The 144,179-nt window shown below is 38.2% G+C and overlaps 3 protein-coding genes across 9 annotated transcripts; 1 reads left to right on the forward strand and 2 right to left on the reverse strand.

Annotated features, from left to right (window-relative positions):
- Nucleotides 1–10,399: 10,399 nt before the first annotated feature.
- Nucleotides 10,400–38,615, reverse strand: ATG3 (autophagy related 3). 2 transcript variants are annotated; one of them, XM_010361044.1, is made up of 12 exons: nucleotides 38,113–38,615; nucleotides 34,998–35,039; nucleotides 30,801–30,850; nucleotides 27,837–27,907; nucleotides 26,203–26,310; nucleotides 21,707–21,756; nucleotides 19,467–19,548; nucleotides 15,810–15,844; nucleotides 15,399–15,554; nucleotides 14,180–14,307; nucleotides 12,145–12,213; nucleotides 10,400–10,671 (listed from the first exon to the last, which is right to left on the reverse strand). In XM_010361044.1, the coding sequence occupies exons 1-12, from the start codon at nucleotides 38,182–38,184 to the stop codon at nucleotides 10,590–10,592; spliced, it is 945 nt and encodes a 314-aa protein (XP_010359346.1). In that variant the 5' UTR covers nucleotides 38,185–38,615; the 3' UTR covers nucleotides 10,400–10,589. The 2 variants fall into 2 exon arrangements, with proteins under 2 accessions (XP_010359346.1, XP_030796900.1); XM_030941040.1 differs by lacking the exon at nucleotides 34,998–35,039 and having other exon boundaries at nucleotides 38,113–38,289.
- On the forward strand, nucleotides 38,603–60,071 carry SLC35A5 (solute carrier family 35 member A5). Of its 5 annotated transcripts, none has more exons than XM_010361043.2 (7): nucleotides 38,661–38,924; nucleotides 40,048–40,196; nucleotides 44,816–44,914; nucleotides 46,573–46,703; nucleotides 49,943–50,010; nucleotides 56,496–57,276; nucleotides 58,601–60,071. In XM_010361043.2, the coding sequence occupies exons 2-7, from the start codon at nucleotides 40,067–40,069 to the stop codon at nucleotides 58,664–58,666; spliced, it is 1,275 nt and encodes a 424-aa protein (XP_010359345.1). In that variant the 5' UTR covers nucleotides 38,661–38,924; nucleotides 40,048–40,066; the 3' UTR covers nucleotides 58,667–60,071. The 5 variants fall into 5 exon arrangements, with proteins under 5 accessions (XP_030796878.1, XP_010359345.1, XP_030796889.1 ...); XM_030941029.1 differs by having other exon boundaries at nucleotides 56,496–56,656; XM_030941023.1 differs by lacking the exon at nucleotides 46,573–46,703 and having other exon boundaries at nucleotides 38,696–38,924.
- A 20,981-nt stretch (nucleotides 60,072–81,052) lies between these two features.
- CCDC80 (coiled-coil domain containing 80) lies at nucleotides 81,053–117,668 on the reverse strand. 2 transcript variants are annotated; one of them, XM_030941052.1, is made up of 8 exons: nucleotides 116,617–117,668; nucleotides 114,315–116,215; nucleotides 106,405–106,561; nucleotides 94,318–94,454; nucleotides 92,388–92,536; nucleotides 85,477–85,580; nucleotides 82,946–83,026; nucleotides 81,053–81,551 (listed from the first exon to the last, which is right to left on the reverse strand). In XM_030941052.1, exons 2-8 carry the CDS (start codon nucleotides 116,190–116,192, stop codon nucleotides 81,205–81,207), a joined length of 2,853 nt encoding a protein of 950 aa, XP_030796912.1. In that variant the 5' UTR covers nucleotides 116,193–116,215; nucleotides 116,617–117,668; the 3' UTR covers nucleotides 81,053–81,204. The 2 variants fall into 2 exon arrangements, with proteins under 2 accessions (XP_030796912.1, XP_030796905.1); XM_030941045.1 differs by lacking the exon at nucleotides 116,617–117,668 and having other exon boundaries at nucleotides 114,315–116,225.
- Between the last annotated feature and the right edge of the window lie 26,511 nt (nucleotides 117,669–144,179).

Genomic DNA, 144,179 nt, shown 5'->3' on the forward strand with positions numbered 1-144,179 from the left:
TGTTGGTGATAAAACTGGAATGATATTACTAGTTGGCATCTTTTGATTCACTGATTATTAACAATGGAATCACAAGAATCTTTAAAGCCAAAAATTATTATCTTCCCAAAATTTACCAAAGAGGAAAAGCTTACTCCTCAACAGAGTAGGAAGGCATGTTTTCAGAGTTTCTCAAAGTGTGATTCAGGAAACTTCTGCATTGGAATCACATGAGGTTCTACTTCAGGACAGAAAATCCTATGCACCAGAATGTATTTTGGATGTAGAGAGGACAGAGCTTGTTCCTGAGAGCTGGGACATGTGTTAGTCAAGTGAGGTGTAGAGAAACAGGAACAAAAGATGGCTCTTAAAATTTTTGGCTCAGGACAAATTTTGAGGAGAGTAGTGGCATTCACTGAGATGAGAAAGATTATTAGAGGAGCAAGGATTTTTACTGTTAGTTCAGTTGTGGTAGTTACTTTTTTGGCAGCAGATATAAAATCAGGAATTTTGGTTTAGATAATATATTTATGTTGCCATATAGGTAACCAAATAAAAATGGTAGAGTTAACTACAAATAACTTTTAAAAATTCAGATCTATATTTATCAGATCTATTCATGTTGTTTCACGTGTATCTCTCTCTAATTGCTGCATAATCCCTTGTAACTCTATCAGTAGTAAGAGGCCAGATTACTTCCAACTCCTGCCACCACAAGCAACACAGCAATGAGCATCCTCCTATACCATTCCTTAAGGTCCTCTGCATGTATTCTTTTGTGGTATATACTCAGGAGTGAGGTATACTCAATTGGATTAGATACTGCCAGGTTACCCCCTAAAATGGTTGTGCCGGTCTATACCCTAACAGCCATGCACAAGAGTTCCTCTATGTTCACATTTCTTTGAATGCTAACAACTATCCAACCTAATTTTTCACCAGATAAAGAGGCATCTTACTGTAATAATACATATCTCTCTGATAAGTTTGAGGATCTTTACACACTTGTTGGACTTTTGGGTTTCTGTAAATTGCCTATTAATATTTCATTGTTTTTCTTTCTTTGCCATGTGATAACTACATATTTATGGGATATACAGTAGTTTTTCAATACATGTATACAATGTGTAATGACCAAGTCAGGGTAATTAAGCATATCCATTGTCTCAAATATTTATGATGTGAATATTCAAAATAAAAATCCTCTCTTCTAGCTTTTAAAAAATACACAACATTTATCTAACAGTGCTACAGAACTCTAGAACTTATTCCTCCTCTTTAGCTATAATTTCATCTGTTAATGAACTTCTCCCTATCCTTCCCCTTCCACTACTCTTCCCTCCCCACTACCCTTCCCAGACTCTAAAAACCACAATTATACTCTCCTATGAGCTCTTTTTTTTGTGGTATTTATCTTTCTGTGCCATCTTATTTCAGTTAACGTGTCCTCCAGGTTCATCCATTTTGCCACAAATTAGAAGATTTCATTCTTTTTTATGGCCAAATAGAATTCCATTGTGTGTATATATACCACCTTATCCATTCATCTTTTGATGGACATTCCATATCTTGACTATTGTTAATAGTGGTTCAATAAACAAGAAGGTGCAGGAATCTCTCTGATATACAGATTTCCTTTCCTCCAGATAACCTTAGTGAGATTGCTGGATGTTAGGGTAATTCTATTGTTAGTTTTTTTGGGAAACCTCCATAATGTTTTCCACAAAGGCTAATTTGCCTTCCCACCAACAGCGTATCTCTGCATCCTTGAGCATTTATTTTTTGTCTTTTGATAATAACCAATTCTAACTCGGATGAGATATCTCATTGTAGTTCTGATTTGCATTTCCCAGATGATTAGTGATGTGGAGCATTTTTCATATCCTTGGTCATTTGTGTGTCTCCTAAGAAATGACTGTTCAGATTCTTTGTCCATTTAAAAATCAGATTTTTTTCTTTGCTGTTGAATTGAGTTCTTTGTATATTGGGAATATTTGTCCCTTGTCACATGAATAGTTTGTAAATATTTTCTTGAATTCTACAGGTTGTCTCTTTACTCAGTTGTTTCACTTCCTGTGCACAAGCTTCTTAGTTTGGTATTATCCCATTTGTTTATTTTTGTTTTTGTTTTATTCTACTTTGATTGGTTTTGGTATACAGTGAGAAATAAGGGGTTAGTATCATTCTTCTGCATATGGATATCTAGTTTCCCCAGCATCATTTATTGAAGAGGGTGCTCTTTCCCCAGCATTCTTGGCACCTTTGTCAAAAATCAGTTGGTTTTGAATATGCAGATTTTTAGGTTCTCTGTTCTATTTCTCTATGTGTTTGTTTTCATGCCAGTACCATGCTGTTTTGGTTACTGTAGCTTTGTTGTATATTTTGAAGTCAGGTAGTGTGAGACCTCTAACTTTGTTATTTTTGCTCAGGATTCTATTGGCTATTTGTGGTCCCACGTGAATTTTAGAATTGTTTTCTCTATTTCTATGAAGAATGACATTAGTATTTTGATAAGGATTGCATTAAATCTGTAGATTGCTTTGGGTAGTATAGTCATTTTAACATTAATTCTTCCAATCCATGAGCATGGGATGTCTCAATTTTTTGGGGGCCTCTTCAGTTTCTTTCATCAGTGTTTTATAGTTTTCATTGCGGTAGTCACTCACCTCCTTGGTTAAATTCATCCTTAGTTGTTGTTGTTGTTTTTGTAGCTATTGTAAATAGGATTGCTTTCTTGATTTCTTTTTCAGCTAGTTCATTATTGGTGTATAGAAGTGCCACTGACTTACTGACTTTTGCATTTGATTTTGTATCCCGTAACTTTACTAAACTCATTTGTCAGTTCTAAGAACTTTTGCATGGTGTCTTTACATTTTTCTATATATTATAGAGTATCATGTTATCTACAAAGAGGAACAATGTGACTTCCTCTTTTCCACCATGGAGGCCTTTTATCTCTTTCTCTTGCTTAAATGCTCTGGCTAGGACTTCCAGTACTATGTTGAAAAATAGTGGTGAACGTGGGCATCTTGGTCTTGTACCAGTTCTTAGAAGTAAGGCTTTCAGCTTTTCCCCAGTCAGTATGTTAGTTGTAGACTTATCATATATAGCCTTCATTATGTTGAGGTGTGCTCCTTCTATACTCAGTTGTTGAGAGTTTTGTCTATTTCTCTGTCAAGACTTGGGAAGTTCTCAGCTATTATTTCAATAAATAGGTTGTCTATGCTTTTCCCCATCTCTTTTCACTTCCAAATCCCTAAAATGCTAATATTTGTTCACCTGATAGTATCATGTAGACGTTTTTCATTCTTTTAAATATATTTTTCTGCATGTACAAATGTGTTATTCAAACCACTTGTCTTCAAGTTCAAAATTCTTTCTTCTGCTTGAGCTAGTCTATTGTTGAAGCTCTCAATTGCATTTTTTATTTCATTCATTGAATTCCTCAATTCCAGGACTTCTTTTTTTTTCTTTTTTATTCTATGTTGAATTTCTCACTTAGATCATACACTGTTTTCCTGGTTCCTTTGTATTGTCCATTTGTGCTCTATTGCTCCTCACTGAATTTCCTTAAGATTATTTTGTATTTCTTTTTAGGCATTAGCTTTCCTTTTCTTTGGAATCTATTACTGGGGAAAATTATTGTGCCCCTTTATTGTGTCCTGTTTCCTTGCTTTTTCATGTTTGTGTCCCTATGTTGACATTTGTGCATCTATTGTAACCACTGCTTCTTCCAATTTTATGGAGCAGCTTCCATAAGCAGAGTTTTTCCTTACATTTATCTATAGTGTCAATTGGGTAGGTTGTTTTGGCTTTCATTCTGGGTAGGCACAATAGTGTAGTCTCCATATTTTCTTAAACTGTAATAATCAGTGGTGTCTGCAAGTTACTCACTTTAGGCTGCAATTGTTTGTGGAGGCTATGGCAAGACTTTGCTGGAGACAGGAATGCTGGGCAAGCCAGCTCTTAGGTCTCAGAGGGGGCATGCTTGGGTACTGGTGATGGTGACTGCAGATACCAGGTGAACCAGTCCTTGGGGCTCCTGGGCAATGGGTGCAGGCATGCAGCAGCCTTGCCACTGTAGCAGGCGAGGTTGCTGGTGATGGTGGGTTGCAGGCAGATTAGTCCATGGTTCCTGGATACCATGCATAGGTGCCAGTGGCAGCAAGCCCTGGGGCAGGACAGTCCTTGGACTATGGGTGGCACACATGGGCAAGTGGCTCTCAGGCTCCGGGGAGTGCACATATTGGCTATGTTCTGGGAGCAGCCTCCCGGATGTTTTGGACTTCCTTTTCCCCAGGGTATAGGATGCTGACGGGGCTCAAGTGCCGAGAACAAGACTTTGCTGGGGTCCAGCTTGTGTTGTGATGCTACAACCCTCTGAGTGGATGTCAACAGGGTCCCAGGGATGTGGAGATGCAGGGTCTACTGGGCACCTGAGCACAATGTAGTACAGTGGTAGTGCCACTCTCAAAATGGCACTGTGCTATAGCAGCTTGGATACCAGGGGGTCAGTGGGACCCAGTGTGAATTCTCTCTCTGAAACAGTATAGTTGGCAAGAACTCCAGGCAGCTCCCTATTCTAGGGTCAGGACCTGTGAGGGCTAAGGGGCTCTCATGTAGGTAAGATTGCAAGCATCTGTTGTGGGAATGTGGTCTGCTGGGGATCTCCCATTTATCTTTTCCCTAGAATGGGGAATCCTTCTCAGCTAAAAGCCAATCCAAGTTGGGTGCTTTGCTTCCCCCTCTCTGTTGCCATCTTGAGTTTCTGTGCCTTAGGGTCCCCGTCACTTCCCTGTTGAATCCCCAGTGTTCTCCCTTGGACACTCTATTCAACATGTAGCTAACTACTTGTTGTTTGGCTTTTCTTTTTGGAGGTGAGTGCTGGGCACCTTCAGTCAGCTATCTTGATGCCTCCAAATTTTGTTTTTTTAATTGAGATTCCTGCTGTGCTAGTGAGCCTCCAAGATGGTTCACAATCATCATTTCATGACATTCACACATTTGTGTAGTTCCCTCTCACACTGAATAGGCTGACCTCTATTACCAATAGAACACCGAGGAAATTACATCATGTGAATTTTGAGACTAGATCATAAGAATATCGCAACTTCTGCCTTACTCTCTTAGATGACTTGCTCTGGGAGGAACCTGCTGTCATGTCCTAAAGACACTAAGCGGCCTTCTGGAAAGGTCTGTAAGATGAGAAGCAGTCAATATAGCTCGACCAATTTGCCAGTGATTTGAGTTGTCACTGCAAGAATATGTTCCCTTAAATCTTTGGAAATAGGAAGAATATAAATTGTAAACACAAAGTATCCTCCATTCTGTGGCCTAACAAGTAGTAAGATTTACCTATGAAACAACTTACTGGAGCTTATGCACTTAGGCCTGCTATTCTACAGGCCTGCTATTCTTTCTACTTAATATTTTTCTACAGGCCTGCTATTCTTTCCACTTAATATTTTTTAGGAGACATCGGGCTTAAGTTGCTTGGTTGTCTCTCCTTTTTTGCAATAGAAGCTCAAATCCTACAAAATGAACTATGCATTCTTTAGACGAGTAAGTTTTGCAGAGTGCTTTGGGGGTTCTTATATCACTAATTTATTTGAATTATGAAGGGGGCCAGCCCCTACATACCTGTGAGTGTTTCTCATCAGGTGGGATGAGAGACTGCGAAAAGAAGTAAGACACAGACACAAAGTATACAGAAAGAACAGTGGGCCCAGGGGACTGGCGCTCAGCATACAGAGGACCCGCGCCGGCACTGGTCTCTGAGTTCCCTCAGTATTTATTGATCACTATCTCTACCATCTCGGTGAGGGGGATGTGGCAGGACTATAGGGTAATGGTGAGGAGAGGGTCAGCAGGAAAATATGTGAGCAAAGATCTCTGTGTCATAAATAAGTTTAAGGAAAGGTGCTGTGCCTCGATGTGCACGTAGGCCAGATTTATGTCTGACTTTACACAAACATTTTAGAGCAGTAAAGAGCAGTATTGCTGCCAGCATGTCTCACCTCCAGCCATAAGGCAGTTTTCTCCTATCTCAGTAAATAGAACTTTTGATTGGGTTTTACACTGAGACATTCCATTCCCAGGGACAAGCAGGAGGCAGATGACTTCCTCTTATCTCAACTGCAAAGAGGTTTTCCTCTTTCACTACTACTCCTCAGCACAGACCCTTTACGGGTGTGGGGCTGGGGGACGGTCATGTCTTTCCTTTCCCACAAGGCCATATCTCAGGCTATTACATGGGGGGAACCTTGGACAATACTTGGCTTTCCTGGGCAGAGGTCCCTGCAGCCTTCCACAGTGCATTGTGTCCCTGGGTACTCCACGTTAGAAAATGACGATGACTTTTACTAAGCATATTGCCTTCAAACACATTTTTAACAAAGCACATCCTGCATAGCCCTAAATCCATTAAACCTTGAATCAACATAGCACATGTCTCTGCGGGCCCAGGGTTGGGGCTAGGGTTATAGATTAACAGCATCTCAAGGCAGAATTTCTTAGTACAGAACAAAATGGAGTTTCTTATGTCTACTTCTTTCTACATAGACACATTAACAGTCTGATCTCTTTCTTTTCGCCACAGAATTACATTTTAAACATATACCAACTATTTTTCAAACTGCTAAAAAAAGTAAACAACATGTTATATACTAAATGCTTAGTATACCATGAACAATCACATTACACTTCCAAGTAAAATCATTTATAGGCAGAGGTTGGAACCATTCTTCCACAATTTAGCTTAAGGAGTATATCCTGAATTGGTGTTTTAAACAACATAAAGAGACTTCTGCCTCAGGATGTAAAAAGCTGGAAGTGTTGATTTCACCCTGTAGTAAAAAAGGAGCAGAACTAACTTCAAATTCAAGACTTTCTGAAAACTCTCAGGAGACCTGAGGTTTCAGAGAAAACAACTGGTCCAAAATCTCCTCTACAGAAAGAGATGACACAAGCCCACTTGGGGTAGTTCATCTAAAATAGCTGACAAACTAGTGAAAGTTGAGTGCAGAATAAGGTGAAAGCCCTGAGGCTGAAACCCCTGGAGAGGAGACCACATCCTCTTACAGGCTCTTCTTCCAGGAACTCCACCTGGCACTCACAGAAATAAAAAGAACCTATTCATTGTGGTGGAGACCTAGGGGAGGGGAATGTTAGCTATGCATGAGGGACAGAAACTCTACCAGGATCTTTCCCTTCTATATCTACTATAGGACAAAATTCCTTAAATAAACACAAACTATCAAACTCACACAAGAAATTTTCCTATATATAATGCTACATTTTAAAATTTAAAATAAAATATCCAGGCCCCAATGTTTTACTGGCAAATTTTACTTCTATGCAACCTCTTCAAGAAAATAAGAGAACACATACTACTCAACTCATATTATGAGGCATTATTCCTAAACTGAAACCAGACAAAGACATTAGAAGAAAACAGTCCAACATCCCTAAATGCAAATGCAAAAGTCACCCCCCATCGCAAATTTTAAAAAACCAAATCCAGCAACATATAAAAATGAAACTACAGAGTTCATTCAGGGAATGCAAGGCTGTCCTCAATAGTTAATGTAATTCACCAAATTAACAGACTAAATTTTAAAAACTATATTGATCATCCCAAGAGATAAAGAAAAATAATTTGGAAAACTTCAACATTCACGACAAAAACTCTCAGCAAACTAGAATTTGAGGGGAGCTTCCTTAACAGAAGGCATCCATAAAAAGCTACAGCTAACATTCTACTTAATAGTGAAAAACTCAATTGCTCCACGATCAAAAACTAGGCAAAGATGTCACCTGTTATCACTCCTACTCAACATTATACTGGACTTCCTAGAAAGTTTATAGCCACATAATAGCACCAAAAAAACTCAAAGTACTTAGGTATAAATCTAACGAAATATGTACATGATGAAAGGAATTTTAAAAACCTAGAGAGATATATTCTATTTATAAATTTGAAGACTCAATGTCGTTAAGATGTAAATTCTCCCTTACTTGATCTACAGATTGAAGGCACTTAAAATCCCAGCAAGCTGATTCTAAAATTTATATGGAATGGCAAAGAAACTAGAATAGCCACAACAATTGTTGGAGGGTTCACACTATGCTATTTCAAGGTTTACCACAGTAACCAAGGTGGGGTGAAAGTCAGGCGTGTTGGCTTATGCCTATGATCCCAACATTTTGGGAGGCTGAGGCAGACAGATCACTTGAGGCCAGGAGTTCGAAACCAACCTAGCCAAAATGGTGCAACTCTGTCTCTACTAAAAATACAAAAATTAGCCAGACATGGTTGTACATGCTGTATAATCCCAGTTACTTGTGAGGCTGAGGCATGAGAATCACTTGAACCAGGGAGGTGGAGGTTGCAGTGAGCCGAGATCACATCACTGCAATCCAGCCTGGGTGACAGAGCAAGATTCTGTCTCCAAAAAAAAGACAATAAATAAATAAATAAATAAATAAATAAATGGGGGGGGGTGATATAAGCAAAAGAATAGGCATACCAGTAGAACACTACAGTAATAATTGTTTCAGGCAAGATTCACTGATTAATGCTAAAATTACTAGATGAAACTTAAAAACTAAAATATTTTTATTACCTCAAAATATCTCCCCCAAAATTTACTGATTACTACCGTGGTGGTTTCTCCAGAAGGCAAAGATTAATTATTTTCCCTTGTGGCTATAAACTTCTATAGACTTAGTGATTCACTTCTAACAATGGAAAGGAATAAATATTAAACTATATAGAGTAGAGAAACCTAGCAAACATCACCTTAAGTACTATAGACTTAGTAGTACTAAATGCAATGAGAAAGACAATGTAAAGGGAAAGACACATAACTTCTGTGGTATGCTTCCCCAAAATTCATAACCTCAGGCTAACAACGAGGAAACAATGAACAAACAACTGAGGAAATGTGAATAAAATCTGTAGTTGATAGTATCAGTGTTAATTTCTTAGTAAAATATTAATATACAGGAAGCTGAGTGGAGTATAAAGGACTCTTGTGTTACCTTTGGAACGGTTCTATAAATCTTTATAAAATTATTTTAAAATTAAAAGTTAAAAAAGTTAATACCATTTGCTATGTATGTAAAGCTAATGTTTTAAAATACTATGAAACTAAAATTAGAAATAAACTCGAAGTGAAAATTTGTAAGATTACCCATAATCTGAATTTTAAGCTTTTCAGAACAAATCTACTGTTCATCAAAACTCAGTTTTCAATGAGTGCTATAAATCTGAACTCATAAAAACACATTTATACCATCAACACACGCGCTTTTATTTACACACTGGATAACCATACAAATATTTCAATTGTAAAAAATATCCTGAAATTTAAAAGGTTTGACCAAAAAATTATTTGTGCCACCTAGTGGTGACTGAGATAAATATGACTACTTAACAACAAAAGAATTGAAGGATTGAAGATGCCTATACTTTTGACAAATAAAACTTAACTGGGAGAAAAATGCTGACAATGTGATAACATTTAATATTTGAGATCATGTAAATGAAAGATACCAAAAAAAAAAAATTCCAGTAAAATCGGTTTAAAAGATCAATTTAAGAAAGGAGAGCAGTTTTCTGTCTACATGAGCAAGCAGAATATTTTGAAGTATGAGGATGACGTCCAAGTTTATCATCTCCATATTATACCATCAAACACCACAATACCTCCAAGTCATTAACTTCATTATGGAGATTTTCCTGTAATACAACAATTGATTGGAAAAGGGAGGAAAATAAAGAAAGCAAGGAGGATATTCTTAAATGATGAGGAGAAAATAAAACTATGGACAAGATTAGCCATTCCACTTTGTGCAGACTACTGAAAGAACAAAGATGAGGAATGTAGTGGTATAAAGAGAATAAAGGGCTTAAGTTTTCGTCCTTGGCTTTCAGTATGTATCCTAGAGCAGAATACTTGCCTTTCTAAACTCCAATACCCAGATCTGTAAGCTGATATGACAGAATAAACTTATTATCCCTTTAAATTCTAGTATTCTACCAGGCAATTACAATAGAAGAAATATTCCCGAATCCTTAATAAAAAATAATTTTGGTGCTATGAACTTAATACAACAATTGGGAAACCAGTAAGTAATAGTACTGAAGAGTTCATGGCAAACAGTAAGCGCATCATAAATATTAACTATCAGCAGACAGGAAAAGAGAAAACAAAAGGAACAAAGAAAAGAAAGAAGAGAAGACAGTCTAGCACACAGTATTTTCTAATCCTAGTTTTGAGACTATTATACATTTAATACCTTCCTCATAAATGTGAACCAAAAATAATCTATCATTCTATATGAGACAGATGTCTTCACTTATTGTTATTTAGGGGAAATCAAATCATAACCTTTTAATAAGAAGCAAGAAAAACTGTCTCTTTACACTGATTTTTATTAAACAAATAAGGCTGGTAGTGGAACATATTTTTATTTAATGCATAAACATGTAAGTCCTTTTAGTAGAGAAACTGTATATATTGATGAATATGGTCAATGGTCACATCTATGGGTTAATTCTTTAAAAATCAGAACCAATAATTAGGATAGATTTTATGCTCTCTTCACTACATTGTGAAATGTCTTGTGTAGTCATATTCTATTGTTGGAATGACAGCTTGTACAAATTTCAAGAAAATAAGAAGATACCTAAAGGTTTAGTTAAGGAAAATAAGATTTGTAAACAGTTCTATGTTTTAAGCCCATGTTGTAATTATCCATTTTATTAAGCCATTAATTTCTCAAAAAAATAAAAAACTCTTAAGTCTATTAAAGAATTCAACTATGCAAATTTGTGTCTATTTAACATGAAGCTCTTTAAGATTACTTGACCACTCATTCTAATATTGAATTTGAAGCTTCTTAATGAGTAGGCGTTCATATAAGCACAATTACTTTGACATAAAAATAAAGGGACAAAGCTATACATGTTTAATCGAGTACAAAATGTACTCATTTACTAGGCCCCTTTAAGTTTGCTAGAGTTATGTCAGAAAATAAGGCAGAATAGACTATAAAAGTACTGTAGCAAATGAGAAAAAAATTAAATGAAAACCCTATATAGTAGACTGATTCTAGGTTACTGTATGTATTTGTCAGACTGCTCTACTGGACTGTCTTTAATTAAATTCTGAAATATTTTTTATGTTCATTGCACTTGAAAACGTTAAGAGCTTACTTTTCATTGGGGGAAACCAATTACTATTATGAATTATATATAGACAGTCTTCCCAGTTGCTTCCTAGTATCCAGCATAGAGATGTGCCAGTTAGGCATAATAGGACTTTAGGAGTAAATATGGTTTGGACTGGAAGTTTTAGGTTTGTTTCAATATCAAATCAGCTCATAGTTCTTCTTAGGGACATACTTTATTAGCAACACCCCTCAGTCTGAGTCTCCATATCTAATCTAACACATAGTAACAGAAACCACCACCATGTCAACTATTAACCTAGCATGAAACTAATTCAAGCTATCTGGCATCTTAATCATTGATTTTGACTGTTTTTGATGAATCTATGCTATGAGTACAGGTACTTCAGGATCCAACAGTTTGCATGGGCATTAACTTGATTTACTTTTGTCAATCCAAGAAAACTGAGTAGGAAAACTATAGTAAGATACAAGAAAGGTGCTACTGTCTTGAGAAAAATGAACATACTATATTTTAAGAATATCTAAAGTACTTCATGTAGTATATTAATTACTTTTTAATTTACCTATTTGTTTAAGCTGAATTATTTGCTTCAGAGACACCTCCGATTGACACAACCTGTAATTTTACTTTTACCTGATGGGAAAGTACATTTTTGGTAACAAGTTAAATTGGAAATGTACATAAGAAAAAGATACTCATGTTATTACTCTAAATTAGTAGTTACCTCTGTAACAAGGCTGAGCTACTGCTACATATGGGGACATGTTCTAATCAACTAAGCAAGGCATAACTGCCACAAAAAACATTTTCTAAATAAATTAAAGACTTCCACTAGGATTTTCAGATATGAGAAGCTAAAACAAGTTATAGGTACTATGTCATTAAGGTTACACTAAATTTCTCAAAAAAAAAAAAAAAAATCCTAAAGCCATTTTGCCACTAATCCTACACACAGGGAAGGATACATATGAACTCCAAGTTCTCCCCCTCCTTCTGCAACAGTCTCAATGATTTTCTTCATCACCTCAGCATGCCTAGAAGCCAAAAAAAAAAAAAAAAAATTATTAATGTAGACCGATTAGACCAAAAGAGGAAAAACACATTTTCATTTGTAAAGAAATCGACCGTATTACTGTCAGTGAACTAATTTTTAATATCATAGTTACATTATAAACTTATCTCTCCCACCATTCTCCAATAACTATAAAGTATTTATTAAAATAGTTAAATTATAAAATATCTCCCCTCCACTTCCGAAACACAAGATTATAGATTGTTATGCCATGCAAATAGTTTTACCAGTGGAGGGCATAATCTTAAAAAGCTATGGTAGTCACAGCAGGCACAATGGCATTAGTTAGTGTTCTGAGAATTGGGACAGATAAGGAAGGCAGAAAACCAGGGAAGAGGAAATCATGCCAGGAGAAAATGTGGAATGACAGCTATTTGCTCTAAGAAACAAAAGAGTCATATCACGCAAATTAAAAAAAAAAGGCACATGGTATCAGTTGGACAAAAAAGCAAAGAGGTATCTATAATCGTGTGATCTGGGCTGTTGATTTAGTTGAGAATAAGCCAAAACTGAGAGGGTTTAAGAAAAGCTAATTGGTCAGAGTTAAGAGGTTTGTGTTTGTTTCTTTGTCCTAATGGGTATTCTAAAATTTATCCAATTCTATGTAAAAACAATTTTTTTTGCTTATAAAAAGAAAGGTATTTATTTATATGAAGTTTCTATCCTATCTATACATCATGGCCAATTGGTATCTCTCCTGTGCTACAGAAAATAGTGATATCAAAGTAGGCACAGAAACTAAGAAAAAGATACTTTTTAAAGAAAGTCTTTTTAACATACCTTGGCTTAAATAATGCTGCTTCAGTTTTTACGACTATAACCTTCATGATAGAGGCAGTCAACTTAGAATATGAGAGTGAATGTATTATTCCAGAGGATTTGAAGGCACAATCTGAGGCAGCCCGTGGAACGCTCTAAAATATTCTTGAAGTTTTATTTTACAGGCACTCAGATTTTTTGAAATATTTGTATCCCATTCCACAATATAGTCATCTATTTTATCAAAATGTTTAACATAATTACCAGTTAAATTACTTTTCCCCCAACTGAGTAAAGTTTACACCTCAGAAAGAAATATGCTTCAGTTTGATAAGCACCATCCTAAGACCTTAAACCATAAGAGGAATCAAGAGAATAACTCTAAAAACTGAAAACTTGGCCGGGCGCGGTGGCTCAAGCCTGTAATCCCAGCACTTTGGGAGGCCGAGACGGGTGGATCACGAGGTCAAGAGATTGAGACCATCCTGGCCAACACGGTGAAACCCTGTCTCTACTAAAAAGTACAAAAAAAAAAAAAAAAAAAAACTAGCCAGGCGAGGTGGCGGGCGCCTGTAGTCCCAGCTACTCGGGAGGCAGAGGCAGGAGAATGGCGTAAACCTGGGCGGCGGAGCTTGCAGTGAGCTGAGATCTGGCCACTGCACTCCAGCCTGGGTGACAGAGCGAGACTCCATCTCAAAAAAAAAAAAAAAAAAAAAAAAAAAAAAAAAACTGAAAACTTTTTAGTTACATAATTCAAAACTAAAGTGAATGGCTCCTAAATTATTTTTCATAGCTAGCAATTAAAGTTTCAGACATGAAAAGCAGTCACAACACAGCAAACCATATCCAAACTATTTCTGAGTCAAAAACAGAATCTTCCAAACTGTTCTGGGAGCTAAAAAGTATAGTAAAATCACAAAGATCCATCTATTCTACAAACACCCACAGAGAACAAAAAAATTGTTAACGTATTAAACTTAAATTGGTGAGTTGTTTTTTTCCTATATATTTAAACACAAGAAAATTTCTAAGGAGGACAAGAGAGAATTTTACTTGTTTATTAAGCAAATTTTTTTCTGTTAGGGTTCTATGTTTAAAGATTCTCAAGTAACAAATCCATGAAATATACAATCACACCAAAAAATATATTTATCTCTACATATACATACCTGCATGGGTGAACTGAACACATAGGAGGTGGTGGCAGATGAGGGTGATTTTCAATGGTCACTGTTTTCTTCACATGATCTTGACTGATGTCTTCATACATGTGCTCAACTGTTAAAGGCTGCCGTTGCTGAAAGCATAAAAAATGCTTTGAAATTACTATTTAGGGCCAGGTGCAGTGGCTCACTCCTGTAATCCCAGCACTTGGGAGGCCAAGGTGGGTGGAACACGAGGTCAGGAGATCAAGACCATCCTGGCCAACACGGTGAAACCCCATCTCTACTAAAAATACAAAAAATTAGCCAGGCGTGGTGGCGGGCGCCTGTGGTCCCAGCTACTTGTGAGGCTGAGGCAGGAGAATGGTGTGAACCTGGGAGGTGGAGCTTGCAGTAAGCTGAGATTACGCCACTGCATTCCACTCTGGGCGACAGAGTGAGACTCCGTCTCAAAAAAAAAAAAGAAAAAAATTTACTATTTAGAAACTTTCAGCCTAAATCTCAAGGTTTCTAATATATTTAGTTCTCCATTTCACGTCACTTGCAATTTAGAATTCTAGACTCTTGAATGATTTCCGGGAAATTTTACTATTTATTAATATCAAGGGAGGGACAGGAAGGAGTCATAGCCAAGCTCTGTGACAGCTACCCTGTAATACAGAAAAAAAATCTCACAAAAAGACAAGTTTGTGGCTGTCAAAACATTTTATAGCTTTGTAACTCATCTTTTAGACTGATTTTATTTTCTTGTTTCCCATGTATAGCCATAAGATTGACAGGTTAAACAAGTTGATCTTATGTCAATTATCCTTTAATTCAATTAAGCAGATGAGTTTTCTGTCTCAAGGGGAAAAATACATACATACAACAATCCACTCTCTTCACATGTGACAATGGTCATTCTCTAAATGCCTACATAACCAACTGATGTAATCCCAAACAAAATTTAAATTTCCCTCACATTTTGAAGGCATAAGCTTAGAGGTCAAGGAATATGTAACAGACTATTTCTGTTTATGTCTTAGCATTATTGTTGTTACACTGAATAATTCATAGTTCATTCAAAATAAGAAAGAATCAAGTTCAACATTAATCATAGAACTGTAAAACAAATGATTTCCAACATTTAAAACACTGCAATAAATACCCATGGACCTAATGAAGAAGAAACTAAACCCAACAATTTAAAATATTGATATTAAAATATAATGCTTCTAATTTTTACCTCATCATAGCCAAACAACCATAATCGTGGAGTCTGGTAATATTTATCATAAGTGATATAAAGGTCGTAAGTTCTGGTTTGCAAAATAGCATCTTCACCGCCAGCATCAGTTTTGGCTTTACAAGCTTCTACTATTTTGCTTGTATCTAGGGTAGCCTGGCACATAATAAAAGAGAAAAATTTACAACCATTAAATCAGTATGAATGTGACATTCTAGAAAACCTATTTTTTCCATTCTATATTTTGTTTTCTTAAGAGTAAATGAACTTGAACTTAAAGCTAAATTGTATATGCTATAAGCAATATTAACAAATTAGAATTTCTTTGAAAGATCAATATATTATTAATAAGAACACAAATCCCCAAGTTCAGTCATTAAAAATTAACTAAAGAAAACTCAATTTACAAACCTCATCTGTCTCCAACAATCCACTCTCTTCATATTCTGTTATAAAAAGCAACAAAAGATTAATCAAGTTTAAGAAAATTGCCTAAACCAATTTAAGTATTACTTCATAGTATCATTCAAAAACTGAGATTTTGCCGTTGTTTTTAACAAAGATATTGAATAGATATAAGTGAGCTAATTCGATACTTCCAAAGGCAAAAGCCCAGAGAAAGTCAGCATGTTTAAGGCTTGACATAGTAATACTGTAGAGTCCTCAGTGGCTCCACAGTGTATACAAGGCTACTTCTATAACTGCATAAACATGTTCATTAAAGTCATCGGTGACCTCTTTGCTGAATCCAGTGGTAAATTCCCAGTTTTCATCTTAATTGACCTATCAGGAACATGTGGCATTATTTAGCCCCTTCTCCTTGGAACATTTTCTTTCCTTGGCTTTTAAAATATGGCTTTCCTCCCACATCACTGACTGCTGCTTCACTATCTTCTATGCTGGTTCCTCTTCATCATCTCTACTTTAAAAGAACCTCTACTTTAAAATCAAACACTGCAGTAACCAAGGGCTGAGTTTCCGGACCTTGTCTCTCCTCTATCCACACTTATTTCTGTAACGATTTCATCCAGACTCAATGACTTTAAATATCGATGACTTTCAAATTTATTCCCTGCCTGCAGACTTGGATATTTATTTCACTTCTCCACTAGATAACTAATGAATACTGCAAATATCACATGTCTAAAACTGAGTTCCTGACTCCCTCTCCAAAGCTAATCACTCTTGATTTTTCTGCATCTCGGTTAATGGTATCTTTCTAGAAGCTCAGGTCAAAAACCATGGAGTCACCCTTGACTACTCCGCTTGTCACATATGACATCCAATCCAGCAGCAAATCTCTTTGGCTCAACTCTCAAAATATTCCAGAATACTACTGTTTCGCACCACTACCAATGTTACAACCCTAGCCCAAGCCACCATCTTTTCTTGCCTAGATTATCAAAACAGTCCCCTGTTGTCCCCTTCTCCCTTCAGTCTATTCTTACCACTGCACCGTGATTCTGTTGAAATGTTAAATCATGTCGCTCCTCTACTTGAAAAGAAAAAAACCCTCCAATGGCTTCTCTCACTCTTATGTCAAGACCTTATAGAATCTGGTCCCTGGTTACCTGACTCCACCCTTTACTACTCTCCCTTCTCTCCTATCTGGACATAAGCATACCTTACAGTATTTTACATAAGCCACACACATTCCCACCTCAGGACATTTGCACTCTTCCCTCAGATACCTAGTTTCATTCACTTCCTTCCAGGCTTTATTTTAATGGTGTGTACTTTCAATTAGGTTTTCCTTGACCAACTTATTTAAAACTTGCAACACTCATTCCCACCCCAAGATTCTCTATCCCCTTTCCTCCTTTATTTTTTCCTTAACACTTATAACTAATACAGTATATCTTTTGCTTATCTATTTTTTGTCTCCATTGATTAGAATATAAACTCCATGAGATCATGTCTACTGCTTTAGCTCCAACACCAAGGACAATACCTGATAAATACTGTACTGCCCAATAAATAATTTGTTCAATAAATGAAAATTACGTTTATATTAGATAGCATCAACACTATTGTTGAGCAAAATTACATATATAGCAATTCTTTAACTCTATCTAGGGGAAATATAATAAACATACTAAATGACTACCAGATATTTAAGGCAATCCCACAGCTTGTACTTTGAAAACAGTGCTTTCATCGAAGGGTTCTATGCCACCCCACCAACCCAACTTGGTCAACTATGCCATTCAGAGACAGATGAAATTCAGAAACAGTATTTGTGCAAGAAGGTGATGAGTTCAGTTTCTGACAACTATGAGACATCCAGGTGGAAATGAAACTGAAATAAATCTGAAGTTGAGAATATCTAGGCTAGAGGATTTGATATGGAAGTCCCTAGCATACAGATGGTATGGGAAGCTGCTGTGATCAATTCTGGTTACAAGGAATTCATTCAGATTTCCTTAAGGAATAGCAGTTTACCATGAAAATAAGGACAAGAATCTCACTAAAATTTAGGAACAGATATAGCTAGGTTTCATGGGGAACCGAAAGTAATTTTGAAAAAAAACTGAAAGGTACTTTTTTGGTCCAGCAAGCATCACTTGCCATTATGGTGTTTCAACTCTACCTGGCACCATCTTCTACTTTTGCATGCTACAAAACATAATCTATCTCACTCTAAAGTCTATGTATTTTTGGGATTCAGCTGCCTTACAGCCTTCAACGCCTGCCCTTTTTTCATATCCTTTTCCTTTTTCTGACTTCTTACACATGCACCCTATTTACATATATAAATATACTCATAAACTCTCACAAAGTATTGGATGTAATTTACATGCTATCTTTCTTGTTGCAGAAATTCTCATGCCAGACTACAGAATGCCATTACAGAAGAAAAAATCTTGCAGTACAGAGAGTAAGCAAGGAAAAAAAAAAAAGAAACCCATGAAACAGTAACATTTAATAGCTGAGGGAAAGAAAAGAATCATGGAAGAGTACTAGAAGAAAGAGTCCAGGAAAGAGGAGGAAAACCCAGTGTTATAGAAACCAAAGGAGGAAAAAAAAAAGAGGAAGATACGGTTAACAGAATCAATGCAGAAAAGGTAAGTGTAATAAAGATAAACTGGATTTAACAAAGAGGTCACCCTGGTGACAGCAATTTTTTCATCTACTTTTAAATATCTGAGGTTTCAAATGTATTAAAAAAGATTATCATGCTCATGAAATACAAAGCTTTAAATAACCATGTGCTAACAGACCCATACTTCTCTGATTTTAGTGGGTTTCTCTCTCTTGTAACAATGATTCACCAATGCAGTGATTCTCAACTGGCAACTCTAGGAGGAGGACTTCTCAGAATCTTGGGAAACTGAGGGGATTCTGTGTAGTTCAAAAGGCCCCATTAGCCGGGCACAGTGGCTCACACCTGTAATCCCAGCACTTTGGGAGGCCGAGGTGGGCGGATCATAAGGTCAAGAGATCAAGACCATCCTGGCCAATATGGTGAAACCCCGTCTCTACTAAAAATACAAAAATTAGCTGAGTGTGGTGGCGTGCACCTGTAGTCTCAGTTACTCGGGAGGCTGAGGCAAGAGAATCACTTGAACCCAGGAGACGGAGGTTGCAGTGAGCCGAGATTGCGCCACTGCACTCCAGCCTGGTGACAGAGTGAGACTCCGTCTCAAAAAAAGAAAAAAAAAAAAGGCCCCATTGAAACTCACTATCTTCAGGTTTTAGTTGAAAGATGCTATCAAAGAGGGAAAAGAAAATACAAAATGCATAATAAGCAAACTTTGTTCTGCTCTGAAATAATTTGGTTAGGAATTAGTATCTTGCAGCTGTACCCAGTATTAAATATTTATAACTAATAGTTATTCCAATAAAAATGATGTTGTCCAAGACTATGTTCAGAGTAAAACAGAAGAGTCCAAGATCAAGGTAAGTTTTACACCAATGAAATTTTTATAAACTAAACATATATAAAATATACCCTAGGCTGCTATATGCTAAACTTACAACTCAATGAAGAATTCTCAATCTGCATAAATTACAAATATTCTAAATCAATATTCTAGTGAAATTGAAGCAAATCTAGAACAGGAATACCTTCCATATCTGCAGCTTCTCCTTCATCTTCCTCTTCTTCCTCTTCACATAGTGCTGAGCAATCTTGAAGTCTTATATTGTCCTTTGAAATTAATTACATTAAGACCACTTAAATATATTCAATAATTTAAACACTGGACACCCATGTGCTAGCACAGTGGTAACCACTGTGAAAATAAGAATGATAAGGCAGCTCTTCTCCACAAAAAACTCCAATGGAGATAATGAATTCATACATCAATCATTAAAAGTAATGTGCTAAGTGCTGTGACTGAAAAATAACAAAGGTTATTATGGGAGCAGTAAGAGTCATCTAAGCTAACTATTTAAAAATAATCGCCAGTTGCACTTCCAATAAAACAGTATTTTTGGTCAATCAATTCATTAGTATTAGAAAATCAGGTCAATATTATATTAACTTGTGCACTTATAATTTAAGGGGAAAAAGTGCATATATTTATAAATCAAATATATTATAAGCTAAAATATAAATCAAACACTATTACATTCTAATTTGTTAACAATATCCTAGCTGAATTAGGCAAGTTATCAGACTTTACAATTATTAAAATGCACAAAATATCAGTTTAATTTCTTAACTATATCAGCTCTACAGTGAAAGAACAATACTGACCAACAGGTTTAACATCTGGCTATTGTTTTCACAAAATTAATATTCTGAAAATCTGAAGTCAACATAATAAGTGGATAAATTGAACATTTAGTTTTACCTAGGTTTCATTTTACTTAGGGGTGGTTTTATCTAACGCTAGAAAACTTAAGTCATATGTTTAAAACTTAAATCATTCTTACACCCAAAACTGAAACCACAAAACCACTGTCAGTGTCTCAGTAATTATTATATGAGCTATTATCTAACAAATTAATCATTAAGACAAATTTTCATCATATTGGTGATATTTATACTTGATAAAGTAGAATACAATAGAAATTGACAACCAAGATTAATACTTGCATTTGGATGGCAAGTATTCTAAGTTATAAAAAAATTAAAGGTATTACCATAAGCCCATCCACGAAAACCACTATCTACACTACTCTGTCATTTATCATTCCCAAAGTCTGAAGCATACATAGTAATGGTCAGAGTAAACAAGATCTTCTGAAACAGCAAAGCAATTTGTGTGATTTCTCCTTAAGTCATTCAAACACTCCAAAAAGTAGAATTTCAAAATGAAGAATTCTCAGGCCAAATAACTAAATCTTAAAGCATAAAACTGTACCAAAAAACCCCACAAAACTTGTCTTAATTTCTATCACTTTCTGTTAAGCCCCAGTTACAAATCTGGAAAGATCCAAATGACAAAAACACATAAAGAATATCTTTAGTAACTGTTGTAGCAAATGTGTCTTAAGACTAGGAACACAATTATTCCACCTAAATAGTCTATCCTCTAAGTGATCTGATGGTTAAAAACATAACTAAGACAAGGGTGAGAGCATTTTATATTATATTTTCATATCATTTCAAACAACTACAGGTATATAAAAACACGAAGACAATTGCAATTGATCTCTCTGAGAAATGAAAAGCTAATCTAATACCTACGACAGCCTAAAATAACTCAAAATTTCCAAGCAGAAAAACTCTATCCAATTATGTTTTATCCCATAAGTCATGCAATAAAACTTAACTGATTAAGCTTCTATTCATTCAAAATGTTACAAATTTGAATGATGCAAGCTATAGTTTGCTTTCAAATATTCAAACAAATAAACCCCAAATTACCAGTAGTTGAGGAAAATACAGAGAATGATTAAATTGCTTATGGCACTATTTAAGCTATAAAATTTAAATGTTAATATATTAGCATCTACTAGTAAGCAAGTAGCTAATTCCACTCCAAAATTCTCTACTTATATGACATTTGGTACTAAATACATTTTAAAACAAAAGTCATCTCTTTTAAACTAGCCTAGAAGTCACTCCAGTCAGTGAAAATTAGTAGTTTGCACAAGCTACAATCTAAAAGCTGTTTTACTTAACCATACTGCAAATTAAGGAAAATAAGAGATGCATTAGGCAGCAGTAGTGTTTTGGTGTGTTGAGACAGAAAAATGAATGGGGAAGAAAGCTGGAATTTAAAAGAGCCTGATAATAAATAACCAGGGTTTTTATAAGAAAGATATGGTGATTATATATGTGTGTGTAGAGATAGATAGACCGATAGGCAAATAACTAGTCATTAAATTTAAAAATATAACTAATTAAGCAGTACCTTGTTTTCCAGTGTGATCTCTTTAACTGCCTCGGTTGTTCCTGTAATACCTATGTAAAATTCGGCAGAAAAGAATAATTAAAATTAAACTGCAAACACCCTATTTACTTATTAAAGTAATATAAAAATGCTGAAAATTCTCACAATTTCTCTGAAAAAAGGAGGCAAATAATAGTAGTATCTTTACAAATGAACTCTAATAAGAATGGTCACAATGACGCCTCCTCAAATTTTGAAAAACTCATTAATATTTTACCATGAATTATCCTGCCATTCTTCACTTATTATTCCTTACTTTCCTTGTTAGAATCTCTATCACACTTTCTCAGAAACAGAACAGTTTGGCCAGGTGTGATGGATCACGCCTGTAATCCCAATGCTTTCGGAAGCCGAAGCGGGTAGATCATCTGAGGTCGAGACCAGCCTGGCCAACATGGCGAAACCCTGTTTCTACTAAAAATACAAAAGTTAGCTCGGCATGGTGGTGTGTGCCTGTAGTCCCTGCTACTTGGGAGGCTGAGGCAGGAGAAGTGCTTGGATCCGGGAGGCGGAGGTTGCAGTGAGCCGAAATTGCACCACTGCAACCCAGCCTGGGTGACAAGAGCGAAACTCCATCTTACGGGAGAAAAAAAAAAAAAAAAAAAAAAAAAAAAAAGGAAAGAGAAGAGTTTAAGAAACTACAGGACTCGTATGTACATTTTAATTAAACTTGCATCAAAATTTTCTCAAAGCTATTAGTTATCTTCATATAGGCTGATTATCCCTTATCTGAAATTCTTGGGACCAGAAGTATTTCCAGTTTTTTCAGATTTTGGGATATTTGCATAAATACTTACTGGTCAAGTATCCCTAATACAAAAATTCAGAATGCTCTAATGAGCATTTTATTTGAGCATGACATCAGTGCTCAAAAAGTTCTGGATTTTGGAACATTTCATTTGGATTTTTGGATTAGGGATACTCAATCTGTTTGTTATTTGCTTCAGAAATGTAGGATACCCAAAGGTAGTAATATCATATCACATTTATATGGGGCTTTCTACTGTTTCCACATCTTATTTAATCCTTACAATGACTATCCTATAAGGAAGTTACAGTAATAATGCATTCATATGAAGAAATGAAGTCACTGGAGAGATGACCTGCTTGAGTGTTATACCCAGTTAAATGATGAAATTGGGATTAAAATCCATACAAGCTAAATTTTGGTTCAATTATCTTGTACTCTGCTGGGCAAATACCTCAAAATCTACTTGTCTCAAAGAAAGCATTAAGCAGGTGGCAGCACCACCAGTCAGCTAGATAACATTTCTACTTCAAAGTACCTGTCAATGTTAACAAAATAGTTTAACAAGAAGTACAGTAAGACAATAGCATCTAAAGTTACTAAAGAAAAACCCTGAGTACAGAATATGCTTAGCTCCTTTGTTAATCTTCTAAAATTTGAGATGTCTGTTCAACATGCCTAAACAAAATAATAAATAGCTCACTTTCACAAATAAAATAGGTCAAAATCCATAGGTCTAGCACAAAGCTTTTACTTCAGTTTTTCTAGAAATTACTAGAAATTAATAGGTATGATTATTTCGTAAGAGTAAAACCAAATTCTAACATACTGAATTGACTGCTGAACATAAAAACAAAGAAAATCAATCTCTTTAATTTGCCAAAATATAATAATGTAGTAGTATGCCATTAAAACACTTCTAAAAGTAGGATATAGTTGACAAAGAAAAAGAAAGCTCGAATGACTCTAATGAGAGTAATACTCTCAAGGGTTATGATAAGTTTATGTCAACTTGGCTAGGTTATGGCACCCAGATGTTTGGTCAAACACCATTCTAGATGTAGCTGTTAAGGTATTTTTGAGATGTGATCAACATTTAAATAAATAGACTGGATAAAGCAGATTACCCTCTACAAGATAGGGGGATATCATCCAATCAGTTGAAGGCCTTATAAGAAAAAAAGACTGAGGTCCTCCAGAAGAAGATATTCAGCCTCCAGAATGCCTTAGGACTAAAGCTGCAATATCAACACTCCCTGAATCTCCAGTCTGCCAGTGCGCCCTGCAGAATCCAGACTTGCCAGCCCACATAATCACACAAGCCAATTCCTCTAAAACAAACAAACAAACAAACAAAAAAACCTATCTACCTATATCTATACCTATACCTATGCAATAGTCCTCACTTATCTGTGGGGGACATTCCAAGACCCCCAGAGGGTGTCTGAAACCACAGATAGTACCAAACCCTACCTATGCTATACATGACAGTTGACCTGATAACAGAGTTGGCTATTAAGTGACTAATGGCTGGGTAGCATACACAGCAGGGATACACTAGACAATGGGATGATTCACCTCTTGGGCAGAACGGATTTTATCACGCTACTCCAACAGTGAGGGCAAAAATTAAAACCCATGAATTGTTTATTTCTGTAATTTTGCACTTAATGTTTTTGGACCATGGTTGACTACAAGTAACTGAAACCACAGAAAGCAAAACCTACTCTGTACACATCCTATAGGTTCTGTTTCTCTAGAGAACCATGAATAATACACAAGCTTATAGAAGAAAAAGCCCAGGAAAAGCAAGGATAAAGCAAGGGACTCTGAGTTGAATAAGGAACCAGTATCTGGCCTCGTAAGTCACTAACTTGACATTTACAACAACGCACAATCAATGGTTCCAGTCAGTCAACACAGAATTTCCTACTGATGTGTTGCCAACATCTTCCAGGCATGGAAAAACCAAAGCAGAAGAGTTAATAGACTTTCACTAGTCAGTGGGGGGAAAAGAAGTATGATTTCTGAAGTTACTTTCAAAAGTTTTTCAATCTGTTATTTCCTTTAGGCTTTGATACAGCACTCAACTCACTAATAAGCCAATAAATTTCAGATCAAGGAACCTAAGTCCTAAATCTTTGCCTATATTTCCATAAGGAAAGAGGCAGCATCCTTTATTCAGAGTAGAGGAGAAACTGACCTAAGAAGGAACTTTTACCTGGGCAGATACTTAGCCCTCTGTCTACTGCAGTGAGTCTCAACTGAAGGCAGCAATTTTTTTCCCCCATGAAACATTCAGCAATGTCTGGAGGCATTTTTGGTTGTTAAAACTGGGGGATGCTACTGGTATCTAGTGGGTACAGGCCAGAGCTACTGCTAAGAATTCAATGCACAGGAAATAATTATCCATTCCAAAAAACAGTGCCAAGGTTGAGAAACCCTGTTCTATTACTACTAAGGATATAGCTCCTAATCTCTAGGACTCAAAGGGAGAAAAACTTGTATTTAGTATCAAAGACCTAAACTTAGAGCACATTTTCCATTCCAAAGAGCAGCGCCAATTTGAGAAACCCTGTTCTATTACTACTACTAAGGATATACCTCCTAATCTCTAGGACTCAAAGGGAGAAAAATTTGTTTTTAGTATCACGGATTTAAACTTAGAGCACATTTTTCTTCATCAAAACTAAGTAATAAATGGTAGTTAGCTTCAGCAGCACATAATATGCATTTACACAGTTATATAAATATAGTGGCAAAACAGTGTTTTAGGATTTAGAATAAAAAAGTATATTCAAGGTTTCAAATAAATCATGGAAACACTTATAAAAACCTTGCATTCAACTCATTTAACAAATATTTACTGAACAACTTCTATAGCATACACCGTGTTAGATACTGAGAATTCAACAATGAATCTTTACTTTCATGGAGCTTACAGCACTAAAAATTTCTTTTAGTTGTTATTTAACAAGTAATTATTAAATACTTAATAGATGTCAGTTCTCTGGGTAAATGTGAATACAGTATAGTTCCTGTCATAGAGGACCACATAATCCAGCAGTGGAATGACAATGACGTGTAAGCAAGAGACGGTAAACCAAAGTAGTATGCATATTCAGCATCTCTGATGAACTTTTTTCCCCCTCTCTTTATTTAGGAACTAAGAAAATAATATTGAGTATTTTCAAGTTGCAATGGAAGTAGCAGGTATTATAGAAATTTGGCATACTCTGGCCGGGTGCAGTGGCTCATGCCTGTAATCCCAGCACTCTGGGAGGCCGAGGCAGCCAGATTACGAGGTCAAGAGATGGAGACCATCATGGCCAACAAGGTGAAACCCTATCTCTACTAAAAATGCAAAAATTAGCTGGGCATGGGGGTGCGCACCGGTAGTCCCAGCTACTGGGGAGGGTGAGGCAGGAGAATCGCTTGAACTTGGGAGGTGGAGGCTGCAGTGAGCAAAGATCGCACTGCTTGCACTCCAGCCTGGCGACAGAGCGAGACTCTGTCTCAACAACAACAAAAAGAAGTAAATTTGGCATACTCTAAAGGCTTCTTTTTAAATATTTGTCCTCCTGCTTTTTTCATGTAAGTCTACTGGGACAAAACTATGCCTTATGTATCCTCTTTTTTAAATCTAGGCTATTATAAAAGATTGTGAAAGAGTTTAAACTAAATGTATGTCATTCTATTCTCCTCTTACCTGTGTTGTGATACGTATCTACCCATCCGCCATCACCATCATCTTCTTCAATGATCGCTTCCAACTCATCTGAATATTCCATCTGTTTGCACCGCTTATAGCACGGCACTATAAAAAAAATGGTAAATACAGTTACTGGCACATAATCTGCTAACCATAAACCCATTAGAAAGAAGAGCTTAGTCCATAAAATAGGGTGTTTATACCACCAAAATACTAAGTGAATATTATGTTTCACTTTTAAAGGTGATTAAGAGTTACATTCAGCCCATAGACACAAAATTATTTGGCTACATTTACCTTTTCCTAAATAGCTTTGTCAGAAGACAAGCAGAAAGTTTCTATTGGGAATGTTCTATGCATTCCTTTACCATGATGGTCCGTGAAGAACAGCAGGCTGAAGTTCAATGTCAGTCTAATGAATAATAATACCTTATTTTAATGGCTTTACTCTCAGAACATGGAGCTACCAGCTGTCATATTCAGTGGTGGTAAAGGTGACCTCTTGTTTTCAAAGCTAAAGCAACTTTCAATATAAATTTTATAATTCATATTTAAGTTCCAATTATTCACAATGGATAAAACAGTTTAAAATTCACCAACCTTCTGATTTTTACTTCTTTATATCACACTAGTAAGTTGTTCATACAGCAAATGTGTCAATTAACAGGCATTATTATTCACAAGCCTAAGATTGGGTAATTATATGGTAAAAGCATTATGGTATAAAGTCAACAAATTGCTTTTTAATCTCCTGATTTTTTTAAACAATCAGGATATAAATTATCAGCCTTTGTAAAAAGAAATATACTGTAGAAAAGAAAAAACTCTTTTGTACACATTATTTTCCCTTTCCTATAATGAGTAAATTGGAACAGAAATCAATGTATTGTTCTGTGATTAGTTAGGAACTGTAACAACCTTCTGATGTTGTTTCTAAATTTCACTTCATAAATAAAACATTACCTGTATCCACCAGGCGCGGTGGCTCACGCCTGTAGTGCCAGCACTTTGGGAGGCCAAGGCGGGCAGGTCACCCGAGGCCAGGAGTTCGAGGCCAGCCTGACCAACATGGCGAAACCCTGTCTCTACTAAAAATACAAAAATTAGCAGGGCCTGGTGGCAGGCCTGTAATCCCAACTACTTGGGAGGCTGAGGCAGGAGAATCACTTGAAGCCGTGAGCCGAAATTGCGCCACTGCACTCTAGCCTGGGCAACACAGCGAGACTGTCTCAAAAAAACAAACAAACAAAAAAAACACCACTACCTGTTTCCAAATATTTTTGTGCCCTTCTATGACACAATGGGTAATAACATCTTCAGCTCTGCACTTTTAGCTATCATAGGTAGTATGAATTACATTTTCCATACAAAATTGCAGTCTAAAGAAGATTAAAATCAAATACCTAGAAAGATTATTATGAAGCCAACTTCAAAAAAATCCACTTGGAAGTCTAACTTTCCTTAGGGCCCTCTTCCTTCATATCTTGACAACTATATGTTTTTGGCAGAAAGAAATAACAGAAAGAGGAGATAAAACCAAGGAAAAAATTTTCAAGCAACAGAAAAACCCAGAGCTTCATTTTAATATACCTCTGTGCAAAATTTATTAATATATGCAACATAATTCTTACCATTTTTGGTTACCAGAAATTGTTTGCCTGTTGGTAGGTATGCCTTCACTTTCAATTCTTCCCCTGTAGCCCTTTAAAAACAGTGAAAAGCACCAAAATACAAAATATATTTTAATAGGCAAATATTGAGCAGAAAGTACCACATATAAATCTCAAAATGACATCCATACTTCTCAGAAAATTGGTTTAAAATTGATTTGGGAAGGATTCCATTAAGTAAATATGTCAGGGCATGGAAAAAAGCACAACAATAATCTAAGTGAAATATGCTGCTCCTCAGTAAGTTGTAGCCCATTGTATAATCTCTCACATTTTTAATCCTAAAGTACTGCTGCTCATCTTGAGAACAAGGCAGAAAAAAAAGCTGCAAGACATTATGTAACAATGTAGGTGGCTGGCAAAATCCCTGTTCCTATCACTGTATTAAAATCAGAACTAAGAGACAAAAGATGCTTTGAATCATAAAATGACAATATTAACAATTCTTGAAAACAAAAACCCTTTCATTGAGTGCTTATTAAGTATAGAATTTAAGTTTCCAACATGTTATTTTCAATTAGTCTTCATAACTCTAAACAGTAAAAAATATAAATATCCCATTTTATAGTTAAGTAAACTAAAGATTAAACAGATCAAGTTGCCTATGATCACAAAACTAGGTGGGAGAGCAAGGATCAAAGCCAAGTGACTTCAGGGCTCCTACTTTTAAACACTGCTCCCTCTGTGGGTCAGAGCCAACTATCTACATTTCTGAGCTGCTCTGGCACCTCTTCTTAAGAATTTGTGGGTCATCTGAAAATGGTGAGAGGTGGAATGGTATGTGGTGTCTGTCACAAACATATGAGCATAAATTTGGAGTTCTGCTGTCTTTTCAAGCTTCAGTCTAAAGTTCAAACCATTGATCTGGGCACAAGGTAAAGTCAGGAAAAGCCCTAAAATTATTTGACAGTCTTCTAGGCTTCTTTTGACTAGTCCCAAGTGTCAAATTCAACAATGTCATGGCAACACCTGAAGTTCTAAGGGAAGAGTTAAAATAAGGTCATAATAGTACTTGTGCACATGAAGGTATAAGCATGAAGTTATAACCTGTCACTAGCACTGATTTAAAATGAATTTTTCCTTTGGCCTAGCAATTTAGCCAAAAGTGTGGACACTAAAGTGGGGTATAATTGAGTTCCAAGTTACAGTAAAATTATTTAAATCATTGTAATTCATAAAATGGAATAAAACTATTAGTACCTGCTAAAAAAGAGATCCTGGCCATATATACAAGCCCCTACAACAATGTTATAAATCAAATACCTAAACTACTTAAACAATTAAGCTGGTAGAACAAAGAAATCTCAAATGCTTATCATATTGAAAAAAATCCTAAATCACTTATTTTCACAAAGTGAATATTATTGTAAACATCATGTCCCTATTTGACTTGAAATACACATAAATTATAGACTAGAACCTAGCTAAATATAGTTTTAACAGAATACCTGGAATATAGAGAAAAGAAAAAACTTTATTAAATCAGAGAGCTTCTATGACATGAATTTAATTTTAAATATGGAACAGAAAACACATGAAGGAGAGAAAAATACATAAAAACAAACTTGAAACTTTAGTCTTTTGGTACATAAATAATGCCCTACAAAATAAAGACTAATTGAAAAAAGCAGTGACAACTGTTTCAGCTACATGGTAAGTACTAAAATGCAGGACAATAACAGGCCACAGATGAAAGAGCATTTCAAGGTCTTTAGATATTAAGAAAAACATTATCAATTGGAAACTTGTTAATTATAGAACTCCTATCTCCAGTCAAAACTATACTTTTCAACTACAATTGAAAAAAAATTTTAAGAAAAAAAAAAACATATAACAAGTTGAAGCACCTACATCCAAACAAGGTGATAATTCCAAACAATTCTAGTTTACATAAAAGTTCTGCCAATATTTCAGCTACCAACAGGGAACCTTTATCACGAGTACTTGAAAGTAATAAAACACTGTGATTATTCAGAATATTTTAAAATATAGATTGTGAAAACTGCTGAATTGCTTAAAGTACTTTAGTAATTAAAATAAAAGCTATTAAAAAAACAAAAACTTACAGCCTCTTAAAAGCAGACTTATAGTGAAGGCCTTAATTGGTATCATAAACCTTTCTTTTAGCTTTAGCTAGTTTCCTAAAGATGGAGCATACTTTTGAACCTAACGGAAAATGTTTATGTCTTGTATTTTAAAGAAAATAAAACTGCAAAATCTCTGCATTTATTAATGCCACAAAAATGTTCAATAAATTTTGTTAATTTGAAAAAAAGCCTGTTCAAAAATTTTTTTTTTTGAGACTGAGTCTCACTCTGTCGCCCAGGCTGCAGTGCAGTGGCACCATCTCGGCTCACTGCAAGCTCTGCCTCCTGGGTTCATGCCATTCTCCTGCCTCAGCCTCCCAAGTAGCTGGGACCACAGGCGCCCGCCACCACGCCCGGCTAATTTTTTGTATTTTTAGTAGAGATAGGGTTTCACTACGCTAGCCAGGATGGTCTCCATCTCCTGACCTCGTCATCTGCTCGCCTTAGCCTCCCAAAGTGCTGGGATTTCAGGCATGAGCCACTGCGCCCCGCCAAAAACCCGATCAAATTTTATTAAACTATTTATTATTCAACAAACCAGAAGGTCAGACCTAGACTCTATAAAGAAAAGAAATAATAGTAAAGAAGCAAATGCATTTTTCTCAAATTAAGTCCACCTATTGTGCTAACATAGTAAAATAACGTAGGTACAACACCCACTTGTTCTTCCTCTACTTTACTTTGAGTATCACTGAGGGCACTGTTTAACAGAAAAATCTGCTGGGAGTAAGTTAAACTGGTCATTTTAATTTTCATCCATCAACCTGTTTTGCAAATTGCTATAATTCTGAAGCCATGCCTTTTACTAATTTTCTATTCTTTACTTAATATTACTTACCATTGCCATGTTGGACAGTGGTGGACTAAGTGATCTCCAGCTGCCACAAACTATTCAGGATTTAGAAGTAATATGAAAAAAAGAAAAAAGAAAAATCAAACATCACTTAATGTGCAAGGTGGCAAAATACCAAACTGAGGGCCCTAGGTAACATTGAAATCTAGTAAGCAATTAAAATATAAACAGCACCAAAGCTGCTCTACTAGCCTCAAGATTTATTTTTGATTATGACTAAACCGCAACATTTTCTAACGTCCATAAAAAAATTCAAATTAATGTTGGAAGAAAAAACGTCAAGTGCTGTTTTTTAAAAATTCAGTTTTTATCATTGGATTAAGTAATGCCAAAAGCAGTATCATGAAATTGATAAAGGTAAGGCTATCAGATTTAAATTGTCAAAATCCATTTTAAGGATACAAAAATGTAGACACATTCTTGTCAAAGATTGAAAATACAATAAAAATCCAAAAAAATTACCAAATAGATATAAGTCTATGATGTAAATCTACTTTATTATATCACCGGGCACACTTCTTCCTCTTTTATTATTTTTAAAAATTTAAGTAATTTTGAAAGCTGTTTTGCACTCCTAAAAGAGAAATGCAGTGCCAAAACAATGGGAAAAAATTAGAAGCTTTTTGATCTCACTCTGAAAACACCTACAAAATTAACAAATTGAATCCTCTAACAAACCTTAGGCTTTCTAAGCGGGCTGAAATATTGTACAAGTTTTTGTTTTTCTTCAGAAATAAAAACCAGATTCAGGGAGATAAACTTTAACTTTAACCATTTGAGAATTATCGAACATGAGCTGATCTTACTGGGTAACCGAATTCCTGCTTATTTCTGCGGGCAGAAATTTAAGTCTGTTAAGCATAACTGCAGTGTTCCAACTCAAGCAGAATGCGCATTGTCAGGCCTCCGACCCCAAGCTAAGCCATCATATCCCGTGACCAGAATGTACACATCCAGATGGCCTGAAGCAACCGAAGATCCACAAAAGAAGTGAAAATAGCCTTAACTGATGACATTCCACCATTGTGATTTGTTTCTGCCCCACCCTAACTGATCAATGTACTTTGTAATCTCCCCCACCCTTAACAAGGTTCTTTGTAATCTTCCCCACCCTTAAGAAGGTTCTTTGTAATTCTCCCCACCCTTGAGAAAGAACTTTGTGAGATCCACCCCCAACCGGCAAAACATTGCTCCTAACTCCACGGCCTATCCCAAAAATCTATAAGAACTCCTGATAATCCCAGGACCCTTTGCTCTCTTTTCGGACTCAGCCCGCCTGCACCCAAGTGAAACAAACAGCCTTGTTGCTCACACAAAGCCTGTTTGGTGGTCTCTTCACACGGACGCGCGTGACACGCGTATACTTGCCAAATTACTTCTATTTCGCAAAAGCTCTAGCTTAAAATCTTGTATCGTTCATGGGTTTATTACACAGCAAAAAATTACAAAATATTTAATCTCTAATACCTTTCTGAGAAAGGAGGTCTACATAAAATACTCTATTTTGAGCATACAATTCTATCAAATAATTCTAAGAGCAACCTCTTTTAAGATGAAACATTAACAAGATACAGCAACTGGATTCCTGACTTTATGTTTCTGTTCTTTTACTTCAAATAACCTTATTATTTAAACAGCTTAAGTAAACAGCTTAAAGACAAAAACCAAAACAAAAACAATAGTCTCTTCCCCAAGTTTTGAGCACTTTGAGGTCATTGCAACCAGATGCTACATTTAGCTCTGTGGTTATCAGGAACTAATTTATTACCATTAAAAGTAGTAATTTAACAAAATGAAAGCAAAATAAATAATTAAAAATTCTTTCATTGTATTGCCTTGAGGTAACAAGACAAACATTTTGTCTCATAGTCCCTATAGCAGCTTCTATTTAAAAACAAGAACACTAGAAGGCAAGAAAAATGAAAAAAAAAAAAAAAGACAAAAAAAACCCCAGACTTGCACTGATAATAAACACATGTGTACATCTGCCCTCATTAGCAATGGCCATTATTACTTGCTTCATGTGTTCAAATAATATAAGATTCAAATTTCTAAATGATCAATATTGTTTGCAGTAGCTTTCTCTTAGAGACTAAAAATGTTCTCTTGTGATCTTTATTATCAGTATATAATACTGACTAACTCCAACAAGAATCAATGTTTACATCTTGGTGAGCAATTCCATTCCTCAAGCTAACCTCAATTAATAGTATTCTACTTAATCAAATCATACATACATCCAACATGAGGTTTTCCTTTTTTTTTTTTTTTGACAATACAGTATCAGATATTAGCTGCTCCTCTTTTTAAGAACGATACTGTCACACCTCTGAATGAAAACGAAAAGACAGCTGATGTCTGGCAGAAACCCAGAAACAGTAAAAGGAAACAAATGAACAAATCAACTCAGTATATAATATTTACACAAAGCAAATGATGCCTTCCCATTTCCTTCTCCAGGCTCATTCTACTCTAGCTCAATCCTGTAATTGTGCTCTATCCCAACGCTGCATTATATGCTAGGCACCCAGCTGGGCTAATTTGGCCTGGGATTTTTTTAGAGGGAGGAAAATTCATAAATTGATTGATGTTGTAATTAAGTGTAACAGTTATTTATTCTAGGATGAATTCCTGTTTTGAAACTGCTTAATTCTATTCAGTGACCACGGACTTGCATCTCTAACTGCAACTATCTATTCAACAATTAGTCATCTTCACAGAGGAAATAAAACCAAAGAGTGCAAGAACAGCATACTTTCACCTCCGATCTTGATTTCAGATGAAGAGCCATGGTCAAATTACACCTGCTTGGCAAGAATGTTAATGATATCCTTAAAATCAAAACTTAGCTTTATTTGGCATTTGAGGTAACAAAACCTAAGACAGAATAGGATCTTTACAGAAGGTCTAGCCCACAACCGTTATTTTATAGATGAGGAAACATGAAGCCTCGGCAGGTACAGCATAACTGATTTCCTCATTAGGAGAAATTACAGAAATAGGTCTAGAAGGCAGGTCTCCTAGATTCTTTCCATATTACCATGTGTCTTCACCAAAAATAAAAGACAATTTGAGATAAAAGATCAGTTAGGCAAACCATTCTTTCTTTCCTTTTTTTTTTTTTTCTGAGACGGAGGCTTGCTCTGTCGCCCAGGCTGGAGTGCAGTGGCGCGATCTCCGCTCACTGCAAGCTCCGCATCCCGGGTTCACGCCACTCTCCTGCCTCAGCCTCCTGAGTAGCTGGGACTACGGGTGCCCGCCACCACGCCCGGTTCATTTTTTTGTATTTTTAGTAGACAGGGTTTCACCGCGTTAGTCAGGATTGTCTCGATCTCCTGACCTCGTGACCCGCCTGCCTCGGCCTCCCAAGGTGCTAGGATTACAGAAATGAGCCACTGTGCCTGGCCAAACTATTTTTAAAACTCACAGTGATTTGGAACTAGACAGATCCCATTACAACTGAAAATTTAAAGAATTCTCTAGCTCAACACCCTGGACCTTAACAGCAGCAGCCTCATCATACAATGAGGCTTAAAAAGTTTGTTTCAAAACAGTGAATAAAGTTCTATTGCCCTTAAGAGGTGTTTTCATTGACAGTAAAAAAAAAAAAAAAAAAAAAAAAACCAAGCTTAAACAGTCTTTTATTAAGAGCAACATAAATCTGATAAAACCATAACTATTCATAAAATTGGAGCCTGAAAAGATTTTTAGCCCAGTATTTATTTCTCCAGGGACAACAAAATAAACTAAACAAAAAAGAACTCTTAGGATAAACAGTATCTAAGTAGTGAGCAAAGTTTTCCAATGAAAAGCATGAAAACTCACATTTGATGTAGACAGAATCAAGACACCACAAACACTACAGAACTTACTGCACAGCTCAATATAACACCAATACAAATGAAGGATAAGTGACATAGGACTCGTTTCAATCCCTTCTTTCACCCTCATTTCTAAATAAAAAGGAACTACAGAGAAATATGAGAAAAGGCAAACTGACGAGGAAGTTACATCTTTTCCTGTATGGGAAGTAGAAATTCCCGTAAATCACAAACAGTCATAAAACCTAATTTTACTCAAATCAAAATTAAAGTTCAAGATGTTTTCTTATGAAGCAGAAAAGCCACCTAGTTTAATATAATTGTAAAATAAAAGGGCTTCAGCATTATCTTCAGCACTCACCTCTTCTGGGGTAATTACACCTGTTTCCTTAAACTTTGATTCCTAAAAAAAAAAAAAAAAAGTAAAGAAAAACATTATGTTTCACTATCAATTAAATATATTTTTGGGGCAATTATTTGCCTGGTGCCCTTCCAAGCAATGGAGCACATGCAAAAAACAAAACAAAACAAAAAAATCAGTCTATCTATCTAATCTATAATCTATCTATCTATCTAATCTATCTACCTCCCTCCCTCCCTCACTGGTACCTATCTATATCTATCTATTTGTTTCACTCACTGGTAATGACTACAGGAATATACAAGTCTAATGTAGGAAACAGACATGAAAATAATTATAATACTATCGGATCAGAGCTATAATAAAGCTCTATGTAGAAATATTCCTCTTTTTTTTTTTTTTTTTTTTAAGACGGAGTTTCGTTCCTGTTGCCCAGGCTGGAGTGCAATGGCACTATCTTGGCTCATGGCAACCTCCACCTCCCAGGTTCAAGCGATTCTCCTGCCTCAGCATCCCGAGTAGCTGGGATCACAGGCATGCGCCACCACGCCTGGCTAATTTTTGTGTTTTAGTAGAGACGGGGTTTCTCCATGTTGGTCAGGCTGGTCTCGAACTCCCGACCTAAGGTGATCCGCCTGCCTCGGCCTCCCAAAGTGCTGGGATTACAGGTGTGAGCCACCGCGCCCAGCCAAGCTCTTTTTAGAAACATTCTAAGATTTAAATAAAAATAAAGCCTTACAGCGATTCTGTGAAATGAATAAATATCTTTATTTTAAAGCACAGCAAAAATGTCTTAAAGATGTTTAGACATCTTACAATTTAGCCAGTCTTATTTACACTGAATAATGTTAGAAACCAAATCTAGAAATCATTTAGCATTTTCCCCTAATTCTCATCTCCACCAAGATATTGACACACTATTCTCTCCTCTAAAGCAAGGATGCTATAGACTAAATTTTTCTAAACTTTAAGTTATACGTAAGATTTTCTGGTAGAGTCTACAAAAATGAAAACACTCATTTATAAACATTATTCATTCAACAAATGTTTACTATGTACCAGACACTATTTGAGGCAGTGGGGATATTTAGATGTGAATAACAAATACAAATGTATTATTGCCCTCATAAGGAGTTTCAACTCCAGTTGAGGAAGAAAAGCCAAATGGTAATGAATAACATGCCATAAAGAAAAATGAAGCTGAGAGGAATCTGTGGGTGGCTGGGGAGAGATGGCCATTTAAAATAAAATGATAAGAGAACAAAGACTTCACTGAATAATGATTTGAAAACCTCAAGGAAAGGAACATGCCATAAGGCTGTAAGTGCAAAGCGCGTTTCAGATAGAGGGAAGAGCACATGCAAAACTCCGAACCAAGAGTGTGCTTAATGGAATAATAAAGAGGAGATCAGGTTAGCTTAAGCAAGAGCAGTCAGGAGATGGAGTAGATGAGACTGGGGCCTCTACCAATTAAGCAGAACCTTATCGATGATTGTTTAAGAACTTCAGTGTTTACTGCACGCACATACTCCAAACAAAACATTATTTTTCTTAATTTTTACTTGCTAGGAGAAGGCTATTACTTATTTCCTGAGGACTTTGTTTTTTCTACTTGCCCTCCCTTATCTAGCAGGAAACTAAGGATTCTCTCTGTAAACCAACAGTTTGCACAGGAGTATCAAGGAGACGGTCATTAATTCTCTCCTTTTTACTAAAAACATAGATCATACATACTGACATGCTAACAGCTCCTTTTCAGTTTGGTGAGCAAGTAAGATGGCTCCTGAAAACTAATTCTACATCATAAATTTTACATTTAATTTGGGCAGTCTCTTGCTCCTCTCTCCCTGAAACTAAAAAGTTGTAACAATGGTGTATTATTAAAATACTGTATACCTAGGTAGATATGATATTCTGAAAAGTTACCATAATATGTAAAGGCATTTGATTCAAATGTGAAAATTATTTTCCAATCTTAGTTTGACTGAATAATCTTAAAATGACTTTCACGGTAAACAAATGTAAGCAAAGCAATAGTTGAAATTCTCATTTATAATCGCTGGTTTATTTCTTACTTGCAATAAGTTATTCTTTTAAAAGGAGTTTTACAAAAACGTATTTAAAAAAGTACAGACCAAATATTTCCCTTTGTCATGGAAAGGGAGCAAAGCAAAACTCTCCACTATTCTTAGCATATTAGGGTATTTCACCCCCACACTGAGATTGGTACATTCTAACTGAAAGCTTAAAAACAACTAGAAAAAAACAAACAAACAAACAAAAAACTAAGCAAGAACTTCCCATTTACTATTATTGCTCACTTTTCAGAAAGCAAAAATGAAGTTACAACAAAACACAACTCCAAAAGGGTTATAAAAGCGAAGCTTGAAGGCAGTTGTAGAAATTTACTTTTGAAAATAAAAAAAAATCAGTCACTACTGTAACAGCTAATGTGTCACAATATTTTACTTTAAAAATGCTGTACTGCTGCCAACATATTTTAATAAATTATACAGCCACGAGGATCAAACCGTGCCTTGTTATCACTAATAATCAGTTACGGCTATCTGAAAAGCTCGGGAAAAAGGTTTTGCTCGTTAGATGGGTTGGTTCAAGGTTACCGAATGAGATAATGTTGCCAATTTCACCTCGTTCCTCTGAAATCTAAACGAGTTGGGATCCCAGTCACAACTTACCCACTACAGCGAACTTTCTATGAAACTTAAAGGAAAAGTGACATATGTCAAACACTGAATTCATTTTTTAAAAAGAGAAGCAAAATCCTTGTTTAAAAAGGCTAAAAGACATCCAGTCTTTGGATTTAACGATCTTCAATCTACTCGGCCGCCAAACACCCTTCCAACCCGACGTACCCGATCGCGCAGAGTTATGACTGGCGAAGGCAGGAACACGCACAGGGCGTCCCTCCAAGTTTACCCCTGAGGGGTCAGAAAGACCTAACGAACAGCCGGTTAAGACTACGGATGAGGGCTGCACGTTTCCCTGGATCCCGAGCCCTACCGCCTTCCTACACCGGCGGGGACTCCTGCGGCGACCGGTCCCTGAAGAGTCGAGCATGTGCCTGACAGCCCCTGGCAAGTCCGGCCTGGCTTACCTTGAGGACCGGGGTCAGGTACTCAGCCACTTCCAGTGCCTTTCCCTTCACCGTATTAATCACATTCTGCATCCTGGGGCCGGAGTAGCCGCCGGCCCCCCGACAGGATGGAAAGTGCAGCCGGGTCAGGGGCCGGGGAGTTAGAAAATGTCCTCGCTGCCACCGACTCGCATCAGCACCCGGCTGGCAGCACCCGAGGGGACGGGACGCGACGGGACGGGCGGGACGAGGGGGCGGGGCGGTAGGCACCACGAGCGAAGACAGGGTGCGCGATCCTTGAGCCCCAGGCAGCCCGCGACGGACCGGGCCCAGCTGTCACCCAGCCGCGAGGGAGGGCAGCCAGGCCGAGAGGAGACCTGAGGCGATAAGCGGCCGCAGGCGCACCCCTCGCCCTCTCGGGAGCTGCCTTTCCTCGCTTTGCTTCACTCGCGCCCCTTCCGGCTTCCCCTTCCTTCTCACTCTCTTGCCGTAGCTGCGCCGCCACCTGGGCCTCACGTGACACTGGACTCTCCCGGCACGTGACCTGAGAAAGGCTGGGTTGGAGCAGGATAAGAGGCTTCTCCCCTCCTTCCGTAAGCTTAACACTGAACGCGCCTGCGCAATGGGTGTTGCGTGCGCTTTTTCCCAGTCCCGACGTAATTCTGGTTTTTGTTCCGCAATTGGCGGCTTAGAGGCAGAGGCTCTTTCGCCTGTATCTACTATAGCTTCTCCACGTATGGACCCTAAAGGCTACTGCTGCTACTACGGGGCCGGGCAGTTACTGTCTCAGCTCTAGGATGTGTGTTCTTCCACTGAAAGCTCTTCTGAGGGAGGTAACCGCGCCCCGCGGGCAAGGAATTGCGCGTGCGTCTGAGGGGAGGGTGCGCCAGATAAGAGCCCTATTGCGCATGTGTGACTGGAGGGTTATTCCCTGACTGTGAAGGGAAACCTGGCTGCCTCCTGTTGGGCAGGCGTCTTATTGGTCTACTGTACGTCTGCGCCCACTTGGGCTGTCAGTATTGGCATTTCTCCCCCCTCCCCGCAGGCTCTGTGCGCTATTCCTACGGTACGCTGGGAGGCTTTGGGCAAGTTACTTACCCAACCTGGGGTTTAGTGTCCTCAACCTATTAAAAGAGGGCCTTAGACTCATTGATTCCTACGATCTCCTCCGTTTCAAACACTAGTTCAGTAAAACTTTACAGCAGTATTTCAGATATTTCCATTTTGGTCGTTATTGTAATGAAGTCTGTCCTAATAAGCTTTTTCCTTAGAGGGAAAAGAGGAGGAAAATACAATTCTGAAAGTCTCATCTTACAGCAAAATTATTTACTAATAAAAGTAAAAGCTAGGCCGAGCGCGGTGGCTCACGCCTGTAATCCAGCACTTTGGGAGGCAGAGGCGGGCGGATCACGAGGGCAGGAGTTCGAGACCAGCCTGGCCAACATAGTGAAACCCCGTCTCTACTAAAAAGACAAAAATGAGCCGAGCGTGGTGGCGGGCGCCTGTTGTCCCAGCTACTCTGGAGCTGACGCAGGAGAATCGCCTTGAGTCTTGTAGGTGGAGGTTGCAGTGAGCCACGACCGTGCCGTTGCAGTCTATCTAGCCTTGGTGACAGAGCGAGACTCTGTCTCAAAATACATAAATAAAATTTAAAAATAAAAGCTAAAATTGCTTTGAAGAATTCTTTTTTGCTGTTGTAAAGTGTCATTTGCTCATCTGCTGTCTTTGTCAGCACGTCTAATCTGGTTCTACCTTTTCTGTCTCTAGAGTACTCCCTCTTACCAGATTTTAACTTTCCTCTTCTCATAGTTTCTTCTGTACGCCTTAGCTTTCTTGGTGCTGATATAGTCATAGCCAGACATTTTTTAAAAATTCCTTTTCTGTTCTCACAATCAATGGTATTTGCGTTTAGGGTCTGCCAACAAGGTTGTTCATGAAAGTGTTTTTCTCTTTAAGGCAATTAAAAAACTGTAGAATGGAAAAACAGTGCTGTAGTCATCCTATAATATGCTCCTTGTCGACAATGTATACGTTCCTGCTAGGTGCCATATTCATTGCTTTAAGCTCAAGTCGCATCTTACTGGTGAAGTATTCTGCCAATGAAGGTAAGTTAAGACTGGGTATATGTATGGAGCACTTCCATCTAATCACACATCTCTCTCGTCTTTGGTTTTCTTATATATAACATGGAGATAATAATGCCTTTTGCTTCATGTGAGTGATAAAGCATGTTTGAAATTGATTATTTAACCTTGCATTCCTCAAAAGAAAAAATGTTTGATACTGGATGAAATGTGAGTCAATCAAATACAAAAATCAAACCCTTTGGTGAAGAACCAGTCATAACATTTGACTGTTGCTTCAATCAGCAGGTGTTTCTGGACCTATAGCAAAATGTGTAATTGCACCTTATTTTGAAGTAGAAGGATATATTTGTTTGGTCACTTGGCATTTGTGAGGTACTTACTATTGTAATTACGGTATCAATGGTAAAGTGTCAGCATTATGTTGGGCAATGATAGTGTGTCAACAGTATAAATTATAAGCTCTGATAAGTATGTATTTAAGAAATCTTTTTTTATGTAAGGATTTAAGCAAACACTTTAATTCCACAAAACTGTATTGAGTACTTCTTACTAGTTATTGAGGTGAGTATACATACAATCATGACATGACCTTTAATGGTCTACTTGGAGAGTCAGATGTGTACCTAAGTCTCTACTGCAGTTAACATTTATCTGCCAGGCACTAGTGTAAGTATTAGCAGCAGGTTCAAAGTGCATAAGATATAGACCTTGTCCTCAAGACTTAGTTTATTAGGAGAGACATAAATGTAAACACATCATGAAAATCCATTATAATAACTGCAATAATTGATATATCCTGAAGATGCAGAGATTATCTAGAGGATAAAGCCATATATACTGTTTGGTAGGGGATGATGTGGAGTTCAAATGGATCAGAGAACAATTCTCTGATTAGGGGACAGTTAATCCACTAGAAGTCAAGGTGAACAAGGGTATTCAAAACAGAAGCAACAGCCTGTAAAAGGGAACAGAGGCATGAAAAAGCAGGATATGTAGTTTGAAATTACCAAGCAAAAAGTTTAAGGACTAGTAGCCAGATGCAGTGGCTCATGCCTGTCATCCCAGCACTTTGGGAGGCCAAGGTGGGCAGATCACTTGAGGTCAGGAATTTGAGACCAGGCTGGCCAACATGGTGAAACCCCATCTCTACTAGAAATACAAAAAATTAGCTGGGTGTGTTGGCGTGTGCCTATAATCCCAGCTACTCGGGAGACAAGCAGGAGAATGAACCCAGGAGGCAGAGGTTGCAGTGAGGCGAGATCATGCCACTGCACTCCAGCCTGGGCAACAGAGCAAAACTGTCTCAAAAAAAAAAAGAAAAAAAAAAGTTTAAGGACTCAGAAGCGAGAGAAGGAGTGGTTGACTGGAGAGAGGTTGGTAAGTCTGAGATTGTTAAGGACTTCATATTCCATGGTAAGGAGCTAGGACCTTAGTCTGTAGGCCAGTCTGAGGGATAAAGGATACTTAAAGGATTATAAATAGGAAGGTAAAATGAGGGCCTGTTGTGGTAACTGGATGGCAGTGGAAAAGACAGGAAGCTCAATAGCCAGTTAAGGGGTTATTGCAAATTAAAGCCATAGGTGATGAAGACTAACTTAGTGTTTTGGAAGTAGTAAGATAGATAAGAAGTATTCAGAACGTAGAAAAGACAGGATTTGGAGAATGTATTAAATATGAAAATTAAAAGAGAGAACATTGTATAGCTCCAGGGTTTCTGGTTTGAATGCTGAGTAGATTGATGATGTTCTCAGCTGAGACGGAGACTATTAGGAGGAAGAGTAGGTTGGGCAGAGTTTGAAAAGAATGTAGTTGAAGAGGTCAGGAGCTATGTCCTTACTGCAGTTTTCTGCAGTGTCTGGCATATCATGCACATGAAGGAAATGCCAATTATATTAATAAGAGATAGGTTTTCATTTGGATTTTTATACTGGGCAGTAAGTTAAATGTTCTAGAATATAGATTTGGGGACATTAATGTTAAATTGATATTTAAAACTTAAGGAACAGAGAGAGGGAATGAGAAAATAAAGAGGGCCAAATTCTGAGGAATGCCAGCATTTAAGTGGCATGAGGACGCTCAAAAGCATTAAGGAGAAATTGTTAGCAAGATGGGATAACTAAATGCACATGACTCATAGAAAGGAAAGAAAGAGTTTGAAGACTGAGAAAGAATTGTGACATCATGATAAGCTAAAGATTAAAGGATACCCTTTAGAATTAAGAATGAGAAGATGTTTGATAATCTCAGAGAGGAGTTAGTTTCAGAAATCAGATTACTTGGAGATAAGACCTGAATGGAAAGTGAGTAAAGGGCACATAAAGAATGTTGATACTGTCTCAGGGAGAGATGGAGAAGGTATGGTAGCTAGAGGGTGTAGTATTTTATATTTTGTTTTTCAGATGGGAGAGTTTTGAGCATGTTCGTAGGCCAAGGGCAGTAAGCCAGTTAGTAGAGAGGAAGATAAAGATACACTAGGCTGGGCATGGTGGCTCACGCCTATAATCCCAGCACTTTGGGAGGCCAAGGCGGGTGGATCACGAGGTCAGGAGATCAAGACCATCCTAGCTAGCACAGTGAAACCCCGTCTCTACTAAAAATACAAAAAATTAGCCGGGCTGAGGCAGGAGAATGGCGTGAACCTGGGAGGCGGAGCTTGCAGTCAGCTGAGATCAGGCCATCGCACTCCAGCCTGGGCAACAGGGCATGACTCCATCTCAAAAAAAAAAAAGTATACACTGAAGCCAAAGGAAATGGAGCCAAGTATCTGAGGAGAAGGGAAGATTTGTTTGTTTTGTTTTGAGATGGAGTCTCGCTCTGTCTGGAGTGCACTGGCGTGATCTCGGCTCACTGCAACCTCCACCTCCCGGGTTCATGCATTCTCTTGCCTCAGCCTCCTGAGTAGCTGAGATTACAGGCATGTGCCGCCATGCTCAGCTATTTTTTTTGTGTTTTTAGTAGAGATGTGGTTTCACCATGTTGGCCAGGCTGGTCTCAAAACTCCTCACCTCAAGTGAGCCACCCACCTTGGCCTCCCAAAGTGCTGGGATTACAGGCATGAGCCACCATACCTGGCCTGAAGGGAAGGTTTTAAAGGGGAGATTAGATGAGTAGCCAGGCCTTGGCCCCTTCCTCTGGGGCTGAAGGGAAACCAGTGAGGATGAATGCCATGTAGAAAGGTATGTTAGTGTGGGGAGGAGATGTGTGGAGGGAAGTCACATACCATGTTGTCATATGGTCTGGGATCGGCCATGAAAGGACTGCAAGAAAACCACTGAAAAGCAAGAGCAAGCTAAAGAACAGTGACAAGGGTTTGAAAGTTATAATCCAAAGTCCCTCCTTCTTATGTGCACATGTTGGCTTATGTGTATCGTGATGGATCATGAGAAGTATCATTAGAGGACAACAGAGTGTGAGTTAAGTCTAGCATTTAACTGAGAAAAAGGAGATGTTTTGACTGTGCTTTGAATGATGGGGTAAGTTGAACAGGCAGATATTTAAATTCAGGCGAACATTTATTAAGTGCCTACTAAGTGCCAGGTATATGAAGGTGACAAACATGGTCCATTTCTTGTAAGGATCTTCCATTCCATTTCATTCCACACACTTCCAATGTGACAAGCAGTGCCATAGAGGTTTAGAGGTAGTGCTATAAGAACAGAGATGAATGGAGAATTGATTCTGATTAGTTTGAGAAGGTCAAGGGAAACCACAGAAGAGAGGAAGAAAGTGTTCTGGATAGACAGTGTCCACTTGGTTTTTTTTCCCCTACTCTTGGCCAATTTTGGTTTAATGTGACTGAGAGAAGCAAGCAAATATTTTCAAAAGTGGGGAAAATGCATTCCTGAAAATAGTACCCAATAAAGTTTATGTTTATCCTTGGCAAAATTGTAAAGCAAGTTGTTTGTAAGCATTTAGAAGAGACGGGTAAAAGTTGAGATGAAGTCATACCAACCAAACCTCACTTCCTAATTCTATTGATTTGCAATTTAGGACGTAGCTTTCCAACTCATTAGTGGGTTTGGATGTGTCCAAGTATTTCCTCTCGGCCCTAAAGGTAGCAGAGCCCTAGGCCAGTTGCCTCTTGCCTCAGATAGTTTCCTTCTTCCATTTATCCCAGAGTGCCAAACAAATATTAATGTTTTCCGTGTGTACGATGATATAAAACAGATTGGAAGACTCTTAAGGGAATGTCATAGACAGAATGTACCTCAATTTTAGCAAGGCAAACAAATCACAAGAAGAATTATGAGCTGAGTAATAATTCAGCAGGTCAGTTTATAACTGATGAGTCGGTATTGATTGATGGTCAGTTGAGTAGGCAGTCTCTAATGCCATGCCACAGAGCGTTCTTTGCCCTTAGTCCTAGCCTCCTCAACATATTTATTAGCAACTTGGATGAAGACATGAGAGGCATGTTTAACAAATTCAAGGATAATAAAAAGCCGAATGGGATAGGGATAGCTAATACATTAGGTGAATTGATTAAAAAATCCAAAGGAGCAAAGCCAACTGGAAGAAACTTAATATAGCCAGTAGTAAATCCAGCTTTTAAGTTTTTAAACAATTATAAGTTATACGGTATATAAACATACATAGAATAAAATGTATAGTTAAAAAACATTTCTGTTACATTTCAGAAAACAAGTATGATTATCTTCCAACTACTGTGAATGTGTGCTCAGAGCTGGTGAAGCTAGTTTTCTGTGTGCTTGTGTCAGTCTGTGTTATAAAGAAAGGTAAGTCTTGAAATGGTGCTATATACTTGTTAAAAATCACAAGACCAAAAATGTTAGAACTGAAAGGAACATTTTATATCATTTAGCTTAGTCCATTAAATTTTATATGAAGAAGCTAAGATACAAACATAAGTATGTTTTAGAGGTAGAGAAACAAGCTGAAAGAGAAAGTGTTATGCAGAGCTGCATAGGAAGGGGAGGAGCTGGGACACCAACTTATGTTTCCTAATGCCCTTCCTATTACTCTGTCTTGTTACTTGTTCTTTGATAGTTGTTGCAGTAAGTTAGTTTTTTTTTTTTTTTTTTTTTTTTTTTTTTTTTTTTTGAGACGGAGTCTCGCTCTGTCGCCCGGGCTGGAGTGCAGTGGCCGGATCTCAGCTCACTGCAAGCTCCGCCTCCCGGGTTTACGCCATTCTCCTGCCTCAGCCTCCCAAGTAGCTGGGACTACAGGCGCCCGCCACCTCGCCCGGCTAGTTTTTTGTATTTTTTTTTTTTTTTTAGTAGAGACGGGGTTTCACCATGTTAGCCAGGATGGTCTCGATCTCCTGACCTCGTGATCCGCCCGTCTCGGCCTCCCAAAGTGCTGGGATTACAGGCTTGAGCCACCGCGCCCGGCCGTTAGTTTTTATTCAAATTAAAGATTTTCTAAATCATGTGCCGTCTAACTTGAGATGTATCATATTTCAAAATAGTTCCCATTTCCTACAGGGAAGGTAGAATAGTGCACTGGCATCAGAGACTGTTCTGGGGCAGATTATTTTCTCTGAGCTCCAGTTTTCTGAGCTATCACATAGGGATACTTAATTCCTTTCTCAAATTTAAAGTATATAGTCTTCCATGGAATGTATATGCTCTTTAATGTATATTAATTCTTCATCTTAGTTCCCCAATTATTGCGCCTCCGCTCCCTCTGCCTTTTTTATCTACCTTCACACGAGGTAAACATAAACTTTAGAGCATTAAAGTGTTTGCCCAGCAAGATGTCTTTTCATACTCCAGGGTTTCTAACTTTGCAGTTTCTAGTTAGTGACTACTTTTCTTAATCTCATAAAACTCATGATTTGCAGGGCCTTAAACTGCCTTTGTTTTCTTTTTGTTTTACGTTCTCTGCTACAGTGCCTACGTTTTTAGAAACCTAGAGATGGAATAATAACTGACTAGGATTACTAAAAGTTAACTTTCTCTAGTTCCATATATATCAATTTCGATTTAGTATCCCCCTTTCCTGATTTGCCCTCGGGGGCAAAAATTCCAGTATGAAGGCTTGGTTTTTTTTTTGTTGTTTTTTTTTTTTAAATTACTTATTCTCACTTGTTGATCTCCCTCTTGACCTTATGCTCTTATAGCAGTAAGTGAAACCACATATGTATCCTGAGTTGCCTTAAGTAATACTTCTGTTATCTCAAATTAATGGGAATTAGGATAACCAGTAGTCCTAAGGTTGCTGCTGATTGTCAGTGATGAACTGGTGGGTTGAAGAGAGACAGTAATGAAATTCTATATTGTCTTTGATTACTTTTGGCTAATATTCTCTTACGGAGGCACGTTTATGAAGCTCCCTTTAAATAATTGTATCAGTAATCAAGTGCAGAGGAATTTCTCTAAAAACGTGGGCATTCTCATCAAGGTCATTTATTTACACTGTATTTCTTTCTAAGATCATCAAAGTACAAATTTGAAATATGCTTCCTGGAAGGAATTCTCTAATTTCATGAAGTGGTCCATTCCTGCCTTTCTTTATTTCCTGGATAACTTGATTGTCTTCTATGTCCTGTCCTATCTTCAACCAGTAAGTAAATATGACAAAGAAACTATCATTGAAAAGATATGGAGAAATAAATCCCAGAATTAATTTTTTTTTTTTTATCATTTTTGTTGGCATTGTTAGTTCCTCATTGCCCTCACTGGCCTTCCTGAGATTTCCCCAGAATTATCTGAGTACTGAATTATCAATACGCATTCCAGATTCTCTTAAATGGTCAAGATTACTGTATTAAACTGGGCTGACTACCATGGGGGAGTTTCTCCCTAGACCACGGAATCCAAAACCACCTCTTCTTATGTAACCCTAATTAGTATACCTATTTTCTGAGACGTCCTGTGGCCACTAACCTCTAATATTCATCTCAGCATCCAGGACCTCATCCAAGAAAACTTCCCTGATTAACTCAGAAAGTTACACACTCAATGTACCTTTCTTACACCTGTTTTAGTGTAGTTTGTATGAATTTTATTTGTATGGTTTTCTTTTCTGTTAGTCCTATCATTTAACCAACAAGTTCTTCAAGGGTGGGGATCATGTCTTCCCAACTAGAAATGCCATCTATAACTGATAATGCTGGAAATACTTCTCATCTTTCTTGGCATCCTTTATGTCAGTTTAGAAAGTCATTAGTAATCCGAGTTTGGTTTTCTGCTTTCACCTATTACTCAGTTTGGGTCACAATAGGTCACATGGATATTTCCCCGTAATATTTTATAAAATGAAGATTGCTATTGCCTTTATTGCCAAAATGTGTTTTAAATTTCTTTAAAAAGTAAATTTAGGCATTTGATTATAAATGGGATTTCTGTTGCTACCAGTCTTCTCTGTGAAATTTCTTAAATATAAGCAAATCAGTTTTAGAGTGGGGTGAAAAGGGGGGCTCAATACAGAACTGTATTAGCCTGTTCTCACACTGCTAATAAATACACACACCCAAGACTGGGTAATTTATAAAGGAAAGAGGTTTAATGGACTCACAGTTCCAGAAGGCTGGGGGGGCCTCACAATCATGGCGGAACACAAAAGAGGAGCAAAGTCATGTCTTACATGGCAGCAGGCAGGAGAGCTTGTGCTGGGGAACTCCCATTTATAAAACCATCGGAACTCATGAGACTTATTCACTACCACGAGAACAGTATGGGGGAAACTGCCGCCATGATTCAATTATCTCCACGTGGCCCGGCCCTTGACATGTGGGGATTACAATTCAGGGTGAGATTTGGGTGGGACACCGCCAAACCCTATCAAGAATTTTAGTAGAGGCCGGGTGCGGTACCTCAAGCCTGTAATTCCAGCACTTTGGGAGCCTGAGGCGGGCGGATCACGAGGTCAGGAGATCGAGACCATCCTGGCTAACACGGTGAAACCCTGTCTCTACTAAAAAAAAAATACAAAAAACTAACCGGGCGTGGTGACAGGCGCCTGTAGTCCCAGCTACTCGGGAGGCTGAGGCAGGAGAATAGCGGGAACCCGGGAGGCAGAACTTGCAGTGAGCTGAGATCCGGCCACTGCACTCCAGCCTGGGCGACAGAGCGAGACTCTGTCTCAAAAATAAAAAAAAATTAAAAAAATAAAGAATTTTAGTAGAAAACAGGTGTTTGACTTTCCACAATTTAGAAGCTGCGTAACTAGGCAGGCCCAACTGCTTAAAGTTTCAATTGCCCCTTCTATAAAACTAATAATAATAATAATAATAATAATATACTAGTTCAAAGGCAGCAAACTGGGCCAGTTGATGACCTGAAGTTTTCTTTGACTCTGTAATGCATGTTGCTAATAAGTGTCCAGTCCATCTAGAATCTGTTCTCTCCTAAATTCTTAGAGAGTTGCTGTCCCCAACAACATAATTATGCAAATTCAATAAATAAATTTTATTGTATTTTATCACAGATTCGCTCTAAACTTGTGTCTCTTTTCTGTGTCCCCCAGTAGCAAAGCAAAGTGGCAACTTCCTTATTTTTATTCCAGCTTATTGCTTTGTTCTTCCTTCCTGATTTTGTACAACCATATATCTTACAGAATAAAGCACATGCATACTCTGTGTATTGCTGTGCCTGAGTCTATTGAAGGAATTAAATAGAGATGCTTGGAATGTTTGGAGCAAAGAGCTCTGATGTTTTATTTATTTTATCTTCTTGCATGGAAAGAGTTTTCAGAATTTTCAGAATTCATCAAGCCAGTCAGGCTGCATGGTTAGGCACTTTTGCATTGCCCTTATTGTGATTGATCAAGGCCACTATTTCCACACTTCGCAGCCACTTTCCTCTTCTCCTCTTAGTCATCTCCTAACTATGGGTTCACAGGCATTTTTCTACAGAGAAGTACACTGAGAAAACCTTAAAATGATGGTTCCCATGAGAATTCAGTAGGAAAACAACAATGTTATATTCTTGGAGTTGTTGCCATTTTTAATTGAGTTTACTCTTATGTTTAATTTAGCTGCATATTAGCCACGTTTGTTTTAATTAGTGGGTATATGTGACTGTTAATATCTTTTGGGGTTTAATCACCTTAAAGTGATAGCAAGCAGGAAGGCAGGGTGAAGTACATCCTAAGATTTGCGTTAAAAAATTATTACTATTGTCACATCTGATTATGGGCAGCAATGATGGAATTTCATGCTTTCTGAGCATAATGTATACACGTTCAGATTAATACTCTCATGTGTGAAATAGGACTGAATTCATAAAAACAAATGGTTTTAAAATCTGGCTGATACATTTCTAAGTGTTTAGAACAACTTGAATCAGTGCCCAGGACTGTCGAGTATGAGTTTGGTATTGAGTTACTGCAGTTCAACCAGGAAAATCGATACATAACGGTTCTTAGAATGGTAAAGATGCTTAAAAAAATCTATACTTCAATTTTCTTACTATATTAATGGGCCAAACAGTACCTGCCTTCTATGTGACCATAGAAACAGTGTTAAAAATCCGTAAGGCACTTTGAGAACTTTGAAAAGTAGGCTTCATAAGCATAGTAACTGTCATTTCTAGACCTAAACCTTTGGAATTTGTAAGTAATTTCAGATCTGTATATAAAGATTATTTTCACAGGCAATGCCTGGACAATAATTTGATCACATCTACATGAATTTGACAAGCGACAAAACTGGAATTTAATCCTCAGGTGAAATTGCTACCTTAATAACCCCTCTGTTTTTTGACCAAAAAGCTTTTGTTGTCAGGTGAACTGCCAAGCTAGGACATTTCTGAGGTCAGTACTTTGTTTGGATTGTAACTCTATCTTCTCTTTCTTTCTAGGCCATGGCTGTTATCTTCTCAAATTTTAGCATTATAACAACAGCTCTTCTATTCAGGATAGTGCTGAAGTAAGTAACTTGCTGTGAAAACATATATCATACTTTAAAATAACACAGCCCGATTTCAAATGATACACTCAGAACACTGAGCCCTCAGAATCCCAAAGCCAGGATTTTGTTCCTAATTGGCTTTGTGTATTGGGCATGTTTAAGCCATGTAGAAAGCAACTCCAGTGCTAGTCCATCTAAATCCTCTGTGATCAGATGAATGCAAATGTCTTGAGCTTCTTAAAAATAAGATAATTAACTGTGTTATAATTAGTATTTTCATATTTAGTGCCAGATTTTCAACAAAGAATTAATGAGCTTTTTATGCAAAATCTTTCTGCACTAATAGGGAAGCAAATGGTTCCTAAGATGGTTAATATATTTGTAATTTGGAGTTTGGAGATGATAGATAATGGCCAGTTTTTTATTAAACTATTTGAGATGAGGACGTGATTTATGCACTAATTAGCACAGGGTTTGTGTGAAAAATCTAGTCAAAATTACCGTTAAGAAGGATAGGTTTTTAAACTTTTAAAAATATTATCACCAATTTTTACTATCTCCAAGAGGACCATTGGATAGTACATTTTTAAGTAAATTAAGCTCTCTTCAAAGCAAAAGGCAGAGTGTCCTGAGGCAGGAAGATGATACAGGATCTGCATACTTCAGTTTAATTTCTTACTTAATGATGATGATTAAATAAAATTAATTTCTTACTAAATTTGTTGCATTTTTGTAATTTTACATTATCTTTTTGATTTATTGATTCTCAGTGTGCTGATAGTGTGTTCTTTCATAATTTGAGTATATGAAAGGGTGACTGACTTGGTACAAAGATTTAATTTGTTGAGTCCGTGATACATTTAATATATAAATTATATAAGATTCCTGATAAATTTTGTTTTACCCTGAGGAAACATTTAATTTGATAGCTAATGTGAGAGATAAGGAAAATGAACATTACATTTAGCCCAGTTTAAATGTTAGAGTTCATCGAAGTTTGTTCTACATATCTGTTTTTCAATTTATTTGTGAATTGTGAAAATAATTCTTTAGCAAGTTAAAAATGATATTCCAAAAACATTTTGAAGTCTTTGAAATCAATTTGAATCTCACTTTGTAGTATAAAAAGTTGACTTTTGAGAAAATGTATGCAAGCAATAATATTTGTGTATTGATTCCTGTGATAGATGAGAGATGCACTTCTGTGAAGATAAATAGAATGGTTCCAAGACCATTTCCATATTCCAAGATGATAAAAGGATCACTATTTAATAAGGGAGTGCAGGTCTCAAAAACATGTGTTTTCAAAGTGTTTGTCGTTTACTTTTAATGAGTAACGATGGTATTATACTGAAGTTGTATAATATAAAAATATTATATCAAAATTACATCAGTTTAAAACTGAATTTACTAAAGACTAAAAGTATGTATTGCCTGACTTGAAATTGGCCAGTAGCTGTAGTTCTATCCTATAGTAAGTATTCCTTGTTAACTTTTTAGGCATTTAACTCTTTGTATTAAGGAAGTTCATTCTAAGTTTAAATTAAGTTTTATTAAATATTTGCTTTTAATACTAATTATAATATTGATTACATTTTGCTAATTTTAATAATAACTAACTCTGGTATGAATTAAAGTTCAAAAACATTTCTACATACTTTCTTATTTTCAGAGGAATAATATTGATTCTTAGACATATATTTGCTTTGTTGTTGACATCTCTCTGTTTTGAATCCTTGGAAAGCAGCATGCTAATAATCTAATGTTGTCTTTTATGAGAATGTCTTTTAAGTATTTTATTACTTTTTAAAATTTTTTGACACAGAGTGCCCGGGCTGTCACCCGGGCTGGAGTGCAGTGCCACCATCTTGGCTCATTGCAACCTCCTCTTCTTGTGGTCAAGCAATTCTTGTGCCTCAGCCTCCCGAGTAGCTGCGACTACAGGCGCACACCACCACGCCCAGCTAATTTTTGTATTTTTAGTAGAGACAGAGTTTCACCATTTTGGCCAGGCTGGTCTCAAACTCCTGACCTCAGGTGATCCACCCACCTTGGCCTCCCAAAGTGCTGGGATTACAGGTGCGAGCCACTGCGCCTGGCCTTATTACATTTTTTAACTCTTTTTTCTAATTGTGGTATAAAAAGAAAAAAAAAATTTTGCCATCTTAATTTTTTTGGGGGGAGTGGGCACAGAGTCTTGCTCTGTTGCCAGGCTGGAGCACAGTGGCGCGATATCAGCTCACTGCAACCTCCACCTCCCAAGTTCAAGCAATTCCCCTGTCTCAGCCTCCCAAGTAGCTGGTATTACAGGCACATGCTACCACGCCCAGCTAATTTTTTGTATTATAGTAGAGACGGGGTTTCACCATGTTGGCCAAGATGGTCTCAATCTTCTGACCTTGTGATCCACCTGCCTCAGCCTCCGAAAGTGTTGGGATTACAGGCATGAGCCACCGCATCCGGCCCATCTTAACAAGTTTTAAGCACACAGTTTAGTAGTGTTAAGTATATTCATGTTGTTGTGAAGTAGATGTTGAACTTTTTCACCTTACGAATTTGAAAGTCTAAGTCCATTAAACAACTCTCCTTTCCCTGCCTCACCCTAACCCCTGATAACTACCATTTCACTCTCTGTTTCTATGAATTTGACTACTTTAGATTCCTCATATGAATAGAATCATACAGTATTTGTCTTTTTGTGACTGGCTTATTTCACTTAGTTTAGCATATTGTCTTCATGGTTCATCCATGTAGCACGTGACAGGATTTCCTTCTGTTTTTTAAAGCTGAAAAATATCTCATTGATGTATATGCTTTTATTACATTTTGAAGTCAACTTAACTTTGTTCTATTTGGATCTTTTTGGAGTTGGTGGTTTGCGTTGGTTTTCCCTATTTAATTTACTCTTTGTGAATCATTTGATGGTCTTTTTGCCCTTTGTGATTAAGTTTTGACCTAGGAGTAGCAGCTTAATAGTTCTATCACATATTCTTTGTTTGCCACTTTTCATTTAGAATATTAAATCTGTTGTCTTATACTTGATTGTAGCAGAACTATCAAATACCTTTCCCATATAGGTAAAGAATACAAGGCTACAAAATAAAATAATTAAAAAAAAATTTTTTTAAAGAAAAAAAACAAAATTAAATAATAATTTAAAAAATTCTTGAAAAGAATATAAAGCTACAAAAGCGGGCAAAGTAAGTCTGGTAACTACTGCAAGGATTACTTGGAGGAATTTGAAAGTGGGAAAAAGAAAAATATTGTCTAAATATCCTATTGTCTTTTCTAAAAAGAATAAAATACCTAAAGGCATTCTCATAAAAGACAATATTAAATTATTAGCATGTTGTTTTCCAAGGATTCAAACTTTGTGTGAATGTATGGATTTTTCTTTGAAGTAGAAGCCACTGGTTCGTGGTAGAAACTGGTAACAGGCATTATGCCTTGCAGCCTGCTTCCCTGGTTTGCTTGTAACCTAAGCAAAGTTGTATAATCTTATTTGCTTTCGCTTTGGGAAATGACACCAACCTAAACATTGAGATTGGAGACAAAAGATAACCAAGACCAGCACTTATTTTTACCTAAAAAATGTACATAAGTTTCTCTGATTTCCTCAAAGAGAGGGTATGGTAAAAAATTAATTAAAAATACATTTTGAAACATGGTGGATGTGTAGGAAGTAAAGGGAAAGTTTAGTTACTGTCTGAAACAACATAAGAACAAAGAAAAGTGCCAGTCAGTGGTAGTACAAGCAATTCTCCAGAATCATTCATTCACTTGATAAATTTTCTCTTTGATTTCTCATTATAAATCTGTCCCTTGTCACTCTCTCTGTGCTACTAAGAAATGTGCTTTGTACAGTTTCTGGAGAAAACAATTTTGTGAGTCTTTCCATTTAATTGTCTTCAATACCCTGCATTAGTTTACCAAATATAGAAGTGCTTTTATCTGACACAATTTGAACCTATTGCTTAGTTGCTAGGAAAACTTATAGTTGTGAATCATATACGTAAGTATATATAGAAAATAAACAATTTATTTTAACTTAGAGTATGTCAATATACATGTATTCATCATTCTTCTAATGCTGAGCTAAAGCCCCTCCTTTGAGTATGTTACTGATTGAAGTTCCTTAGCTCACCTGTATGTTATTAGAAAACAGCTTTTTATCTTCTGAATGATTTACTTTCCCTTAATCTTCCCAAAGTGTTCAACTTAGTTTTCATAAAAACAGCTTCTTGTCTTTTACTCATAGTTTATCATTTGTGTAATCTTTATGTAGTGACAACAGTGAGGTCACCTGGCAAAAACATGTTTAGGAACAGAGATTCTGTGAGCAAACAATTCACTTGGGAGCAGAGGCCCTCAGGAAGAGTAGCCTTCTAGCCACAGGCATTCAGCTCTGAGCATTCATTACTATGTTTTACAGGCAGTGGAGAGATGAGTGGAGTGAGCTTCCACTGTTCTGTATCAGTTAAACTGAAGAACGAATTCAGTCATGCAGACTCAGTTGTCATTTCAGATAGTCAGCTGACTTTACAGGGTAATTTGTTAAGCTTTATTTTCTTTCCTGAAAATCTACCATTTTTAATTTTTAGCTTAATCCTTAATAAATTTTACATTCCTTAGAGCATTACCTTGAATGAGTAATTGTTTACAGAAGGTATTGTTTAGCTTAAGGATTTCTTTTTTCTTAATATCAATATTAGTGACAAATGTGTAGCTGCTAGAAAACTTTTAAAGGAACTGTAGATTATATCATTGCCTCACTTGTATGCGATTTGCAATAATCAATTGTAGAATTTTTTTGTAAAATGGACACCCATTTTTTATCTCTATGGTCATTCTATTTGTTTTCTGCTACTTAATGTGTACCAGCTGCACCTTCAGAAATTTAAGTGATTAGTTTACAGTTTCTCACCTGATGACATAAGACTGCACTAACCACATCAGTAAGTTCTAGATCTGGCTATTTGAAAATTACTTACGTATGAGAAAGCATATAATAGTGTGCACAGGTATGCTGCTATCTAGGCTAGTCTGTGCATTTAGCAGTTTCAGAGCATGAAGCTTTATATGCGTACAACTTCCTATATGTGCATCCTGGAAACTTAGAATTATACTTAGGAGGTATGATGATGCAGAAGGAAGACATATAAAACCATGGATCCGATTCCTTCCTTAGTCTTTAAGTACATGACCTTAGGGAAATCTGTTAGGTTAACTGTTTCCTCCCTTAGAGCAGGAATGCCTAAGTGCATGGTAGGTGCTCAATAAATGCTCCAATGTTATACAAATTCTCATAACTTCTGGTTCCCACCTGTTGCTTTACACTTCTGCATTTTTTATGTTCCTCTTTTTTTCTTGGTGTTCCCCTTCTTTGCCTAACGAACTGATCTTCAAACATCAAGATTTTGTTCCCCCAAGAGGCCTCCTGACAATGCCAATGAGAGTGAGATATTCCTCTTTTCTTTGTCAACATTGTATGTTCTTGTTGCCTTTGCATAGACTCTTCCCTCTACCTGGATATATCACCAACTCCTTTTTCACGTGATAAACTTTAATTTATTTTTTATCTTTTAGCTCAAGTGTCATTTCCTCTTTGAAACAATACCTGACTATTTACAGATTCTAGTGTTCCTCAGTATACTCCAGTTGTCCCATTAATCACTTTTCACACATACTGAGATCATTTAGTTTCATTGTTTTCTCACTATTAAAGCATAAATTCCTTGAACATGGAGATAAATCATCTTTATCTCCCCAGCTTGCCTGGCACGTAGTAGCTGCTTGTTAAACATCTGTTGAATAGAATGAATCAGCAAAATGGAATAACAATAGTACATATCCTTTATATATCACAAGTTTGTTGCTAAGGAAAATAAATAAAAGATTGTTAGGACTTTGTAAACTGAAATACTGCCCAAAATAACATTTTTCTTTGGCTTGTCAGCCAGCAGTTTGCTGTTTAATGCTGTATGATAAGGCCATGGATCTAGAGCTGACCTTCTCCTTTAAATCTTTTTTGGGTTATGGACACCTTTAAAGATTTGACAAAACTTTGCAGGATCTCCTGCATAGGGAGAAATTCATCTACGCACAAGATTTCTGAAGCTCATCTACATTCTTTCTGGTTCTGGGAAACCAGGTTGAGAATCTCTGCTGTAACTTTATAGTATGATAAAAGTTATTGTGCTAGAGGTCCAAGATCAGCTCTAGAGGTAGAAAGGAGGCCATGTTAAACTTGTAGGTTAGAAAGACCTACACAGAGGGGAAATGACTTGAGCAACCTTAAGGGATAGGTGTTATAAAAATGAATTAAAACATTAAATTTGAGAGACAGGCACCAACAGGTTTTCTCTGAACTTGAATGGTAGGAAATGCTAACAAAAACTGGGACCAGTTTATTCAACCAAATACTCAAGTGCCTGAGTTTTCAGTAGAAACTCTTGATATGGGGGGAAAACAGTAGTAAAATCTTGTTTTTCATCTTTGAACAGGAGGCGTCTAAACTGGATCCAGTGGGCTTCCCTCCTGATTTTATTTTTGTCTATTGTGGCCTTGACTGCCGGGACTAAAACTTTACAGCACAACTTGACAGGACATGGATTTCATCATGATGCCTTCTTCAGCCCGTCCAATTCCTGCCTTCTTTTCAGAAGTGAGTGTCCCAGAAAAGACAATTGTACAGCAAAGGAATGGACTTTTCCTGAAGCTAAATGGAACACCACAGCCAGGGTTTTCAGTCACATCCGTGTTGGCATGGGCCATGTTCTTATTATAGTCCAGTGTTTTATTTCTTCAATGGCTAGTATTTATAATGAAAAGATATTGAAGGAAGGGAACCAGCTCTCTGAAAGCATCTTCATACAGAACAGCAAACTCTATTTCTTTGGCATTCTGTTTAATGGGCTGACTCTGGGCCTTCAGAGGAGTAACCGTGATCAGATTAAGAACTGTGGATTTTTTTATGGCCACAATGCATTTTCAGTAGCCCTTATTTTTGTAACTGCATTCCAGGGCCTTTCAGTGGCTTTCATTCTGAAGTTCCTGGATAACATGTTCCATGTCTTGATGGCCCAAGTTACCACTGTCATTATCACAACAGTGTCTGTCCTGGTCTTTGACTTCAGACCCTCCCTGGAATTTCTCTTGGAAGCCCCATCAGTCCTTCTCTCTATATTTATTTATAATGCCAGCAAGCCTCAAGGTCCAGAATACGCACCTAGGCAAGAAAGGATCCGAGATCTAAGTGGCAATCTTTGGGAGCGTTCCAGTGGGGTAAGTTTGTGAGGGTGCTCTTTTTTGCTTGTTCTTCTCAAATTTAAAGCATAGTTAATTCAAGGAAAAAAATAAAATCAGTACTGATTTATCAAAGAATTTGGATCTCTGACTTTTAAAACTGAATCAACAAACATTCTTTGGACTCCTGATGTTTGCAAGGGCTCATGATCAGTGCTGTCAGGTGTAGAGAAAAAGTATAAGTCAATCTCAAGGACCTTATGTGTTATTTCATAGAATACTATAGAATTACACACCTGGAAGGTACCTCACAGGTTGTCTTGTACTGTCTCCATCATTTTACAAGTGAAGAAACAGGCAAAATGGTTTACAGATAATAAATGAAAGAACTGGTATACCTATGTCTGACTCCAAGTCCCTTGCTGTTTCTTTTCCACCATAGTTAGGAAAATAAGCTCATTTGTGAGAGAAGTTGGTCTTTCATATTAGTAAGTCTTGTTGAATAGAAAACCTGGCTCCTCAGTCCTCCCTGTAGTTATTCATAAGCCAGTATACCAGAAGAGCAGGGTTTGTTTATTTCATTAGCAAGGTAGTTTTCAAAAGGATCCTTGCAAGGCAAGTAGGAGGAAAATATTTTCTAGAAAAATGCTTATGCAATTATTCCGAATATCTCCCAGTTGCTTGCAATTGTTTTGGAAGGCTCTGTCAATCATTTTAGTGGCAAATTGATGATCTCTTTGAAGATTCAATTAAGGAGTTAAATATATGTTTAAATAAGTGAAGTAGACATCTAGCTTTAGATTTAAAATTTTCTTGAACACACAAAATATGAAATATTTTATACAATGAACATTTCACTCTTTGGGAAAAATAATCTATTGCTTAATAACATTCATGGCAGAGCTTCCCTGGGTGTAATGCCTCTGTTGTGATTCAACAGATTCTAAAGATGAAAAAAATAGGATCTTGAGTTTCAGATACCCTGCTCTTAGCCAGAGTGTATATCCAGAAGTCCTGTATTCTTTTCCAACAACTGATAATGCCATTTGCTGTAATTTTTAAGTAAAAGAAAATATATATAGATAACAAGGCCTATGAAGGCCTACCAGCAGGTGGTGCTCCTCACTTTGCTCATGTTAGCTTTGAAATTTTGAGTACTGAGTGCGAGTGCCCTTCACTTTTTTACCCTCTCATACTTATATAGTTAACTTTCCAAGAACGTTTTTATTTAATTTGACCAGGTTATATCTATAGCTTAATAAGGTAAGACCAATGACTTGTTAGTAAGGTTTCCCCTTAGTAATCTTTAAAAATGCTACCTTTCCAGTTTTGTTCTAATTACTGATTTCATGTTTCCTTTTAGGATGGAGAAGAACTAGAAAGACTTACCAAACCCAAGAGTGATGAGTCAGATGAAGATACTTTCTAACTGGTACCCACATAGTTGGCAGCTCTCTTGAACCTTATTTTCACATTTTCAGTATTTGTAATATTTATCTTTTCACTTTGATAAACCAGAAATGTTTCTAAATCCTAATATTCTTTGCATATATCTGGCTACTCCCTAAATGGTTCCATCCAAGGCTTAGAGTACCCAAAGGCTAGGAAATTCTAAAGAACTGATACAGAAGTAACAATATGAAGAATTCAGTAACATCTCGTACTTGATAAATCAGCAAGATATATTTGCAGATTATTTTCCTTGGCCTTCAAGTTTCCAAAAAACTTGTAATAATCATGTTAGCTATAGCTCATATATACACATAGCGATCAGTTTGCCAGATATTCACAATTATGTAGTTCTAGTTTACATGCCAAAGTCTTCCCTTTTTTAATGTTTTGATTATCTAGGTTGTCTCTTGAATTTTGAGGCCCTAGAGATAGTCATTTTGCGAGTAAAGAGCAATGGGACCCTTTCTAAAAATGTTGGTTGAAGGACCTAAATACCTGGCCATACCATAGATTTGGGATGATGTAGTATGTGCTAAATATTTTGCTGAAGAAACAAAAATCTCAGACACAAAATCTCAAAATTTTAATTTTTAGAAATTCATGAGAAATTTGATTTTTGTAATAATCTTTTGATGTTTTAAATATTGGTTCCCTACTCACCATAGCTACCACTTGTATTTTAAGTCATTTAAACAAGCCATGATGGGGCATTTTTCGCCTCAGTTTGAGGAGAAAAATCTTGACGTCATTACTCTTGAATTATTACATTTTGGAGAATAAGAGGGCATTTTATTTTATTGGTTACTAATTCAAGCTGTGACTATTGCATATCTTTCCAAGAGTTGAGACGCTGGCTTCAGAATCATACCAGCTTGTCAGTAAAGCTGATGCCTAGGAGCTTTTAAAGGGATCCTTTCAAAAGGATCACTTAGTAAACACATGTTAACTTTTACTGATATATGAATATTATTACTCTAAAAATAGAAAGACCAGTAATATATAAGTCACTTTACAGTGCTACTTCACACTTAAAAGTGCATGGTATTTTTCATGGTATTTTGCATGCAGCCAGTTAACTCTCGTAGATAGAGAAGTCAGGTGATAGATTATTTTAAAAATGAGCAAACAAAAGTGACTTGCTCAGGGTCATGCAGCCGGGTAATGATAGAAGAGTGGGCTTTAACTGGCAGGCCTGTATGTTTACAGACTACCATACTGTAAATATGAGCTTTATGGTGTCGTTCTCAGAAACTTAAACATTTCTCCTAAGTTTCATGCAGATGAATATGAGGTAATACTGTTATACATTCATTTGTGATATCCACAATAATATGACTGACAAGAATTGGTGGAAATTTGTAATTAAAATAGTTATTAAACCTGTCTTGTGTTGCCACTCTGTCATATAGGGTGTGATGTGGAGTACTTTTAATCTTAAAAAATAGAGTGAGACAAAAACCCACAGAACTTTTAAAACTTTCTCTTTAAGTAGATCTTAACTTCTAAGAATAACAAAGGCATTTTTATCAGTTATGTGAAATAGGAAGATTATATCTATTATGGCAATTTATTTTAAAGGTAAGGGAAATGAGGTACAGCAGGACCTTTTTAGGAAATGTGGCATACAAAACATTTTAATCTTATAAAACAAAAATTTTTTTTTACAAAGGTATCACATGCAGAATACATAAATAGCAGATTTCAGTAGTGCATGGAGATTGATTTTCTTATTTACAATTATTTTTGTTCCTCACCTTCCTCTTTGGAAAGCATTTTTTGCACAAAGTTAAGTTTACTTATGTTAACTTGCCACTTAACAAGAGAGAGGGAGAGAAAGAGTGTGAGAGCACAAGATCATGTGCTGGAACTAAAAATGTTAAGTTCTATTCGACCCAGCAATCCCTGTATTGAGTATCTACCCAAAGGAAAATAAATCATTTTATCAAAAAGACATCCCACTGGTATGTTTATCACAGCAGTATTCACAGTAACAAAATTGTGGACTCAACCTAAGTGTCCATCAGTAGTGCCTGGAATAAGAAAATGTGGTACATATACACCATGGAATACTTTGCAGCCATAAAAAATAGTGAAACCATGTGCTTTACAACAACATGGATGCAGCTGGAAGCCATTATCCTAACTGAAATAATTCAGAAAAGAAAATCAAATACCACATGTTCTCAATTATAAGTGGGAGCTAAACAGTGGGTACACATGGACACAGGACTCCAAAGTGAGAAGGGTGGTGCATTAGTCCATTCTCACGCTGCTATAAAGAAATACCCGAGACTGGGTAATTTATAGAGAAAAGAGGTTTAAATGACTCACAGTTCTGCATGGCTGGGGAGGAGGCCTCAGGAAACTCATAAGCATGGCCGAAGGCGAAACAGAAGCAGGCACCTTCTTCACAAGGCAGCAGAAGAGAGTGAGTGCCAACAGGGGAAATGCCAGATGCTTATAAAACCATCAGATTTCATGAGAACTTACTATCATGAGAACAGCATGGGGGAAACTGTCCCCATGATTCAATTACCTCCACCTGGTTCCTTCCTCAACACCTGGGGATTATGGGGATTACAATTCAAGATGAGATTTTGGTGGGGACACAAAGCCTAACCGTATGAGATGGGAAGGGCATGAGGGTTGACAAAATACCTGTTGGGTACAATGTTCACTGTGTGGGTGATGGGTCCACTAGAAGCCCAAACTTCACCATTATGCAATATACCATATATACGCAATGTAACAAACCTGTACATGTACCCCCTCAATCGGAAATAAAAGTAATTTTTTTTAAGATGCGAAGTTCTGATGTGTATCCACTGGAGGTCTTGTGGGCACCACTGTTTAAGAAGGTCCGAGGTCTAGAAACCATATCCTGCATGCACCTGAAATCAGTATAGCGTAGCCTGGAGAGGAGCAATTTTCATGTGAAAAAAGAAGCAGACTTTTTTTCTGCTCTGGAGAACCAAACTACAGTAAGATTTATATGGTAGTGATTATTATTATAATGAGGACTTTCCCAAAATAGGTTACTTTTCAACAGTTAAAGGAACCTTCCTGAAGAGTAGTAGAGAATAGTAATAAATTATCACTGAAGTTTTTAGGAAGAGATTATGTCATCAGGATATTTTAGAAGATATTCCTTCATTAGTGTAGAAGTTGGACTGATTTCTAAAGTTCCTTTCTATTTTTAGATTCTCTTCTGCACAGTTATGACCTACACATAATGCACTGAATCTGTTCCCTTGATAGTTTCTGCATAGCCTTTGGTTGTGCCACAAGTGTGGCCTGCGGTGAATGACCTGGTCTAACTCTGTCATTGGTCCTAGGACTGAACTATCCAGGAATGTGCCTAATCCTGAGGGAAAGCAGCAACATGGCTGTTGGTTATAGAGAGAAAGATGGCTTAGACTCAAGATCTCAAATCCTTGTCCAGCTGCATCTTGCTGCCGTAGGTTTTCAAGATCCGCGTAGAGGGGGGATAGCTTGACAGAATTACTCTATAACTCTAAGGCATTTTTTGCCTCTGAAGTCTCATATGGAAGCCTTGTCAGTTGTAAGCTGGACTAGACTTGGTAGATCTGCAGAGAATCTTTTTGCTTTTCTGTATAGACCCAATAGGCTTGATTAAATAGGCCATATCCTCCTTGGCTCCTTTTTCCTTTACCTGATTTCCTGATTTTTCCCATGAACGTCTGCCTTTCCTGTGGGGAGAAGAGGCAGAGAAAGTCAAGCTCAATAAAGTGCAATATTTTTTTCTCTGAAATCTAGAGCAGAGTTTCTTAAACTTCCTTTTAAAGGAAAAAAAAATGTCATAAATGTCAGCATGGACTTTTTTCTACTTTACTGTTATTTAAATACATACAAACATAATATAATAAAGTATAAACTGCTTATACTTTTTAGAGGAAAACCAAAACATTTACAAATTAAAATACAAAGCTTTACAACCAATAAGCGTCTATGTCAAATATGAATGTAATGAGAAGGTGATATTTTGCTCAAATAGAATCATAACAGACCCCCAACAATCCTGCAGAACTTCTGCCCTCACTTGCTGTTTTAGTTGCTTCAAGTACCACCCTGTGGCTGTCAAGATGACTGAAACTTGCTGACTTTGCAAATCATGCATTTAATCCTGCTGGGGATTTATCAACCCATATTCCTAACAATCCCATATGGATGTGGTGGGGGTCAAGCTACTAACTCCCATTGGCCTTAGCGCCCTGGAAAGATTTTTAAAATAATCAACTTTATGTGTTCCCTGAAGTTCTGAAAGAACTCACTAGTAAAATTGCCTAGGCTTGGCCCTTTTTTGAGATACTTTATTTTTCCCTCTCACAACATTCTCTCTCTTCCTTTTCCTCTTCTTGGTTCACTCTTGATCATTTGTTTTGCTTAAAAAAGCCATTCATACAGATTTTTGAATTTATTTGCATAGGAATTTATTATTTATTCTCATAATCCTTTGAATTTCCCATTGGTGTAGTTCTGTTTTTCTCATTCTTTATTTTGTGTCTGAAAGTGTTTTCTCTTGTTTTGTAAAAGTATAGGTTCTAACAAGCTATTTCTAGTTATTTTTTCCATTTTTATTGTGGTAACATGCACAGCATAAAATTTCCTGTCTTAACCATTTTAAGTGTACAATTCAGTAGTTGTTAAGCACATTTGTATATTTATAGTATGCAACCATCATCACTATCTACCTCCAGAACCCTTTTCATGTTGCAAAACTGAAACTCTATACCCATTAAGCAATAACTCCCCATTTCTCCCTCCCCTCAGTCTATGGCAGCCAACATCCCACTTCCTGTCTTTATGATTTTGACTATTCTAAATACCTCATTTATAAGTGGAATCATACAGTATTTGTCCTTTTGTGACTGACTTATTTTACATAGCATGATGTCCTCAAGGTTCATCAGTGTTGTAGTATGTCAGAATTTCTTTGCTTTTTAAGACAGAATAACATTTCATTTTATGTATATGCCACATTTCTTTATCCGTTCATCCATCAGTGGACACCTGGGTTGCTTACAGCAATTTAGCTTTTGTGAATAATGATGCTATGAACGTAAGAGTACAAATAATCTCTTAGAGACCTTGCTTTCAGTTCTTTTGAGTGTATATACATGAAAAGTGGGAAAAGGACTTGAATAGACAGTTCTCCAAAGAAGATATACAAATGACCAACAAGCACATGGAAAGATGATCAGCATCACTAATTATTAGGGAAAGGCAAATCAAATCTACAGTGAGATATCACATCATACCCATTACAATGGCCACTAAAAAAACACACACACACAACAGAAAACAGCAAGTGTTAGTATGTGGGGAACTTGGAACCCTTGTATACTGTTGGTGGGAATGCTAGTGGGTATAGCTGATATATACACACATGCACACACACACACACACACACACCCCTGGATGTGGAATTATTGGATTATATGGTAATTTATTGTAAATTAAAGGGTACATTTTTAATTTTTTGAGGATCTGGCATACTGTTTTCCTTAGAAACTCTACCATTTTCCATTCCCACCAACAGTATACAAGGGTTCCAAGTTCCTCATATACTCACCAACACTTGTTGTTTTCTATTTTTGTTTTTGTTTTTTTAGTGGCCATTGTAATGGGTATGATGATGTAGACTTGATTTCCCTTGCGCTAATAATTAGTAATGTTGAGCATCTTTTTATGTGCTTGTTGGTCATTTGTATATCTTCTTTGGAGAAATGCCTATTCAAATCCTTTGCTCACTTTTGAATCTGGTTGTTTGTTTTGTTGCCATTGTTGAGTTTTAGGAGTTCTCTATATATCTTGATATTAATCCCCTATCAGATATATTATTTGCAAATATTTTTCCTAATCTGTCTTGCCTTTTTACTCTGTTGATAATAGGTTTTGATGTACAAAATTTTTAAATTTTAATGAAGTCCAAATTGTCTATTTTTTCTTCCATTGCCTGTGCCTTTGGTGTCACTGCCAAATCAAATGTTGGGAAAAATTTTCCCTGTGTTTTCTATTGAGTTTTATAGTTTTAGGTCTCATACTTAGGTCTTGGATACATTTTGAGTTTATGTGAGTTTATTTTTGTATATGGTGTTAGGTAAGGGTCCAGCTTCATTCTTTGGCATGTGGCCATCCAATTTTCTCAACACTATTTGCTGAAAAGACTGTTTGTTCCTCCGTTAATTGGTCTTGTTATCCTTGTCAATAATCATTTGACTACATATGTGAGGGTTTATTTCTGGAATCTTTGTTCTATTCCATTGGTCTGTATGTCTGTCTTTATGACAGTACTATACTCTTTTGATTACTATAGCTTTGTAGTCAATTTTGAAATCTAGAAGTGTAAGTCCTTGGCTTTATTCTTCATTTTCAAGATTGTTTTGGCTATGCAGGGTCCCTTGATATTCTGTATGAATTTTGCAATGGGTTCTTCTATTTCTGCAAAAAAAAAAAAAGTATTAAGATTTTGATATGGATTGCATTAAATCTGTAGATCATTTTAGTATTGACAGCTTAATAAAATTGTCATCCAATTTATGTACATCTTTTCATTTATTTATGTCTTTAATTTTCAGAAATGTTTTGTAGCCTTTGTTGTGCGGGTCTTTTACCTCAATGATTAAGTTAATTTCCAAGTAATCTATTCTGTTCTTCTTGTTTTTTTGTTTTGAGACGGAGTCTCAATCTGTCGCCCAGGCTGGAGTGCAGTGGCATGATCTTGGCTCACTGCAACCTTCACCTCCCGAGTTCAAGAAATTCTCCTGCCTCAGCCTCCCGAGTAACTAGGATTATAGGCATGCACCACCGTGCCCAGCTAATTTTTAGTAGAGATGGGGTTTCACCATGTTGGCCAGGCTGATTTTGAACTCCTGACCTGAAGTGATCCACCCACCTTAGCTTCCCCAAGTGCTGGGTTTACAGGCATGAGCCACTGCACTCAGCCGAGTAATTTATACTTTTTGCTGCTATTGCAAATGGAATTGTTTTCTTAGTTTGCTGTTTGGATTGTTCGTTGTTAGTATGTAGAAATGCAACAGATTTTTTGTGTTGACTTTGTATCCTGATACTTTGCTGAATTCATTTATTAGTTCTAGTGGTGGTTTTGTGGAATCTTTAGGGTTTTCTACACATAAGATCATGCCATCTGCAGAGATAATCTTACTTCTTTCTACTCAATTTGGATGCCTTGCGTTTTTTTTTCTGCCTAATTGCTCTAGCTAAGACTTCCAGTGCCATGTTTCATAGAAGTGGCGAAAGTGAGGATCCTTGCCTTGTTCCTGATTATAGAGGAAAAACTTTCAGTGTTTCACCATTGCTTATGATATTTGGTGTGTGTTTTTTATGTATGGATTGTATGTATTGTTTGTTGTGTATATGGATTGGATGTTGTAGCTTTTGTCTACTTTTCTAAGGGTTTTTATCATGAAAGAGTATCAAATGCTTTTTCTGCATGAATTGAAATAATCACATGGTTTTTTTTCATTCTGTTAATGTTACGCATTGCATTGATCATTCCAGGAATAAACCCCATTTGGTCATGGTGTATAATCTTTTTAATATGCACTGAATTCAGCTTGCTACTATTTTGTTGAGAAGTGTGTGTGTGTGTGCGTGCGTGCATGCGTGCACGTGTGCACATGCAGTTACTCTAATAAAAGTAAATGTTTTGGAGCATAGGCATAGTGTGTTTTCTGATTCAGAGATGCTGTTTTGTTCTAGTAGGACCTTTAATTTATAGCAATTTCTTCATTCTTACCTTCATCACAAGTTTCCAGAGGATGCTGCCTTGGTCCAGATCTCACTCCTTTCCCCAGCAATCTGCCTTTCCCAACACTGGCAGCTTTGATCCTCTGTACTGTGAAGTCCCTTCTTTTCAACTCCCCAGAAGTCAGTATTATTAATTAACCGGGTCTCAGGCATGTTCTGAGTTTATCTACACTTGCTCTCTGTGGATGGTGAGTATTTTTACATGTTCGTAAGAGATATTGGCCTCTAGTTTTGTTCATAAGAGATATGGGTCTGTAGTTTTGTTTTCTTGTAATTTATTTGTCTGCTTTAGTATCATGGTAATTCTGGCCTCTTCGAATTAGTTAGGGAGTGTTCTCTCCTCTTCAAGTTTTTGAAAACGTTTGAGAAGGATTGGTGTTAGTTCTTTAAATGTTTGTAAAACTCACCAATGAAACCCTCCAGTCCATAGCTTTTCTATGTTGAGTGGTTTTTTATTACTGATTCAATCTCCTTGCTAAGTCTACTCAGGTTTTCTATTTCTTTGTGACTTGGTTTGGTAGGTTTTATGTTTCTAGGTATTTGTCCATTTCATGTGTGTTATCCAATTTGTTGGTGTACAGTTGCTGATAGTACTCTCTTATAATTCTTTTTATTTCTGTAGAATCAGTAGTAATGGCCCTACTTTCATTTGTATATTTTAGTAATCGGAGGCTTCTCTCTTTTTTTCTTAGTCCATCTACCTAAAGGTTTGTCAATTTTGTTGATCTTTTCAAAGAAACAACTTTTGTTTTTCTGGATTATTTTCATATTTTCTATTTCATTCATCTCTGTTCAACTCCTTACTTCTGCTAGTATTGGGTGATTTTGTTCTTTTTCTAATTCCTTAAGTTGTAAAGTTAGGTTGTTCATTTCAAATCTTGTTGTTTTTTTTTTTGTTTTTGTTTTTTAATGTTTCTGTAGCTATAAATGTTCTCCTTAGCACTGCTTTTATTGTATCTCATAAGTTTGGTATGTATTTCCATTATCATTCATTTCTAAATATTTTTAAATTCCTTTGTGATTTCTTCTTTGGTTATTTAAGAGTGTTGTCTAATTTCCTCAAATTTGTGAATTTTTCAGTTTTCCTTCTGTTATTGATTTATAATGTTATTCTGTTATGGTCAAAGAAGATACTTTGTATGACATCTATCTTTTAAAATCTATTGAGACATAATTTGTGACCTATGTATGTTCTATCCTGGAAAATGCCCCATGTGCACTTCAAAAGAATTTGTATTCTCTTGTTGATATATAGAGTGTTCTGTACACGTCTGTTAGATCTAGGTAATTTATTGTGTTGTTCAAGCCCTCTATTTCCTTACTTACCTTCTGTCTAGTTATTCTATCCATTATTGAGAGTGGGATATTGAATTCTGCAAATATTGTTGTAGATATTTCTGTTTCTCCTTTCAATTCTGTCCATTTTTGCTGTATATTCTTTGATGATCTGTTATTAGATATGTAAATGTTTATAGTTATATCTTGTTGCTATATTGAACCATTTATTAATATATAATCTCCTTCTTTGTCTCTCATAATCATTTTTGATTTGAACTTTATGTCATCTGATATTAATATAGCCACCATTGCTCTCTTTTGGTTATTATTTGCATAGAATACTCTTTTTCATTCTTTCACTTTTAACCTATTTATGCCTTTAGAACTAAAGTAAATCTCTTGAAGGAAGCAGATAGTTGGATTGTGGTTTTTTTAAAAATTCATTCTGCCTATGTATGTCTTTTGCCTATGTCTCTCCAGTTTAACCTATTACATTTAAAGTAATTGCTGATAAAGAGGGACTTACTTTTATCATTTTGCTATTTGTTTTATATATGTCTTAAAGCTGTTTTCCTCTCATTTTTTGCATTAATGTTTCTTTTGTGTTTAATTTTATTGTAGTGAACATTTAAATTTCTCATTTCCTCTTGTCTACTGTCCTTCCTTTTCAACTTATAGAACTTTCTTTAGTACTTCTTACAGGGCAGATCTAGTGGCAACAAACACCCTCAGCTTTTGTTCATCTGGAAATGCCTGTTTCTCCCTCACTTTTGAAGGACAGTTTTGCCAGATGGAGAATTCTTGGTTGGCAGGGTTTTTTTTTTTCTTTTTTTTTCCCCCTATAGCACTTTAAATATATTAGCCCACTGTCTTCTAGTCTCCAAAGTTTCTGATGACAAATCTGCTAATAATCTTATTGGGAATCCCTGTTTATAATGAGTTGCTTTTTTCTTGCTGCTCTCCAAATTCTGTCTTTGTCTTTGTCTTTCAACAGTTTAGATATAATGTATCTTGGTATGGGTCTCTTTGAGTTCTTGGTACTTGGATTACATTGAGTTTCTTGGATGTTTATACTCATGGCTTTTATCAGATTTGAAAAGTTTTCAGTCATTATTTTTTTTTTAAATATTCCATGTGCCCCTTTCTCTTTTCCTTTTGAACTCTTATAATGTGTGTATTTGTCTGCTTGAAGATGTTCCATGGGTCCCTTGATCTCTGTTCAATTTTCTTTAGTCTTTCTGTTCTCAGACTCAGTTATTTTCATTGTTGTGTGTTCCTGATTCTTTATTCCACCTGCTCCAATCTGTCTCTGAGTTCCTCTAGTGAATTTTTCATTTCAGTTTTTGTGCCTTTCAGCTCCAGAAAGCTTCCCAAAAGGGATGAAAGAGAAAAATTGAAGTGGATGGGGAGAAGGAAAAGGGCCCCAGCCTTTTAAATCCCCTAGGAGTCACTTCAATCCAAGAGAAAGTGGCTTAGAACAATAAGGGGAAGTGTAACACCATTAGCTGCCACCATTTTGTCTGCTTTTGTGTGATCAGAAGCAGGAATCAGTGATCAGTGCACAGATATCCAATGTTTGGATGACAGAGCTTCTTGCTCTGCCATCTTCCTGGAATCCTTTTTTAAATTAATTCTTGCTTTATTAAAGTTTATCTTCTTTTTTCCTAGGGTTTATGCTCTAATATCTTTTATGTGTAGTTGAAAGACATTTTTTTCTTATTAGTTAATATATTTATAACTACTAGAATCATTGCTTGAAGTATGTATACTTTAGGCCGATCTTCAGAGACTTTGAAATATAGTATTGTCATTATCATTATTTTCCAACTATTGTGTTTTGAGTCAAGGGTAGTGTGTTTGAAGTTTTTATACACAATAACCTCAATTTTTGTTAATGATTAATTTCTGGTTTTTATGTCTTTGGTTAGGGGTTGATATCTATAGTCTACCTTTTATAGAATTATGACTATTTCCTTTATGACAAATTTTGTGAATGTTTCATGAGCATTTAAACAGAATATATGCTGTTTCTTAGTACAAAATTTATTACAACGTTATTGTCATTTTCCCCTTGTATTTTATTTCTGACTGTTTTTATTTTGTATCATTCACCATTGTGTTTTTTTTTTTTTTTTTTTTTGGTGCAAAAAGCTTCATGCCACTTATATCTTAACTGATTTACATATGTCCTTAATAATTAAAAGTTACCACTTGTTCCCATCTAATGCTATTTAATATTATATTTTATTGGTCAATATTATTATGGATAATATTGTTTGCATTTTTTATAATGTAAATATTATATGACATTAATATTGCTAATGTTAATATGTTGATACTAATGTTAATATTGGTATCATTAATGTTCTATTAATTGTTATTTGCATATTTTAATTGAATTATTAGGTGTAGTTTGGCCTATCTTTAGTACTCAATAATTTTTTTGAGAAAGTTAGTATTGGTTTGGTATTTTGAACTGATCTGAAAGTTTTTTATAATATTTGAAATTTATTACACCTATACTTCTAGCCTGTTTTATTACTAGTGTTTACTTTTACATTTTTAAAAGCAACTTAGAACTTTATGATGTTATCAACTTCAAAAAATAAAATTATTAATTTACTATCTTCACTGAAAGATGAGGAACTTAGGATATGTTTCCTCCCAACTCCCAGTCTGTTTTAATAAGCTCTGCGTATTTTGTCCAGGTCTACTATCCTCTATTGCGTCGATTCTGAGACTCGTGTTTTAACATGTTACTATCTCTGAAATTGGAATGTTTTAAGCAATAGCATGTTAAAATTGCTGCTGCCTTGTGATGGTAGTGATGAAGCTGCCTTTGCCTATGCATACAGGTATTTGGCATGACTGAATAAGTACAACTTCTTGACATTTCAGTCGACACACCACTGAAGGACCATTTGAGGAGAGAATAAGTGTGTTACTTGTCTGAAAATCTTCCTTTGATGCCTCCTGTTAAGAACAAGAACATGACAGCCTCAAATTATACAGAATGGATATTGATAGCTTAGAAAAAAATCCTGGAGACAGCAGAGAAACTCCCTTAAGAAATTAGGCAGCATCCTCAGTTCTCTCAATGGTGCAGAGAACTATTCTGTGTGGAAAACTTCAGACATCTACAGCAATGAATCAAATAGTGATTCAAAAGATTCTGGCTTGAAATGGGAAAATGTTTTAGGAATAGCTTTATTAATTTATTTAGCTTATTGTTTCCCTTTATGTTATTAGAGAGTGATACATGATAAATCAGTCTTTAAGCAGTCTTTAAACAAATATAAAATACAAATTCTAAGTAATAAAAAGGCATTGTTTTTAGTTAGCAGCATACTTTCTTAGTGGGATATAAAATTGTGGTGCCGCTTGGAATTTATGCGTCATAATTTGTTAATTTGTAATTTCCTTTTAAAAAATGTTTTACTATATATAGTTTTTTTCAACAATGAATAGTTTCCCTTTTAGTTTATTAATCCCAGTTATCGTAAGTAATTAAACTTAATTTGTTCATGACATAACTTCCTCATTCATAACTTTTTAATGCTAATTCATCTATCAGCTGGAAGCAGTCTTAAAATAGATTTTTCTTTTCTGAAAGAGTTTTGACTGATAAATTTCCTGAGGTTTGGTATATATATCTTCAGCATCTAATAATTATTTACTAACTCCAGACTTTTTCTATTCATCTTATTATTCAAAGAGGTTTTGGATTTTTTATTACTTTCTGTAGCCATTTAATACAAAGGACAGCTTGTCTGGAAAATAATTTGAGTCACCCTTTTTTTCCGTCAGAAATTAATCTTTTTTGTTTCATGTAGAATTACCAAGAAGTTAAAGGTTTCCCTGCTCTATTTTAAGTGACTGTGTGTTTTCTTTGTAGGTAAGCAATTTTTGAGTGTTTGTATGCCTTTTACATAGGGCCTTTCTTTAAGGTTCCTGTGTACTCATCTTTAAACAGAGTTTAACATTCCGGTTGGGCCTAATATTTGCCAAAAATTAGCATGGATAGAATCTTCCTTACCTAATCCCTCTTTTCCTGGACAATGTTTGAATGCTATCTTTAACTTATTCTAAGGGGCTGGAAGCTACTTTAAGGATGTGGAAGGAAGGCAGGGGCCATAGAAAATTGCAGTGAGGGAATTTTGTGGGTGTGTGCTTTTCCTCTACATTGCTTGAAACTCCTGCTTTGAGAGCCAGTTCCACACAGACACAATTACTACTGTCTGCTGTTTGTGAGGAGGGAATATCAGTTGAATTTTAGTTTCTTCCCTTGTTTTAGATTAAGTCCCCTAATTTGGTGAGAAATCTGGTTAAGTGAAGTTCCTTGAAAGCAGCACACAACTTTTCTCTAAAGTTGTGAAATTGGTAATTAGAATTTTTTATATTTTATACTTATAAATACTATATAATATTTTATGTTTTATATTTGTCTTTTACATTTAACATACAATATAAAATATTTTAACATTTTATATTTAATATTTTGTATATATGTTAATATACATATGCCACCCTGCAAAACCAGACTCCACACAGCATAATCAAATAAACCTTTTATTTACAGGCAAAGGATATAGTACATGAAGAAAAAGAGAATACAGATGACATCAGGGGTCCAAGAGACATTCCATACTTAAGCTTCACAGTGTCCTTATTTGCACACGTATACCACACTGCCTTCATTTTCTCCAGCTGATAGATTTGTGTAAGAAATCTTGACTTTGAGAGCTCAAAGTCATTCCCAACAGGGTCTTTATGTCTCTCTGGTCATGTTACCAGCCAGGCTTACTTAATGTGTTAGGCTAGTTGGAAACCATCATTAAAGAAACTGACCCTGGTGATCATCAGAGTAGTTTCAGACTGTAAACAACACATCATAAATCCCACTGCCCTTATCTTGGCCAAGAGACAAAACTGGACATTCTGATGACCCCAGAGATTATGACAGTGTTTTCTGGTCTAATTAAACCATAGTCTTCATATAGCTTTACCACACCTCCTTCCTCCAATTAGGAAGCTAAGTGGGTCAGAAGGAAAAAATAAAGGCAGAGCATAACGATGTCACCCATCTTTGGCCTCCCAGCCAGAGCTGATCCTTGCATGGGCAGTAGACTATAAGTGTGTTAATTATTTTTTCCTACTGTAGAGTTTCTTCATGTTGGAATGGTGAATAGGCACACATTTCTCAAAGCTCAAAGAGCAAGTCTAAGGATATTCTCTAGTTTCAATCTTGGTGAAATTTTCCTCTATGAATTCATTACTTTTTATGTAGTTTATTTTGGGGAGGGCGTGGTGTTTTTTTAATGAATTAATACAAGTGTCAGCATCTTTCATGGACATCCAGACAACTTCTTAAAGATGGGAGAAGTAAAAAATCTTCAGGAGAAACTGTGCCTGAACTGTGAGTATCCAGAAGCCATTGACCATGTTAATGGTGGAGCCAATATGAAGTACTTGCTAAATCATGTGGTGCTTGAAAGGAAGAGCAATGTTATAATTCCATTGTCCAAAAGACTACATAACCTTCATCACTCATCATCTCTCCCTGGTCCCTTCCACCTTCCATACCCCCATAAAAACCCATAATTGATGATACATATTAGCTTATAATTAACGGTGTACCTAACTGTTCTCCACTAGTCTGAGCCTCTGTACAGAGAAATGTCAGTTTTGTATTCCTGGTTCCTGGAAAAGTCCATATAAAATAGTATAAATACAATTAATGTTTGAATTATCATATAACTTGAGTCTAAACTTTAAGTTAGTATCCTGTATTAAGAACTGGGTTGGTCAAATGATTCTTTGCACATATCAAGGCTTTTAACTATTCCCAACCAGTTCTTCCCAAATTTGGGCATATTCCTGCCTCTGCCTACCCTGTTCTAATTTGGCACTCTAAAGATAGTTCATGATAAGAAGCAAGCCAAAGATAGAAAAGAGAGCTAAGGCTACAGGAGGAATTTACTCTTTAACATTTGGGGGAAGGAAAATGAGGCTTGTCTACAGTAGGGACTGGCTGTCTTCCAGAAATGGTTTTCCAAGGTGTTCCCTACCTCTCTTTTTTCTTGGATATCCTTTTGCATTATAGATAGCCTTGGGAAGGGTGTCACCTTTACCCTATCGGTTACACGTAATCAATTGTAGTCATCTGAGAGCCAGAATTATTATTGATAGAGGGGCCTGGGAAAGGAGAAAAGGACCAGGAGAGAGGAAGGCATGCTTATTGCAGAGGAGAAAAGCCAAAGAACATTTGCCCATGGGCAGTCTTAGCTATTTAAAATCACCCACTTCTTCACCAGGCTCCCTTGGTGAAGGGTATCAACCCATGGACTGGGAGGTGTAGGATCATTCTTTTGCTTTCTGGAAGGAAAGCACTGACATTTAAGCTCTGTGCGGTCTGCTCAGGGGCTGCCCAGTTTGTCCAAGCTTTAGGATATTAGAGAGATTACGCATTTGTGGTCTCAAGTTAGGAAACAGTGTTGAAGAACAAATATGTGCCTTACTAGAGGGACTCTTTAGATATTTAGGATGTTCAGAATCCTTGCCAACCTGGTGTCCTTGGAAGTTCCAGTCTGGCTGTAAGGAGATGATGAGGGGTTCTGTGTGTTGGAGGTGATGACCTTATTGAGTCTCAACCACAGCAATGCATTATGCAGGAAAGAATTCAATGGAGTTATTTAATACCTTTCCCCATTCCCACAAAAATCTGGAACTGGGTTGTGAACTGGGAAGTCTGGGTTCCCTGAGAATTGGACATCAATTCAACCACAGGAAGCCTCTAAATTTAGCACTCCTCTCACAAAGGGCAAAGAAAAATTTACAAATGTCACAAACTTAGAACTTAGGTATCTAGTCCTCTCTGTCATTTTGTAATGAGAAACTGAGGCCCATAGGTAAAACATCTCACCTCCAGTCACACAGGTAAGTACATGGCAGGGCAAGGACAGGCACCCAGTTTTCCCAAGTCCAGTGGCCTTTTCATGATACCCATTGATTTCTGTTACAGCTGGTGCTTTGCCCCTCATCACCAAATCTTAACTCTGGACTTTAATAATGTGCAAATTTAGGCCGGGCGCGGTGGCTCAAGCCTGTAATCCCAGCACTTTGGGAGGCCGAGACGGGCGGATCACGAGGTCAGGAGATCGAGACCATCCTGGCTAACACGGTGAAACCCCGTCTCTACCAAAAAGTACAAAAAAACTAGCTGGGCGAGGTGGCGGGTGCCTGTAGTCCCAGCTACTCGGGAGGCTGAGGCAGGAGAATGGTGTGAACCTGGGAGGCGGAGCTGCAGTGAGCTGAGATCCGGCCACTGCACTCCAGCTCGGGCGACACAGCGAGACTCCGTCTCAAAAATAAATAAATAAATAAAAAAATAATGTGCAAATTTAAGAGGAAGTCTGGCATCAGGAGCTTTGCACAACTCGGAAAGAACTGAGGAAAAGTAGTTAGCGTGTAAACTGTGCCTCACCTTGACCTGAAGTGAAGAGCACTCACCAAGCCACAGCCTGCCATCTGCACACCCCACACCATGAAGTGAAGGACAGCCAAGGAATAGAAAGGAAAGAAAAGCAATCTGGCAGGGAGAGCAGGGAGCGTGGTGGCAGAGAAACGACAGAGGTACTTTCCAAGGGCCTTCTATTTCTCTAGAATCTCCACACGTTCAGTACTGAGATACATTAAGAAGGGCCAACTGAGGCCATCATTCACCCTACTCTTGGGCTGCTTTCATCCTCCAGGCTTCTAGAAGTTGAGAAAGTATGAGCTTCATTATTAACTATATTACAGAAAATGAGACCAGCTGGGTTGTGCCCACTCCCCTGTGTCTGGACCTCCTGCCTATGTAGCAGAAAAGGATCTTTCTGCTGAATTAATATTCACCTCAGAGCCCTGGGAGATGTCTGATGGAAAGTAGTTTTTGAAGAGTCTTGTGACAACCAGCAACTTCAGCAAAGCTGTGTCCTCAAGAGTCTTCCAGATTTCCCCAACTCTACAGAATGCTTTTCTTTCTAAATACCATAATCCCATAATCTTTCTCCAAAATTATAAAACTGTATTTTATTTTTCTCATTTATTTGGGAGTTTGGCAAGAAATGTTTGGGAAGAAATGCTTTTATGGAGAAACTACTCAGATTTGAAACTACCTAGTCTGTACTACCAGAAGACAGAGATTCAGTTTAGCTAGTTTGCTAATCCTCACAGTTTCAGAGATATACCCTTGTATTTTTCCAGATTATAGGCTTTGAGGACATTTACCAATAGCATCCTCCTCTGAATGTATTTTGGTCCTTTTGCTAAGCTATGGCTTATTTTATAGTCCTCCAAATGATGATCTATGACTGCTCTGCCTGCTCGTTAGAGGAAGAAAAGCTCAGATGCATTGCTAACTATTACTTCAGTGCCAGTGAAACTGGAGAAATGCTTGAAAAAGTAATCTCAGGTTGTAAAAAAGTACTATCTTTTTTTGGTTGCAGGAGCTGGAACCCTATTATTCTGAGAGTAAAATTTTCTATTATTCCTATCTAATTCATTTTCTTGGGAGATGAAGCTCCCTCTTTTTTTTTGGTGGGAGGACAGGGTCTCACTTTGTCACCCAGGATGATGGAGTGCTGTGGTGCAATCATGGCACACTGAAGCCTCGACCTCCTAGGCTCAAGTGATTCTCTCACTTCAGCCTCCTGAATAGCTGGGACCACAGACACACCCCACCGTGCCCAGCTAATTTTTTGTATTTTTTGTAGAGACAGGGTTTCGCCATGTTGCACAGACTGGTCTCAAAGTCCTGGGCTCAAGCGATCTGCTCACCTTGGCCTCCCAAAGTTCTGGGATTAGCAGGTATGAGCCCCTCACTGCTTCTGGCTCCCTCATTATTATATTCCCTGAAATTGAGATGATTTGGGCCCTTAGAAATTGTCATCACACAATTTCAGAAACAAAGAAATCCATTTTTATTGGCAACTTTGGGCTGTGCTTCATCCTGGCAAAAATTTAAAAGCAGTACACTTTGACGTGGCTCACTTTCGTGCACACCTCAAGCAGCTTGTACAGACTGTCCAAGAAAAAATGAGGAGGAAAGTGTTCCACCAAGGAAGAGGGGTGAGATGGGAGCATAATTCACATACTAAGAACTGAGTTCTAAAGTCACCTGAGCTTTCTGGAGCTCAGTTGCCTGTAAAACAAGGAAGAATGAATGGTCTTTATGGAAAATGAATGGCAGAATAAGTGAGTTGTCAAGTTCATTAAACTATAAATTCCATTTTTACTGTCATTTATTTATAACAAAGTTCAGATATAAAGACAAATCTGAACATACAGTAGGCACAGATAAGCCTATAGCAAATATTCACATGTGGTTTGAATGCATTTATTAATCTGTATACTTATTAGAATTAATACCAAAATGATTTGGAGAATTAATGATTAATAATAGTGGAAAATAGCCTTCCCATTATTGTTAGAGGATGGTGCCATCATGATGCTAAATGCCTATCTGAGGGGAAGCTCATAAATATTACTTGACAATATTACTTGATAAATACTTGTTGAAAAAAGAAATGTAGTAAAGAAGCAAGGATAGCTGGGCATGGTGGAGCATGGCTGTGGTCCCAGCTAACTTGGGAGGCTGAGGTGAGAGGATTGTTTGAGGGAAACAGAGTTTGCTGTGAGCCAAGATTGCACTACTGCACTGCAGCCTGGGTGACAAAGTGAGACCTTCTCCAAAAAAAAAAAAAAAACAAAGAAAGAAAAGAAAAGCAGCAGCAGCAGCAAGGAAAGGAGGGAGAAAGATTACTTTGATATGCCATATGATTGAAACAAATGCTTTTTTTTCAAAGACAAGGATTATACTCCTTTGCATTCCAGCTACTTTGGTCCATTGTAACTTGGTAACCTTTGCCTTGAAAACAAAAAGAATCCCTGGATATAATCTCCTTCCTTGTAATTTTTTTTGTAAGATGCCAGTATGGTAATAGGTCCCTTAGCAAGTAAGTATAGTCACATCTTATTTTATTACACTTCTCAGATACTGCATTTTTTACAAATTGAAGGTTTGTGGCAACCCTGCATCAAGGAAGTCTGTTGACATCATTGCAATAGCATGTCTCACTTTATGTCTCTGTGTCACATTTTGGTAATTCTTGCAATATTTCACACTGTTTCATTATTATCTCTGTTATTAAAATCCGTAGTCAATGATCTTTGATGTTACTATTATAATTACTGGGGACACCACGAACCACACTTATATAATACAGTAAACTTAATAAATGTTGTGTATGTTCTGATTGCTCCAACAACCAACCTTTCTCCCATCTTTCTCCTTCTTCTCAGGCCTCCTTACTCCCTGAGACACAATATTGAAATTGGATCAATTAATAACCCTAAAATAGCCTCTAAGTATTAAAGGGAAAGGAAGTTGCAATCTTTCACTTTAAATCAAAAGCTAGAAATGAATAAGTTTAATGAGGAAAGTGTGTCAAAAGCTGAGACAGGCTGAAAGCTAAGCCTCTTATGCCAAACATAAGCCTCTTATGCCAAACAACCAAGTTGTAAATGCAAAGGAAAAGTTCTTGAAGGAAATTAAAAGTGTTACTTTGTGAATACATAAATGATAAGAAAGTAAAACCACCTTATTGCTGTTATGAAGAAATTTTGAGTCATCTGAATAGAAGATCAAGCCAGCCACAACATTCCCTTAAGCCAAAACCTAATTCAGAACAAGGCCCTAACTCTCTTCAATTCTATGAAAGCTAAGGGAGGTGAGGAAGCTTCAGAAAAAAAGTTTGAAGGTAGCAGAGTCTGGTTCGTGAGTTTTAAGAAAAGAAGCCTTGTCCATCCATAGAAGTGCAAAGTAAAGCTGCAAATGTTGATGTAGAAGCTGCAGCAAGTTATCCAGCAGATGTAGCTAAGATAATAAATGAAGGTAGCTACACTAAACAATAGATTTTCAAAAGAAATTAAACAGCCTTATATTGGAAGAAGATGCCATCTCAGACTTGCGTATCTACAGAGAAGTAGTCAATGCCTCACTTCAAAGCTTCACCCGACAGGCTTACTCTCTTGTTAGAGGTTAATGCAGCTGGTGACTTTAAGTTGAAATCAATGCTCATTTACCATTTCCCCAAATCCTATGACTTTTCAGAATTATGCTAAATCTACTCTGCCTGTGCTCTATAAATGGAGCGACAAAACCTGAATGACAGCATGTCTATGGACAGCATGGTTTACTGGATATTTTAAGCCCACTTTTTGAGTCTTACTGCTCAGAAAAAAAGAATCTTTTAAAAATGCTGCTGTTCGGGCCGGGCACAGTGGCTCATGCTTGTGATCCCAGCACTTTGGGAGGCCGAGGTGGGTGGATCACCTGCAGTCAGGAGTTCGAGACCACCCTGACTAACATGGTGAAACCACATCTCTACTAAAACTACAAAAATTAGCTAGGCGTAATGGTGGGTGCCTGTAAATCCAGCTACTCAGGGTTCTGAGGCAGGCAAATCACTTGAACCCCGGAGGCGGAGGTTGCAGTGAGCCAAGATCACACCATTGCACTCCAGCCTGGGTGACAGAGTCAGACTCCGTCTCAAAAATATATGTGTGTGTGTGTGTGTGTGTGTGTGTGTGTGTGTGTGTATGGCTGTTCATTGACAATATACCTAGTCACCCAAGAACTTGGACAGAGATATACAAGGAGATTAATGTTTTCATGCCTGCTAACACAACATCTATTGTGCAGCACATGAATCAAGGAGTGGTTTGCACTTTTCGTTAGGCTATAGCTGTCACAGATTGTGATTCCGCTGTTGGATCTGGGCAGAGCAAATTAAAAACCTTCTGGAAAGGATTCACCATTCTAGATGCCATTAAGAACATTGTGATTCATGGGAGAAGGTCGAAATATGAAGATTAATGAGTTTGGAAGCTGATTCCATCCCTCATGGATGATTTTAAGGGGCTCAGGTCTTCATTGGAGGAAACTTTGATACAGATATAGTGGAAATAGCAAGAGAACTGGAATTAGAAGTGGAGCCTGATGATGTGACTGAATTGCTGCAATCTCGGTGCAAAAGTTTAACAGATGAAGACTTGCTTCTTAAGAATAAACAAAGAAAGTGATTTCTTGAGATGGAATCTACTCTTGTGTAAGTTGCTAGGTACATTATTGAAATGACAGCAAAGGATTTAGAATATTACATAAATTTCGTTAATAACGCAGCAATAGGGTTTGAGAGGATTGGCTCCAATTTCAAAAGAAGTTTTACTATGGGTAAAATGCTATCATATGCATCACATGCTGCAGAGAAATCTTTCATGAAGAAAAAGTCAATCAAAGTGGCAAACTTCATTGCTGTCTTATTTTAAGAAATTGCCACCGTCACCCCCAACCTTCAGTAACCACCACCCTGATCATTCAGCAGCCATCAACATCAAGGCAAAAAGATTATGATAATTAGCAATTTTTAGCAATAAAGTATTTTTAAAATAAAATATATACATTTTTAAGACATGAAGCTATCATACACTTGATAGACTACAAAAGAGTGTAAACATAAATTTTATATGCACTGAGAAACCAAAAATTTTGTGTGACTCACTTTATCGCGATATCCACTTTATTATGGTGGTCTGGAACTGATCCTGTAATATCTCCTTGGTATGCTTGTGCTGTACAGGGGATGGAGTGTGAGGGGTCAAGAATTTTCATGCCAGAAATTCCATAGCAGCCTACTAGAACTCTGGAAGTGTCACCTCTGGCTGCAGTGCCAGATTCTGGTGAGGATTTCCTGGACCCCGATTTGTATCTGAAAAAACACTAAAAATAACAGAAGCTGGGCAGAAAGTGGCTATGATAACAAAGCTGGGCTTGGTACTTTCTCTGGCTTTTGTGACCAATATCACTGGGCTCCTGTGGTATCAAGTTTCATAAAAGAAACTCATACAAAGCAGAGATATCTTAATTATTTTCAGACTGGCATTTCAAAAAGTGTCAATTTCAGTAAGTATTGAAAGTTACTTGTTCTTTGTTTTATCTTTTCAGATGTTTCCTGAAAACATTTGTGGTGTGATCTTTAACAGAGTTTTCACTTACCAATTAATACAAAAATAAGAAAAAGAGCTATAAATACATATTTTATAAAATTTTACATACCAAATAAGGTCCTTTATGTAAGTAAAGGAAAATCATATCCATTTTCAGTACCATTATTTAGCACTAGAGCTCCTCCAGTTAGAAAAACAATTCTTTTAAATGTCTTTATGATTTAAGGTTTCAATAATAACTCATGAATAGGTGAAAGTTTACTATTTATTTAATCTTAAGAAAACACTGAAAGAAAAAGGCAGGGAATGTAGTAGGCAGTGTGGAAGAATGGAGCTGGCCACATGTGGTTTTAGCAGCTGCAGAGGAAACTGGCTGAGTCTAAGGTTACATATTTCTGTTCAGTAAGGGTAACCATGGTGATAACTCTCATGATGACGGTAGTCATCCTGGTAACCATCCTGGTATCCTTGGTGGTAGCTATGGTAACCGTAGCCTGCATACTCATCTTCTGGGCAGCGCATCCCCAATGACTGCTGAATTGCCATTTCCTGTCTCCGAAGTTGCATCGAATCAATTAAATCGTACACAATCACCATGGACCACATTGGGGAAGGATACCAGGATTTGACATTTCCGTCTTTTCCAACTAGAAGCATGGAGAAGTACTCCGGGCTCACTTGAAAATAGTTACGAATGTCTTTCACCAAATGGGCTGGTACATCTTCTCGCTCAACAACGGAGCTCCCTAGAATAACATTGGAATAGTTATTGTTAGTGCATTAAACAGTCAGAGCCCATGAAAACATTAAAGTGTGAGAAAATCACTGCGCGAATAGGGAGGACCCATGAGCCTCTTCTCTTTAGTTCAAAATCTAATTTAAAAAGTTTGCTGGGGCTTTTTCTACTAGAAATTAAATGTCCCTGCTGTTCTGCAACATCATTAGGGTCAAACTTTGGGGCACACGATGTGTCTTTTGTAGGAATGTTACAAAGTATGAAACCAATTCCTTAATTTAATCCTGGCAAGATTAATTTCTTTAAAATTTGTCACCAGCAAGGATTATATAGTTTACATTTCTAAGTTTATTTCCAATTAGCTTAGTTATTTCTCTGTAACTACAGCTTTCCTTTTGACACATCTTTATAATAAAAAGCTTATTTCATTGTTAAAAGTGAAAATACCAATTCCGTTAAGATCTCGATGAATATTTAAACTATTGTGAATAGTGATAAGAACAAAGGGGAAGGAGAAAAGGAGCTGATACTTTCATGTCTGCTGTGTTCGACACTCTGCTAAGTATTTTACACACATTATTTTATTTAAAGAGCTTGGTCTTGGAAGAAAGGACTGAATTTGCTTTCTGAAACCTTCAGTCAGTCGTCTTGTTTTGTTTTGTTTTGTTTTTGAGATGGAGTCTTGCTCTGTCACCCAGACTGGAGTGCAGTGGTGTGCTCTCAGCTCACTGCAACCTCCACCTCTGAGGTTCAAGCAATTGTCCTACCTCAACCTCCCAAGTAGCTGGGATTACAGGTGCATGCCACCATGCCTGGCTAAGTTTTATATTTTTTTGTAGAGACAAGTTTTACCATGTTGGCCAGGCTGGTTTCAAACTCCTGACCCCAAGTGTTCTGCCCTCCTGGGCCTCCCAAAGTGCTGGGATTACAGGCATGAGCCACCGTGCCTGGCTTCTCTGAGCCTTTTAGTGTATGTATCTTTCAGCTTCTCTGAGCCTTTTAGTGTATATCCTTATCTGTTGAAAGGGAATCAACGAGATATGACCTATGCGCCTCACAAAACTATTGTGAGAATTAAATGATATAAAATAGAAGAAAATGCTTTGTAAACCATAAGGGCCTATACGGACCCCCCAAAAGCATTATTTTAGTTAAGAAAAATGGATAGTTTTACTGTTACTTTGAATGGTTTGTATTAGAAATAATATAAGTCCCTGTACTCCACACCCCTTCCCCTCCATATCCCATGCACACACATGCACACATGCACAAGTACATGAAGTGGGAGGAGGAATCAGTGAACTTTGTTCACCTTAGAGATACACCCACTGCTAGCATATAGCTTAATGTAATTTAACTGAACTTAACACTAGTTCATACTGTTTCAAAATAACAACACATTACCATTAATTGGGAACAGTTCTAACACTCCCCCAACTTCCTCTCCAACGCCTAAAAGCTTCAGAATGGTTATGTGGCGCAGACCTGAGAGAAAAAAGAAAACCATAGAATTAGAGGAAAGGGTTAGAAGTCATCATTTTCCACAAAGCCCTGATATCTGACAATTAAAAATCTCTTAAATTTAAAAAGAATATGGAGCATAACCTGATTGAGAAGAATCATCCATTTAAAATTTTTACCATAAGGAAGCAAATACTTTCAAAACCTCGAAGAAGACCAACTGTGATTCTCATTCTACTAAATGACAAAAAAAAAAAAAAAAGAAAGAAAGAAAAAAAGAAAAGAAAAGATGAAGCCATTGGAACATTAAAATATCTGAGCTGATCTAAGCTAGTTAGTGTTCTGAATTTATAACAGCTTTTATGGCTAACTTAACTTTCAGAGAAAAGACTATAGACTCCATCAATTGTGATGGTTAAAGAAATTGTTCTGCTTTCTCACACAAAACCGTGTTGGCTTAAAGGATATGCTTTTTTTTTTTTTTTTTTTTCTTTTTTTTACCACTAATTTAGAGGATTCAAAGGCAAAACATTTAAGCAAGCACAGCTTGCCTTCATATCCTCTGCTAAAGTTTCAGGACATGGGGGAAGGTCATGCCTTGGTAGCTTGTTGGAATTCTTTTGAAGATGAAGTGCACATGAAGAGAATTCCGGAGAAAGAAAATAGGAGGACAAAGGGACTGTCAAGCCATCATATCAAGCTTCCATAGTTTTAAATAAAATCCCAACCTAGTCAGGGTAATAACTTGGAACTAATAATAAGATTGTTGGTGCTGTTTATTGTCCAGGAGAGAAAATTGAACACTGCCATGGGAGGGCACTTCTAAGGTGAAGCTAAAATCTAGGCACAATGCTATTCAAGAAAATATTTTTTCACCTTTACTCTTTTCCCAGACAAGTGAAGTATTCTGTTCTACATATTGATTAGTCATGTTTTCAAAAGGGAAGATCATCAATTTAATTATTCATTAATTAATAAATGTGAACCTGATTTGTTCACGTTTCGGGTATATTACAAAAGGGTTTGCTTTCACAATGTGACATAGGATCTGTGTGCAGAGATTTAAAAATAAAGTACCACCACATAGCTGCTACAAAAGCATCTTTGGAAAATTAACAAACTGTGGCTTTATACTTTTTTTGTAAAGGTTCTTAACTGCTGTAAGAACTTCTATCTTAACTGGCAACATTGGTGGCTATAAATAAAGTGAACTTAAGAATACTGGCACAATCAAATTTATATGTTAATATAAAGTCTTAAATTATTAACCTTGATAATAGGAGTACAAATAAAAATTTCTGAATTTTCTATTGTTCTTACTATTATGAGCTTGGTTTTGGCCTTCCTTTGAGTTATTTCATATCTTAAAATTAAAATGTACTTATAATTTACACATACTAGGTCATAACAAGGACCTTGGCTCTGTTAATGCTTTACAAAACTTACATTCCTCCCTTTTTTTAAAAAAAAATCAAGCACAGTTTTGTAACTAGTAGATGATTCTTCCTCCTAATAGAGGCATCAAAATAATGGTGATTCATCTATATTCTACTGGAGAATTTTTAAATTTGTTGCCCTTAGCTACTTCCCCCTGACCCTGCCCCTGCCCAATGAATCTCTCAAAATTCTCCTTCTGCAGAGGCATATCTCATATGAGATTTCACTCATGACTTCTACTCTTGAAATTGTAGTCATCCCCTTGATTTATCATTGAACTTAGCAGTAAATTCTATATACTATTCATTTTACTGCCTATATATCCATGTCCAAAATGATATTAGCTCCTTCAGGACACTAGAATAAAATTGTTTGGTAAATAAAGCATATATTCGTTTTCAAAATACTGAGCGATTCACTACAAAAAAACAGTAAACTATGTTATTCTTTGGCTTGCTTGTCTTTAAAATAAGGTTTTATTTAAGAGATCTTGCTACTTTCTTAGTGCTCAGTTATAAAAATCTTTTTTTATAAAATTCATTCACTAAGTCTTATGAGTTTTGAAGATAAAAATCATTTTTAAGAGAAGGGCAATATAGTCTGCTTCAATTGATATATTAATTCCCAGAGCCACTCCTATTTTAAAAAAAGACGTTTAATCTATGGAGTATCCAATGATGGTATGTAAGTAGATATTCAAGTATTACTTAAGTGAATGATAATACCTAAGTGAGACAAATAAAAAAAAATACTGAAGACAAATGATACAGATCATTAAAAGTAAATCAGAAGATATTTTCAAACACATGAATGAAGAACTAGAGAGGAGAGAATATTGAGGGAAAAAAAAATCCACAGTCGACTAAAGCTCTAGTCTAAAAGCAACTTTATACTCAATATAATAGAGTATGTGTCTGGAAACCTGAACAGTCTGAACTGGGAATCATTTTGATGATCTAAGGTTCTATGTTCCATTTTAGAATTGACCGGGAGGAGAGTGGTATGGGAAAGCAGTAATGAGGTGGCTTCCCACTCACCAAAATTGCATGCCTGACCACTGAGGGCAGAGAGCTGCTGTGAATAGGCCCAGTCTTCATCGTTAGGAGCAGAGATCACCAGCAACCTCCTCCTCCACCGGAACCTGGAAAAAAAGCAGGACACCATTATTCCTTACTGCTTCAAACAATAGAAACCAGTGTAGGAAACCAGAGTGACTTAGGCTAGCAATTTTTTTCTGTGCCCAGAAAAAAAAACAAACAAAAAAAACACATGCTTAGAACTGTCCCATAGCTTCTCAAAGCCATTAAACTGCATTGCTACACTCTTGTAGTTTTTCTGTTGTAACTTCACAGTCTTTCTGCCTTGGCATTTGCATGACGTGTCAAGTATGAGTCTGTGGTCACCATGCCTAGTGAGGTCACTTGGGGAGAGACAAACTCTCAGATGCAATGAAGACAGGCCAAAATTGTACATTAGACTGTAGCAACAGAAATGAGAAACTCAGAAGGTAACTGAAGAGAACTGGTCTTAGTAGAGTTACTGCTAGAGTTTAGAGGGAGTTAAGAAATGAATATATGGATAGGAGATAGAGTAGAAAAAGGTAACTGAATTTTAAGTAGATTACAGTGACAGGAAAAAGGAAAATGAAAGAGTGGTTTAAAGGTTCAAAGAGGATTCCTGGAAAAACAAAACCCTATGTACCTTCCTCAGTAGCCAGTGGTTCTTCCAGAGGCAAATGCAATTTCTAAAATGTACCCTATTATGAATAAGAGCCAATGCTTACAAAGTACTTCTATGAAGTGGAATGATATTAAGCCTAGAACTATAAGATTTTAGAATGTATAGTAAACTTAGTTTCTGTTTTTACAGTTCCAACACAGTAGAGTAGTAGAAAAGGCTTTTGTCTTTTTGGGTGTCATTGAGTGTATCACTCAATTCACCAAAGTCTCAGTTTTTCCTTATTTCTTTTTCTTTTCTTTTCTTTTCCCTTTTTTTTTTTTTTTTTTTTTTTTTTTTTTTTTTTGAGACAGAGTCTCACTCTGTCACCAAGGCTGGAGTACGGTGGCATGATCTCGGCTCACTGCAACCTCCGCCTCCCGGGTTCAAGTGATTCTCCTGCCTCAGCCTCCCAAGTAGCTGGGACTACAGGTGCGTGCCACCACACCTGGCTAATTCTTTTGTATATTTAGTAAAGATGGGGTTTCACTGTGTTAGCCAGGATGGTCTTGATCTCCTGACTTCGTGATCCGCCCGCCTCAGCCTTCCGAAGTGCTGGGATTACAGGCGTGAGCCACTGTGCCCGGCCTTCCTTATTTTTAAAATCAAAAATAGCAGTATGTTGTTCACAGGAATGTTACAAGAATTCAATTCTCAAACCTATCAATGCAAGTTATCCACATGATGACATGGATATAGAAGATTATGTCTTAATCTGCAGGCTTCTAGATGTAGAACTTAATCCATTAACAGACATTGACATCATTCATCATGGCACCATCAAATAACCTATTCAGTCCTTAGGTTTGTGTATCATTTTATAGCTCACTTTCACCAACGCAATATGGTTCTTCTTTAGAGCTCAGTGAGGCTGCAGATTACTTTCCCCATTATGCAGATAACAAAACAAGGCTTAGAGAAGTGAATAACTTGCCCAACTAGTAAATCTAAGAAGCATTACCAAAATACAGACACTTCTCTGACTCCTGGTCCAGTGGTTTCCCTGATCTACTACCCTCAGACATATTTTGGCTGCTGCTATCAGGGTCTGCAAGAGGGTATAAAGGAGAGAGGGTATGCATCTAAGGGGCAACTGTATAGAGTTGTCTCAACTTTCATCTTCACTGGAGTTTTGCTTTTTGCCTTCAGTGCAGGTGACTGCAGGGTGTTAGTGCACTCATAGAGCTGACATCCAGTTAATTTTATTCATGGCTTTGATCCCTGTGCTCCTTCTAGCATCAGGAGTGAACATGAGAGTTTTCAACCCCAAAGAAAATGGCCTCTTGAGGGAATAGTGGTTTGGGTGAATAAGAGAAAATGATAGTTTGATGAAATACAACCTCTGAATGGATGCCTGTCGCAAAGTTTGCCAAGTACTGCTTGCTGTGACGTTACATTCACTTCCTCTGCTTTTTTTTTTTTAAGGGAAAGAAAAACTAAAATCTCTACTGAGGACAGGGAGCTGAATGTGTTTGGCATGAAGGACAAGAGAGGAGCCTCTGAGACTATCCAATGTTTCTTAGGAAGGGAACAGTGACTGCTGTCGGATCACAAACATGACAGTCTCAGGTACTTCTCCTGCTTCCTTAGGAGGCATGCCAGACCAGCACTGGCCCCCTAGCCAGCATCCAAACCAGACCAGCCTTCCTGGCCTCACACAGAGCTGTAGGGTGTCTTGGAAGGAGCTATTTTGGGTGAGGTCTATTTTAGTTTGTTTACCTATGTGCACACTGAATGCAGTCCTGATTGGAGAGGGATGGGATCTCAGACTCCCTGTCCCAGACACAACTAAGAGAAGGTCATTTCCCCTAAGTCATGATTCAGCTTCCCACAGACCTTCACATTAAGATACAAGGTCCCAGCTCATGACACGGAAGGAAACTTCCAAAAGATGTAACAAGGGTTGTGAAACTGACCCAGACCCTTATTTTAGACAAATTGTTTTTCTGTCACTTTAGCTTCCCAGGAAATAAAAACTTTACAAGCTATGAATGTGTTTGCTTCTCTTAACTGGCATGCCCAGATTAGTATGCATTTGCCCACTCTTTGGGGCTTCTGTCTCAGGGAAAGGTGATTATACCCTGAACCAAATGAATGCTATTGAAGACTAGACTGGCTTCAGAGTCTGGTCAGCTGAAACTAGCCTGTGTAAACCCACCAACCACTCAGCAAATTTGAAGGAAAATTCCCATTTGGATACTGGTTTAATCGCAGGACTGTAATTTTTTTTTTTTTTCATTTCCGTTTGCCTGGGTTTCAATTCTGGAGTATTTACTAAATCTCTTTCTGGTAACTCTTCCTTGATGGAAAGTTCTCTATAGGACCAGAATAACTATCCTAGGACTACTAATAAGTAGCATTTATTGACTACTTGCTTTGTACTAGGTCCTGGGCCATCTTCACCTTTAGTATTGAATGTACCCTTCACAAGAGTCTTAAACAAAAATACACTTACAATTTTCATTTTGCAAATGAGAAAATTGAAGCCCAGAATGGTTAAGTAATTAGCTCAGGGTCACACAGCTAGTAAATGGAGGAACCTGGAGTCGAACTCATTTTGTCTTGCTCGTGTCTTTAAGTAGTACACTATTCCACTTTAATCCTTCCGATAAATTACGATTATTAGCAGAATGATTTTATGAGTTGTGACCACAAGTCAGGTACCATTATGGGACATCCAAATTGTAATTATATATATCTCTGAATATCCATGAAAGATGTATATTCCTATAGTAGTAATGAAGATAAGAGCCCATAAAACTCTTACATTAGGTGGAAAATACATTTACACATCTTAGGACCCTATCTAGTTCAAAAGACTTTATAGTATTTGTACATTTCTTAAGAATCAAAAAAATACAAAATTTAAGTAATCAACCTACAGGAATATTACAAGCTTTTGTGAATGAAGAAAACTGAGATAATGTCAGCTTTCCCTTTAAAATGTTGAAACCCATGACATAGTGGTTATAAAAAGACAGTCTACCTAGGGATGCTAAGAAGAATCTCTGAGGATGTCTGTAACTGCCAGTCTCATGACAAATCTCTGGTTTTAAGTAACATCAATGAACTGGATGATAACTATCTGCTTTATAGGGTGGGCAACCTGAGTTTACTGGGATAGATCACTAACCCTGGAAGATTTAGAATTAAGAAGAAAAAGTTTCCAAATAATCAAAATTATAGTAACACAGTAATTATATATTAGTATTATATATATGTTTGTGTATATATATATATAATTCTGGTTATATATATATTATGCATATATATAAAATTTATATTATTGTGAAACTTAAGAGAATTTCGCCTAATAAAATGACAACCTGAAACTCCAAATAAGAATGTGTAATTAAGTGATTGGTTTAGACGTGTGGCTAAGTTGAAATCTTACAGTGTATGCAGTTTTTGGAATATCTGAGAGAACATTAGATTCACTGTATTTGTAAAATTAACTTATTAAACTTACAGATCTTTAAGTACTCAGAAAGATTTTGTTTGTTTAATTTCAAATAATTGAAAGAAATGTATTAAATGCATAATGCCTATGTGAAATGATGAAGTTGTTTAATTACTAGGTTTATAAGCAAGATCAAACATTATTCAAAGCCCTCTTAAAAGCGATGGCAAAAGTTTGCTGGGTTACAAATTGGAAAATAAAATTTAGAAGCCTAATTCAGAAGTTTTGGAACTGAGATCTTGAATTTATAACTTGAAATATATTTAACACTGTTAAAATCAAAAATAAACTTCTAAAGAATTTCTACCTTAAAAAGAAAAAAACAAAAGCACGTCAAGAGCAAACGAAAAGAAAAACTTCTGAATTAGGCTTCTAAATTTTATTTTCCAATTCATAACCCAGCAAATTTTTGCCATCACTTTTAAGAGGGCTTTGAATAATGTTTGATCTTGCTTATAAACCCAGTAATTAAACAACTTTATCGTTTCACATAGGCATTATACATTTAATACATTTATTTCAATTATCGTCACCTAAAGTCATGATCTTGGATCAGAAGTTGGTGTTTTAGTACCCCCGAGACCAGACAAAGAGCCATTGTCCAGTGAAGTTCAGAGTTCTTTCTCAGTGGAGGCTGACCCTAAGGCTGAGTTGATTTTAAGTCCTTATGAAGGTGTATGCCTTCTATTTCCATTTTGGATACTTGCACTGCATTGAGAATTTGGATGAAGGAAGAGCCTTGGGTTCCTTTCAGAGCTGAAATTCTGTGGTTTTAAGAGTTTCTTCCTTTTGCTTCAAATTCTAGGCCTTTAGGTTCAGAACTAATAATAATTCACATCATATTTTCAAAAGGAGCATAAGATGAGAAGGTAGATTTGGGGAGTCAAATTGTCCCAGGGTACTGACTCCTAGAGCTGACACTAGCTCAGTGATGAAAGTTACTTAACCTCCATTGGCTTCAGTTGTCTCTCCTGCAACATGACAATAGTCACAGTATTTAGATCATGGGATTCTTGTAAGGGTAAAACTAAGCAATGAAGATGAAGTGCTTGGCCCAGAGATTAGCACACAAAAAGTGGTCACAGGTATAATGGCTATGTGAAATGGAGATGGATGGAGATAGAGCTGCTTGCTATCGTTTTTAATTTCATGGGTGAGAGATTTTTCAGGCAGGTTAATTGAAAAGGGTCAACATAGTGAGTAAGTTGCAGACTCAAAACTTGGATGAATGGTAAGTTCTGTACTCTTTATATATCATGATGTTACTTCCTAGAAGACCCAAGCTTCACAAATCTGTAGAAATTCAGATTATCCACTTCCTAATTATATCCTTCTTAAAGCTCTGTCTCACATATGGAGAATGTGCTTTTAGCGACATGAGTAAAGATTTGGCTTGGAGGCTCAAGCACTAAATGTGTATTACATGCTTGCTTGGTTTCTGGAGCCCCTTAACCACACAGTATAGCTGGAGTGGCGTTTATACGGGGACCTCTGTAAGTTTGTTGTGTATAGTTTTCTGCAACTTTGCACCTCCGAGGGCCCCAAAGTCTCTGTAGAAGTTTCATCCTACATCGGGGGAGTGAAGGAGAAGGGAGAAAAGTGGATTTGTCAGAGGCATTTAAACCAAAGGAACTCCATCTTAAATAGGAGCTGGGTAAAATGAGACTAAAATCTACTGGGCTGCATTCCCAGACGATTAAGGCATTCTAAGTCACAGGATGAGACAGGAAGTCAGCACAAAATACAGGTCATAAAGAACTTGATGATAAAACAGTTTCCAGTAAAGGGGCCAGCCAAAATCCACCAAAATCAAAATGGCGATGAGAGTGACTTCTGGTCATCCTCACTGCTACACTCCCAGCGCCATGACAGTTTACAAATGCCATAGCAATGTTGGGAAGTTACCCTATACGGTCTAAAAACGAGGGGCAAGTATAATCCATCCCGTGTTTAGCATATCATCGAAAAATAACCACAAAAATGGGCAGCCAGCAGCCCTCTGGGCTGCTCAGTCTATGGAGTAGCTATCCTTTTATTTCTTTACTTTCTTAATAAACTTGCTTTCACTTTGCACTGCAGATTCGCCCTGAATTCTTTCTTGCACGAGATCCACAAACCCTCTCTTGGGGTCTGGATTGGGACCTTTGTCCTGTAACAGATTGTTTTTACACTATTCTCTGGGTATGCTCCTCCCCCATGGACACTGGGGTTGTCACAAGATGGCCTTCAATAAATGACACTGTCGAAAAATTCATGAAACTGGGTCAAGAGGATTTCTCCTTTTGAGGTCTTAGTGGGGCTTTTGTTGTTTCCTGCAGAGTTGGAAGGAAGCGGAAAATCAAGCACAGTGTGCCAAATCCTGTTTGGAACCAGAAGGGGCCTAATAAATAAATATGCAAAATAGAAATGCTACATGCAGAGATCTCCAGATTTACTGACTGAGTAAATTAACCTTCTTGGGAGGTCAGGATTCTATTTTCTGTACCAAAAAAAAAAGACCAAAAAAAAAAAAAAAAAAAAAAAAAAGGAGAAAAGAACTATCCAGAGCCACCAAATCAACACTGATGCTTGGAGCTGAACCCAGCCAGCCTTATAGCCAGAGACACTTCAACAGGACAAGACAAAGCCCAGTGGTCAAAGATGGGTAGGTTTTTCTCCAGTGGGGGTTACTCTCTGTAAACACATGTGGGCTCTGTGTGTCTTTGGCATTTTCATGAGCTCACTCAGAACAAATTTGCACCTTCCTCTTTCGCAACTCCAAAGGTGATGTACCTGGATAGGAAGTTCTCCAGGGACTGCTTTTTGTCCTCTTTGCAAACAATGCCCTCCTTCTTCTGCTTCTCCATATCTTTGATTCGGGACTGGAAAGTATCGATCAGATCAAACACAGACTTCATTGTTATTGGCACCTCATAGTATTGCTGTTTAAGAAAGAATAGAATGCATTTAATGTACAAGTGCATTTCTTTTCTCTATTCAGAGGATAGAAAACCTGTGAGAATTCAGAGGAGCTCTGGGGAAATCTTTGAAATCAGAGCCTGGAGGACATATTGCTTCATAAATGCTCTCCTGCAATAGTACCCTCTGCTGATGTTTTGAGGGTTAGATTCCATGAAACAACTGCCTCTTTTACAAGGAATTCTTAACTACACTCCTTTTATTGGAAAGGGTCCATGCCTTCCTCACCATACAAGTCCTATATTCACCTCTCTACCTTTGGCACTAAGGTTCCTATTGACTAACAACTGGAGAAGAAGTGAGAAACACTGTACCTAACACAGGAAACTAAATGGGATGACATGTTCAAGTGTGTAACCTGAGCAATAAGAGTAGTTTTCCACCAAGGCCTGTTCTGTGGTCCCAGGGATTGTGTTACTGAGTAAGCATCACTTAATATTAAGTCATGCTTTTTACATATTCTCAGAAATAAGTTGGGATCCAACTTAAAGACAATGAAATTCAGGTTCCTGAATTACAGTTGCCTGGACTTACAAAAGCAACTTTAGATGGATTTAGGGGCTGGCTGAGCATAATCAGTGTAAGCTGGAGAGCAGTCTGGACATGGCTCGAAGCTCCGCCTTCCGTGGGAATTCAGTAAATCACAGAATGTGAGAGCTGGTAAGGACCTTAGAGATTATCTGGCCCAATCTCTCTCATTAGAGATGGGACAACACATGTGCAGAATTAACTAATGACGCCATCTCTCCAGATCCAGAAACATATTGCATGTTGGATCAGCTATTCTGATAGCACAGACAGCCATTTCTCCCCTGAAGATTCTCATGCAAGCATGGCATATGGATGACTTTTTCATGAATTTTTTTATGTTCCCCATTTCACATGGTTTCAGAAGCCTGGAATTTTAAAAGAATATTTTGATAGGTTGTTTTAAAAATTGTTTAGGGAATGCTTTAAAAAGGTATTAAGATAAACTTTAGTAAAATGTATTTTCAGTGATATAGTGCCAGTATGCCAGAATTGTTAAGATAGTGGGTTCTGGAGCCAGCCTCTGTGGGAATGAAGTTCAACATTAACTGCATGGTGACCTTGGGCTGGTTACTTAACCATTCTGGGCCTCTGTGTTTTCCTCCGTGAAACAAAAATAATACTAGCATTTATCTTAGACGTGTGAGATAAGGATTGCAAAGGGTTGAAGAAAGTGCCAAGCATAAGGAAAGCACTTGATAAAGTGACTATTTTTGTTATTGTTATTATTACATGGCATAGTTTTTCATGGTTTAGAACCTTTGTCCCTAAGCATAGAAAGAAAGTAGGTGTAAAACCCCAAACTCTTGTCCACATTGGATCAGGAAGCACACTTCTAGACCCCTCTGAGATAGGCCTACATTAAATATGGGTTTCTTGAAGGCAGAGACCACTCTTCACCTTTTATCTCCAGGACCTGGCACATCATAGCTCTTTAACCAGTTTCTTACGAATGTAAAACATTGGTGTTAGAAAAGAATTTAGTCTGAGTCAAGTAGCTGGGCTGTGGGAAGTCACTCCAACTCAGTCTTTGCTGGATACCACATTTCTGGATGCAAATTCATAGGACAACATGGAAAATTTGGCTCATCTCAAAATCTTCCCACTTATAAAATAATTTATGCTTACTCATATATTGAATGGACTCATTAACAAAACAATTCAGATTTGCTATTCTAAAAAATAGCACTGCATTATTCAAAATAAGCAACTGTACCTTGACTCTCAGATCCACATCTGTTAGCACCATGAAGAAGTCATTATAGGTCATTCCGTACTCTTTCCTCAGCTCGCTGATGAGATGCTGGTCTACCAAGTCTTCATCATCCACCACTCGCATGGGCTTCTCATTATCTTAAGGGAAATAAAATGTGAATGAATATGGGTGTGGCAGGACAGAAATCACTGGGAAGTGAATGGGTGAAGGCTCTGGGCCTAATCACACCAGCCTTCATTAGTTTTATATATTCAACTCACATTGTGTTTGAACAAAAGTTTTCAGAGTGAATTAATAAATACAGAAACAAATACATGAATAAAGTTTTGAAAGCTACTCTTCCATAGATGATCAAGGCTCTATCTCTGTCCATCCTGTTTGTAGCAAACAGGAACAAAGTGAGAGTGGAGACTGCTGCGTCACACACCTAGGAGAAGACTGCAACTCACCCAGGGAGTCAGTCTTCACCCCAACTCACCGGGGAACTGGACCAACCCAGACACTTTTATTAAGTTCTGTTTCCATTAAACGTAATTCTGAGTCTAAAATCTGTGTCTGTTCCTCTTTTTTGGTATAGAATTAACTTTGGGACCCAGTAAGCATGTCATATCTATAGTGAAAAATAGAGTTTCTGTTGAAACCTAGTCACAGGTTCATTTTGGCTCCAAAAGAAGTCAAGCTATTCATAATGCAACTTTTGTAAGTGAATACAGTTTCAAACAAAATGTGACAATTTATGGAAATTTTAAATCACTATATATTTTTTCAATTATCAACCCCCCCAAATAAATCCTTATAATTCAGAATGGTTCTGGAAGGTGTCACTGGATTAATGGGAAGCACGAAAATCAAGATACCAGTGGTTTTACATGGCAACTTGTATGTCGGGAAAGCATTTTAACATTCTCAAGGACAGAAGAACTTTATTTACTTCTTCCCTCTCAAACAAGTCACAGTATATCTCTCAACCCTACCTAAGATTTTATCTGCAAAATAATCCACTATATTAAAAACAAATGTGAAAAATTAACGTTAGCAAATATGTGATAACAGGAAAATTAGCAATGAGAGCCTATCACTTATTACCAACAGCACTAGCCAGTGAACAGTACTGTACTGCAATACTATAACACGGTAAAAACAACCGCAATTTTGCAAATGAGATGTTATAATTTGAGTACCACAGACATTACTCTTCATTAATAAAAAGGGGATAATTATAATTTAACTGTTACTTTTATTTGATTAGGATTGTTGAAAGTGTATAAACAAGGAACTTCATTTCTCCAAAGCAAATCAAAATGAGAGGGGAAAGAATCAATCTGTTTTCCTTCCCAAAGTCATAACAGTGCTTCATGGAAGTGGTCCAAAGGAAAAGGAGTTGAGAGCCTAGATGAGAACCAAGCACTGTCTGCAACATAAAAAGTGATAGGTCTCATGTATATAAACTATTTTTTAAATGTACATTTTTGTTATTAGAAAAATTTAAATTAATTTGCAATTAAGAGATTTATATTTTTAAATGTATCTTGTTGAGTATAAAAACAAGTTGCAAAACAAAATGCATAGTATGACTTTATTCTTGGTTATAAGGAAATAAAAACAAAAGAAGATACATTTATATGGAAATACACATAGGAAAAAGTTCATAGGAAAAGGTGAAGTGAAAACTTTTATTGTTTATTCTGCATACCTATGTTATTCAAATTTTAACAAGGAACATATTTTACTTTGTGAATAGTAATAATAATAATAAAGAAAACCATTCAAAAACTGTTTTTTAAAAAATGTTCTTAACAACTAATGTTCTGATTCTAAGACTTTACAAACCAGATTTTATCTTGTACTTGGAAATTACAATTTTTAATTCCCAGTGTACATTCATTCTTGCTTTTGTTTATTCAATGAAATACTTATCACTAATGTCCAGAGTTGGTTCTGTGCTGAGTGCTAGAACCAATAACTCAGACAGAGTTAAAGCTCCTAATTAGAACCAGAATTAGACCATTAGCATCCACTTAATGGATAAAGTCACAAAACCACTGAATGGCTCAGATGGAAGGAAGCTGGAGATTGTAGTAGATTTTTAATATAGCACCAATTCTTCCCTCTCCCTATAGGTATACCCTTGCCAAGTAACTACAGCTTCTTCATATGGGAAATGGGTTGAGCTGTCCTACCTCTTGATTCTGAGCTCATCTATATCACTGGCTTTGGTCAATGGGATATTAGCACAATGACACAAACAGAGGCTAGAAATGGGCTTATGCATTAGGAATTGTTCTTGCTTCTGCCATTTCCATGAGAATATGCCCACACCAGCTTGCTGGATGATCAATCAAGCCAAGTTACCCTGTTCTCATCCTAACCAAGGCTACCCCAGGTCAGCTGACAGCCCATTGACTCCCAACATATGTACAAGCCCAGCTAAGATCAGCAGAACCTCTTACCCAACCTGTTGCTGACTGTAGATGCATGAGCAAACCTAATCAAGCCCAGCCCAGATCAGCTGAACCCTAGAAACTTGTCACTAAATGGATGTTTACTGTACGTGCCACTAAGGTTTGTAGTCTTTGTTACCTCACCTTATTATGGCAATAGACAACTGAGTATAGACATTATCTGGCTCCACCCCATCACATTATTAATGTTGAAACTAAGGAAACTGTAGTGGACACTGTGGTGTGCTGTCCAGATTCTACCTTCAGAACTAAGGGTACTGTCAATATAAGCAGTTAGATCTCTGACAACTGATCTGCTTAGAAGGGAGCCACCTTTCCCCAAGTCATACCCCTACCATAGGACAGCTCACATTCAATGGTTGATGTAGTAGAAGAGGGGATAGATATAAAAGCTATCCCCTTTGTCTCAAAGTGGACAATTCGGAAGAGCCAACTCTATTGCAGCTCAAATTCACCCTGTCCAGTCTTGTATCCCTCACCCCTCATAAGTATTGTTCCTGTGTTTTTGCCTGCAGGCAAAACTCAGAGTCTCAGAATCTGTTTCTCAGAAAACCCAATCTGTCACAGACCCTGAGATGAGGAGTGACTTGCTCAAGTTCACATTGCAGGTTAATGACAGAGTGAGGTTGGGACTCAGGTGACATCACCTCACTCCCACCCAGTGTTCTCTCTGCTATGCCAAAATGCCTCACACTCAAGGGTAGAGAGGACCCAGGACCAAGATTTAAGGCAAACTTTGCTTTACTAGTATATGGCAAGAAACCAATTTCACAGCCTGTTTTCTTTCAACCAAAATGTTTTCTGAAATATTTCAACCAAACTTTAGAAATAAAATATTTTGCACTCACAGATTACAGGAATATCTACATGTTTGTGCTGAGAAGAGGATCTGCCAAAGCAAAACAATGAAAGTCCTAATCAACACTGGATCAGACTAGGGTGGTGGCAACTCTATAGCAGGACAGAGTCCACTCTAGGTCAGTATCTGTGAAGCTACATCCTGTCTCAGCTCCTGCTCCTGCCACAGGTCTTTCTTGAGCTCTGCATTCTATCTAAATCAGGGCTCAGTGTTGAGGTTCTCTTTAGTCTGGCAACATAGACTTGGCAGGTTCTTGTTAAATTTATCCAAATTCTGTTTAAGCTCACTAATGATTGTACAGATTACAGGGCTTAGAAGGAAAAATTCTTTTTTAAAAAACAATATTATTATTATTTTTGAGATGGAGTCTTGCTCTGTCACCCAGGTTGGAGTGCAATGGTGCAATCTTGGCTCACTGCAACCTCTGCATCTGCGGTTCAAGTGATCCTTCCACCTCAGTCTCCTAAGTAGCTGGGATTACAGACATGTGCCACCATGGCCACCTAATTTTTTTTTTTTTTTGTATTTATAGTATAGACGAGGTTTCACCATGTTGGCCAGGCTGGTCTCGCACTCTTGACCTCAAGTGATTCACCCATCTCAGCCTTCCAAAGTGCTGGGATTATAGGTGTGAGCTACCATGCCTAGCCAGAAGAAAAAAATCTTTTTTTTTTTTTTTTTTTTTTTTTTGAGACGGAGTCTTGCTCTGTCGCCCAGGCTGGAGTGCAGTGGCCGGATCTCAGCTCACTGTAAGCTCCGCCTCCCGGGTTTACGCCATTCTCCTGCCTCAGCCTCCGGGAGCAGCTGGGACTACAGGCGCCCGCCACCTCGCCCAGCTAGTTTTTTGTATTTTTTTTTAGTAGAGACGGGGTTTCACCGTGTTAGCCAGGATGGTCTCGATCTCCTGACCTCGTGATCCACCCGTCTCGGCCTCCCAAAGTGCTGGGATTACAGGCTTGAGCCACCGCGCCTGGCAAGAAAAAAAATCTTTAGGAAACATTGTCTAAACTGTCTACGTGCACCAGATCCAGCTGAAATGCTTCATAGATTCAAGCCCATTTTGTGAGATTTGGACCTAAGATTATTGAGGTAAGGGATTCCCAGGGAAGGTGAACTCTGTTACGTGTCAATAAGGTCTGGCCCTAGAAGTGGGACATTTGCCTAGAGTGCCATTCTTTAAAAATTTCAACCCGAAACATCAGCAGTCAAATTCAGGTCGTACTAAATTTCTTCATGTATTTGTCCTTCCATGACTAATTATAGACAGCAATGACATTGCAGAAAATTCAGCTTCAGTTATAACATATTAAACACCAAATGTGTGCTAGGCATTATGCTTAAAGCTTCCATCTGTAACTGCTGTCCTTGTGACATCCATGGATTCTCCTCCTCCAACCCTCTCTTGCCTAAGTTCAGGTAATTCCACTAATGCCTGGACTACTTTAGCCTCTCACATTGCTTCAAAAGTTCCCAATCTCTTCTAGCAGTTTTTAAAAGTATGATCCACTATCCACCTTCATCACAATCACCAGGAGTGCTTGTTAAAATTACAATCCTTGGATCCAGATCAATTGACTCAGAATCACTGGTGGTGAAGCCCAGGAATATGCATTTAAAATTTTTCCTGGGTAGTTGTTATACACTCTAAAGACAAAGAGCTACTGTCCCAGAGGAGAAAATCTAAATCCTTGTCATAGCATACAAGATCATTTATGGCATTATTAACTTATCTATTAACTCTTCTTCCACACATTATGCCCCAGCCCTCTATTTTCAGTCTCTAGAAACCTGTCCTCTCTTCCTGGAATGCTATCCACATGAGTACTCCTTATTGTCTGTGAAACCTGTCTTTACCTCACTTGTGCACTTAATATTTTGGTATTCTTCTGTAATAAGCTAATCACCTTGCATTGCAACCAGTTGTTTACATATCTGTCTTCCCCCTAAATATGAATAATTCAACAATAGGGACTGAGTTTTGGTCACCTTTTATATCCTTTCAGCCTAGCACAGTTCCTAGCATACAACCGGCATTCAGTAAAGATTTGGTAATCATAAGAATGCTCCCATAAGAAGGATATCATATGAAAAAGACAGTAATAAGGTATAGATAAGGTGAGTGATTCTGGGACTGTGTAGAAAATCCACCATAAAACCTTCACATTTTCCTTTGATCTTGTGAACCCGCAACACAGTCTAATGTAATTTAAGAAAACACATTCATATATATTTATTTTCTAAAATTGGTTTTGCATGCATTAGGTCTTTTGCATAAAACATATCTGTAAGGCATTTAAAATATAACTATTCTTTTCAACAAGTCAGCAGGGGCCAAAACTCTCTTGGCTGTGCTGTAGATAAGCCAGGATGTAGATGCCAGCGGAAGCTCAACTGCTTTTATTCTCAAGAACATTGCCAGGAGTGCTGAGCAGTCCATGGCAGGTTGTTTCAGTTAGGATAACCTTGGCCTCCAGCTTGGAACTTACTTCCTTTTGATTGGAAATAGACATGTTTAAATTACTTCGCAATTGATCTGCTTACTCCTCTTTTACTCTATGAGTGGGTCATTTTCCGATCTACTACCCCACTGTGAGATGAGTGACCTGATTGAATTGGTAGGTGGGACTACCCTGGCCATTCCTGATCACTTGTTCTCTAGAAAGAACAACTTGTCTTATTAATAAAAAGTGTGTCCTGTTCAAGTGATTTGCTGTTCTACAGCTTGACTCCATACAATCTTAAAGTTATAAATATATTTGAAAAATATATTCAGAAATATTTAGTGACTTCATATGGTTTACATATAAAGTTTGAATTCTTCGTCTTGCTATTAGAAATCTAATTTCAGGTGCCAAACTACATTTCTAGCCCTCTTTTCCTCTCTTATCCTCTACCCAGCCTTCTGCTCTAGATCAAACCTAATAGCAAATCAGAATCACCTGAGCAACATTTTAAACTATAGATTCCTGGACCTCATTCCTAAACAAATGAGTCCTTATCTTGGAGTAGAAAGGGGAGGTGGGAGTCTGAATGTTTTCCAATTTGTATAGAGTACGTATGCACTGAGATGAAAAAGAGACAACTCAATAGAAAAATGGGCAAAGAACACTAAAAAGGAAATATAAAATCTCCCTAAACATGAAAAGGTGTTCAATCACACTCACAAAATGCGAAATGCAAACCAACACTACCCTATACTGATACCATTTTTCACATATTACACTGGTCAAAATTATCCAAAAGTTTGATCACACACATTAATTGGAGAAGTTTGGGGAAATAGACAATTTTAAACATTGCTGTTGGAATTGCAACATGATTCAACTTGTATGGAGAGAAATCAGGAAGTATCCACTCAAACTACATTTTCTTTTTTTTTTTTTTTTTTTTTTTTTTTTGAGGCGGAGTCTCGCTCTGTCGCCCGGACTGGAGTGCAGTGGCCGGATCTCAGCTCACTGCAAGCTCCGCCTCCCGGGTTTGCACCATTCTCCCGCCTCAGCCTCCCGAGTAGCTGGGACTACAGGTGCCCGCCACCTCGGCCGGCCAGTTTTTGTATTTTTAGTAGAGACGGGGTTTCACTGTGTTAGCCAGGATGGTTTTGATCTCCTGACCTCGTGATCCGCCCGTCTCGGCCTCCCAAAGTGCTGGGATTACAGGCTTGAGCCACCGCGCCCGACCTCAAACTACATTTTCTATTTGGTCCAACAATCCTGCCTCTTAGACTCTATTGGAAAGATGTACACACAATTTCACAATTTAATTGTAACCTTGTTCATATATCACTCTATGTATGTGTGATATATGTATAAGAACAAAATATTGAAAATAGTTCAAGTGTCCATGGACAAAATGTTTAAACTGTGATAGAATCTCACAATTTTTTGATAAGAAATGGGGAAGATTACGATATACTCATGAAGAAAGATTTCCTAGAAATATTTTAAGTGAAAAAAGCAAGGTGTGGAACGGTATATATAATATGCTATATTTTGTATAAAAAGAAAAAATATATAGGTATTCTTTGTATTTGTCTAAAAAAGCACTAAATGAATAAATAAGGAATTACAAAAATGATTACCTGTGGGTGCAGGGAGTAGCAGGGTAAAGGGGTCAGGAAGGATACAAGACTTGTCTGTATACACCTTTTTATATAGCTTTGACTTTGAAAATTTTTTTAAAAGTATTATTTCTTTGAAAAATTAAACAAAAACAAAAATACCTTGATCAAGTCATTACCCTATCAAAAAAAAAAAAAAACCTACTCATTTTTCAAGGTCCCTCCATTAAATCTACCTACTTTTCTAAATTCTCTGACATTTTCAATACCTTATCTGATGACTACAATTGGAAGAGCCAATCCCTCCACTACATTCTTCAAACCCTTGTTCTGTACATTTGACTTATCAGTCACTTTTCCCCCTTGGAATGTCAGGGATTGGTCTTGACACTGATATGCTTGATGTTGGAGGCAGCAACGGCAGTGGACTAAGAAGACTGAATAGGTTAGGAGACAGGCTCTCTAGTCTCTAGGGCACAGAATGATTGATAAGTAAAGACTTATCAAAGCAGAGGGGAACACACAGCCACTGTGTGGAAGTCTGAGCACTCGTCCAGCCTCTCCTCCCAGCTCAGTGTTGCAGGGTCTAGAGAAGGTAGCTGCCAGGCACTGTCACCACTGATGAAAGGAGAAGTTGGGGGCAAAGAGTCAATTTTTCAGGACTGCCCCAGAGGCAAAGCAGCATTTCTGAATTGTTATGGATCCTGATGACTGTGAGGCTTCTCCAGAAAGAACAATTCTCTTTAACAGGATCAGACAGAAAGGGTATTTTAGACTGATTTGTATACTATCATTCTCATTTTATTAATTGATTGATTTATTTATCTATTTATTTTGAGACAGAGTCTCACTTTGTCACCCAGGTCAGAGTGTACTGGTGTAATCTTGGGTCACTGCAACCTCTGCCTCCCAGGTTCAATCAATTCTCCTGCCTCAACCCCTCAAATAGCTGGAATTACAGGCATCTGCCACCATGTCCAGCTAATTTTTGTATTTTTAGTAGAGATGGGATTTCACCATATTGACCAGGCTGGTCCCGAACTCCTGGCCTCAAGTGATCCGCCCATGTCGGCCTCCCAAAGTATTGGGATTACAAGCATGAGCCAGTGCACCCGGCCTACCATTCTCATTTTAAAAATTCACTTATGAAGTCCTTAGTAAGAAATCAACATTTTTCTCTCCTTGTTGCCATATTCCACCTCCATGAACTTTGCCACCTCTCTTGATTACCCTCAAACTCTCCCTTCTTTGAAAGAAGCTATCAAAAAACTTCCCTTGCCCTATTAAATGTCCTGTGTATTCTAGCTCTTAAAATTTGGTGATAAAATGCCAATGTCAAAATATTTTTCATCTCTAAATATTGCTAAGAAAGAAACACACTTGCTGTGTGTTCCCCCCCTAATTCTTTTTTCATTCTGCAATGAAGTGCCTTTAGCCAGCAAGTTTTTCCTATCTAACGAAATTTGTCTGTAATCAATTCACTTAACAAACACACCCAACATTCCTATCCTAGACTGACATTTTAAATACCACTAACAAGAAAGAATGCCTTTATGTGTTAGGCCATTTTATTTTATTTTTTTTTTATTATTTTATTTTTTTTTTTTGAGACGGAGTCTCGCTCTGTTGCCCAGGCTGGAGTGCAGTGGCCGGATCTCAGCTCACTGCAAGCTCCATCTCCCAGGTTTACGCCATTCTCCTGCCTCAGCCTCCCATGTAGCTGGGACTACAGGTGCCCGCCACCTCGTCTGGCTAGTTTTTTGTGTCTTTTAGTAGAGATGAGGTTTCACGTGTTAGCCAGGATGGTCTCGAACTCCTGACCTCGTGATCCGCCCGTCTCGGCCTCCCAAAGTGCTGGGATTACAGGCTTGAGCCACCACGCCCGACCGTGTTAGGCCATTTTAAACCCTACATGCAATATACTCTGTGCTGGCAAAACCAGATAGGCATTGGAATTCACTCAAGCATAAATAACTTTATTTACATGAAAGCCTAAAATCTTAAGGTAAGTTTCTTGGCGTTTAGGTTCATCGGTGACATCCAAATACTTTTAGCAAGATGGACCAGCTGGTGTGTACAGCCTACACTGTAGTTGGATGTGTGCCCCTGCTTTCAAGGCCCAGTAAAACTCTGGAATAGTAGGCAGAGCTTGATTTATTTTTAAGGAAAAGTAAGGCCATCTGATGGATTTCCAGCTGAAAGTCAGTCAAGGCTGCAGTTTTTTGGTTCACTGAGCCCATGGCTCATGCCAATTCTTATTTTCCCATGGCTGACTCCCAGTCTTGGCTGAAAGTGCTACAGCCTTTCCCATAAGGGTAACCTGGGACATGACACAGGGAGAGAGAGGCCTTCCAGGAATTAGATGAGAAACAAAGTAAAAGATCCCCCTGCCCAAATCAGGTCCAGGCTGCCATTCAGTGAGGAAAATGCCCAAATCATAATACCTGATTTCCAATAAGGCAGGAAAACAAACAAACAAACAAACAAAAAAAAACCTGCAGCCCCTCTACAGTTCATATTCAATCCAGATGTCTAGAAAACAGTAGGATTATGCTAAACATTTGCCAAGGCAGTACCAGATGCTTATAATGGGACCATATAGAAGTTGAGGTGGAAGATGTAATGATTTTTCCAAAATTCTCTGAAATAAGGAATGAGAACACTTTGTGGAAGGGTTGGTAGGTAACACATTTGACATTGGGAACACCTGGTTTGTGAGGGCTTTCATCACTAGCCAGCACCAGTCTCTGGCTGGATTGAATACTTACTTCCTTTCTGGACATCTGGAGTGTAATTAAGCTCACTGCCCTCATGCTATTATTTGAAAAATCCAGGAAACAAATGGTTGAATCCTAGTTAGCCAATAAATATGTGGCTTTATAGTATTAGTCTCTTGGGCGTCAGTTTTATCACCAAGAATAATAATGCAGCCTGATCTGGATGAGCTGTTGTGAGGATTCGTGTGTCAACATTCTGCAATCAGCACAAAGCAATAGCAAGTGTTTTGCCATTATAGGTGCTCTAGTGACAAGTGTGACAGCTCATTGATCTCCAGATGACTACCAGATCAAATGGTGATGCAGAGGATGACCACATAATAGTGCCTGTTACCTGACCAGCATTTCTGTATACTATCTTATTTAATCCTGTGAAATAGATATGATTATCTTCTAAACTAAGACTTAGGAGTAGCTTGCTCAAGGTGACACAACAAGTAAATTGTGACCCTGGATTTAAATCTGTCTGTCTCCAGAATTCATTTTTTGTCGTTTGTTTATATGATCATTATTGTTGTTGTTTTGGTTAAGAAAATTCCTTTTTTGCTTGTTCTCCCCCTAAATTATACATACGGTGCAGGACAAATGTCCAAAAATGAATCATCAATCCACGATAATTTATGATGGGACATTGGAAAGGATGCTATTTATTTTTCCTTTGTAGCCTTCTCAGAGGAAGGTGGGCTATTTAAAGTAAAGAATGCATAACTGATACTTAACCCTGAATCAGCTCTAGAGATCTGCTATACAATATTGTACCTATAGTTATCTATACTCTATTGTGCACTTAAAAATGTATTAAGAGGGAAGATTTCACGTTAAGTGTACTTACCACAATAAAAAAAAATGACTTAGAAAGCTAGACCATATTCAAATCAAGTTGACATTATCATGACATAGTATAACTGATATGTCTTCAATTACACCAAAATCGCATGTCAGAAAAATCTGTGCGATAATGTTATGTATATTGAAGTTAAATGTTGACTAACAAATAACGAGTTATGTATTACTAAATATATTTTATATTCTTTCAGGTGCTTTTAGATGAAATATATTTTATAGCAACTATGCAGAATATGCAAACAATGGAATATAAAGGATTACTCTAAGGGATTTTTTTTGTAGTTAAACCATGAACAACAACAAAACAGTAGAAAATGCATATAAGAAAAAAAGCTTTTTAAAAAATAAAGCCCCAGAGATGCAATAATTATAAAATAAACTGGGTGGGTCATATGTTGGGCTTCTGACTATGCGGCTTAACTAATCACAGTAAATCTTACAACATTCCCATGAGAACAGCAATGAGTTAGATCTCAGCTGCCCAACACTGGGCTGTACGCCTTATGAGTCTCACAGGTACTATTAATATGTAAAATTGTGAAAACTCTAAATTCAGCCAAATTCTTCTGCTCTCCAAAACGACTTGGCTGCAGTTCAGTCCATATTTTCAGTGACTTTTCATTTATCTTAACAGCTTCTCTCAGTTCTGGTTAATTCCTTCCTCAGGCTTGCCAGAGTCAAGTACTTCCAAGAGTCTGGCAAGTCCCATCTGTGATGAGTCACCTACAGCAGTGTCTGCAGGAAGATCAGATGGGGCTGGCACAGGCAAGGAGACTCAGTACCCAGAAAAAGTGTCTGAATGTCTCTCTGATTCTCTCCCACACTGTATTACTTTTCCCATTTTCTTCCACCTTACTGACTTTCAGACGATAGAGTGTTTGCATGTTTTCCTTTTTTACAGCGCTGAAAACTTAAACCAGAACCATCCTGGAATGGCTATTTAAATAAGCAGGCAAACTGACCTGTGTTATCACAACCAAAGAACATCCGCATTTTCTTTTGGATCCCCCATGTATCTCTCCCATAAAGTTTGTCCCACCTTAGATATGAGAAAAACAATAATACAATTAAAAGGTTTAAGAGAACCTAGCTGAAAGTGGTCGATTTTCATGGTGCTGTTGTTGACAGGGCCGAAGATGGTGATCACAGAGATTCTCCTGGTGGCCATCTTGCAGAAACTTTCCAGATATTCATCACGTTGTTGCACATACATATTGTTCTCAGCCTTGGGAGCAGTGATCAGCTGGAGGTGGGTGAAGACAAACAAATACCAATTTACAGTGATAGTTTCACACTGGGGCAAAACCCAAAGAGATTATTTGGAAGAGAGGGCTGGTAGTCACTGCATCTATGCTACAGATATTCTGCTGAACAGTTAGCATAATTATGGCCAAAAAGGGCTGTTTGAAAAGGCCTCTTCTTGTCTCCAAGACAGCATAGAGTTTTCTACTCACTTCCATTATTTACCTCCGTTACTAGTCTCCATGTGTCTCAGTTTTCTCATTTGTGAACTCTGCAAAGGAATACTTATTTTGCAAGACTGCTGTGAACATTACATGAATATTTGGCATGCAGGAATTGTTCAATAAATGTTATTTTCCTTCCCTGATTTTGATCTTCATTATTCTTATTGGCTGATTAGATATTGGTTATTTCAGTGGTTACTACTATTATTCACATTTCACAGGGTTAAGAGAGTTTCATAGCCAGGTCCTGGGCACTATGAAACTTTAGAACTTTTATTAGAAAACCTTGCAGAAAGGTTTTATGATGACTTTCAGGCCTACGTTTTGTCACATAGAATATATTCATTGTCACATTCAGCCTGCACAGAGTTGGTGGTGTTTGTTTTTTGATATTGCAGTTTTCCAACAGGATGTCTTTTACTCTAAGTTTAGCCTTCTCTTTAGTTCAGACCTGGTATTTTTCACCTACCCCTGTCTTTCATCCTCATTCTGTGACCCTTGTTTTCTGGGTAAAAGAAAAAAGAGGAAAGACAAAGCAATCAGAAGAAATACTTCAGTCACCAGGCATCTGAGAAAATGTAATTTATTTTGGATACAGTGACGATAACCCTATTTTTAAGAGGTCCTTTTGAATCTTTTCTCTGAGAATGTCTCACTATTTTTATCTAACCTAATACAAAGCTTCTCTACTCTCTTGATTAATTTAGTTGCCCTTCCCTGAGCCTTCTCCAGTTTTACCAGGTCTTCTTGAGCTGAAGCTAGAACTGTGTTCCACACTCCACAAGCTAGTGCGCATAGTGCTGCTCGCCTTGGAGGTGGGAGGATGTGAAATTTTATTGTGATGATGACCAGGTCTTTACTGAGATCTTTGATCCCAAATAGATCACCAGGCTGATGTCTGCAATGAACACTGTCTTTTTGCCCTTTGTTGCGTCATCACTAAGCTCAGAAGCAAGCCTGTATAAATCATTTTCCTGTAAACAACTTTTTACATTTGACTAAATACAAATGTATCAGCCAATTTTCTTGCATTTGACTAAATTCAAATTTATCAACCAATTTTCTATTTATCCACCTAACCTTATAAAATATTTCTGAAGTTTATGACTATTGGCATTTTTCAGAGGGCAAGTCACCAGGCTGTGTACCTCTTCCAAATATTTTATCAAAAATGGTTAATAAATCTGGTCTCAGCTTGATCTTGCTATTTATTTTTCTCTATCGGAGATGTCTGTATTGCTGCCTGCAGGCTTTCCCTTCTAAGAATTCTCTCCGCATGACAAAATACTCTCCCTCAAGGAAATTAAACGTGTTCAATAGCCTTTGAATGGAACAATAACAAAGGTTTTCTGGGATGAAGTTTTTGTTTTGTTTTGTTTTTCAGATCATAATTAATTTTAAATAGACATGCTCTAGTTTATTTTTCCTGTGTTTCTATGCCTGCTCATATGGACATTCTGGGTAGGAAATGTTTGTTTAGGAACATAATTTTTCAAGGGGAAAAACAAAATTTCTCCAGATTTATTCATTGATGCACACTTAGCTTTAAAACAAGATTTAAGGCAGCTACAAAAAGATGTGGTGATGGTATTTTTAGTTACTTGGTTTGTTTTTAATTAGCTTTATGGCATCTGAAAATATTTCTTCAGATTTCGATGGGAGCCCAGATACCGAAGTTTTACTTTAAGTTGGTATATTTTAGGTCTTTTTTTCTGACTGTTTTGTGCTCAAAAAACACACTATTCTGAAATAAATAAAATGAATGTTTAAGTAAAAACACAAAACAGTAAAAACAAAGGTAAGAGAAAGGAACTTACCGTTAATGGTTTTTGGACTCCCTATTCTAAATTAAGGATAAGCACATATTTAGAATATATTTAGAGGAGTTTCTAGGGCAAAGCTGCTTAGATGTTAGATGACAGAAAATTACCTGTTTCTGTAACTTCAAATTCATACATAGATTCCATTTCATTCATCCCATACTTTGCCATAGACCCTTACGATCTGTGGACAGCCCATGGTATGACAGGATTTTAAGAGTCCTCAACCCTCCTCTAGTCTTCTCCTCCTTGTGTATACTAAGAATATCAGACAGTATGTAATCACACAGAACCTTATCTTCCCCTATGTGGTAAATTCTCCCACATGGCTCTATACATAGTGACGAGAGGCCATGGATATCCAGTGGGAATCTCATTTAAATAAATAAGAGCCTCTGATATTTACTTTCACTGCAGACCCTTTGCCCAAGAATGCCTTTAACCACCAGTGGGGTGACATTCGTTTTGCAGGACTCATTCCCTAACTTCCGGCCCTCCACGTTCTGATCCCGGGCTCTCTTTTGCTAATGTCCTCCTACACCTCCCTTACCTGACCTCTTTACCCCCTAGAGCCAGATCCAGTCTAAATTAGGAAATGAAAGGAATCTTGGGCAGAGAGGCACAGAGAAAGAATAACTGCAGTCAAAGTCAGGGGGTTGTCATTTCGGTCCTAGTTCAGCCCCCGGCTAGCCTGTAGCCTGAATAAATCCACTTAATCTTCTGAAGCTCAGCATTGTCATTGTTACAATGAAGCAACTTTCCTGCCAACCTCATCAGGTTGTGAGATCTGAGCAAAAGTAAATATATCTGTGTATCTTTATAAGTACATAACATGGACTTATTACAGGTTGATTTATTCTTAATAAATAAATATGTGTTCCCCAAGCACATACAGGTATGTCGCCTCTGAATAATTCACCCATAGTCCTTCCTCTGTCTTTGCCCACGTCACTCCTCCTACCTCAGAAACCTGCCCCCTCCCTTCTCTAAATCTGATTCTTTCTTTCAATGCACTATCCTCCTTAAAGTCTTTTCTAGCACGCAGAAAAGTCTTTTCTATCACTTCTGCCTTTTAATTCCTGCTCTTATTGTCTGCCCTGCCCACTTGGAATTTAAGTATTTCCTTAATTTACTATATAATGGTCACATCGCCGCAGGCAGAATGTAAGTTCCTCAGACTCTATTACCGTCCTGCAGATGGTGGGGGCATAAATGCTGGCCAGTACTCCTCAGGTTATATAGATTACCCCAGTCAGAGGAGAGGAGAGGGACTCAGGAGCAAAGGGGTCCCCTGGTTGTTGTGAGTGTCTAGATGGAGGCTACAACTTTACCAGTTGGTAAAAACACTCCCTTACGTTTAGTCTGCTCCTCAAGTTTGCAACTTTTAGAGAAGACTGACCATCTGAATCCATTTCAGGGACTCTTTCCCTATGTTTTGACATCTCCATCCCATTCACTTTCTAGTTTGGCAGTATTTCAGACACTGTTTAAAATGGGAACCATTTCCAGTCCCCTCTTCCTAAAAAGAGCAGCTTAGAGCTCCTCAGTAAACACTATTTTCTGTCACTTGACCTCTTTCCAGTTTGATGGCAATAAATCAGGGCATGTATCATGAATTTAAAACTGTGTTGTATTTCTTTTTCATGCTTCTGTTCCAACTGGTGTGTTGGCTCAATGAGCCTCAGAGGATAAGGAAGCCTGTTTGCATAAGTAAAGAGAGCAAACAGCAATGGAAAAAAGCTAGAGGGAAGGTATTTTAAGTCTCAGATTATTCAAAATATTGTGTTAGGCTCAAAACACTAGAGTTTTTTTTGTTTGTTTTTTACAGGATTCTGAAAAATAACTTTCAAGCTAATAGTCTGCCTTAGTACAGCAGGAAACCTGAAATCCTTTCCTCAAATTAAACCGAATAAGTAGATTGTTGTCCCAATACACAGATGTCTGAAGTAAGGTTGGAAATACTAACCCACTTGAATTACAGGAGATTCGGTCGCCAAAGAATTCCTAAACTTGCACTTGAATTCATTCAATTCAGCATTTGAGGTCCCTTGTTCATTGACAAGTGAATAGATCTCAGAGCGCAGAATGATGGCTTGTCAGCTATACTCCCCATAGCGCAATGCTTTGGTGATAAGCTTACCTATACTCTCACTATCGTCAACCTCAAACTGACACCAAGCAGTTTGAAGGATTAGGTTAACTGGAATCCAATCGATTGTTTTTGACTGACTGTCTGGAAAGCCAGAGAATTGAGTGCAGAGGACTAACTGTGTATTAAAGGCAGAAACTCCACATTTGTGCTTAGCAATCCTTTACCATTTATCTGGGTGACTCAAGGATGAAAATGAATTTTTAAATTTATTTGTATTCATATGTATTAGTTTTTTAAGTTCATATTTATTAACTGGCAAGATCATTCCTCAGTTTCCCCTTCACTTTATGGCATATCCCACAGGAAGTTCATATTCAAAAGAAATCAGAAAGGGAGATTGGCCTGAATTTGAGCTTTCAAATCAAACAGATCTGAGTTCTAATTCTGACTTCACCACATATTAGCTATATATCTTGGGTTCTGTTTTCTCATGTGTAGAAAGGGGTTAATAAATAATTCATTGAGGGATTGTTTCGAGAATTAAACCACACAATCTTGGCAAAGTACCTTGCAGGATGTGCCCTTCTTCATGAACAGGTTTAGAGGCAGGAGGTGTGAAAGAGTGAACGCTAGTCTAAAAATAGGACACCTGGCTCCACCTGCAGCTCCCGTGAAGGCCTCTAGGAAGCCATCCACCTGGGACCTACACCATTGCTGTTAGTGTTTCTGTAATTGTTAAGTAGCAGTTATGTGATATGTCCACATCTAAAGAATGGTATAAATAAGGACAAAGCACTCAGGGTTTGCAATAAATGGTAGTTAAGTACCAGGTTACTGAAAAGCTGAGAAGATGAGCTGAAAGTCCTGCACAAAATTTCATGGAATGTAAACCTGCTTTCAGTTTGAGTTTACTGGGTTAAGTTAAGGCCAGTTGGAGGTAGTTGTTCTCAGCCATACTTAAATAGCTTGAGAGTGCTAAGCCTTAATGAATAGTAATTGAATCACTGAGGTTCCTGAGTAACATTAGCCAAGTTTGATGGGAAAAGTGAGTGGAAAAGGCTAAACTGCACCAACAATGTTTTTCACCCATTGGTCTCCTCTCTGGTGAAAACTTCTTTTCTCTCCATCTTTTGCTTTGGTATCATGTTTATTTCATTTGGTCTTTTCTAATCCATTCTTACTGTAGACATCATTAGCTCTTCAGAAGACACATTTCTGATATGATCACCAGCTGGGCGCACACAGGATCAAAAGTCTGAAAAGCCTTCTGTTAGTATTTTCTTTCTAATAACAAACCTGGTTCTCTCACTAGCCCAAAGAACCAACACTGCCAGGAGCAATCCAGCTGGTTTCTGTTTTGCTTCACATGACATCAGCAGAAGCTGTCATTTGAGTTTCATTTGCTAGAAATTTATAAGCAGGGATACCGTTAAAAGCAGGAATGGCCCAGCTGGGCTTTCAGATCCCCGACTAAAGGAGTGGGGAGAAGGAGGGAGAAATGAAAAGTGTGACTAATATCAGGAATACACTATGAAAACTCCTTTCTTTTGATTCACAAGCTGGCGGCAATGGGAAATATTTGCCAGATGGGTGCACAATTACAATCCTGACATTTTACCCGTGATTTTCTTTTTTTAAACCTGACCATGAGGAACATTTTGCCTGCCCTGTTGGCTAAATGAACAGAGTTGGGTGATGTACTTCAATGGGTTGGATAAAGTTGTAGATACTCAGGAGGAGAGCATTGGAGCAAACCACTAATGCTTTCCCATGCCCCAAAGAGAGCAGTTTGCCCCCAAGGGCTCCCTAACAGACATTCAAGTATCAGGTAGAGTTTTACTCTGAAATCTGATTTCTTTTTTGTTCTAATGGGAACATTTCCATTTAAATATATGTACTCTGAGAATATCTAAGTGGCCTATCACCTGATAACCTAAGTTTATATAGACACGTTAAGGCTCTGGTTAGATATTGCACCAATATACAGAAAATATATAACAAAACACACAGAGGCATACAAATAAATCCTTAGAATCAACCAGAGCTAGGTTTTGCTCTAATACACAGACCTACTATCAATGTAAACAGCTAAGAGAATTTGCGTTATGTCCCACTCGTGATAAACATCACAAAGAACTTTGCTCTGAGTAATATTTCAAATGCACATTTAAACTTTCTGAAACAACATATGATAAATGGGCACCAGAGTTCCTCTGCCCAGATCATTAACCAAAACTTAGGCTAGCTTGGAAAACCTAAAAGATTCTCTAAGAAATGCCTTGAGAAAAGAGAGCCTGTTTCTTTTGGTGGGGGAAATGCAGGGTGTGCAGTCACCTTGTGCCTTCAGGAGGATGGGTGCTGCCCTCAACGGCATGAGTTGATTCTCTCACCCAGGCATCTGAAAAAAATCATTCCTGACTCACAACCACCCAACATCAATTTACTGATCTCTTACCCAGAATTAATGGCAACAATATCCTTTTCCTCCTTGACAGCCTGGAGTAAAAAACTAGCCTTAAGAGCCAGGGTTAGAAATTTTGGAGGGGCAGTAAGAGGGAAAGAGAAGACATGAAGAGGAGAAGGAGCCATTTCCACATCACTGATAAAATCTGCCCTTTTATTTGGCTCATCCCTGCCCAAAGCCCTCATTTGGTGGTGGCAAGTGATGGCCAAAAGAGAGGGTTGCTGAGATGCATCTGTGACTTACTCAACGCGAGTGGCACTCAGAACCACAGACCGAGGGCAAGTAGGGACAGCTTGTCTCCTTTTTCACACACTGGTGCACAGGCACATGCACATACGCATACACATTTTACAGAGCCCCCGGAGAAACTGACATCTAGATTTCAAATTCAGGTGTATCTCTAGAGTAGCGGAAATTGAAGCAATTAACTCAGTTCCTCACATTCCACCCTTTGGCTCTTCCTAGTAGTTGGACAGGGATGGGAGAGGTAGGCTTTAAGGGGAGAAGATTTCTGGTAGCTCATTTTAAAAGGATCCATGAGGGTCACACTAACAAGGACCCTTCCCTACTCCCAGTCATCCACACTCCCCACCCAAGCTGTCTTCCTTTCCTCTTTGAGCACTCCAGTGTTGATATAGACCTAATTAGGGAAAGAGGGAACCTCTGCTATTGTCCCATAGACATGATTCTAGTTCCTAAGTCAGACAGACAGAAACCCTTTTAATAAGATATGACTGAAGTCAGTGCACTTCCTTTTAGGAATTTCATCATTCTTTTCATCCTTTGGACTTGGTAAAAGGGAGCTCTGTCCAGAAATATCCCTTGGAAGAGAGTGGTAGAAATGGGGGAAGGGTCCCTACAGGTCTGGAAGAAGCTGACTACAGGTGTTCTCCTGGGCTCATGTGCAGGGTCCCCCAGCCATTGACTTTGTGCCACAGGGCCATGAGTTGTGTGAGCAGAACTTCGTAGGGCACTAAACCAGAAGGAGCTATTGGCCTGCTGCCCTCTTTTGCCAGACTTCTGAGCTTCTTGACACAGTACAGGTTCAGCCACAGTCTGGCATCTAGCAATATGATTTTTATATAACTAGTAAGACAGACGTTAACATGCCCTGCCTCAGCCCATAGAACAATGCCAAGGAGAAGGCTACTTACAAGGAGCCTTCGTTTGCCTTCAAAGGACCCCAGCAGGTCGGCCACTGACTTCTTGGGACTCTGCGTGAAGTGTTTGTTGGTGGGTTTCTGATAGCCATCCTGTTCTGTTTTACCTCCTTTTTTCTTCTTGCTCTTCTCTTTCTCTTGCTTGCTCTTTTTCTCAGACTTCTTCATTTGCTTTTCACTCTTAAGTAACTTGTCTGCATTCTCATTCTTCATCTTTTTTTTCTTCTCCTTCTCGGGTTTCTCAAGCTTTTCATGCTTTTTAGACTCCTTTGCTTTTTTAAGGGGAACATTCCCCACCTGCAGCTCCTCCTCCAGCTGAGAGGCAGTAGGCCGGCTGAGGTCATACTTCTCCTCATACTCATTACTAAGAATTTTGTCCTGGGCCTTCTTTTTGGGAGGTTTCTCCTTTGCTGGCTTGGGAGGACCTGGCACCACATTTGGGTCTCGATGGCCATGTTCCCGCCTGTCCATGCGGTTGTCCCGGAAACGGCCTGGGCCAGCAGCCCTTGTGCTGAGCTCTGAAACGGTGGTGGGAGGGGCATCTGTGAAGCTCTCCAAGCCGGTGGCCTTGCTGGGTCTCCTGGTTGTCTGTGGCCTCTCCCTGTGCTGATCCTTCCGGGATGGAGGGTAAAGATTCTCTGAAACTGAGGGTCTCCTGGCAGTGGTCACCTCAGTGGTTGTAGGAGGCCTGTGGGAGGGTGAGGGGGTCCAGGGCCTCTGCGTGGTGGGAAAGGCAGTGGTGGTCATAGGTCTTGCAGCAACTGTTACCGCCCGGGATGTGGACCGAGTAACTGTTGTGGTTGGAGCAGGAGGAAGGGTGGTGGCCCTAGGGGTTGAGGGAGGTGGGGGCAAAGCTGGTGTAGTGGCGGCCAGTTTTCTCGGGACCTTCACCCGACTCTCTCTGGTTGGTGGTACTTGTGCTCTCCTGGGATCCTCTTTCTTCTTCTCGCTGCCCAGGCTCGGCCTTCCTGCTCCACCTCCACCATCATTCCCCTCCTCCACCACCTGGCCCTCTACACCAGCGGCCTTACATTTCTGGACAAAGCCCTTCTGCCTGATCTTCTCGATCCTACGGATGGGGCCTTGGTCGATGACCTCGTACATAGCTTCCAGCCTAACGGGGTATGGGTAGCGCTCCTCCACCTGCAGGGTCTTCTTCAGCAGCACCATGCCAAACTTGCCCTTCTCCAGCTTCAGGAAGCTCATCAGCTTAGGGATGAGGCTGGGGTCCAGGGGCTGCTCCAGGATCTGGCCCTCACTGGTGATCCTTCTCACCTTGCCTCCTTCCTCGCCTGCCTGGTGGAAGAGCACAATCTGTTGGATATGCCTCTCCGCCAGCTCACAGTACACATCGTCCTTCAGCAGGCTCATCATGAGGCGGTAGTAGCCTTCCGAGGCATGAGGGGCTGAGATGACCCACACTCTGTTCTTCCCTGCAAAGCTGGCAAGGATGTTGGGAGAGCTGGATCCCGAAGGGAAACGCAACATTCTTGACCGAGCTGAGGACCCCTCATCTCTGATCATCTCACGCGGAGAGCTCCTGGCTGCTGGTCTTTGCTCAGGTCTCATGGTGGCCCCATTGACGTCCGCGCGGGCTGGTGGCTCCGTTGGGCGAGCTAGTCTCAACACGGGCACACTCCTCCTTCTCTGGAGAGGCTGAAGGTTTGGTTGTTCCAGAGTGGATCTCTCAATTCCACGAGACCTCCCAGTGTGCCTCAGAAACCGAGCTGGCCTACTGCTGTCCGGAGAAACCAAAGGCACTTTCCGCCCTCCATGGCTGTCTCTGATGGTGGCGTGGGGGTGGGGTTCTGATCCACACACGAGCCACATGGCCAACAGCATAGTGAAACGGGGTCCCATTCTCCATGTCATTGTGTAATCCACTTTGCGGTGCACTGAGGTCATAAGACAAAGGGGAGGGGGGATAAAAAGAAAGAAAATTATTTAGCAGGAAACAGAGCTGGTCATTTTCTTTTTCTGCATCTCAGCCAAGGGGAGGGGAAAAGGGTGGTTAGAGAAGAAGGAGGAAGGTCAGGAGATGGAAAATGGGATGAGATTCTATTACTTTCAAGCCCCTATAATTTGTTAGTGTTTAACAGAGACAGTTACATTAAGCAGGAAATCCAATTCAGTTTCCCAGTCAGCATGCTTGCACTGTTTCAACTAAGGATCTGGATGCTCCAAAGAAAATGCAAACTGGCATATTAATTATGACAACATTCACATTTCATTCCTTCAAAATAAGTGACAAAGAAACAAATAAACACACCAAAGACAGAAAGGATTACACACTTACATGGTGGCTCATAGAGATGGAATGCAGATGGTTGCAAAAGAAATCAGAAGTTTGGTGTCCAGGACAGTTTCCTAGATGAACTACTTTTCCTCCCAGCCCTCTCTCTTTTCCGAGAGTGAGCAATACAAAAGGGGTGTGCTGTAGCTCCAGCTTTCGGAGTACCGCCACAGATCCACAGCCCGTCCTGATCTGAGAGCTGAGCCGATTCCTTTTCTTTCTGGCTGTGTCTTTTTACCTTCTGGACAAGTAGGATGAGGTGAAAGGAGCTGTCCTTATAAGTCTTTGTATCTCCATTTGTCTGCAGTTTCTCCTTGGTCTTGTGTGTCTGTGTGTGCCAGTCCCTTGTGCCAACACAGGACGTCCCTTAAAGTCCAGTCCTGGCGATTTCTGAATCTCACTCTTTCCCTCTTTAAAGTTCCAGGATCCTTCTTATCTCCCTTTCCCCCACAGTCTGGCTTACTCTCTTTGTTTCCGGGCGTGAAAGCACTGGGATTAATATGTTTTCCAGGCTGAGGGAAAACACAGGAATGTGATGTCGAAAAAGGACTTCTTTCTTTCCCTATGCTTCTCTCCTCCCTTTATTTCTCCCTACCTTTTTCCTCCTCTTTTTCTTCTTCTTTTTCTTCTTTCTCTTGCCTGGATTCAGTCCCAGAAATGTTAGGACTACCTCAGTTTTGCTCCAAACCAAACTCTAACAACAGCAGCCACTGGAAATCAAGGAAACTTCACTAAGAATTTAACAGATCAGCAAAACACCGCCTCCTTCCCATTTCAGCACGTTCGGAGTGGACTCAGTGAGGAGGGAGAGGGCTGTTCTTTGGGGTGGGGGAAAGTTTTGAAACTCCACACATCATCATAAATCACTCTAGAATAGGATGACTGGTGACTTAACCCCTTCCAAACCAAGTCATCGGGGTACCTTCTCTTCCAGTCTGTTCTTACACTGCACTTTGGAAGGAGAAAATTCTCAGATTTCTGCATCGGGCTACAAGCTTTTCTTAGAGACAGATACTCATTTGGGTCAGGGTGCTTGGTTGTGCAGACACAGACAGTATATATGTATTTATAGTCCCATGTGTATATTTTTATATCTTTCTCCCTGTTTTGTGCTTTTAGTTTGAGGTTGGAAAACCCCATGGAAAACATGACTAGGTTGTTTTTATTTTATGCTAATTGGGGATCATATTACTGTGTTCTTGGTCCTAGATTCTCCTCGGCATGGAAGGAAGCTGGTAAAAGGTTAGAAATGCAGGCAATGGCTGCAAGTCGAGATTGCAGTTGACTATTACATCAAGGAATGGGCATTATGATCTCTAGCTTTAAAGCTCTGGCTGCAGAGGGTAGACTAAGGGCTTCCTTGGAGGTCCCGAGTCATTGATTGTGTGTGTGTGTGTGTGTGTGTGTGTGTGTGTGTGTGTGTGTGTAGTGCAATACATTCCTCTGCAGAGACTTTAGATGTCTGAAGGGCTTTAGGCAATCCATAGAAGTAGCCAAAAGAGAGAGTGAGGCAGCTTTGGGCTTCTACCTCCTGAGTCTGCCATGAGGATTCTGTCAGTGGAGAAGGAAGGGGCCTCAGGTTACGTGGATATTTCTTCTGGCCATTCTGGGCAAGCTGACCTTCCAGGTCACTATTAACTGCCACCAACAATGGCAAGCCAGGGTTCTCAGAAACCTCCTTGCAAGCTCGGTCATGCTAATAGCGTCCCTCACTGGATCAAACTTCATCCCTAGTTGTTACGCCTTGATCAGCCCCATCTGGCCCTGGTCACATTTGACTTTTTTTCACATAAGCTACAAGCATGGAACTGAGAAAGTCCTGTATAGATGTTAACTGTAGAGCTGCCAGGCCACACCTTAAACTCCCAGGGGTACCAAGAAGGATGGCTGGCCCTGCTGTGGCATTCTCTCAGACACTTGTGAGGACAATAACAAAAGTGGGCTTCAGGCAGAGACCCTCTGTCCACTGGAGTCATAGATTGCAGCCTTCATGGCATTCACCTGTTGGGCTGACCAACCTGGCCTTGTGCTAAGTTGGAGGGTCCTAGATGTTACTTCCTTTCTCATAATTTCCTAATACATCCTACGCTATCCTTACTGGGCTTTCTCTCTTCTGTCTTTTCATTTCCTTTTCTCTTCTCTCTGCTTATAACAACTACCCTTTATTGAGCATTTTCATGTGAAGCTTTGGGCTTAGTATTTTTGTGAATTCTTTTATCTGACCCTCACAGTACCCTTAGGAAGTAAACAGAATGATCCTCATTTTATAGATGAGCAAACTGAGGCTCGATGAGTTTAAATAAATTGCCTATTGTCCCATAAACGGTAAGCAGGAGCTCTGAAATGTGAACCCAAGTTTAGAACAGCCTACAAAACGTGATGCTATCCTGCCTCTTTCATTTTCTACCCATACCTTCAGTTTTTTCTCTTCCTTCAATTCCTTTTTGCATTTCCCACGTTCATAGAAGAGTTTCATTTATTTGTTCAACCAGAGTACTTATACTTTCAGAGTCCTACTGTCTGGAATAATTGTGTAACAGTACTTTTTGCTTTTCTCAATAGGTCCTTAAAGTCCTTTATTATTTTTCTTGTATAAGTCATGACTTACACAAATCTCTCCATCATGTGCACAACATTTGTCACCTGTGCGCTGGTAAAGCTGAAATACAGCCACTTGAGCAACCTAGAGTTGACCCTGAGGAGCCATCCCAACCCTGCGTTGTACCTGTCTTCCTAGGACCTCAGGCTTTCTTCCCTCTGTGAGCTTCAGTCACCAGATGGCGCACTAAACACACACACCAGAGAGGACCTAACACTCCACCACCTCCATTAGTCCCCATCCCACACCCAGCGCCTTCCCCCAGTCTCTTCTCACACACAGATACATACACACACACTGGCAAAGTGGGGCTTCTCATGCTTGTTTTCATCTCAGTGCCCAAACCCTTACCTGGGGCTTCAGAAAACCCTCCTGAAGAAGTCTGGAAGGCACATACCTAATAAGAGCAATGATAAATTCTCATTCATTCATTTCTGGGGAGGCCTATAATGATTAATGGCTTGTAATGATTCTCAATTCCAAGTCTGTTATTTAAGAGCTCTGTATTTTCTAAGTCCCCCATTTAGATATTTCTATTTTTCTGCAATCTAAGAAAGAAACAATTAACCAATTAGTGCTAGGGGTTGGGCAGGGAGGGGGGTGGTGGGGGTTAGTGATATCTGAAAGGAAGACATTAATGTTGAGTCAAAAAAAGATAAAAGGAAAAAAATTTTAAAGTAGACTTTAGAAATGCTAATGTGGGAATTATGTGACAGGAAACTACCTGAGATTGGTTTTGTAGTAATTTGTGGGGAGGAAAGGAAAGAATGCACAAACCAGAACTGCTTTAGAGAAACTAGAGTGGGGATAGTTATCTGATGAAAGTTGGAGTGAATGTAAGAAGGCATCCAAAAAGGAGTGTGCTAACTGGTCAGACCCACACTAATCCAAGAGTTCAGCGACCTGGGACCAAGGCTCAGCGTAACACACTGTGCCAGGCAGGCTAGAGAAACCAGGGTTTCTCTAGCTGTTGGTTCTCATGCTGTTGGTTCTCTTGCACAAAGTAACTCTCAGGGATGTTACTGAACTGAATTCAAAACATTGTTCTATTGCTCAAAAAAAAGCATTTGCTTAAGAAGAAACAAGAATAAAAAGAAAAGGAAGGAAAACAATAGGCTCTTCTGTGTGATTTTGGAGGGAAACCACCTCTCCTGCTCTGTGATCATCAGTATCCCCAGCAAGAAAATTCGCCGAGCCATTTTATCACACCTTTGTGGCAGAGACACAGATACTCACACTGAGGATGCTGCTATGTTTTTCTTTTCCATTTGCAGAGCTCTATCAAATGTTCAGTCTTAGGCTGCATTTGTGTCCTTCAGAATGAAAAAAGAATTCTCTTTCTCAGTATTTGCCATGTAGGACAGACTAAAGAAATCAGTTGCCAGGTCAGAGAGAAAGCCGAGGATGACTATGAATGCAGGGTGCTGCTGCAGCCCAGGTGATACCAGTGAACTGGGGGGTTCCCAGGTGTCAGTGGGACCTTGACCCCAGCTGGTGTCCAGGCTCTTGACACCGTCAAAAGAATGAATTCAAGGATATTCTAACCTGTCACGTCATGAGTCTCCTCAATTGCGATGACCATGCCTTTTATGGGAGCTGCCGGGGACCTCAAGGCCCATCAGTCCTCAGTTATGGCCATTATGGCACTGGCTTTCCTCCTCTCCCCTTCAGAGCTGAGGGCAATTCCTTTTCCAATGGCCCTCCTGCTTGCAGTGAGGAAAGGGTCTGGGTGGGCTTCCTTGGCTGGCACAGTCCTTGCTCCAGTGTCCTGACTTCTCACACTTGGAGCAGCACCGTTGCCTGCAGGTTTGCTATTGAGCCTGTTTGGTCTGCAGTGAAGAGTCTTTCTGGGTGACCCTGAGATTGCAGGGGACTCTTTACAGTGACTGCTATCATTTGGGCTGGCTGTCTATCCCATTTTTTGCCATTCTGGGTCGTTTCAGCCATTTCAGTCCTTCAGCCAATAGAGCCCTGTCTCTATTATTGAATACCCCCAAAGCCACATCAAATATGTCATTAATAGGCATGTAGTGCCCCAAAGCCAATTTCTATAATGTTCTTCTTCTGTCAGGTACTGACTGGCTAATAAAGTGTGTCTCTAGTACAATTTGGCCAGCATCAGTACTGAGATCAATATTAGCATATATTCTTAGGGTCTCCACAAAGGCACTCCTGAAACAAAGCTGAATTTCCATCCTTTTCTTATTTCTTTTTTTTTTTATTATAGTTCACAGGCTTAGTGGTATATTGTTTCATTCCCTCCACTAAACAAGTCACCATATGATTTTTCTTAGATCAACCTGGCTCTGTTGATAGTTCCAGTAAGTGTCATTGCTAAGCATGGATGTGGCCCCCCACAGTGTATTGTTCAAGATCCCCAGCAGACAAGTTGTAAGCATAAGCCTGGGCCTCTACCCAAATACACTGCTTTTCCCCAGGGGTGCAAATCGTGGACAAGATAATATGAATATCTCCCCAAGTTAACTCAAATAAGCCCAAAACTCCTCCATGAATTTAGTTGGATCCTCTAAAGATCGGCCCAACCTCTGCCTGCATTCTGCTAGATCACACCCTGAAAGAGGTACGTGTACCCAGATGATCCCAGCATCTCCTTTGGCCACCTCTCTAAATGAGCATAATGTAGAACGGTCAGGAAGGTAAGAGGTGCCACGGCAGGTAACCCCAGCAGGGCTCTGTTCCTTTGGCAGGGAAGCATATATTTGTTTGTCAGGAGATAGACTTGTGGGAGTTTGGGGGCTGGAGATGGTAGAACCAGCAGAAGACTGGGGAGTCGAAAGTGGATTTGGGTGAGATGGAGGAGCTGAGGGTGCTGGAACTGGGTCTGGATTAAGAGGTGGGGGAAGGCTCTGAGGAGGTGCATTTCCCTAAAGGGGATCACACAGGATATCTGGTTCTTCATTTGGTTCCCCTAAAGGAATATGGGTGTAACAAAGGCAGCAATTCCCACAAAGATCAGGGTTCTGATACAAGCCATGAAGGTCTATACATATGGTATTTCAGTCCATTTCTCCTGATGTTTACAAAAAAGATATAATTGTAAGATGGTATTAAAATTCAGGATCCTGTTCTCTGGCCATTGCACTCTATTTTCTCAAAGAGAGTTACCCATGGTCTTGACTTGTCTTGGGCATGACTTGAAAGAGAGAAGAAGGGGGAAATAGCAGTATGGTTCTCTCATGGAGAGACTGGTCCCAGCATTTATGAAACTCCAGGTGTAGGAGTGTAGTCCTTATGACTAGCCAGCTCCAAGGCCAGGCCAGGGAGACAGGCTTCCTTGTCCCCATGGCTGGCTGCCTTGGTATCCAGATATCCCTGGACCCCTATTGTTGCCCAGGTATCCATATCCCCCTGGGGCTTTGAAAATGGGAAGACTTAATATGACTTGTGGGCCTAATTTGAAAGCACAAAGCCTGCCAATATTCATGTGAATGTTTATCACCAAGTAAAACTTGGGAGTAGAGATGATTCAGCATGGCCAATAAACAAGGACCTTGAAGGAACCCCTTAAGAACCATAGGCCTGGATTTGGCATTCCAGAGGGCAATGTCTCAGAGGCGTTTCTGTATCCAAAGAGTTCACTTAGCTTTTGTGTGAAGTATGAGGAAGTAACATGAGAAGAGAAAATCACAAAAGCAGGGTTTAAAGAAAGACAGGAAAGAGAAACCAGTTCCCAACCAGAGTCCATGTCTTGGTGCAGCTGGTCCCTTAGGAAAACGAAAGACCCTTTCCAGGAAAAAGTCATGGTGCTCCTTGGAAGCTGTCTAACCACTGCACAATATGGAGTTTTACCCTATCAGCCTCATTAGCCTCCTGTCAGGCAGGACCCTGGTGCCTCAGAACAATTCAGCATAGATCATAACCTTCCCTCCTCTACTTGTGGTCACTCAGGGTGAACCGAGTTTTCCAGCAGGAAGGAGCAGATGTGCTACAGCTGAGGGGAGTTAGGCTGTAGTTAGTTCCAAGGAACATGGGAGAAAGTAGTAGTAACTCCAGAGAACAAGAAGACTCTGACTAAGGTCAGAGTGGGACTTAGCAACTGCTGGTGCTTCTCAAATGGGGATGACAATGCTCCAGCTCAGATTGCCACGAAGGTGATGCCCAAGGGCTTGGGGAGCTCCCTAAATGCTGGTGAGAACTTAACTCTAGTCAGGTCTAGGCTCTTGACACCATTGTGAGAATGAATTCAAGGATGAGTTGGAAAATAGTGAAAGTATGGAGATTTACTGCAAAGAGAAAAGTACACACTCAAGAAAAGGGGGTATGGGCATACTCGAGAGAGTCACACATTGGGGTTTGGGGTTTCTATCTTTACCAATTTCTTTAACTAAGATGTGTGATATTCATGAAGATTCCTGGAAAAGGTGAAGATTTCTTGGAACTGTGGTGCCACCCATTTTTACATCAAATATGGGTGTTCCCAGAACCATCATGGCACTTGTGGGTGTGTGATTTAGTATGTTAATGAGTATATAATGAGGTCCTAGGTAAAACCTAGGTCAAATCCAGCTCCATGTTGGGGCCAGGTGGTCTTAGCCAGCTTAGTCCATTGGTTTTTCAGGATTCTTGATCCCTGTTTTTTTGTTTTTTTTTTTTTTTGTGAGATGGAGTCTTGCTCTGTCTCCGAGGCTGGAGTGCAGTGGTGTGATCTTGGCTCACTGCAACCTCCGCTCCCGGGTTCACATCATTTCCCTGCCTTACCCTCCCGAGTAGCTGGGACTACAGGCGCCCGCCACCACACCCAGCTAATTTTTTTTTTTTTTTGTATTTTTAGTAGAGATGGGTTTTCACTGTGTTAGCCAGGATGGTCTCAATCTCCTGACCTCGTGATCCACCTCAGCCTCCCAAAGTGCTGGGATTACAGGCATGAGCCACTGCGCCCGGCCCTCTTGATCCCTGTGTTTTCAGGATCTTATTAGGCCATAGCTTCCGAAGCTATTTCAAGTTTCCTTTTGCTAGTCATGTGAAACTGCTGCCTGGAATTTTCTGATCTCCTCCAACCACCCTGTATTATTCCCTTCTCACAGGGAGGTTCTGAGAAAGTGTAAACCCCTAAAAGAAGCACTCAGTATTGTCCATGAAGTGTCAACAAAGTCACATGTTTAATCCAAAATTGAAGGAAATGTGTAAATAAAATTAAAAATAAAAATAAAAGTTACCTAATGGGATAATGGTCAAAGCTCTTGAGAACAGTTGTTAATGTTCTTTCTTTATGCATTTATTTTTAATTACTTAGAGTTTGCTGGGGAAACCTTGTAGGCACGTTTTTTTCCTGTAGAAGTTTGCTTAATTAAGAAAATGTCCATCTGCTAGTGAGAACAAATTAAAGATCTTACCCTAGCAGAAATTAAGGAGCTGTGTGAATGGACCAGAGATTCATTTTGAATCTCCAAAGTGAATGATTTGAAGTTCAAATGTTTATTGGTTGCTATTTTATGTAAAAGATGTGAACTTGTGGGCATATGAATTTGCTGGTCAGGGGATTAGTGCTTAGGTCTGGAAGGGGTGGATTTAAAGTCTTTATCATTGGTCATTTAATGCATGCGAAAAATTTACATCAATCAAATTTGAAGGAGAACATTCTGATTGTACCTCTCTCTGTGCCCTTAGGTATGGCCAATAAGATAAAGATGATACAATTTTTTTCAACCCTTCTCTCAAATGTTTGGCAAAAGTGCAGACTTTGCACCGAGAATGATACAGAACCAAGCAGCCTCTCCCCCCTAGAAGTTCACAGCCCATTGGAAAAGATAAATATTATACTCTCCACAGCAGTGCTGCCAACTTTCTCTGCACGTAAAAGTTCAGTACTGACTATGGCTGCAGGCCGTATGCACAGAGTTCATTTCTGTTGGAGAATTTGCCTCTTCAATTCCTTGAGCAGGCTTTCCACTGAAGGAGGCTTGCCATGGCAGCAACTGTGTGTCACCTGTAAGATCTTGCTTGGATGTCCTTTTGGCTCTAGAGTCCCCAAGAGTTCCAGATACTCTTGGCTGGCAGACAAGTGCTGTATCTCATTTTCCCAGTCCCAATCTTGGCCCTGCACCAGTCTTGCTAGGATTGCCCTATCCTTCAGTGGTCAGTTCACTGTACTGACCTTGCATGGCAAGTCTTGAACACATCACTTAGAATATCGCCTTACATAAGAAAGTGTGAACCAACAGGATGGCAGCTCATTCATTCGACAAATATTTACTCAATGCAAGGCACTATTCTACTCAATAGGGATACACCAATGAACATTCCCTGACCCCAGGGAGCTTACATTACAATGGTGGGAAACAGACAATAAAAATAAAAACAAATATACCTAAACCTACATACGTACTTAAAATAATTTTTTTTTTAAAGGAAGGGAGTAAAAGTTGATGAAGGGGAAGAGGCCATTTTAGATACCTTTATCCAAAGAAAAGGATTTTAAGTGAGAATGGAAAGCAAGTCACTCAAGTATTGGGAGAGGGGAAGAACATTCAGAGTAGAGGGAACGGTGAGTGCACAGGCACTGACACCAGGGCTATTTGACAAGCGTGTTCCAGAAGAGCAGTGTTGGCAGATTTTAAGCAAGTATGTAGCAAAGCTTGATATGTGACTGAAAAGGAATGCTAGGAATGCTGCCTGGAGAATAGAGTATGGTGGCAAGAATGACAACAGTTAACCAGCTGCTGAGGAAGATAATGCAGTGGTACAAGTGAAAGTTACAGTCTAGTGAACCAACGTGCTAGTAGCACGGTAAGTGCAGAAAAGTCACTAGATTTGGTATATATATTCTGAAGACAGTGGTGACAGGAGCAGTTTGGGGCAGAAAGAATCAAACATTTTGTTTGAAATTCCTGTCAGACACTCTGATACAGATGTCAAGCAAGCAGTTAGATACATGAGACTGGACTTTGAGAAGGACTGAGGCTGGAATTATAAATTTGAGAGGCTATTTAAAGCAAGCTTATCCAACCCGTGGCCCATGGGCCACATGCAGCCCAGGATGGCTTTCAATGTAGCCCAACACAATTTGTAAACTTTCTTAAAAGGGAGTTGTTTTTTTTTTTTTTTTTTTTTTTTTTTTTTTTTTTTTTTTTTTCTAGCTTATCAGCTCTCGTTAGTGTATTTTATGTGTAGCCCAAGACCGTTCATCTTCTTCCAGTGTGGCCCAGAAAAGCCAAAAGATTGGACACCCCTGATTTAAAGCCTAAGGCTAGAATAAATTACTTAGGGACTGGTAGAGGAAGAAAAAGAGTAAAGGACATGAAAGAGGAACAGCTAGTGTGATGGGGGAAAGGCAGGAGCACGCAGTGTTTTTCAGTGTCCGGCAGCTGGGACCATGTTACTTCTTTGGCCCTTTCTCCACAGGTCCTTGCTACATGTGTCCAGATTCAGCTTATTCATCAGTGTCCAGGCCCTGCATCACCTCCTCCACAGGGTTTTCCCAGATGCTCCAACCCAGACAGCTCCATCTTCTCTGAGAAGCAATTCTGTAGAGCATCACTCCTCTGATCTTTTTGTACTTCACGCATAGGTTCATGTTCTTCTAAGCAGATCTTTAGCTTCTAAGAACACGGATTATTCTTACATTATTTTTCATCCTTCTTATTATTCTGGTATATAGTAAAGGTACAAAAATTTTAAGTGCATGTCAATCAAATACATTTAAAAACAAAGATGGAAAAACCCTAGAAGCCAACTCAACTATGAATTATCACTTTAAAGGGGGAAAGAAAAGAAGAAAAAAACTTGACACTGCTTTTGAACCAGGGAGTCTCTTTAGCCTCTGTGTACTAAATAATAAGAGTGGAAACAGAAGACATAGCACTGTAAATAATCAAAATTAAATCTCTTTTTTTTTATTTGAGATGGAGTGTCATTCTGTCACCCAAGCTGGAGTGCAGTGGCACTATCTCAGCTCAGTGAAACCTCCAACTCCTGGGTTCAAGTGATTCTCCTGCTTCAGCCTCCCGAGTAGCTGGGATTACAGGCATGTACCACCATGCCTGGCTAATTTTTTTTGTATTTTTAGTAGAGACGGTGTTTCACCATGTTGGCCAGGCTGGTATCGAACTTCTGACCTCAGGTGTCCCCCTGCCTCGGCCTCCCAAAGTGCTGGGATTACAGGTGTGAGTCACTGTGCCCAGCCTACATTCACACTGTGTGCAATCACAACCACTATCCATCTCTGGAACTTTTCCATTCTCTCAAACTGAAACTTGTTACCCACTAAACAATAACTTCCTGTTCTCCCTTTTCCTTAGCCTCTGGTAACCACTATTCTACTTTCCATTCCTTTGAACTTGACTGCAAATAGTTATTTTTAATGAATGAAATGTGCCTACCACAATGCTAATACTCAGTTAATGGTGGAGGAAATAATACCTGCACAAGAGCAGTCATAAACTCTTAACTTCCAGCCTAAGGCAAAAGGCTATCAAAACAACATAGGTGGCAGGCACCTGTAGTTCCAGCCACAAGGGACGCTGAGGTGGAAGGATCGCTTGCGGCCAAGAGTTTGAGGCTGTAGTGAGTTAGGATCACAACACTGTACTCCAGGGTCAGAAGGAACTCAAGGGTCAGACAAAGGAGCTAAGCACCTAACACAAACAGAAATTACTGAAAAATAGTAGATTTACCTGTTAAGTATTAAGTATTGCCATGCCAATTTGTCATGAAATCAGAAGCCAGGGCAATATGTGCACTTTGTGTCTCCTGTTTGCTATCAACTCTACGGCTGCAGTAGTCTTTCAATTGGTCTTCCAGCCAGCAGACTGATCCTTTCTAATCCATCCTCCAGTGGCCAGCACTATAATTTTCCTAAAATATCAATGTTTCATTTCTGCTGCAAATTCCTCAACATTTTTCTCATTGCCCTCAAGTTACATTTCAGCATCTTAATGAGGCTCACAAGCCCTCCCATGATTTATTCCACTTGTATCTTGCTGGCTTCCCTACACTGTTGCACGCCTACTCTTCAGACCAACTCTCTCACCATTCCTAAGACACCTCCTCTCTCACATCTTGGCATTCATGGTTATAATATTCCTTCCATCTGGAAAGCTCCTCCTTCTTCACCCTGGATCTGCCTATAAATTTTTATTTACCTTTCAAGACTCTACTCAAATGTCATGTCATAAAACTTAGAATAATTTTCTGACTTCTCCCCAACCAGACTGAATTTGGTGCCCCTCTCTATACCTCTGTAAGAACCTATAGGTTTCACTTTTTAACATGTATCATTTCTAGTCTGTTCCTCTACTCTAAACATTAAGCAGTTTGAAGGTAAGGACTATGTCCTTACCATCTAGCACAGTTTGATTAGCAGATGGTAAGCTCCCAATTACAATTTGTTGAATGAGTGAATGATATAACAAATAAATGCAAACTCATAAGCTTTGTATTCAAGGCAGCATTTTGGAGTAAGCAGATAACTGTTTTCTAGTTTAGTCAGAAAAGGAAACTCAATGATTAAGCAAACATTGATAACTGTTAAATATAAATGTGAGAACCTCTGACTATGCCTAGGTATTTGTATTTTATTTCTTTAAACTCACCGAAAGTTCAGCATTACTTAAATATATTTACATTTATATTTATATCTATATCTATCTACACACACAAGCAAATATATATGTTTACAGATACATACGTATCTGTAAATATGTACACACACATATAATCTAAACACACAAGCAAATATGTATATATTTGTGTGTGCAGATAGATATATACACACACATATATACATATACATATCTGTAAATTGCTGTACCTATAAGGTTCACACTTAGTGTTGCTATTATCTCATCCTTGCAGGGAATAGTTTTTCTTCTCAAAGAATCCAATGAGACATTTTTTACTCCATGGCCCTTTCAAATATGTGCCAAGTAACCAATCCGATACTGTGAAATGACATAGTGTGATTTCTGAGCGTAGGTCATAAAACACATTGTGAGTTCTGCTTTTCCTTTCTTGGATAACTTGCTCTGAGGAAAGCCAACTGCCATCCTGTGAAAACACTCAAGTAGCTCCTTGGAGAGCTCCATGTGTTAAGGAAATGAGGCTTCCTGGCAACAGCCAGCCCTGACTTGTCTTCCTCATGAGTAGTCAATCTCAGAAGCACATTCCCCAGCTCCATTCCAGGCTTTGGGTGACTAGAGCCCTAATGAACTTCTCAACTGCAACCTCATGAGAGACCCCAAGACAGAACTACTCAGTTACGCTGCTCCCAAATTCTTGACCTACAGAAACTGTGTGAAATAGTAAATGTCTATTGCTGCTTTAAGTTTGGGGGTAGTTTATTATGTAGCAATAGATAACTAATATCCTTGACATATATGTTGGGGAGGTTCACACATTTTTTAAAACATAAAGAATGTTTAAAAGCAACTGAAAACAATAAAAAATTCATAGAATTGACTCCGTTGGTGGGTTGCAAAGAAGACATCAACTTGAGTATCCTTTTCATTATTATCCAAACCAGGATTCTGAGAGTGAAAGAGGAACACTTTTAATAATTATAAGAGAACACCAGGTATAAACTGATATGGTTACAGGAAAACCAGGACGTGCAGTCACCCTATATGTCATCTGATCTGAAAAGAGATCAGCCAAAAAAAACTGTCACTGGGTGTAACCAGTGAAGAATGGTGTAAGCAGCTCAGGCTGTGAGAAGCAGCCCAGGACACCAGAGAAGAGGCTGGGAACTTTTTGGACTAAAATGCAGCATGAAATCAAAAATAAAATCTGGAGAATTGAGCAAAAAAAGATGTTGCTTTCTCAAATGAGCAGAGAACTTCAGAGAGATAACTCAAGGCTCCCCGGGCCTAGAAGTTCCCTGAGCTGAGACATAGGTAGCAATCCCGGCAGTAACAGTGGAAATCTAATTATGGTCTGAAGTTGGATCCAGCTGAAAGGAGTAATAAGATGCCTACAATGTAATATCTGAATGGAACTTGCTACCCTGAGATTTCCTCCTGCAAAGAAGTTTTTGAGCTCTAATCGCCAGATGAGTATGACACACAAGACGCCCTGGGGAAGGCCAAGAGGAATGCATGGCTTCAGGGCTGTGATCATCAGGAGAAAACCACTTGGCGGTTTGAGCGTGGGCTGCACAGATTTACTGGAATTATGAAGCATGCTAGACACACCTCATAGGGCATATTGAATAGTGAACATTCCCATATATGAATGCAGAGCAGAGCCACAGAGCCTTTGCTTCTAGTTAAACAGCAGCTTAGTAGCATGATTTGGAAATTGGGAAGCAGTGATTCCATCAATTAAGGGTTTTAACAACTTGGTTATTAAAAAGTTTGCCTGGGTCTAAACTTGGAATAAGATGGAAAGAATTTGTTTTTACCATGTTGGGCCTAAATTAACCTGTCTATACAAAGAGTTGCTTTTTTTAAGAAAAAGAAAAGGCAGAAAGAAGATGTGGTTTAAGCTTTATTTTAAGAACAAAATAGCTTATTTTATACATATATATATATATTTATTTATTTATTTTGAGACAGAGTTTCGTCTTGTTGCCCAGGCTGGAGGACAGTGGAGTGACCTCAGCTCACTGCAACGTCTGCCTCCCGGGTTCAAGCAATTCTCCTGCCTCAGCTTCCCAAGTAGCTGGGATTACAGGCACAAGCCACCATGCGTAGCTTTTTTTTTTTTTTTTTTTTTTTTTTTATATTTTTAGTAGAGGTGGGGTTTCACCATGTTGGCCAGGCTGGTCTCAAACTCCTAACCTCAGGTGATCCACTCTTCTCAGCCTCCCAAAGTGCTGGGATTACAAGCATAACCCACCTCGCCTGACCCTTATTTTGTTTTTTAAAAATCGTAGCTTTAATTTTACTTGTAATTTAATAGTGTTTCAAAATAGATGGCCATTAAAACATGACATATGTACACCTATACATGGTGAACAAGTATATCTGAAGTATTGAGATTTTTGTACAAGTGATTATGGTAGAAATAGAGCATAAAACAATATCTTAAATCCAGAGGTTATTTTTGAGTTTTTTAAAAACAAATCTTTTATTATGTGCAAGTGAATAATATCCACCCAGTTTATTGATATGACAGAGGTACTTGGGGAAATATTTGAATCTGTTTTATACATATTCCGAACTTGACAAACTGATGATTTAAAGAACCAATTTATCTCCTGTTTTTCGATTACAACACAGGCAGTTAAATGTTCACTCAACTATCCAAATTCAACTTACTTCTGTGGAAAGAGTAACCCAGTTGCTTTTCTTTCTCCATTTTCTTTACTGTGCTTTCCAGCGTCCTTTCAGCTATACTTTCACATGCCCAAATATCAGAGAATATTTCAGCTTACTGTAAGGAAAATGTTCTGTAAGAGCTGTGTAAAGATGGCGACAGATGCTTGGAGAGGCAGAAAGCACCCTGTTGGAGAAGGTGTTAAATAAAAGTGGGAGGAGAGATCCTTAACAAAGAACTTAAGCATTAGGCGCCTTTTATAAAATGTATGAACTCAGATGTTGGTCATAAATATACAACCTTTGGGACAAGGCAGCAAGGTAAAGTGTTTGAAGAACTGGTTCTGAGGTACCATTCTCTGTGGTAGTTCTTCAGTTCCTTGCTCATCATTAGGAGAAAGGGCTTAACCTCTGGCTGCCTTCATTGGTTACATAATCTTTTCATCCCTGAGGGCCCAAGCCTAAGGCACTGGTTGCTTATTTGAATGAAGAGCATTTTAAATTCTGGACTTTGAATTTGTTAAAAGCTTATCTGGTTGGTTTGGTATCATTTTCTTCTATGTTGGTAAATTCATGCCAGATATATTTATTTAACACAACGACTTTTACGTGAGGTAATAGGACAAAGTCTTCAGCTACTTATCTTGTTCCTACTTCATTAGTTCTCCTTGCCTTGGGAATGGGTAGCCTACCCTCATCTTTGGCCCTAGCTCCAAACACATCCAGCGCCAGCAATGAGAACTGCTCTGTGGGACATACCAAGACAGTGTCTCATGCTCTCTGGCGTTCATCATAGAAAGCTGATGTCGATTACAAATATGTAGATCCTTCTCTTTGTGTTTGTCATCCAGACACCCTGTGAAGGCTGGCAAAAACTGTTCTTATTCTCCAAATATTCACTGGCATGTATTTGTGTAGTAAAATTATGTTTCGGGTTTGAAAATTTTTTTTAAAAATGAACATCTGTTATTCTCTTTCAGTGGAGAGGTTCTCCACACAGCTGAGCAGGGCAACTTGGCTTCATCCACCATCTCTGTAAAGTCACAGATGGAGATTGTCATCCAGCAGCTTTTTGTTGATTGGCTGACCAGCTGCCACACATCTCCCACAGCTGGTTTGGCTCTGAGAGGCTCATGGGAGAAGAGACGGTCAGGGTCAGCTTGTTCTGTGCACACAGCCCATGGGAGCTCCAGGAGCAGGGATAGATGTTTTGATCAGTCATTACTGAATGCTAAAGTCACAGTCCTGAGTGGGTGTGAAGGAGGGAGAGGGTTTGGTATGTGCATTTTAGGATGTTGAATCATAGCAGCTTAGTTTTTAGAGCAATCATTTTTACCTCCTGGTGTTTCTCTTCCTTATTTCTATGATACTAAATTATAGAGAATGTGACCTGTGCTAAGGTAAATGTACTAAAAAAAAAAAAAAAACTGCTTTATTTTTTCCAAAGAAATAAGATCTTTAGGTCCATTTTATAAGTTCCATATTATTTCGAGAAGGAAGCTTGTCTTCAATATGTCTCCGTACTCCTGAATACAAAAAGACTTCAGGTTCCATAGACCACTCGAACTGTGAGCTTCTAGACCCTGTATTTCAAGAGGGTCAAAACACAAGGTTAAAAGCACTCTTTCCAAATTCTTCAGCAAAATGATATTGACAGTCAATATGTTTGACTGCAATATATTGACAGCAATTAATGTTTGTAGAGAACTTCAGAATTTACATTCTGAATTTAGGTTAGCATTCATTACTTCACTACATTTTCAAAAGTGAAAGTAGAAAGAACAGGATTTTTAAATAGCAAATAAGGAGAAGAGAAAGGCGACTTTTAATCAGAATTAACTTTTACTTATTTATCAAACTATTATTCATATCATTATTAATATCTGCCTCTTCTGCCATACTGTTAAACTCCATGAAAACAAGAACCATGCCTATTTTTTCACTGCTATATTTCTATTGCCCAGCACATTGCCAGGTACGGTGTTAAAAAAGACAAACATTGTTGAATGAATAAGTGAGTGAATACCATCAGCCAAGCAGTGGGTTGAGTGTACTATATTTACCGTTTTACTCACCGCAGATATTATCTTCATTTCACAGCCAAGGAAATGTAGTCTCCAGGGCACACAGTGATGTTTGTAGCTGGAATTGACACCCTATAATGCCCTTCAACTCGTATTATTTTATTAAAACCCTTATAAAACCCTGTTTATATGATTATATTATATGATTATAGATAGCATGTAGTTTTGCCTCACACAATCAGCCTCCCATGAGGTAGGTGCCTTTAAGTTGTTTTTCTTTTGTTGATGTTATTGTTGTTGTTTACCCTAATTGCTTTCTAATTCCATTTTTAAAAATAATTGTTCAGAATTACTGTAACTTGACTTAAATATTTGTCTTTGTAAATTACAGACACCAGAGTTAAAAATAGTGGATAAGGTGTTAGTCACTATTGCCAAGTCCAATAGTATCACTGTGTGAGGGTAGTTGGGGGTGCATTCTTGGAAGGGAGGAGATAATTTTCTAAAGATTTCTCTACCTCTACTGTAGTTCCCTACTTTCCTCTAAAATAACGGTTTTTTTAAATCTAAGAGTAAATAATAATTAAATTCCCATCTCAATTTATTTTGTGCTAAGTAATCCAGAGGAATATTCATAGTTACATTTTGGTGATTCTCTTTGAAGAGAGGAAATGAATACGTGCTAAGTGACCTCTTCGTCAGGCCAGAATTTTTTTTGTTGTTTGTTTGAAATGAAGACTCGCTCTGTCACCCAGGCTGGAGTGCAGTGGCGCTATCTCAGCTCACTGCAGCCTCCGCCTCCTGGGTTCAAGTGATTCTTCTGCCTCGGCCTCTTGAGTAGCTGGGATTACAGGCACATGCCACCATGCCTGGCTAATTTTTGTATTTTTAGTAAAGATGGGGTTTCACCATGTTGGCCAGGATGGTCTTGAATACCTAACCTCAAGTGATTTGCCCACTTTGGCCTCCAAAGTGCTGGTATTACAGGTGTGAGCCACCACAGAACTTTTTAGGTGAATAACCTGATAAAGTAAATATTATTATCACTGATATGTTATTTTATTTATTTATGTATTTATTTAATTATTTATAATTTCAACTTTTATTTTAGGTTCAGAGAGTACAAGTGAAGATTTGTTGCATGGGTACATTGCACGATGCTGAGGTTTGGAGTACCTTGATCCTATCACTCAGCTAGTGAGCATAGTACCTAATAGTTTTTCAAGATTTCTCCCTCTCTCCCTCCCTCTCCACTCTAGTATTCCCTAGTATCTACTGTTCCCATCTTTATGTCCATGTATACTCAATGCTTAGCTTCCATTTATAAGTGAGAACATGCAGTGTTTGGTTTTCTGTTCCCGTGTTAATTCATTTAGGATAATGATCTCCAGCTGCATCTACGTTGCTGAAAAGGACAAGAGTTTGTTCTTTTTATGGCTGTGTAGTGTTCCATAGTGTATATATACCACATTTTCCTTATCCAACCCACTGTCGATGGGCACCTAGGTTGAGTCTATGTCTTTGCTATTGTGAATAGTACTGCAATAAACATACAAGTATACAAGCATATGTGTCTTTTTGGTAGAATGATTTATTTTCCTTTGGGTATTTACCCAGTAATGGGATTGCTGGGTCGAATGGTAGTTCTGTTTTAAGTTCTTTGATAAAGCTCTAAATTACTTTCCATGGTGATTGAACTGATTCACACTCCCACCAACAACATATAATGTTCCCTTTTCTCCACAGCCCCACCAGCATCTGTTGTTTTTTGACTTTTTAGTAATAGCCATTCTGACTGATGGGAGATGGTATCTCATTGCGGTTTTAATTTGCATTTCCCTGATGGTTAGTGATGTTGAGAATGTTTTCATACATTTGTTGGCTGCTTGTATGTCTTCATTTGAGAAGCGTCCATGTCTTTTGTCTATTTTTTAATGGGGTTATTTGTTATTTTCTTGTTGAGTTGTTTAAGTTCCTTACAGATTCTGGATATTAGACCTTTGCCAGATGCATAGTTTGCAAATATTTTCTACCATTCTGTTTACTCTGTTGATAGTTTCTTTTGCTGTGCAGAAACTCTTTATTTTAATTAGGCCTCACTTGTCAATTTTTGGTTTTGTTGCAATTGCTTTTGAGGACTTAGTTATAAATCCTGTCCCAAGGTCAAAGTCCAGAATGATGTTTCCTAGGTTTTCTTCTAGTATTCTTAGAGTTTGAGGTGTTACATTTGAGTCTTCACTCGATCTTAAGTTAATTTTGTATATGGTGAAAAGTAGGTCTAGTTTCATTCTTCTTTATATGTCTAGCCAGCTATCCCGGTGCCATTTATTGAATAGGGAATCCTTTCCCCATGGCTTAGTTTTGTTGACTTTGTCAAAGATCAGATGGCTGTAGGAGTGTACCTTTATTTCTGAATTATCTATTCTGTTCCATAGGTCTATGTGTTTGGTTTTGTACCAGTACCATGATGTTTTGGTTACTCTAGCCCTATAGTGTATTTGAAATCAGGTAATATGATACTTCCAGCTTTGTTCTTTTGGCTTAGGATTTCTTTGGCTATCCAGGCTCTTTTTTGGTTCCATATGAATTTTAGAATAGTTTTTTTCTAGTTCTGAGAAAAGTGACAGAGCTAGAAAAAACTAGTTCTGGTAGTTTTTGGTAGTTTGATAGGAATAGCGTTGAATCTGTAGGTAGCTTTTGACAGTATGGCCATTTTAATGGTATGGATTCATCCAATTCATGAACATGGAACATTTTTTCATTTGTTTGTGTCATCTGTGATGACTTTGAGCAGTGTTTTGCAGTTCTCTTTGTCGAGAGTTTTCACTTCCTTGTTTAGACATATTCCTAAGTATTTTATTATTTTTGTGGCTATTGTGAATGGGATTCAATTATTGATTTGGCTCTTTGCTTGAACGTTATTGGTGAATAGAAGTGCTACTGATTTTTGTATATTGACTTTTGTATCCTAGAACTTTACTGAAGCCATTTATCTGTTCCAGGAGCCTTTTTGGCAGAGTCTTTAGGGTTTTCTGGGTATAGAATCATAGCATCAGTGAAGATAGACAGTTTGACTTCTCTTCTTATTTGGATGCCTTTTATTTCTTCCTCTAGCGTGACTATTCTGGCTAGGACTTCCAGTGCCAGGTTGAATAGGAGTGGGAAGAGTGAGCACCCTTGTCTTATTCCATTTCTCAAGGGGAATGTTTCCAGCTTTCTGCCCATTCAATATGATGTTGGCTATGGATTTGTCATAGATAGCTCTTATTTTGAGGTTTGTTCCTTCAATGCCTAGTGTGTTGAGGGGCTTTTTTTTTTTTTTTTTTTTTTATCATTAAGGGATGTTGGATTGTATCAAAAGCTTTTTCCATGTCTACTGAGAGATCATATGTTTTTGTCTGTAGTTCTGTTTACGTGATGAATCATGTTTATTGATTTATGTATGTTGAATCAACCTTGCATCCCAGGAATGAAGTCAAATATGGTCATGGTGAATTAACTTTTTTTATGTCCTGTTGGATTTGGTTTACTAGTATTATGTTGAGGATTTTTGCATCTGTGTTTATAGGGGATATTTGCCTGTAGTTTTCTTTTCTTGTTGTATCTTTGCCAGGTTTTGATATCAGGAGACCCTGCATTCATAGGGTGTGTTAGAGAGAAGTCCCTCCTTCTCAAATTTTTGGAGTAGTTTCAGAATTGGTACCGGTTCTTCTTTGTATAACTGGTAGAATTTAGCTGGGAATCCATCTGGTCTTGAGCTTGCTGTGGCTGATAGGTATTTTTTTTTTATTACTGATTCAATTTCGGAACTTGATGTTGGTCTGTTCACAGTTTCAATTTCTTCCTGATTCAATCTTGGGAGATTGTGTGTTTCCAAGAATTTATCAATTTTTTCTAGATTTCCTAGTTTCCATGAATAGGTGTTCATAATAGCCTCTGAGCATCTTTTGTATTTCTGTATGGTCAGTTGTAACATCACCTTTGTCATTTCTTATTGTGTTTATTTAAATCTTCTCTCTTTTGTTCATTAGTAGTCTAGCTAAAAGTCCATTTATCTTGTTTATCCTTCCAAATAACCAACTTTTTGTTTCAATGATTCTTTGTATGGATTTTTGGGTCTCAATTTTATTCAGTTCTGCTCTATCACTTCTACTTTAAAAGTAAAAACATTCCTGCTTTTATTCCTAAGCATGACTTATTTTAAAATTTCAATAAAAAATTTGATTTATCATTGAATGTCCAAATCTTCTGCTTTCTCTTTACTATGAAATTTGGGGAAAGATGTATTTCTTCTGATTTAACAACATTCTTCATACCTACAGTCAAAAGGGAAAACTTTGCTTTGTATTTTTCTGAGTCTTCTTTTATAGTGTTTTCACAATGTGGTTGGTGGTCAAATTATTGTGCTTGAAATTTTGTGTTTGGTTAACACAACCATGCAAAAGAGGGAGTTTAATGTTTAGTGTCTGATTATTATTTTTAGTTATTAAAATTTTTTGCCTTCTTTTTGTCATGCTAGCAGTATCTCTATCTCAACTTGCCTATGGGGAGCCAAGTTTGAATACTAATTCCTTTGAAAGGAAGAATGTTTCAATATTATGGGAATCCAGTTTATCCATATTTACAAGCTTAACTTAATTCTACTTTTACTACCCCATCTAATTTACATCTTTGATATTCACTGTGGCTGTAGTCAGAATGGTTTTCTCTTAATTTATGTGCAGGCCTCAATTACTGGTAAGCAACAGGTATTGGTCAATCACAAAGTATATTAGATTAAGACAGAAGACCTTAAGGCCAAAGCTTTGTGCTTTGACCATTCCCATGAGCCCTTCTTGGTATCCACAGCATGTTCCCATTATTGTGATATGGATTTAAAGAAAGATTTTAAAAGCATGACAGATTAGCAACATTTAATCATCCTTGTATGGAACCATTACACTCAAAATGTGATCCAAAACTAACATTACACAGAATCTTTTGTAAAAATTTCTGATCCCATGGCTACCCATGCAGTGCAAAATATTTATGTGAACACAAATTTTTCAAAGCAAAGAACTATCAAAAGGGTATTATATCGTATCTCCTTTTTACTGTCTTCATGGTCTTACTTAATATTTGTGCTAGACACTTTCACTGCAAGAACCCCCTTGAAAGAAACATCTGTAAAGAAAGTTTAGGACATTAAAATGCCAATACTAAAAAAAATTTAAAACATACCCCTAAACAGAGTTTTCTAAATAATCACATCAACTTAAATAGAAACAGAAGTTCCAGCTCTGAAGATAAGAAACTAGTCTTTTCTTTGGCTCCTTTACCTTCACACATGCTTCTGGGCTGTAGATCAGTTCTGCAGAGTTTCCGGGTCCAGAGAAACCAGCATCCTTCAAGAACCACAAGGCAAGAGGAGAGGTCCTTGCAAATAGCTCTAAAGCTCTGTCCATCTACCTTGTCAACTCTACATGCCTGCATGTGATGAGAACAATTTTTTATATTATGGTTCTTAGTCCTGACCCCTCAGGATTTACAACTGTCATGAACCTTGGTGTTAACTGTCATTCCGTGGTCATCAGGGTTTCCCCCTTCAGATGTCTGGTTCTGGTCTTGGAACAACTCTGGCTTACTTACAGCCATATGGCCCTCCTATAAACCCCTCCAGTCTCTTTCTCCCACTGGAATTTCCTACCTTAGTAGCTCTTTACTGCCCCTGCCTGATCTAAGTAGGTATAACCCTAGAAGGTTGACCCAGGGGGCGTTGACTTTCTAGGTTTGGACAAGACATACACAATGAGCTTATTAATAATAAATGGAAATAATGTTGAAGGAAGTAGTTACCTGACTAATGTCATGATGTTCTACACACCCATAGAAGCTGTCATTCTCTCTCATTCTTTATGTGTCTCCATCTCTCTCTCTCTCTCTCTTTCTTTTTTCTCTTATCTTCTTATTCTGACATGAAGCAGATGAATCAGAATGAGTGAAGGAGAATAGACAAAACAAAACCACAAGCACAACACGAAGGGAACAATAGTGACACCTTTAACTGATGAGAAATAAACCAGAGAATCCATGAGGGCCAGTTGAAAGGTATAAACCATTTTATACAAACATGCAAATTAATATTAACTCCTCTATTTCAATAACTAACAGTGAGTTATAGGAAATACTTTGCAATGACCAACCATGCAGTGTACTGCATGTTTTCTTTGCTCAGTTAGCCACATCAAAAGTGTTTTGTACAAACTACTAATGAAGGAAACACATGAGTACAGGCTAAGCATGCTTAGAAATCTCTATGATCTCTCAGTCTCCATCTTCCTGGCATAGAGATGTTTCTGTGGGGCTTGAAGCAGGAGACACACGTTTACACATTTATGTGTGTGTGTATATATATATATATATATATATATATATATATATATGCCTCCATTATCAGAAATTGTTCTAGAAATTTTATGAATTGCTGAGAAGAATGCTCATAATTTTAAGATAATGCTAAAAATACTAAAGAAGAAAAATTAGGAAGTTAGCAACAATCAATAAGTGGGTTTGATTGGTATTGAATGATGGTAAAGGGTAAATGGGTGCTTTTCAATGCTCTAGTAATAGGAATTTGGGATCCCTGGCCACAGACTAATAATGGTGCATATAGGTCTAGACAGACGGGACTTCTGAAATTAGGCACTTGTCCATACTATGTATGAGTACATGATGTCTGATGCCTAGCCACCTTACTTGGCAGAACAGAAAAACACAGGGACCAAGGAGTCCACAATGTGGGTCATTCTCGAACCTTCTTCCAAGATACATTGGAATCCCCTGCTAGTAGAGATATTTCTGAGCACGAAAATGGCCCTCAAGTACAAGCTGCAGAAGGGAAGAGAAAAGGTAGTAGTGAACCTAGATATTCTAACCCAGATGACAATTTGTAATTCTAGTTTCAGGATTGAGAGTCTTTGAGAAAGGACATTGTAACAGGGATTGGTACACCTGGGTTTTAGGTCTGGTTCCTTATTTTCTCGCTTTACTTCTCTGGGTGTTGGTAGTCTCAAGTCCGATATGAAAAAGGCTGAACTAGTTGATTTTTAAGTACTTTCAGTCAATGCTTCTCAAATTGCGTATGGTGAAGTTCTAGTTTTGTTTTTATTTTATGTACATTTGGTTGCAGACTAGTTCTTTTGTACAACACAATGAAAATAATTGCCAGAAAAGCAAACACATGCCTAGATGTCACAGAAACACCAAACTGCTACAAAAGTTTCTAAATATTTCGGTCAATATCTGTCCTTATCTTGTCACAGGCTGCAGCAACAGTTTTTGGGTCACACGTTGAATAGCATTGCTTAGAATTCCAGCTTTCTGAGTATAAGTTGTGAATCTGGCCAACATGGAGAAACCCCGTCTTTACTAAAATACAAAAAATTAGCCAGGTATGGTGGCGTGTGCTTGTAGTCCCAGCTATTCAGGAGGCTGAGGCAGGGAAGTCGCTTGAACCCAGGAGACAGAGGTTGCAGTGAGCTGAGAGCACGCCACTGCACTCCAGCCTGGAGACAGAGCAAGACTCAAAAAAAACCCAAACAAAACAAAAAAAACACGCAAACAAACAAACAAAAAACCATAAAAGTACAATGCCTTGCAATTCACTTGCGAGACAAATTGTATAGTATAGTATATGTGAAAAAGACTAGGTTGGTCTGTGTATCTATCTGTTTCAGTGACTCAAGCCACACCTGGGATGTCTACTGAGTTCTGGACTAAAACAGTGTCATAAACTATTATAATACAATTTTTGTATAGTTTTTTTTATTTTTTTTCTTTTTTGAGACAGAATCTTGCTCTGTCACCCAGGCTGGAGTGCAGTGGCGTGATCTCAGCTCACTGCAACCTCCACCTCCTGGGTTCAGCACGGCTGGCTAAGTTTGTATTTTTAGTAGAGACAGGGTTTCACCATGTTGGTCGGGCTGGTTCCAAACTCCTGATCTCGAGCGATCTACCCACCTTGGCCTCCCAAAGTGCTGGGATTACAGGCGTGAACCACCATGCCCGGTCACTCCTTTCTTTTTGAAGTAGAGAAAACAAAAACAAATTCTATCTCCAGCTGGGCCTACTGCTACAAAATGGAATACATACTGTATTCAAGGCACTGGGCTAAAGCATTCACAGTCACTGTCTGATTTAATACTCACACAAAGCTATGAAGAAGATATGATTATTATCTCCATTTTACAGATGTACAAATTGAGCCTTAGAGGGGTTACAAAACTCGCACAGTTCAGAAAATGGAGGTTCTATGGTGCAAACACAGGCTCAGCTAACTTAAACATGCATAATATAAGCATTATGCTGTATTATAATTCATAATTATATTTATGGACAACAATAGCTACCTACTAAAATTATGCTCTGTGGTACAATGGAATATTTGCCTTAAATTAGGTCACAGTGTGGCGGGAAAGACAAGTATGTAACAAAAGAGACTGGCAAAGATTGCCGGGAGAACAGAGAAAAGAGAACACCGAACTCTTCCTGGAGGGAATCAGAGAAAGCGCCACATAGGAGGAAACTGGTGAGCTAATCTTTGGTGAATTATAGGCATTAGCAAGGCAGAAATGTTGGTGGTCACTCCTGGCAGAGGAATGCAAAGGCAGGAAGGCTTAAGAGAATCTGGCACGTTGCAGAACAGTAAATTCTTTCCATAGTCAGAGTGTAAGATAAAGAATTTTGGATACTGAATGGAGGAGAGATAAGAGACATGATGGGGATAAAAGGCAGAAGGCAGAACACGGAAAACTTTGCATGCTATGCTAAGGACTTTGGACTTTTCCCAAGCGCAGCAAAAAAAAAAAAAAAAAAAAAAAAAAAAAAAAAAAAAAAGCCATTGAAGGAGTGTCTGTAACATGAGCACGTTCGTGTTTTACATAACTTTTGTAACTTAGATAAGAATAGACTAGAGGATTGTATAAGGCTAAGGTAGAAAAAAGCCTTAGGTAGAAAAATTTCAATAGTTCATGACACCATTTTCTTTCATAACTCAGTAGATATCCTAGGTGTGGCTTGAGCCACAGAAACAGATACACAGACCAACATGGTCTTTTTCACATATTTCAGAGTTGAAGGTCTAGAACTACCCAGATCTCCTCAAACCACTCTCTCATTCACTAATTTCTCAATTCAATAGACAGCAATTTGACATTCGTTTTCTGAGTGCTAAGATCAGACTTAGAGCAAACTCTTACCATTCAGTTTTTCCCAAGACAAACCCACATCCTCTAAACTAAGTCAGATTGATCAGGCTCTTCCCCCTAAGCTGTAGAGGTGTAAAGTTATCATTATGCATGTCTCTGTCTGCCCTCCGCTCCCTAGCAGTTAGCTTTGTGGGTCCATCTGACTGCCAGAATCCCATCAGGAACACCAGTCATATGGGTCTATGCAGGGTCCCTGCCTTCTAGATAATCACATGTGGTGTCAGAGTGCTGAGCTACCCTTAGGCCAAAGTTCTGCAGAGATTTCTGCAGAGGGACTGCAGACTATCGTGGGAGAAGTGCTGAACAGGGTGAGAACTGCATTGACTGAAAGATGTCAGTATCTTTCCTTAGCAGACCAATTTGCAGAAAGATAAAAATTCCTGTGTGGTTTGTAGAGATGTTTCAAATAAAACCCACATGGTATCCACAAAGGAAATTATTCATTTCAGACTCACCCATCCAGACAAGATGAAAATTTTGCCTTCTTGCTTGCATAGATCATCTGGATTCTTCAATGTAAGAACAGGAACCAACACATCATACCAAAATACTTTATTTTATTTTTTTTGTCGTGCTTTTCTTTCAAGATTCTACATTGTTGCTATCTTCAATTGTCTCAATAACAAAAATTTACTTGAGGATCTATTGTGTGCAAAGCACTCAACAGGACACAGAAAAAAAAATGTATGAAGAGCATTACTGTCCTTGAGATCAGTCTAATTAAGACAGTAAAAAAGGCTCATAAGAAAAAATAAATAATACACGGAATATATTATGTATTAAGTACAAGGTACAGGTAATGATTTCACATGAAGAAGAAATTCATCTGAATTGACAGGACAGGGAGGTACTAAATTATTAGACAGAACAATTCTGGAGGGGCTCACAGATGAATAGTATAAACACAAGGATTGGAAAATAATACTTAACATTCACACTACATTGCTAAACTGTTCTAGGCACTGTATACATCTTAATTTATTTTATTCCTTAGAGCCTTATAAGTCCCAAATGATCTCTTATATTAAAGATGGCAGGAATACAGCACAGAGATTTAGTGACTTGCCCAATGTCATATGGAGCTAAGAGGCTGTTACTCTTCTATATAACACAGCATAAAACGTGTGAACAACAGGCAGGCTTCATCCAGGGGCAGTAAGAGAGAGTAGGGATGGGCAATGGTATGTGTGGGGCAGATGGAAAGATCTGAAGGGAGTGGGGACATGTACAGAATTGCCCCCAAAACCCTGAACGCCATTCACTTCTAAATTTTAAGAATCAGCTCATTTTATATTTAAAAACATAGGTAATTTCAAAAGTCAGAACTCAAGTGGTGTAATCTTCCATAATCACAGACTGCAGTAGTATTGGGATTCAAGGGGAAACTGGGGTAAGTGGTATTTTGTGTATCTACGAAAATGAATATTAACATGGCCTTCAGTTGTTAAAATTTACTAATTAGTATTTCTCTAGAATTAGTACTTAT

Source organism: Rhinopithecus roxellana, chromosome 1, assembly GCF_007565055.1.
Source record: "Rhinopithecus roxellana isolate Shanxi Qingling chromosome 1, ASM756505v1, whole genome shotgun sequence".
Lineage (NCBI taxonomy): Eukaryota > Metazoa > Chordata > Mammalia > Primates > Cercopithecidae > Rhinopithecus > Rhinopithecus roxellana.

What these genes read in the sequence shown, in the direction of transcription:
- ATG3 (XM_010361044.1), bottom strand. Translation starts at nt 38,184, where the DNA reads ATGCAGAATGTGATTAATACGGTGAAGGGAAAGGCACTGGAAGTGGCT. An exon ending in ACCTGACCCCGGTCCTCAAG is followed by an intron (nt 35,040 to 38,112) that starts GTAAGCCAGGCC and finishes TTTTTTTTTTAG; the next exon opens with GAATCAAAGTTTAAGGAAAC. An exon ending in TGTTCAGTTCACCCATGCAG is followed by an intron (nt 12,214 to 14,179) that starts GTATGTATATGT and finishes TTTGGCTTCTAG; the next exon opens with GCATGCTGAGGTGATGAAGA.
- SLC35A5 (XM_010361043.2), top strand. Translation starts at nt 40,067, where the DNA reads ATGGAAAAACAGTGCTGTAGTCATCCTATAATATGCTCCTTGTCGACA. An exon ending in AGTCTGTGTTATAAAGAAAG is followed by an intron (nt 44,915 to 46,572) that starts GTAAGTCTTGAA and finishes TTTCTTTCTAAG; the next exon opens with ATCATCAAAGTACAAATTTG. An exon ending in CTATTCAGGATAGTGCTGAA is followed by an intron (nt 50,011 to 56,495) that starts GTAAGTAACTTG and finishes ATCTTTGAACAG; the next exon opens with GAGGCGTCTAAACTGGATCC.
- CCDC80 (XM_030941045.1), bottom strand. Translation starts at nt 116,225, where the DNA reads ATGACCTCAGTGCACCGCAAAGTGGATTACACAATGACATGGAGAATG. An exon ending in AAGGCAAACGAAGGCTCCTT is followed by an intron (nt 106,562 to 114,314) that starts GTAAGTAGCCTT and finishes ACCCACCTCCAG; the next exon opens with CTGATCACTGCTCCCAAGGC. An exon ending in AGAACTGTTCCCAATTAATG is followed by an intron (nt 81,552 to 82,945) that starts GTAATGTGTTGT and finishes ATGTTATTCTAG; the next exon opens with GGAGCTCCGTTGTTGAGCGA.